The 142,953-nt window shown below is 40.6% G+C and overlaps 9 protein-coding genes across 31 annotated transcripts in view; 5 read left to right on the top strand and 4 right to left on the bottom strand.

The window, feature by feature from the left end:
- The window catches only part of lpin1a (lipin 1a), a 35,573-nt gene extending 10,462 nt beyond the window's left edge, over nt 1-25,111 (top strand). For 2 of the 4 annotated variants that reach the window (XM_049597953.1, XM_049597969.1), the window contains exons 2-23: nt 3,037-3,237; nt 3,904-3,999; nt 9,100-9,196; nt 9,294-9,516; nt 12,298-12,372; nt 12,605-12,697; nt 12,854-12,968; nt 13,521-13,749; nt 14,025-14,177; nt 14,290-14,383; nt 14,687-14,886; nt 15,036-15,129; nt 16,499-16,568; nt 18,482-18,574; nt 19,068-19,132; nt 19,244-19,382; nt 19,688-19,836; nt 20,039-20,125; nt 20,949-21,101; nt 21,408-21,522; nt 21,664-21,767; nt 21,889-25,111. In XM_049597953.1, the coding sequence (XP_049453910.1) occupies nt 3,037-3,237; nt 3,904-3,999; nt 9,100-9,196; nt 9,294-9,516; nt 12,298-12,372; nt 12,605-12,697; nt 12,854-12,968; nt 13,521-13,749; nt 14,025-14,177; nt 14,290-14,383; nt 14,687-14,886; nt 15,036-15,129; nt 16,499-16,568; nt 18,482-18,574; nt 19,068-19,132; nt 19,244-19,382; nt 19,688-19,836; nt 20,039-20,125; nt 20,949-21,101; nt 21,408-21,522; nt 21,664-21,767; nt 21,889-22,060 (2,817 nt within the window). In that variant the 3' untranslated portion in view covers nt 22,061-25,111. The remainder of the gene's footprint in view (nt 1-3,036; nt 3,238-3,903; nt 4,000-9,099; nt 9,197-9,293; nt 9,517-12,297; nt 12,373-12,604; nt 12,698-12,853; nt 12,969-13,520; nt 13,750-14,024; nt 14,178-14,289; nt 14,384-14,686; nt 14,887-15,035; nt 15,130-16,498; nt 16,569-18,481; nt 18,575-19,067; nt 19,133-19,243; nt 19,383-19,687; nt 19,837-20,038; nt 20,126-20,948; nt 21,102-21,407; nt 21,523-21,663; nt 21,768-21,888) is intronic. The other 2 variants (XM_049597962.1, XM_049597978.1) reach the window with 2 other exon arrangements.
- A 2,335-nt stretch (nt 25,112-27,446) lies between these two features.
- On the top strand, nt 27,447-40,307 carry LOC125903593 (uncharacterized). Of its 5 annotated transcripts, XR_007451318.1 has the most exons (9): nt 27,455-27,518; nt 27,877-27,924; nt 32,382-32,504; nt 32,726-32,836; nt 33,109-33,165; nt 33,478-33,636; nt 35,043-35,181; nt 38,575-38,688; nt 38,861-38,885. XR_007451318.1 is itself a non-coding variant. In XM_049600605.1 (8 exons), exons 3-8 carry the CDS (start codon nt 32,382-32,384, stop codon nt 38,906-38,908), a joined length of 612 nt encoding a protein of 203 aa, XP_049456562.1. In that variant the 5' UTR covers nt 27,455-27,518; nt 27,877-27,924; the 3' UTR covers nt 38,909-40,307. The 5 variants fall into 5 exon arrangements, 4 of the variants coding, with proteins under 4 accessions (XP_049456571.1, XP_049456562.1, XP_049456589.1 ...); XM_049600605.1 differs by lacking the exon at nt 35,043-35,181 and having other exon boundaries at nt 38,861-40,307; XM_049600632.1 differs by lacking the exon at nt 35,043-35,181 and adding an exon at nt 28,158-28,215 and having other exon boundaries at nt 27,469-27,924; nt 38,861-40,307.
- Nucleotides 40,308-40,435: 128 nt separating this feature from the next.
- Nucleotides 40,436-45,194, bottom strand: LOC125903572 (uncharacterized). 4 transcript variants are annotated; one of them, XM_049600570.1, is made up of 3 exons: nt 45,008-45,185; nt 44,019-44,158; nt 40,436-43,881 (listed from the first exon to the last, which is right to left on the bottom strand). In XM_049600570.1, the coding sequence occupies exons 1-3, from the start codon at nt 45,011-45,013 to the stop codon at nt 41,169-41,171; spliced, it is 2,859 nt and encodes a 952-aa protein (XP_049456527.1). In that variant the 5' UTR covers nt 45,014-45,185; the 3' UTR covers nt 40,436-41,168. The 4 variants fall into 4 exon arrangements, with proteins under 4 accessions (XP_049456527.1, XP_049456534.1, XP_049456541.1 ...); XM_049600592.1 differs by having other exon boundaries at nt 43,785-43,909; nt 45,008-45,194; XM_049600577.1 differs by lacking the exon at nt 45,008-45,185 and having other exon boundaries at nt 40,436-43,909; nt 44,019-44,125.
- Nucleotides 45,195-54,652: 9,458 nt separating this feature from the next.
- Nucleotides 54,653-79,513, top strand: LOC125881539 (uncharacterized). 13 transcript variants are annotated; one of them, XM_049564674.1, is made up of 18 exons: nt 54,714-55,145; nt 55,237-55,301; nt 55,392-55,500; nt 55,724-55,875; nt 55,985-56,127; nt 56,260-56,422; nt 67,448-67,556; nt 67,763-67,914; nt 68,025-68,167; nt 68,300-68,453; nt 72,076-72,184; nt 72,404-72,555; nt 72,665-72,807; nt 72,940-73,093; nt 73,929-74,022; nt 74,171-74,249; nt 76,930-77,003; nt 77,106-79,513. In XM_049564674.1, exons 1-18 carry the CDS (start codon nt 55,132-55,134, stop codon nt 78,058-78,060), a joined length of 2,964 nt encoding a protein of 987 aa, XP_049420631.1. In that variant the 5' UTR covers nt 54,714-55,131; the 3' UTR covers nt 78,061-79,513. The 13 variants fall into 13 exon arrangements, with proteins under 13 accessions (XP_049420694.1, XP_049420684.1, XP_049420664.1 ...); XM_049564663.1 differs by lacking the exon at nt 72,076-72,184 and adding an exon at nt 68,915-69,023 and having other exon boundaries at nt 54,724-55,145; XM_049564654.1 differs by lacking the exons at nt 72,076-72,184; nt 72,404-72,555 and adding exons at nt 68,915-69,023; nt 69,247-69,398 and having other exon boundaries at nt 54,732-55,145.
- A 1,888-nt stretch (nt 79,514-81,401) lies between these two features.
- LOC125881530 (interferon regulatory factor 2-like) lies at nt 81,402-89,615 on the top strand. The gene is made up of 7 exons (XM_049564642.1): nt 81,402-81,659; nt 81,837-81,936; nt 85,941-86,120; nt 86,218-86,373; nt 86,464-86,516; nt 86,878-86,968; nt 88,773-89,615. Exons 1-7 carry the CDS (start codon nt 81,570-81,572, stop codon nt 88,886-88,888), a joined length of 786 nt encoding a protein of 261 aa, XP_049420599.1. The 5' UTR covers nt 81,402-81,569; the 3' UTR covers nt 88,889-89,615.
- Nucleotides 89,616-94,249: 4,634 nt separating this feature from the next.
- cdc42se2 (CDC42 small effector 2) lies at nt 94,250-100,813 on the bottom strand. Its single transcript, XM_049564630.1, has 5 exons — nt 100,728-100,813; nt 98,107-98,351; nt 96,601-96,702; nt 96,427-96,505; nt 94,250-94,927 (listed from the first exon to the last, which is right to left on the bottom strand). The coding sequence occupies exons 2-4, from the start codon at nt 98,158-98,160 to the stop codon at nt 96,431-96,433; spliced, it is 231 nt and encodes a 76-aa protein (XP_049420587.1). The 5' UTR covers nt 98,161-98,351; nt 100,728-100,813; the 3' UTR covers nt 94,250-94,927; nt 96,427-96,430.
- A 4-nt stretch (nt 100,814-100,817) lies between these two features.
- nip7 (NIP7 nucleolar pre-rRNA processing protein) lies at nt 100,818-105,078 on the top strand. Its single transcript, XM_049564618.1, has 5 exons — nt 100,818-100,985; nt 101,102-101,188; nt 101,285-101,423; nt 104,208-104,348; nt 104,623-105,078. The coding sequence occupies exons 1-5, from the start codon at nt 100,930-100,932 to the stop codon at nt 104,740-104,742; spliced, it is 543 nt and encodes a 180-aa protein (XP_049420575.1). The 5' UTR covers nt 100,818-100,929; the 3' UTR covers nt 104,743-105,078.
- A 101-nt stretch (nt 105,079-105,179) lies between these two features.
- On the bottom strand, nt 105,180-115,852 carry terfa (telomeric repeat binding factor a). The gene is made up of 13 exons (XM_049564607.1): nt 115,528-115,852; nt 113,803-113,898; nt 113,053-113,183; nt 112,086-112,172; nt 111,334-111,474; nt 110,912-111,063; nt 109,821-110,324; nt 108,689-108,808; nt 107,726-107,845; nt 107,491-107,637; nt 106,002-106,087; nt 105,867-105,913; nt 105,180-105,494 (listed from the first exon to the last, which is right to left on the bottom strand). Exons 1-13 carry the CDS (start codon nt 115,652-115,654, stop codon nt 105,336-105,338), a joined length of 1,917 nt encoding a protein of 638 aa, XP_049420564.1. The 5' UTR covers nt 115,655-115,852; the 3' UTR covers nt 105,180-105,335.
- Nucleotides 115,853-119,438: 3,586 nt separating this feature from the next.
- Nucleotides 119,439-136,549, bottom strand: zdhhc7 (zinc finger DHHC-type palmitoyltransferase 7). The gene is made up of 8 exons (XM_049602542.1): nt 136,384-136,549; nt 135,130-135,228; nt 127,548-127,898; nt 125,195-125,319; nt 124,920-125,016; nt 124,242-124,323; nt 123,501-123,631; nt 119,439-122,820 (listed from the first exon to the last, which is right to left on the bottom strand). The coding sequence occupies exons 3-8, from the start codon at nt 127,890-127,892 to the stop codon at nt 122,638-122,640; spliced, it is 963 nt and encodes a 320-aa protein (XP_049458499.1). The 5' UTR covers nt 127,893-127,898; nt 135,130-135,228; nt 136,384-136,549; the 3' UTR covers nt 119,439-122,637.
- Nucleotides 136,550-142,953: the final 6,404 nt, after the last annotated feature.

The raw sequence follows: 142,953 nt of genomic DNA, 5'->3' as shown, positions 1-142,953 counted from the left end.
ATCCTTTACATTATAATCTGCAAATCCACACCTCAGTCTGCCTTTCGGTTTGTGCTGTAGTGAGTTTTATATTGAATTATGTGTTATTAAATAAGCCTCTGTGTGGCTCTCCTCAGAAATAACAGATGTAATTTAAAGGTTTCTTCACTGTTGTGTTGTTTCTTTGGTAAAACAACACATAAATCAGAGGATAGAGCTGGTAACTTGGCCGATTGGCTGTTAAACAGAGATTTCCTGGAAGAGTGGGCAAGGCTTTGGTTGTGTGTGTGTGTGTGTGTGTGTGTGTGTGTGTGTGTGTGTGAATGGTCCCATCTGTTTGCACGTGGTGTATGTTGACAGTGATATCAGCTCTGTGGCATGTTGAGGGATGAGTGCATGTGTATTGTGCATGTGTGTGTTTGCCAGACAATGAACATGACGGTGAAGGGGTCAATAATTATGTAATCATTGTCAAACAGTCCAACTCCCAGTTCTTGAGCAATAAGTCACACTAAGAGATTAAAGGGGCTTTTCACCTAAATGACAACCACCACCACCACCAACAACAACAGCAGTACACCAGGAACATTTTCACTGCTGTGGTATCTGGCCAGGCAGGATATTTTGCTCTCCCTCTCTTTTTTGTCATCCTACCATTGAAAAACATTTTGCTTCCCAGAAACAGGGTTTTGGTTACTGTGAATAATCCCCAGATTTTACTATCAACGCTTAAATTGGAACTAGTGTCATAGAAATTCAGCACAGAAACATTCCCTAAGAAAAGCCAAACTGTCTGCATGGCTACATCTCCCTTTAAGTTATATTTCGATAATATAGATCGACCACTAATCTTTTTAAGTCTGTTCCTGTATTTGTATGTTTATTTTTAAGTACATGTGACATATTTGTATAAAACACCTACATTTAATTTTGTGTGATTTGGCTCAGTCTGGACACAGCATATTAATTTGATTAATAACAGTGTTGTAGTGTGTTGTGTCTAGCCGTTCTGATGCACAACAGGATAATGCTGGGTCATTACAGCAGAGGAGCCCCACACTGCAGTAATTGATGGGTGTTAACGAATCATCTGTGTCATTAGAATGTTCTCACATGGTCTGCCAAAATATTGAGCCATCTGTCTCTGAGGCACACAGTAATATTGTGTGTGTGCTGGGAGATAGAGTATGCCAGAATCTGAGTCAGCACAAGCAGGTGGCAGGTGGAACACTTTGTTATGCAGATAAGATAGCGATGACACATACAGTATTGTGTGTGTGTGTGTGTGTGTGAGTGTGTATTCGTTGTTTTCACAATAAGAAAGCCAAAGCAATTCCGAGGTGTCACATTAGCAATGCTTTTACCCTTGTTTAAAGCTGATAAAAAACACTACTGGCATGCAGTTTGCTGAATAGATAATGATAAATGTTCGGCGATGAGCAGACTTGTGTACTCAAGTCACAAATTGGACGACTTTAGACTTTAGACAACGAAGACTTGCAATTCAACTTGGACTTTAACAGCAAAGACTCCTGATTTCACTTGGACTTGACACCTTCATTAAAAAGTATGTTGTCTTAAAAAGAGGACCACCAAACCGACTAACATTAATTCTGTTCAGTCCTAGCAAGTCGACTCTCGACTCTGGAATCTACTTTGTTTGAACTGATCCAACAGCATCCATTCAAGTTGCAGGAGAGCAATATGAACGTTAACTCAGGATACCAATTCATTTGTGTGCAAAAAAATATGTGGTGGTCAACGAAAACAAATTGCAGTATGTAAAACGTGTGGGTTGAAAATGACAGATGGAGACACAGCAACATCCAGCTTCATTCAACATTATAAGTTACACAGAGAACAGTAAGTTGAGGCTAGTATTAGCAAAGTTATCAAGCTAATACTCAACTAGCGTTGTCACTCTGTTGTTAAAGTGGCTTTACATTTGGTGAAGAACGCATTATTACTTGTTTGGGACTCGAAACTCAGGGTTTAGGACTCGGGCTTTGACTCAGGACTTGAGTGCAAAGACTTGAGACTCACTTGTGACGTGCAAAACAATGATTTGATCCCACCTCTGGTGATCAGGTGCATAAATGATTCTGTTGCATTGTACAACATATGAAAGTGGCTTCAGACATTTTGCACAGTACTCTACAAAAATCTGTTTACTGCATACCCCTCACTGACGTCATCCCTGCAGGAGCTCCCAAAGGACCAGTAGCTGGTGTATAATCCAAGACAACAAGTAAACTGTACACATTCTCACAGTCTTTCCATGTTTAAGTATTTGTATGAAAGCATGGAATATATATTTAGCTATTAATAACTTTAAACAATATTGTTGATTTCTCCTGGATGCTGAATATATTTTCTTTCTATTCTCTCTCTCTGCCCCTCAAATCAACAGCAACCCATCTCCGAGCCCAGTGAGAGCACTTCCCTGTCTGTGTCTCTCTCCAGGGTCATGTTTGGCATTCTAGACAGAGAGCGTTAGAGGCTGTTGATCAGAGAGACTGGCACAGCAACACAAACTCTCCCCCCTTAATTAGTGTATTTGCATTACAAAGGAAAAAAGGCTTTTTTGTTTCTATTATCATTTTTGTTTTCAACTGACAAAAAAACAAAAAGACATCAAAACATCTTTTTTTTTTTTAGGAAGAGCTGAATGTTTTCTCATCCATGCACTCACATACCAACACCAGTCACAACCACAAACATATGCCATGCTCAGCAAGGCCACAAGAATACTGTCATTGTTTATGGTCGCAGCAGAGATCGGCCAGTGTGTGTGGGCAGTAATTGGACTCAGTGGATCAATAATGTGTTTTAATGTGGCAGTGAGGCCTCGTGGTTGCACAGAACAGCTCATCTGTCAAGCATTTGGTCCCCAATAGCCAATAGGTCCACGAAGGGTCATTTGTCCTGCCAGTGTATGATGCTGTGCATATATGAAAGGCCTGAAATGCAGATTACAGATTAAAGAGAAAAAAAAGATGTGCCTTCTTTGTGAGAAAGTAACCAACAGGAACTCTTTCCTTCCCTCTCTGTCTCCAGTTACAGACCATGAACTATGTGGGTCAGTTGGCGGGCCAGGTGTTCGTGCAGGTCAAGGAGCTATACAGGGGACTCAACCCTGCAACACTGTCTGGATGTATAGATGTTATCGTGGTACGACAGCCAGATGGCACCCTGCAGTGCTCCCCATTCCACGTCCGCTTCGGCAAGATGGGTGTGTTGCGGTCCCGTGAGAAAGTGGTGAGATTATAGGGTGCTGCCACCCTTCATGCTTTCACTACCTTTTTTTCCATCTGCATGTGCAGTGTGGTTTTGTGTACAGGTAATTTGAGAGGTCAGAGTCTGTTGCTAATACTTATATTCTGACAACAGCGTCAAAGCAAAGGCACAAAGGGTTCGTAAGATGATAACAGAAGTTTTAATTAGTGGTGGAACACGTTATCAGGCCTTTTACTTCAGTTAAGAAAATAGTTTTTACAAGTAAAAGGCCGGTATTCAATATCACAGTTATTTTTTATGTTAAATTCACATGTTGCTGCAAAATATTGACGATATTTTATATGTAATGCAGCAGTTCAACAGGCCAGAAATCATATTGTACTTACTGAAAATCAATATTGTATTACTGTAATATTGTATCGTACTGACTGAAAATCAATCAGTACATACAGTACATTAAAAGGGAATTACAGTGCAGCGCACCCAACACTGTGTGTGTATGCATTTCTGCATCTTAGCAGCTAAGTTACATTAAAACAGCAACTGTTATCTGTTAGATGAGATGGTTATTTATTTACAAAACTAACAGTTACTCATTGTGTCGACACAAAATCACACACTGATGATTGTTTTATTCATGCCAGTGAGATTTAAAACATGTTAAGACACTTTAATTCTGTCCTGCAGGTGGACATAGAGATTAATGGCGAGCCGGTGAGTCTGCATATGAAGCTGGGCGAGAATGGAGAGGCCTTCTTCGTCACAGAGACTGAGAACACAATGGTGAGTAATGATTGACAGAGTCGTTAACACTCACAAATATAGGAGGGAACAGACATAAAGGTCGTACAGGCCGAACTAAAATACAAGCAGTGCTCAAATTGGACGCTTTTGTATTCTGAGAGTTTTAACTGATTTCACCACCTACCGATGAATCTGCATTATGAACGGCATTATATGTCATTGTCATATTAATTATCAGGTTCAGATCGCTATTTTTGCTGCTCAGACCAAGAGGCAGCAGAGTTGTGCCCCGCCTCTCTAGTAGTGTGAGGTGCAACATGAGACTGAGTTCTGCTGGGCAGCTGCTGGTGGAGCCCTCAAAGTCTTTTAAAAGTCACCGACCTGTTTGACAGTGAAGTTTGGCTACAAGAAAAAAAATCAAAACAGAATGAGCCAAAGGACATTTATCTCTGTGAATGCAGTAAGTGCAAAATCAAGAGTGTCCTGTCCCTGACAACACAAAATGTGCCACAAAATCAGAATTAAGCGGAAATGATATAATACAATCACGAATAAAGCTTCTAATACAATCATGTAAAAGATGAAGAGTAAAGAGTATATGATTTCATTTTAAAAACAAATTAATAAATCAAGAATTGTATAAAACCATAAAAATAATCTGTTCGAGATCCTAAAACATCCCAAAAACATCAATAGTCTAAAGAGAGAGCACCAAGTATTTGCAACAGTAATTTGATTTCACACAGATTGACCAACTTTGACAGTTTTATGTGTAATTACAGAGTGTTCCAGGCAGAGAGATACAGAGCACATAAAAGTTATTTTACTTCAGGGGGTCTTTGGAAACAGGGAATGAGGACTGTGTTGAATAAACGTACATAGATAAAGTAGTTGTAACCTGTGGAAACATTTTTTTTGTAGTTTTCATATAGAAACCATAAATATATATAAATATGTCTTGAAATTAGAAATTCTAATCCTAGGCTCTTTCAACAGCAGCCTGGCTGTACAACGCAATGGCCTGCTAAGACACCACACAGCTGTTTATACTGCTTTGAGGCTGGATTTTACAACCCTGAAAAGTTAGTCATGGCAGCACTCATATTTTACTTCAGCGCAGCTCGCTGAGATACGATATAAAAATATAAAAATATCTTTATCCATACTCGATATGTGTAAAACCAAAGGTAAAATGAAATGTTGAAATAGCAGTAATACCACATTCATTCAAAAAATGACACAAGGGATGGAAAGGGGGGATGGCAGTTTTAGAAGGGGGATGATTTTGACCGTTTTTATTTCAAGGGGGATGCCATCCCCCCTCAACTCAAGAACTGGTTGTAACCACCTCTTCTCATGTCCTGTTTTATTCATGTGCATGTGACCTGCACTGCTGGTATAAGCACAAGAATTCAGGGTTCAGTCCTCTATAGGGATGCACAGACTAAAAATGTATGCACTCACAGCACGTTAGGCACTTCAGATAAAGAATTCTCCGTGTCTTACTGTCCGTGCTTTGAGATATGCACCCAGATACACATCACTTATTCATCCCTTCATTCTGGAGTCCTATGAAAACGTGACAATGTGAATATAATGTTGGTTGTATATTAACAGATTGGGTTAGGAAAGAGTGCCTGACAAACCTCTGATCCATGTCACAGTTTTGGCCGCTGTTTTGCTTCAATCTGCTGAAGTTATCTGTCAAACTAGAAACTGATCAAAACAATACAAAAGTCCTACCTGAACAGCTTTCCATGCAGCCATAATAGATCATGTTACAAGGAAGTATTTGCAGCACAAATGCAAATAGAGCAGAAAACAATCTGACCAGGGAACATTTCCTTTTGCTTTGACGACCGATTCTGTAAAGCGATAGGTGAGGATTCATGGGGAGCTGGAGATGGACACATGGATGAGTGGTCAGCGTGATGAGAGTTGGCTGTGTTTCCCAGTTAGGAATTAAGAGGAATATATCATAATCTGAGAAGATCTAATTCCTAATCTGAGGGATTACATTGGTCTAATTCTGCTTTCATTACTTACTGTCCCTGTCAAAGACTGGGAGCCTTTCTCCAACAGTCAGTAAATCAATAGGTGCCATGGGTGCTCTTTAGAGTGGGTCATGCAAGAATATCGTAATGCCTCAGGCCTTGGGAAATGGGAAAGTATGTGCAAATTCTCTTTGGCCATATCCATCCCACTGTTTGGGCTCTTTTGTGAAATCCTCTCTTTGACAACTTTTCCGTTGCAGAGTGGAAAACCACCAGAGGTCTATTTATAGCTCTGCCAGATTCACCTTCCTTACAGTCAGTTGCACAAAGACTGCACTCAGAGACTGGCTGTCACTGATCTGTGTGCTGCCCTGATGGACGGAAAGAAAGACGAGACAGTCAGATAGACATGCAGATAGTGAAAGAAGAGAAGGACGAACAACGCACGCAAACAGCACATACGACATTACTGTACAGAGCTAAACCACACATCAAAATGCACGAGAGTGAACACTGTCCCAATATAGCAGCTCGAGGATTGCCACAGTATGGTCTGTCTCTCTTTCATATTATATAAATTCCACCGGCATTGTTGCGTCTGTCTGTAATGGTTTAAGATATCATCTCACCACTTGAATGGAAAAAGATCAACAACATTTTTAAGGAGCGATTTGGCATCGAGCCAAATGCCTCTGTACCTCTTCTACCCAACCCCCCTCTGCTCACTCCCTCTCTGTTCCTCTGGGGGTAAAGTTGAATTTGTTTGGGCTTGTGTATTGGCAAATAGATCCCACATGGGAAACATTAACCAAATGTTTCTGCAGAAATTAGTCTGCAGGGTAGAGCATCAGGATTATCTGGATACCTGTGGTAATAAAACCCACATGATGTCAAGATGTGGTTATGGGAGTTAGGGAGTGTAATTGTGTTCACGTTTATCTATTTACTGTATAACCAACTTTCATTTCAGTGTGACTAGTCTCAGAGATTAAAAGTGCTGTGCTGGCCTGCTTCGTGGATAGTCTGTCTGAAAACAGAATTCAAACATGCAGAAAACACATTCACAGGAAAACACATTTAGTTTTTAGAGAAAAGTTATGCTGATAGATTAGAGAATGGATTGAGAATAACACATCCAAAAACACTGAAATGAATTGAAAGTGCTTTGGGTTGGATGTTTCCAGCAAGGTTAGAGCTCTGAGCAGATAAGCGGTGACCTGGCTCATCCTAAGCACAATCACTTTTTCCCCTTTGATCAGAATGAATTGGGCTGCGTTGGACCATGGTAGGACACGTGCGCTGCAAGGCATGTGTCAGTCTGCACTCTTTGGATCATCTCTTTATCTTTCCCTCTCTCCCTCTCTGTCTCCGTGTGTCTCTCTATTTCACTTTTTGGCATGGTCATCTTAGCGAGACTGCCATGAGCAAATCTATGTGATTTTACTAATCTGAGCTCAAACCCAAATTCCCAAAAGATTATGTAGATCGCACTGGGGACTAAAAATCTGTCTCATCAACCAGCAGCACTCTGCAATGCTGTGTTTTTGTGGTATAACCCATATGCTGTTATTTGCTGAGTGGGAATTTGTATTTGATTGTTTTCTGCCGTCTTTTATATGTCCTTATATGTATAGTACTTTGTAATGGTTTTTTTGAAAGGTGCTATATGATTAAAATAAAATAGAATAAAATAAAATAAAATAGAAACCATTATCATTATTTTTATTATTATTTTATTATTAGTAGTAGTATTAACATTATTAATTATTATTGATGTTGTTGTTATTATTATTATTTTTATTATTGTATTTTTATTTTATTTTTTTAAATTTTGGCCAAACTAGTGGCAGTTCTTAATAACCTCTACTGTAGATGGAATAGTATGACATATAGAATACATGAATGAAGCCTAATGATTTTTGTGACCACTTAACTTTTAATTTCACAAGATTTCTTAATTTAAGTTTAACTTTTTTGCACTTTGTGTTTTATTGTAATTAGTAAATGCTAACACACTAAACTAAGTTTTGCTCAAAGCACCTCACTTTATCTTCATACATACTTTACCACAAGATTCCTTTCAAAAGTTCAATAATTTTACATCAGGTATTATTAACTTCAGTTTGGGTAGGAAGTAAATTATTGTTTTTGATCATATCTATGATGGTTAGGGGTCATAACAGAGGCGTTTTTGTGATGGGATTGCTTATGCCAGGTCTGGCTGTGGGGTGCCTCAGGGCTCAGTGCTTGGTCCAATTCCCTTTTAAGTTTACATGCTCCCTCTTGGCCATCTTATGGGCAGACATAATATCAGTTTCCATTTGTTTGCAGATGATACTCTATTTAAGCTGTGATCCAACAAATAACTACCAAAACCCTGTTAACCTGATAGATTGCCTTCATGACATACAAGCGTATGTTAAAAAATTTCCTGACAAGACAGATATTCATCAGTGACAAGGTACTGCAAACGTTAAAGTATCAAACAGATATCTTGGTGTCATTTTTTAATCAAACCCTCAGTTCAGAAAAACATGTGAATTCAGTAGTTCAGCTCTCAGAAATACCTCCAGGATTAGATCATTCCTTTCTAACAAACATCTGGAAGCTGATATTCATGCATTCATAACCAGTTGTTTGGATTATTGCAATTCCTTGCTCTCTGGCATCAGTAAAAAATCGCTCTCTCGCCTCCAGCTCATCTAAAACTCTACTGCTAGAATCTTGACTCAGACTAGAAAACATGACCACATCACACCAATCCTGGTTTCCCGACACTGGTTACCTGTTGCTTTTAGAATTGATTTTAAGATTTTATTGAGTGCTTACAAAGCCCTGAGAGGCCTTGCTCCAAGTTATATAACAGATCTTTTATTGCTCTATGTTCCCTCTCGCACCCTGAGTGACAGAGCCTTCGCAGTCAGAGCTCATCTTTTCAGCTACTTGTTAAAAACTGCCATTTGGTGATTTTAACTGCTTCATTGTTGTGTGTTTTACTCTGTTATGTGTATTCTGTTTTTGTTGATTTTATCTTGTAAAGCACTTTGTAACTGTCTTGAAAGGTGCTATATATATATATATAGAGTTTAGTATTATAATTATTATATCGATGACCTCATGACATGTCATGTTTCTGTGTGACCAGGAAATAGTCCCGTCTTACCTGGCAACGTCACCCATCATGTCAACGGGGGCAGAGTTAATGGAGTCCCAGCTAGGCAGGGGCAGTTCTCGTCACCATGGTAAGCCCTGTTGATTTTTTTTTTTTTAAGGTAAATTTGTAAAAATGTGCGTGCTTTTGAAAAACTGTTTTTAATGCTAGTCTCTCACATTACATAGACACCATCCCCTGCAGCTCACTCCCTGTCCAGAGCCTGGGACCGCAGCAAAGTGAAGGTGGGATGATCAAGAAGAGGAGGAAGCGGAGGAGGAAGGTACGACCAGAAGCAGCCGGCGGAGGGGGAGGGAGGAGAGAGGAGAGCGGTGAAGAGTTTTCGGAGGACGAGGACATGTTTTCTATTGACCTGAGCTCAGATGAGGAGCGAGAGGGTGACGGCGGCAGGTGTGTATGTGTGTGTGTGATAGATTGTTGCATTGTGTGTACACACAATGAACATTTTAAGCTTTGGGAATTGAAAGAAAACTTAAAAAAAATACCTTAGTATACTTTGTATTTTCAGTTTTTCTAAAACAACAGCTCATAGGTTTTTATGCCTCCGCACTGGAGACAGTTTGGGCCAAGAGAGCGCCTTGAAGGAATTTCTTCAAATTTGGCACAAACGTCCACTTTGATTTAACAATGAACTGATTAGATTTTGGTGGTCAAAGGTCAAGGTCACCTTGTGTCTGTCTCATTCTCATGAACACAATATCTCAAGAATGTCTTGAGAGAGATCCCTCAAATTTGACACAAACGCTCACTTAGGGAAGATGTGTGTGAAGCATCCACGTTTTCACGGACGTGAATGTAAACGGTAAGTGCAACTTGACTGGTTCACGGAGGCATACAACCGTGAGGTGATAATTGTACCTCTCTGTCTGTTTTGTTGTTTGGAGTTTGAAAAGGCCTTCCCTCCAAGTCATTTTGCAAGGCCTGGGGGGGATGCCAGTCACTTTGTTCCATAGCTGAGGTTAATTATGCCTATAATTTTGTCAAACATAGAGACTGTATGTGTGAGTCTTTATGGCTGTGATGCATGAATGAGTGTGTAAGTTGTTGTTCCAGCTGTTAGATAAAGGGCAAAACAAAAAAACTGAGGACATTCTGTTAATGCTCACATTGGAATTTGTCCATGTATAGCAGCGTAGCTCTGTGAGAGGAAATGTCAAGTAGACAGAAATATCTCAACAGCTTCTGGATGGAAGCCATGGAATTTAGTGCAATCATGTCCTCCTAAGGATAAGTTGCAATGACTTTGATTATCCCCTCATATATCATCTAGCGCCATCATCAGGTCCAGTATTTATTTTTACAATGAAATATAGGCATGTGCAAAACTAATAATATTTCAGGTAGCCTTAGCTGTACTGTATTTTGTGTGCTATTTACCAGATGTTAGTATGGTAACATGCTAAACTGAAATGGTGAACATGATAAATATTTTACCTGCTGAACATAAGCATGTTAGCATTGTAACTGTGAGCATGTTAGCATGTTTGGTCACACTAGCATTTAGCTCCAAGATGGCTACAGCCTCACAGAGCTGGCATGGCTGTAGACTGTTAGCTGTTAGGAATTGTGCCTTAATCAATGAAGAGGTAATGGTTGAAGGATAACAATAAAATGTCAGCCCACCATGTGTGCCCCTTATTGCCCCTGAAAACTGGGCTTTAACTCCCCGTAACATTAAATATCCATGACTAAAAAGCAACAATCAAAGTTGGAAAAACAACATCTTTAGGTATTATTTATTAAGTGTTTAAAACTAAAAACCTTAGCCAACCTGCTTCACTGGGACTGTGTGGGTGTGGTGTAATCAGATTTGACATCAGACTGTAATTCAAATTGCTGCTAAATCCTAATTGGTGAAAATATGTGACATCACCTTTCTCCAGCTGAGCCCTGTACACCTCAAAGCAGCAAGGGACATAGGAAGAAATACAGATACACCTCCTGTGAAATTGCCAAAATTGTACTTCCTTTGGCAGAAAATTTTGTGTTTATGAGGGAAACCAAACCATAACACATAGTAACAGGCTGATCCAGAGCCTTTAAACAGGCTTTTAAACTTCATCCTACTGTCTCAATTCAGTCAGATATTTTCAATTGTTCAAATTAATTGCTTAGGAAAAATAAGGGAGGTACAAATTAACGGGTGAGACTGCGTGTCTGTGCATGTTTGTGTTTACGTATGTGTGTTCAAAACCAGCTCTGGTTGTGGGACGCGCTCCAGAGAATCATCCTGTTGTGTTCCCTGTCTATTTTAAAGAAGCCTCATGTCTTGATGGGAGCATTTTAGGCTGGTCTACGTCGTGTGGTTTGATGGACTGGGGGCTCATCCTACTCTCCAATGTGCTATGTGTGAGCTCAGTCCTGCATGTTCTTTAATGAAGCAATAGGAGAAGATATTCGGTCTCAGTTAATGTAGTTTATTAAGCAGTAAAGGAATAAAATTACAGAGCTCTGGGTCTCAACTTCAAGTCCCTGACGAACAACAAAGGTGTGTCAGTTCACGAAGTCTGACCTCCTGTCCTTTCCCTGACCCAGTATATTTGAGCGTAACAGAGTGTCATTGTGCACGCAAGGCGTTGTCCTCTTCTCATTGGCAGTTCCACTTCCTCCTTCACCACACCACGCCCCTGCCTCGTGTTAATCTGACTCCTTCCCGCTGACAGTGGGGGCGTGGTTCCTGTTTTGAAAGACAAGAGAACAACACAACTCCCTACACGTGCTGTACCTTACTATCTGTACATCACTTTCTATTATTTTTACCATATATGAAACTAATTATCTAAGCATTGCGGTATGTGCTCCTCAGATTTCATGTCTCTTCCTCTCCTGTACTTCTCCGCTTCTGCAAAGCAAACACATTCAGATCAGCTGAAATCATCTTAGCATTCTCATTGTTCACACATCTAAAACTTATATAGTGAAACACAACTGATAGTAAAATGCATAAAATCATTCTATTCCCAACAGGTTTTAGACAAACAGGCTACTGAAGTAGTTTCGGATGAGATAAACAGATTATGATTTGTGTTCGGATCATTTTAGGAGATTTTTATGAGCATAAACAAATGAATTGTTTGACTTTATTTGGACTTTATATAGTGTGGTGTGTGCACAGGTTGTGAAATAATATGCATATGACTGACATCTCCATGCATGTGTGTTTGTGTTCAGACCTGTGTACGGTGATCAGGGGTCAACAGCCAACATGCACACACACCCCAGCACTGATTGGACCCGTTCACAGAGGTATTACTTTTATACAAAACACACACACACTTTATGATTGACTTGATCTTATTAAGCTGTCTAATAAACTCTTCTTAGGCTCATGTCAGTTTTTATTATTATTCTATTATTCTGTTCATATTGAGCATTTGTATATGTTTTCTGAGTAGACAGTAATCACTGTCACTCTCTCTTTCCATCTCATTTTCTTTATGTGTGTTTGTGTGTCTGTCTGTGACTTATATTCCTGTAGCCATGCGATTAAGGAGACTCTCTCCCTTCCTCCACCCTGTGGTCTGTCCATCTCTTGTCCTCAGCAGACTTCTCACTTCTCCTCCTCTGTTAGGTATCACTTTTAATTTTATCCTCTCTGAATGCTGGAAATTGATGCAATTTTTGGAAATTATTAAATATTTTATATATATTTGGATGTTCAATACAATTTACCTGTTAACATATGGAGGACAAACTGATTTAAATCAAGCGTATTTCACTTTCCCAGTAGCCCCGATGATTCACGCTCATCAACACCGAAGAGCGACTCAGAGCTAACCAATCAGAACAAAGACAACCCTGAGATGTTGTGGACCTGGGGGGAGCTGCCACAGGCCGCCCAGGTATCCACACACACACACACACACACACACACACACACACACACACACACACACTCTGCAGAAAGTACCTCATACAGAATAAGACACAAATATATGTCTGTATGTTGAATATGAAACTACTGCCAGTGCCAGCAGCCCGTTAGCTTAGCATAACATGAAGACTGGGAATGGCCAGCCTGTTTCTGTCCAGCTGTAACAAAAGCCGCCTACCAGCACCTCTACAGCTCTTGTTTAACATTATTGACGTAAATAGCAGTTGCCAGGTAACCAGTAGATACTCCAGGAAGTTACGCTTGACCAATAAATAGGCACATAGCCAGCCATAAAGAAAACTGTCATTTGTACGCTTTTGCTGTTTGCTTAGCTGTTCTCCCCTATTTCCTTTGTCTCCATGCTAAGCTAAGAGGCTGCCGGCCCATCCACATGAGAGACATGTCAATCTCCTCTTCTCATCTAACGAGAGTGAATCAGTGTAGAAAGGGGAGAAACATATTGAGCACACATGCAAGTAAAGATTGTATAACAAGTTTGATCTCTCTCTGTCCATTATAGCCATCCTTCCTGACTTCCCACCAGAAGCAGGACCCCGTCCCAGCAGTCTCCATCCCGGTGTCCAGCAGCACTCACTTCAGAGCCATCAGTGACACTGGACCCCCCTCCCTCACTCTCTACCCTCCCCAGCCAGGGGAGAGCGCCGCTCAGGGTGAGGACAAGGACACTGAAGAAAGAAAAAACGGAGCCAGGGTCGGACAAACCACTAAGACTGGGGACACGGCTGCAGGTAAGCATGGCAGAAAAAAACATTTTAAATGTAAAGTATTCTCTAAAAGCACCTAGAATTACACTACAGCCTAAAATAAGAAATGATGTGAGTTGTACTGCTCATTTGTCAGGCTAAATGCTGTCATGGATTGCCATTGCCTCTCTGTCAGACTTGCAGCCCTATAGTGACCTCCAGTGGTGTTTCTTTAAATTCATGTATGAGTTTATCCTGGTGACTCATAAGCTTGTTTGTGTGCTTCACTTGGTTGTTTACTGTGTGTTATTTTCCCGTAGGGAGAGAGGTGGAAAGTGTTGGGCCAGCATGTGAAGAGATGGATGGTCTAACAGCCTGCTCAGTGTCTTCCAAGATTCTCCTCGATCACCTTGACGAAGCTGGGAGTAGAGGAAGTCCCATCAGGAGAACTGATTCACCATCTAAGAAGAAAGGTATCAGAGCTCTATCTCAAACAATACAAAGGATCTTGAGCTCAAACTGTCTGTAGGCGTCATCATCATCATGCTACTGCTGCTGAGGATGTGTGATATTGTCTCTTCTTAGAAAAGAGAAGCCAACACCTTGGTACTGATGGCGTGTATCTGGATGATATTACAGAGCTGGAGCCTGAAGTAGCCGCTCTCTACTTCCCTAAAAGGTTCAGTAACAAAACATATTCATGTACCAAACATGTTTGTGCATGCCCTCATATGAGTACAAAACATACTTTAAACCAAATACACACACCTACTGTACGGAGGGCTCTCACCTGGTGTAATTCACCCTGTGGCAACCACCAGGGAGTTGAGAAGACTTTAATTTGTCTCCTGTTTTTCAGAAGTAATCAATTACTTTTTGACACTTTAGGACACTTAAGTGAGTCTTTATTTGATCTACATCATCACCACAATATTTTCCGAGATGTACATGTTAGAGTGTTTGTGTTTCACTCCCTCCTCAGTGACGGAGGCAGTAGCTCAATGAAAGGGGACTCCGAGATGATGATGATGGGAGCGCGGAGTGCTAATCAGTCCCCACAGTCAGTGAGCAGCTGTGGGATGGACAGCGGCGTTGACAGTTTGTCTGACCAAGTGGGGGACCTGCCTCATGTTGCTATCTCTTTGTGCGGAGGACTCACTGACAACAGGGAGATCACAAGAGGTAGGATAAGACATGTGCAAGGAGGCGATGACAGAAGGACAAAAGTACTGTTCAATTTAGATTCTTTACTCTTCTTTGTGAAACACATGTATGTCAATCTGTGTGTGTTCTCACCTCATATCTGTGCGTGTGTGTGTTTCATGCCACAGAGCAGTTCCAGGAGAGGGCAATTTCCTACCAGCAGTTCTCTGAAAACCCTTCTATTATCGATGACCCTAACCTGGTGGTCAAGATAGGAAACAAGTATGTTCTGGGATACCATATTCAAAGTGTGATATACATTTAGACTAAGTGCAGAAACTATGACAACCATCTGCTTTTGTTTTATTAATAGTTTGAACACATTTAGACACGTCTGTGTTTGCATTAATGGGTTTTAACGATCTTAACAAACCTTCTCCAGGACCATCTTTACAGTTCTGACAATAATTTCATAATTTAATATCCTGCAAAGTAAAACACCATTGTATATTCACTAAATCGCCAACTTTGGTAGCAGCAACAGCAAAAAACTATGTGACAATGTCTGTTTTCAAGCTCTCACACAACCCGTGCAGTATAAACCAAGTCTCATTCATCCTGTCATATGCTCAGTACTTCCCAAACAAATGCAAACCTTACTATTTAAAACTGAACTAAAAGTAAAACGTATCTATGCTCTCTTCAAAGCCAGACTCCATTGAGAAAAACAGTGATTTTAGCTTGCTAAACACGTCACTGCCTCGATTAGTTGGTTTGTTTGTGTTATTGTGTGACTTCCATGTTTTAAACGGTTAGTTTGGATTCACTAAAGTCACACAATAACATAAAAAAGCTGCCAGTGGAGTAGTGGTAGTTGTAGCAGTGGTAGATCAGTAGCTCCTGTGTTCAGCAAGGTAAAATTATTGTTTTTGTCAGTGCAGTCTGGCTTTTGAGTAGAGCATCGGTAAGTGTAACTTTACCCATTGGTAAGGGCTATCTGTTTGAAATGTACTGAGCATACGACTGAATAAAACTTTAAAAACAGACGTTTTTGTATAGTTTTGCTGCTGTAAAACATGGTCCCTTTTTACTCTAATTCATTCAGATTTTTTTCTTAACATATCCAATGTAACACAGGGTGATTAATTGATATACAAATGGTCATTTGGTGAGTGAAGTATTGTTTTTAAGTTAGATGAGAGGACCGATACCATTCTTGTTTGTATGGTAAATATGAAGTCAGCACCAGCAGATTATTAGCTTAGCCTAGCATAAAGACTGGACACAGGAAGACACAATTAGCCTCTATCTATCCAAAGGTTACCAGCATTTTTTAAACCAGCTGATTAACAGTTGTCATTTGTTTTATCTGTACAAAAACCAAAGTGTAAAAATGACGGGGTTTTATGCGAGATTATGTGTCAGACTATTTCTTGGTAAAGTGCAACAACTTCCAGGATGTTACTGTGCTTCATAATTAACATACAGATATGAGAGTGACATTTATCTCCTCATCAAACCCTCTGGAAGACAGTGAATAAGCTGCACGAATCACAGTTCCTACTATAGAATCAAGTCAGCTGTCTCTGTCAGATTGAAGTAGAAGGAGGTGTAAAGAAGTGCTCATAGCGCTCTCTGTCATCGGTTGTAGGTACTACAACTGGAACACAGCAGCTCCTGTGATGTTGGCCATGCAGGTCTATCAGAAACCACTGCCGCAGGTAAGACCACCACAGTCATACACAAATATGTACTCTGATTGTTTCCAGTTGACTGTATGTTTTATTTTATCAGTGGTGGAAGAAGCAGTCAGTAAAAGTACTCATTGTGTAACAGAATGTACCCTCTCAGTTTTACATTATTATATATTATAATATTATTGTTATGCTTTCATTACTGTGTAAGCAGCATTTTCATGTTGTAGTACTTTTTATACTGTTAAGTAGTTAAATACAGCGGCTCCCAACTGGTGCAGCCACAGGGTCCAGATTTCTCCTTGGTCATTAGTTCAGGGTCCACACGGTTTAATATGTTCAGCATCATACTGGCATTTGGTCATGTCATCGATCTAGTTAGCTGTCTCTGTCAAGTAGCCACTCACTCTACAGCAGGAAATGGCACTTCAAAATAAAAGCTCTGTGCCGGATATTCACTGTACTTAAAAAATAGAGTGTGTTTTTGGTCCATTCCGAATGGTCCCAAGACCCACTTTTGACCACAACCCACCAGTTGGGAACCACTAGTTTAATGTATGCAATGCATCTTATTTGTAACTGTTTTGTTTACAGCTATTAGATAAATGCAGTGAAGTAAAACATACAAATTTGTCTCTGAAATGTATTTAAATACAAGTATAAAGTACTAGAAATGCTATAAATGAGGTACAAAAGCCTCAAATTGATGCACAAATACAGTTACACTCAGACAGTGGTTGTCGATATTATATGCTACACTAGTTTTTATTTTATTTTTTATGTTCTCTATCATTTAATTATGATTTATTGTGGTGGACCACCTACCCCGAAAATAAGTAGTCACTGAAGTAAAAAGAAAGATAAAGTGTTGAATGAGTGGTTCAAAAATTCCAAATTACTATATTGTGTTTTTAAATGATTGAAACGTTATTATAATATATGTTTGGTGTCTTTGCTCTGCAACCCTGGCATCACTTTCTCCTGTGCACTCCCAGCCTTTTGCAACTAATTCTCCCTGATCTGAAGTGTCACTTCAGTGTTGTCATTTGCCAGCATCCTCATGTTATTTCATGAAAATTCAACCAAATGCTACCAGATAATGTGTGCTCACATGTCTTTCTCACAATAATCGATATTCAACCATTTCAGTAAACGCTGTAGAGCACATAAGATATTTGATTTTTTTTACACTGACTACATCTGACAGCACTGTTATGGATACTCAGTCTGCTATGCCACTAATTTAAATTGGCTGTTAATGGACACACATGGAGAAGCTCCCACCACAGCCGCTTGTCTTGTACCACAGTGAAATATGGCTTTGAATCTGTTTTCCTAACACTTTAATAATGTCATGTCTTTATCCCCCTCCTTATTTTTTCCCTTTTATTTACATCATTTCTTTCTCCCACCATCCATGCTATGTTTGTGTGTGCTAAGTGTTGGTGTTTGAGTTATGTGTTCTCTGCTTTTGGCCTCTTCTCATACTGCCTCCCTGGTCTGTTTGGCTCCAGCCCTTCACAGCCTGTATGTTGTTTCTTACTTTGCTTGGGTGTTGGTCAGAGCATGTCTTTTTTGTTTCCTATGCCATAACTTCTCGCCACTGTCAACCTGTCTATCTTCCCCTGTCTCTCTTGCATGTCCGTCTCTCTAGCATTTTTTCCCACATGCTATCAGTCACAATCTTCTTCTTCCTTTCAGGTTTCAGTTTGCATCCTTTGCTGTTTGTTTGCCATCAAATTTCCACCTTCAACTGCCTTTATTTTAGTGATTCAGTTGGAGTTCAGTGTGGTTTGAAATGTGCCGTTATTTATTTTCCTTTTTTAGTGCTTTCTGTTAATTTGCTGTGTTTTCTGCTTCACTTTGTTTTGAGGTTTTTCATACAGATTTGAGTTACATTTTCTGTCAGTTTTGAGGTGTATGTACATGGTTGTCTCCAGGCCTCAGTGGAGAACATCATGAAGGAGAAGATGCCAAAGAAAGGAGGACGCTGGTGGTTCTCGTGGAGGGGCCGGAACAGCGACTCCAAATCAGTAAGTGCAGAGATATGGTGAGATATGTTAAAATAAACTTTGTCCTTGGCACAGTGGTGCAGTGGTTAGCACTGTTGCCTCACAGCAAGAGGGTTCCTCGTTCGAACCCAGGGTGGGGGAGCTCTTCATGTTCTCCCCGTGTCAATGTGGGTTTTCTCCAGGTACTCCAGCTTCCTCCCACAGTCCAAAGACATGCAGGTTAATTGGTGACTCTAAATTGTCCGTAGGTGTGAATGTGAACATGAATGTGTCAGCCCTGTGATAGTATGGTGACCTGTCCAGGGTGTACCCTGCCTCTCACCCAATGTCAGCTGGGACAGGCTCCAGCCCCCACATGACAGGATAAGCTGATTGATTACCTAGACAGTTAAGAGTGTCAGAGGGTGGGAAAGGATGGGAAGCAAAGGCAGGGAGCTATATTTGTTCCTCACATCAACACATGCCATTTCAGTCAATTAAGCCACATGTGACCTTTGACCTTTGTGCACTTCAGGAATCAGTGACAGATGCAGGAGGAGACAGTGGAGAGAGTTCGATTACAGTGCCCTCAGTGGACAGGTGACTTCAGACAGACAAGCTTGTGCTTGTTTCTTTGTTTTACTCTTTAAATCACCGTACTCTCATCTTCACTAGTTTTCATAAGTTTCTCCAATTTTGTTGATTTTACAGGATGAAGGACGAATCATCCTCCAGTGATGAGGACCACAGATCATCCAATCAGGCGTCAGGACCCTGCCAGTCAGAGCTCCTCATGAGTTCTGGCAACGTCTGTTATAAGAAGACTCTTCGGCTCACCTCAGAGCAACTGGTGTGTATTTATTGATCCAAATGAGGATAAAAACATAAATGCAAGTCAGTTTATGGCAGCTTTGAAGCTCCTTAGTGGCTTATTATATGTTGCACACTATGATAAAGTAAATAATTTAGAGTATCTTCAAATGAAGGGTGTTATTCTCACATTTTGTTCAGAGGAATACGCCATACATTGTTGTGTTACTGCATGTTTTCCTTACCTGGTGTAGCCTAACACTGAATGGAAAACTTTTTCACGTTCCGGCACTCAGCATTTGTGTGCTTGTACTTGATGTACTTGCACTATTTGTGTGTGTACAGGCTAGCCTGCAGCTGATGGAGGGTCCTAATGAAGTGGTATTCAGCGTGACCACTCAGTACCAGGGCACCTGTCGCTGCCATGGCACAATCTATCTTTGGAGCTGGGATGACAAGATAGTCATCTCCGATATAGACGGAACAATAACAAGGTAACAGAAGGCAAGATAGTCTCACTGTCACTGTTGGTATCCAATAGTTGAAATTCAGAAACCAGCCATTAATAGAAGTTCAACAGTTCAGTTTCAGCTTTTCACCAGTAGATGTCAGGCTTTACACAGATTCAGTGTTGGTGGTTTGTCTTTATTTGCTGCACTGACTGTGTGATGTTGCCTTTCTTGTATCACGCTATAGGTCGGACACCCTGGGTCACATCCTCCCCACTCTGGGTAAAGACTGGACTCACCAGGGCATCGCACGGCTTTACCACAAAGTCAGCCAGTGAGTGCTACCTTACAATCTGCACACAGTGTTCAGAGTCAAGTTGTTAACACTAAGGACTAGCCTATAATACAAATACCAGATTTATTTACTTGTTTGATTAACTTATTTGTCCTTAAAGACCCCATATTGCAAAAAGTCAGATTCACATTTCTTTTCTTTTTTTTTTTTATTATAAAGCAGGTATTGGTGCTATATAAATACTGTGAAAGTAACAGAACGCGTAATCTACAGAGAATTGCACAGAGTTGGTATTCAGAAACTGTGCCTTTGAATGAGCCGTTAGGAATTCCACAAAGCTGTGATGTCACAACTTTAATAAATAAAGGGAGAAACTGCCACAATAGTGCCATTACAGTCATTTCCCGGCTGTGATGACAGTGCGGTGATGCAGAGAGCACAAATGGGCAAGACTTGGAAATACTGACGCATCAGAGCAGGCTCAGCTCTTCTTAAGAACATTGAGATTGCTTTGTATGAAATGTGCTATATAAATAAAATTTGATTTGATTTGATTTGATTTGATTCGTAGGAGGGGGGGCTTAAAGAGACAGGCACTAAAACTGAGCATTAAAGACAAAGGGTGAATACAGGAATATTCAGGGAAGTAGCATCAGAAAAAATAATGTGTTTTTTGACCATTAAAACATGTAATCATGTTGTAGTTGAAACCCCAAGTGCAGGTATCAACCTGAAAATGAGCATTATATGAGACATTTAACTGAAATATATGCAATGGCATGTCTAATAATTCCTTATTTTAATCAGGGTAAACAGCTCAAGACAAGCTCTCTGTTTGTCTTTCTCTCTATCTGTGTCACAGGAATGGATATAAATTCATGTACTGCTCGGCGAGGGCCATCGGCATGGCTGACATGACGCGAGGCTACCTGCACTGGGTCAATGAGAGGGGAACCATGCTGCCAGTGGGCCCGGTGCTGCTCAGCCCCAGTAGTCTCTTTTCTGCATTGCACAGGTCAGACACACACCACATGTACAAAAATGCCGTGCTGATGTAATCAGAATTCATATTTTCATATAATGGTTAGTTTAATTTGGTATTTAATAATCATTTTATCAGGAGCAGCTACACAGTTTTGCCTTATATGTATCCTGAATGCGTAGAATGACAGGGATTACTTGTCATATGCAAATATTCTGACAATAATTTTAGGGATTTTTGGGCTTTTGTTTCTCTCACATCTCTCTGCTGATGTATTCATGTTGATGTCTTTCCCAGTGGATTTGTAATATGTGTTTGATGTCATGTCATGTTGTGCAGGGAGGTGATTGAGAAGAAACCAGAGAAGTTTAAGATCGAGTGTCTCACAGATATAAAGCACTTGTTCCACCCAAACACTGAACCTTTCTACGCTGCTTTTGGCAACAGAGCTACGGTGAGATTTCTGCAAACGAGCATACTCTCTCTTAACAACAGGAATACACTGAAGAACTGTACTTTGTTCGTGTTTAAGCCTTGCCAAGATGTATAGTGTTCTTGCTTTTGGCTGTGATGCTGATTGTTTGTGTGATTTCAGGATGTGTATTCCTATAAGGAGGTTGGTGTTCCTCTGAACAGGATTTTCACTGTCAATCCCAAGGGGGAGCTGATACAGGAGCATGCGAAAACCAATATCTCCTCGTAAGATTTATTCTTTGTGTCACTTGATCTTCATTGATGTGATTGGACTCCAGACACATGTGTCTACAGATATTTGACTGAATTCTGGTAAAAGTCCGCTGATGTCTTTGTGTCTCCTCAGCTTTGGGCATCTGTGCGAGATGGTCGACCACGTCTTCCCTGCCCTTGCTCAAGAGGAGGGAGCAGACTTCCCCTGCTCTGACACCTTTGACCAGTGCAATTACTGGAGCAAACAACTTCCTGATGGCACCAACCAGGAAGAAGAAGACCCACAGCCACTGGAGACAAGCTGAGGAAACCCATCGAGAACGCTGCATTCCAGCTTTTCTCCAAATCAGTCATGACGCTGAGGTCAGGGGGTTTGCGACTCATCGTGAAGCCGGCTGCCCGGATTCAGAGTGAAGGTGTTGATTATTTTAGAATCAAAAATCCAAGGACTGACCCTGATTAATGAATGAAGCTCCATGGCTCGTTCAAAACTCAAAGACGTTTTTAAAGATTAACTGCGACTACTGATTTGAAGTAAATGAATGTTTTCAGTATCCCACATAAACAAACCAACTTGCCATCAGTCAACAGTGAGAACACAAGCAGACCTGAAGTTTCATTACACATAAGACTGCAGCGTCAAAAAAAAAAAAAAAAAAAAAAGGAAGACTTGTAAAAGAGAAGAACATAAAATCCCTGATGAATATCAACAGCTGCTTGGGAGTGAAGCCAACCGATGGCTCCGCCTGAGGAGTGCTCAACACAGGGTCAAACACTCACGTATCACACATTTGCAAGTGCACTGACTCACACCAATGCGTAGACATAAGAACTTGTAAAGGCATTCCATAGACAATGCACAACACTGCAGAATATATTATCCCTCACTGTGTGTTTTTCAGCTCATTGAGAGATTCCTTCGACTGGTTACCGTCCTCTCCTTCATCCCACTCCACTCTTCATTCACACTGGTGGATGGAAAAGCTGTCACAAAAACCACACACATACACTGTTTGTGGATATTATATTATTATTATTTTGCACATATACAGGCCGCAGTATTTTATGCAAAAAAAAAAACAAACCCTATCTTAAAATAATCGGTCCATGTTAAGTCCACAAAAATGTGAGGACTCACTGTGTAAATGAGATAATTTTGCAGAGATTCTGCACAAGCAGGCCTTCCAGATTGCCCAAACAACTGGCTTACACCATTGGTAATACAATATAAGTTATATATGGCCTAGAATTCAGCTTCCCAAATCAAATCAGCCTGTTGGTGCATCATTTTATATCTTGTTTTAACCCATCACATGCAATATATTACCAAATATTAACATACATAAGAATCTTAGTTGGAGTTTTACCTACTGCAGGCATGTGGCTGCAGTAATCTCCTGTGACCTCCAGTGCAGTACATACACCACATCACATTAACTTACATTTCACGACTATAAGAGCAACCAGAACATGCAAAAATAGCACAGATAGTGTACTCAGTCATCTTTCTGTGCCAAACTCCTTTGCAGGTCCAGCTACATGTGTTTGTGGTCTCCTGACCGTGCTACTGTGAAAGATTTATGTTTAAGACAAATGCAGGACAATGCAAATAACTTAAGTGTGTGTTCTTTCTGTCTGTTTTTATACACGCAAATATGTTAACACCAGTGATATGCTAGAATGTAGAATATAAATCACTCAGAGTCTGTGTTATTAATATGACTAATGCTCATCAATGCAATGACTGTGGAAGCCCACACAGGACTGCGGTCATATATTTTCAGTTTTGTAAAGTTGTTACTGCACAGATCAATATACTTTTATATACAGCACTAATCTGTCCTGTGGTGGAGAATTAAATGCAGTATATTCAAATACTGTAAGGTTTTCTCTTTAAAAATACATCTGTGTTTTTTGTCATGTGTATATAGATTTCCATTGTTATCAAATGCTTGTTTCCATCCATTGATCAAATAACATCTACTGTACTGCATTTATTATTTTTTTCACGTCTAACTTAAAATGGGTGAAACCACTGTAAATAATGATTAATGTTATAAAATTTTGTAACCATATGAAGTGAACTTAAAAAAAGAAAGAGCTCATCTTTTGAGAGATGATATTGTCTAAAAGGCTTTGTTACTGGTGCTCATTTAAACACACCTGCAGTCATTACATGCTTTACTGTGAATCTGTTTTCAAACCACCCGTCTCCTGTTACGCTACGAGGTGGCAGCTTCATCAACATGCAGTTTTTAAGGAAAGCCCATAGATGGATTAGTGTTAATCATATGTCATTTTGTTTTATTTTGAGCCTCATGGGCACTAAGGTGGCTATTTACATGAAGTGCAAGCTAATTGCTACATAAAGTTTATGTTGATTGCATTGTTAAGAACTGTTTTGTACAGAGCCCCTAAAGTCCCAGAAGGTGATGAGCAGAAGTCAATTGTCTTGTTGGAACAAGTTCTTGTCACATTATGGGACTTTAGTGGCTCCGTAGCTTTGAATGCCTGACAGCTTCAAGAATAGGAAAAACGCTTATGTTGCTACCACCCTCCAGATTTTATATTATCTGAAAAAAGTTAGAGTTTAACAACAGTATTTGTAGTCTGATATTAATGTGTCCTGTACTGGAAAAAAAGCCAAAATACTGATTGATCCTCTGATTGATTGTGACTGAGTCTGTGATAATGTATACTCTTTGTGCATAGGATAGATAATGTTTGATGCCATACTGGCGAAAGAAAACTAATGAGGAATTGACCTTGAATCTGAAACTGTTGATGTTCACATGCCTTTGGGGACTCCAATGTAATTTGTGTAAGAGGCAAAGAAGCAGAGGACGCATGCTGTTGTGATGCTAAGATGCATATTATGTGGATGTGATAATCACTGTCTTGTCACCTGATCCTTGTAGACATTGCTATAGTATTGTTATGAGTGTTATAAAAAAGCAGAGACATGTTAACATGTAATTATTGAAGCCAAAAGCACACTCACATCTGTGTGAGGTCACTCGATTTGGCACTTGTAAGAGATTATGCTAAGGTGGAATATGGAAGCTGATGATTTTTCTTCTTAATGAACACAATGCTGTTCCCATGATTTAAAAGTAAATCATCTGTGTGGTGATTGTCACTTGATTCTTTCTGTGAAAGATCCATTAAAACTCTTGACCAGTGATGCAGTCTGTGTCTGTGTTGACATGGATGTTGATCTGTCCCGTGTAGAGATTAAGGGCACTATGAAGCAGCCCACCGAGCAGTGTGCAGTACGAGCAAGTGTTAACAATGTAGTTTGAATAAACATGTACAATGAACACATTTTTTTTTAATAAACTCAAAGATGATTGCTACATTGTGTTACACTTCTTGTTTTCACTTCCCCTCTGCATTATTAAACTTTTGCGACCCTTGAGTCCTTGTTGCTAGTGCTTGTGTAATTTTAATGGTGTATGATTACACTGTGGTAGAACTACCTAAGATCTGACTATGTCTTTCCCCACTAGAAGAAAGGGGGAAGACAAGGATGTAAATGACACAAATGGCATTAACCCTCTGCTTTTACTCTTCAAAAAGAAAAAAGAACACATTAGCACACCGCTTTGTCAGATTTGGAAATACAGAAAACCGTTGCTTATGAAACCTTTAGTATTTCATCACATTCCTTCCACAGCACTTCCCTTTCCCTTTTTCCCTTCTGCTCGTGACCCCATGTGAATGAAGCGACCTCCACTCACTTACACACACACACACACACACACACACACAGCTCCTCCTTTCTCCCCCTACTCCATGAGTGAAAGAAAGTCCGGCTGTCTTTTAGGAGTCGACCATTTTGGACCGTTACACAAGAGTTGCTCATAAAGCTCAGCCTAAGTTCAGTTGGGTAGACTTTCTTCATGCTATATTCATTGACAATTCTCTCTCTGTCCCACTCCCACCATCTCCACCAATCATCTGACTATGGGTGTTTCCTCTCCTAGCTTAGCCAGTTAAACTTTGCCATGATCTCCTTCAGCCATTCATATTGCTGCTGCCAAACTTTAAATCTGTACTCCTCTCTGCTCCTGTCAGCTGTCATTTTAGGCAGATTCGTCACGCCCTCCTCCACCTTATTCACCTCCAGTCACCTCAGTCACCTCATCCAGAGCCCAGAACAAACTCATTAAAAGCCCACTCCTCTTAACATCCCTCTTCATCTCATCTCATCATCACCACCAAGCATCTAGACTCCATAGTGGGGTTCCCTGATCTACTACCACCCTCCTGGAATAGATGACATCACAATGGGGTCTGATCACCAAAAACTTTTCACATTTCTCATACTTATGTGCACATGTAAATAAACATTCTTTTCTCTCAGAACGAATTCTGACTAAAATGCTGTTGGTTCTCATTAGCAGTGATTCTTCTTGTAGCGCTGGACACTGGTAACGGTTACTTTACAAACAATTTTAGGTTGTGTGTAAAAGTAAGGGGACAGCTTCAGAGAGTCTATCTCCATGGGATATTTAAAAATAGCAGCTTTGGGAATCTGACGCATCTTGTTAATTTGACATCTTACAAACTGGCTCAACTTTACAACTTTATTCATTAATCCCCTCTCATTCTCTCCTCCTACATCATCATCATCATCATCATCATTATTATTATTATTATTATTATTATTATTGTATTATTATTATTGTTATTGTTGTTATCACTAATACCACCATTGTTGTCACTATTATTATTATTATCTCCATTATTATTGTAATAATGCAATTACTTCCTGTACTCTTAAATGACACACACACACACACACAGTCACAAATTTTTACACCTTGTATATATATTGTTGTATGTCCACTATATGATGTTTGTCTTGTTGTATTTCACAATAAATTTAAAAAAACAAAAACAAAAACTGTACATCAAAGAATAATAATAATAATAATAATAATAATAATAATAATAATAATAAAAAAAATAAAATAAAAATAGCGGCTTTGTGCGTTTAGTCCTTCTTAGGCAAGCTCGGGGTTTAGTGTTGCCAGAGCCCACAGGAACAACTCTCCGCAAAGCTTGGATTTTTTTGGATTGGGATATATGCAGTTCACATAACCTGGTCAAAATTAATATATGTTAATGCTTGAAGATCCGCTCATCACTAAAAGTGTATGTCATAAAAAAATAAAGTAACAGTCAAAGTTGTCGCAGTGAAATTTAAGGTGTGCTGATTGATTCACGTCATCAACTCATGCATTGAGTAACATTACAAGTTAATGTTCCACCTTAAAAGTTGCCAGCAGTTGGCCCAGTGAATTAAGTTGCCGTAGCTGCTGCAAGAGGCAGCAAAACATCCTTTCATTCTATCTATTCCAACGAAAGGGTGACCAAAACTGGGGACGATATGGAACTTTTCACAGTGGAAACGGAAAAAAAGCGCACAGAACTGAACTGTACCAAATTGTACTGCTCAGTGGAAACAGGGCTTTAGATTATCACTGCTTCAATAATCTACACCATAATACATGTCAATAAAGGAAGTTACTCTACAATAGAAAGAAAGACAAAAATAAGATATTGCACAGTAATATCAAGCTAAAGCATTAGTGTCTCAATCAAGAGCTACAGCCAGCCTATATGACAGAATACTGTCTGTGTGTTCAAAATGAACCGATCGTCCACTGATGCCCCATCTGGCCGCTCCAGATGTGAACATGATGTGAGTGTTTACAGGCCCCAACATAGCACTGACCACAAACAGGACCACACAAGGTATCTGACTCCTCTTGCTCTCTAACATTTCTAACAGCTTTGTTTGGGATTTTACATGAAACTCTTTTTTAATGTTAGCCTACAGTCACTTCATACTCACATCGTATTACCACCAAACTTCAGTGGACTGGAGGAGAAGCTTTATGTTTTTCCTTCCAGACATAATGGTAGCCTGTTCACTCAGTAAATATCACATACTTTGCAGCTTTGCTGTAAACATCAGGGTTAATTCAACATGTTGGAGATATGTAACACAGGCTATAGACAGACAGGTCAGTCCCAAACATGTTCCAGTATAAGTAATGTTGATCTTGTTTCTTTACACCTGTAATGTAACTCTGTTTGTCTTTTTGTCAAGCTTAAACTATATTTCTGGGGAAGCTTGTCCTTAATTGTCTCGAGATAAGTGAGTACCTACTGCTGTACTGTACGCTTACATTTTTACACTTTGTTATTTTAAAGTTATATTAAAATTAAAAACATTTTGTTAACATTGAACGTATCCCACAAGTATGTCTAATTTCTTTTTTGGCTGTTGGAGCTTCATGGAAGCTACACAGTGACAGCTGTGATACTGACATTATTACACACATGTAAAATGTATTGACTTTGCTTTTTTTGTGTGGAATTTCTATTTAGGCATAAAGAAATGAAAACTAATTTCAAACTACAAGCTGATTCAATTGTAGCCTAGCAGGTGAAATAAACTTAATTTACTTTCCCAACTGATTTAGGATTGAGAGCTTGTTTAGCTAGTTCAAACAAGAAATAAAAACAAAATTTGTCAGTTTGTCAAAAAACGCGCTTTTCAGTTCTGTTACTGAAAATTTCTTTCCATCAGCAAATTCTTGAATGACTGCGCAGTCACATACATTTTGGGATCCATGTGTTACCACCCACACAAGGGTACTAAAGCAATACAAAATTAAAGCTGCAAGCAGCGATGAACGGGACCTCGGGCTCTCGCTGTCAGCCTCCAGCTCACGTAGACAGTGCGAATTATTCGTAAGAGTCAAAATGTTGATAAAACAAGCAATGTCAAGAGAACGCAAGGTCGTTTTTGGCAATAGAGGGACTTTATATGACATACATAAGTATTTAATTTTCAACCGATGTATTAACTAAAATGTACCTGTGATATGTCAGCTATGGAAACAAAATGTCTTGTCCAAAACATCCACATTAACCCTTTGATGCACAACATATGCACACCCCTTCTAATGCACAACATGGGTCAAAAACGACCCATATCCATTTCCCATGTTATTTCATGCTGGCTGAGTGTTTCTTTGCTCTATCTTTTGAAATCAAATTATTTTATGATTGAATATTCCAAGTATTCTTTAAATATCTTGTATTTGATTACAACAGGTCATTATTTCCATTTTTCTTTTCATACTTTATGAACAAAAATAGTTTTTGTATTACTACATCAAGTTTACACACAGATCAAAAAATGACCCATTCATCCCAGTGTGATTTAAAATCAAATGACTTAATACAATAATAATAATTTGTTTCAAATAATTACTTCAGCAGTGAGTGGGGCCAAACACTCATACAATATTTGCAACATGTTTATTTATCATTTTGTCACATACACATACCTCTGATAACAGATAACATGACTATGTAGAGACAGAAATGACATGCCATGGTGTAAACAAGATAAATGACATGGGGCTATTGAGTTTGCTTAATAAAAGGACAAGTTATAGACATGTTCTATAGGAAAGGTAACCTCAAATGACTTCTGCTGTGATCTGGTGCTACATAGAAAATAAAACTAAATAAAATTAACTTGACCTTCAAGGAGGGGTGGGGCGGGTCATTCTAGAACACGCGCTTCAACTATTATAGCAGCAAAGTCTGGTAGCTCTGCAATTTTACTTAGTTTTACTGAATTTTATTATATGTTTCTCAACTACTAATGGGTACTTCTGTGAAGAGAAGAGTTTATTCAAGAAGAGATTTTTCGTTGAAACGAAGCAAGTCTGGAGGACACCATCCTATTAAGTTAGTTATTTAACTCCTAGGCTAAGTAGCTTAGCCAACTACTTAGCCAAATAGTTAGATAATCCACTTAGCTAACTACAATAGTTTGCTAACTACAAAGAACTAAAATAGAATATGTCAACAGCTAGCTAGCTAACAGTAATTACTTACAAGTAATGTACTCACTCTCAAGGTAACCTAAACCTAATCAAATATAATGTACAACTATATTTCACAATTATCATCATATATTTTATTAGGGTAATGTTTGAACAATTGTAAAACAAGACTAACATGTATCAGATGTACAAAGGGAGCTGTGCTGAGCTGTGAATAGTTGTCCGTGGTAAGTATGTTCTTACTTGCAAACAAACAACTTTCACAGGTTCCTGCCAAATGCTAACCCATGTGTGCAAACTTGATGTAGAAATACAAAAGCTGTGCTTGTTCATAAAATAAGAAAGGAAAAAAATAAAATGATGATTTGTGCTAAACAAAAACAAGATATTTACTGATTACTTGGAATAATAAATGATAAAATACATTTATTTCAAAGATATATCATAGAAACACTCAGCCATACATGAAATATCATAGAAAATGGATATGGGTCATTTTAGACCCATGTTGTGCATTAGAAGGGTAGTGATACAAAAAGGGTTTTTATTAAAAAAGTAAGAAAGGAAAATATAAAATAAGGATGTATAATGATCAAAAACAAGTTAATTGAGGAAAACCTGGAATACTGAACGATGAAGTTAATTTATTGCAAAGATATAGAACATAAAAACTCAGTCGGGTCACTTTAGACCCATGTTGTGCATCAAAGGGTTAAAATGAAATACACTGTCATGATTAAGTAATTATATAATGTTAACAACAACAACATGGTGTCTGTCATACTGTGAAGAATTGAAGTGTTCCCCATGTACTGTAAAAAAGGTCTGTGGTGGCAGTACTCCTGCTTTGTTGTGTAACACATTATGATGTAAGTACATCAATGTATAAATACATAATATGCCTTTAACAGGATAACAAATATTAACATGGACAAAACGTGAATTATAAAGGAGAGTAAATCATAAAAGTAAACGATTTTTACAAAGACTAAAGTGGTGATTAAACAAAGGAGCTTGTAATTTTGGAGTGTAACATTTCCTCAAAGACGTGTATACTTTCCTGATGTAACAGCAGGCAGACACTAGTTAATTTCAGTGGAGAAACTGAGCAGGACTACATGTATTTCATTGTGTACTGCTGCAACACAGTTTTAGCAACAGATTTGATTCAGATTCTAAATTAGGAAAAAGAGTTTGACCTGGAAATGTTGCATTTACATGTTTTTGCTATCAGGCATTTATTTAGGAAAATGTAGGAATGAGACACATGAGCTGGTCAGTTTGGTCACTGTTATCCTGTCAGGTGTGTGTGACCACACACACACACACACACACACACACACACACACACACACAGGCTTGTGTCTGTCAGAGTGAAGCCATTGTTATGCTAATTAATGACTGCATGCAGTTGAGTGAGAGGAGGGGGGAGAGGCCAAGATGGCTTTCAAATTTCTCAAACTAGTCCTTCCTGCTCCGAAACCCAGGGTCTGATCGTCAATCTGAAGATATCACCAGAGAGATACACTCGTTCCGAACGCAGATATATATAGCGTTCACGTTTGTGGAGTCAAAAAAGCAATCTTAGTCGCAAGTTTACAATGTCTAGCTCACAGCTGACTCATTTGCTCATGTTACTTTCAGAGGCACTAGCTCATTTCCTGTTGGTTTTAGGTCAGTGGTGTCAGTGAGTGATTTGTAGGTCTCGAGGAGACAAAGAAGCCAGTTTTAGTTTGATCTTTTTACACCATTCGTACGGGCCGCAGCAGCCATTTTAGTGTGTCTAGGTGGTGCAAAAATTGTCAAGAGGTTTTGTGACATGTCACCTTTAACAGGGCATAAAATCAAAACTGTCCAAGTAATGACAAAATTGTTCTGAGGAATTGTTTAGCAGGGCATGGTCTATCATGTGTGTATGTTTGAAGTCGATACAATAAACGGTGTAGGAGGAAATATTTTTTTAGTAAGAGAATTTTTGAAAAATGACATCTTACTTTGAAAGGGCGAATAGCTCACTTCCTGTTGGATTTAGGTCAGTGGTTACAGTGCGTGATTTGTAGGTCCTGATGAGATGAACAAGCCAGTTTTGGTTTTGTCTTTCCACGACATTCATGCGGGCATTTTAATGTGTCAAGGTGGCGCGAAAATCATCGAGAGGTTTTGTGAGACATCACCTGTAAGAGGCCATAAAATCCACACCATTCCAGTAATGACAAAGTTATAAAGAAGATCTGATTAGGACGAGCTGATCTGTCATGTGTGCGAGTTTGAAGCCGATATGATAAATGATGTAGGACAAGTTGATTTTTGAAGAAAAAGCGGTTTTGAGGCGAAATCTTACTTTGAAAGGGCAAATACCTCACTTCCTGTTGGGTTTAGGTCAGGGGTATCAGTGCGGAATTTGTAGGTCTTCGGCTGAGGTCTCTAATAAATCTCTTAAACAATCAAATTCAATCACTGCACATGAAAACAAGTCCTTGTTGAGTGTTTTTGATACAGCTATTATGTCCCAGAACAAGCAGGCAGCTAATGTCAGGCCATCAGACTCAACTTTTGTTCAGAAACATATGATTTCTTTTTTGCCGAAAAGAGACACAAAACTTTCAGATTGTATTCAATGTACTTTTACTTTACTACTCAAAAAATGTGACAAGACTCACAACCAGGATTCAACAAAAACCAGAATTAATTGTACTTTGCTTCCTCCAGTGTAACATATTCATATTTTCAATCTATTTCTGTCCATAAGATGTCTGTTGAGCTCCAACATGCCAGTGAACCAGGCGGAAATAATGCAAGTCTTCAAGGCACCATGCTGGGGGGCAGCAAACCTTTACACCGCTTCATGCAGGGGCAACCCAAGATTACTGGCGTGAGACACACAAACACACACACACACACACACACACACACACACACACACACACACACACACTATTTATCAAATACCTATTGATTATGATGTATCACAGTATTTTCCAAGGTCACAAATGTGAGAGTCACAACTAATTCTTGTATTGTACAGACAATAAAGATTAAAATAAAACAGAGGTGATGAGGTCATGCTTAATGTCGTTTTTGATTTTCTTTTAGATCGTCGTGCTAATCTTGGGCTCATCTTTCTTCATCTTTTGCACCTTGATGATGTTAGTCCACTATAATGAGATTAATCCCCTCCAGCCTGCCATGGTGCTGGCAATCCTGGTTGGTAACATGACAAGACAGCTGTTCATTAGTGGATCATATGGACTTGTGGATTCATTCATTGACTAACCAGCCAAATTAAATAACTAAGGAATAACAAAGAATCAAGATGTGTACAGGACTTGATTGAGGGCTGATAGAAAGTCACTTTAGTAGTTCAGCCCCAACAATAGGCTTTGTTTTTCTATCCTTTTTACTAATTACAAGCTAATGCAGCACTCTGGTACATTTAAGGGATGCATAATAAAACTGTTTTCTCCTTCTCCTTGTAGTACCTCGTGTGTGGGTCTCTGTATATTGTGACAGAGAACAAGCCGACCAAGAAAACTGTAAGCTGTATTCTATTGTGAGGCAACACTGGCAACCTTTCCAAGAGGACCTGCAAATAAAACACTTTAACAAAGATCCCCTCTAGACATGTTTTAAGATCATATGAAATACACATATGCTTGGAATAATAATAATTTGAGCTGATATGATTTTCTTTCTTTTCACTGACTGATTAAACATAATTGGATTCACTGATTTATGGCTGTTTGCAGGACTCTCCAAGTTGTCCATATACCATATGAACTATTACCAGTATTTGTAAGTTACTGTCTGCCTCTCCTTCATCTCTCTCTGTTGGTGTCTCCATTCAGGTAACCATGTCGTTGGCTCTGAGTATTGTGAGCCTACTGGCGTCATGTTGGATTATCTTTCTCTATTTGCCCAACATTATTCACAACCTCCAGAGAGTCCACCTCGATGAAGACATTATGGTTGCGACTGACGATGGTATATTTCCATCAGAATATGAGGTGAATATTATTTTTTATCAGTATTTGTTGTTTTTGTTAGTGGTGGTGTCCATTATTATACTGTTAAAAAAAGTTTTACTTTAACATTTGCTGAATGAAGGCTTTATGATATGATACTGGACAACCTTAAGAACAACGCACAATTTCTGTATTTTTGTATCAAATGGAAACTTCACCCTCACATAGCCGTTTGTCTTGAAGGACAAAGGCCCAATCCCAGTACACCTCTTGCCCCTACCACGTATGTGGGATTTATGCTTGTGCGGCAGACCCTACGTCGTAGCCTACGCACGTCGCCTACCATTGTGAGCACTTATACTTGTGCTGCGGCACGTCTGTGTCACTCTGCAGTTACACCTTCACCACCACCTGTGAAGTGCTGTAAAGTTTAGTTGATTCAAAACACACATTAACAATGGCTTAATAGAGACATTTTCAAACACAAGTACATAAATTGGCTTCACTATAACTCGCAGCATTCACAGACAAACACTTGTCTTTATCTAGACACATTTTCCAAACAAATATAACATGCTAACGTTATTAGCACAAGCCTATGGCATTTTCCATTGTATAAATTAGCCTAGTGGCCGGTGATCTTTTCCTCTTCTCATATAAAATCAGGGACAACAGCAACATTTTACAAAGGTAACAGCACATAGTTTAGCTCCATTACAACTCACAAGGTTCACCGACAAAACAACTGTCTTATACTAAACATGTTTTCCAAACAAATACAACATGCTAACATTATTAGCACCAGCCTATAGCATTTTACATTGTATAAATTAGCCTAGCTACGAGCAGAGATTTCCTCTGCTCATATGAAGCCCAGATCCCAGAGTATAAATCCCTGAAGAATAAATCACACAAAAGACTTAAAATGCTATTTTTTAGAGGCTTTATTGTCTTCACAATTTATTGTTTTTTATCTCTGAAATAAAAGTAAATAAAAGCTTTGTTTACGCTGAGGGAAATGGTTTCAGCTTACAAAAATAGACAGGAGGTCTGCGTCACCCCGACATGTAGTTACATTTCTAGGAGGTGCATGTCAGGCTACAGCGTGGGGTACAACATAGGCTTCATGTCAACGCAGAGCCTACCTCCTTTTTACGCATTATCACCTAGGGGTAGGATTTCCCAGTTCTTGTTGGGATCAAGGGGTAGGGTGAATATTAAGGCTACACGGCCCTCCAAACTAGGGATCAGCCGATATTCAGCATTTTTATGATAATCGGCATCGGCCGTTTTTTCCACCGATAGCCGATAAAATGCGTTTATTTTAATTAAAATACATTTATTTTAATTAAAACGCGCTCCTTTGGCTCTCATGCAGCCGTATCTCTCTGCCTGCCTGCCTGAAGTCTCAACTCTGTGCTGTGACATAACAAATGTCCCGCCTACAGCCCCCACTGATTGGCTACATGGCACAAGTGAGTGACGGCCAATCAACAGTGAAGGTAGATGCAGCGCTGCAGGCAGCGGCACAGAGAGAGAGGAGCGGAGAGAGGACTGTTCCGTGAAGCAGCAGTGTGATGCTTGAAGGTAAAGCAACAGAAAATGTCGAAGTTGCAATAAGAAATCCTCTATGCTTAAAGGGATAGTGCACCCAAAAATGAAAATTCAGCCATTATCTACTCACCCATATGCAGATGGAGGCCCTGGTGAAGTTTTAGAGTCCTCACATCTCTTGCGGAGATCAGCAGGTGGAGCGGCTAGCACACCTAATGGCAGACGGCGCCCCAGACTAACGTCCAAGACCACAAAATTGAATCCACAGAGTACCTCCATACTGCTCATCTGTAGTGATCCAAGTGTCCTGAAGCCGCGACATAAAAATTTGTTTCGAAAAACGTCATATGAACTCTGTTTTTAGCCTCACTGTAGCCTGTAGCTCTGATTGCTTCTCTGTGCTCCGCGCTCACGTGTGCGCGCGCTCAGGGTGATCCGTGATCTCTGAAGAGCAGCAGTCTCGTCAGTACTGATGTCCAGATTCTCAAGTGCAGGCATCGCCAATTCCCAGTCTGAGCAGCAAAGACTTTCCTCATCCGCTGGCATTACTTTGCATTTGAAACAACTACACCACCAGGTTTCTAGTGCTCGACTCCAGTATTCTGCGGCTGGCTGAGGCTCGTGAGCTGTGGCAGCTGCTTCGTCCAGTAGCCTGAGTTCCGTGCGTATACTCGGGCTCAAACAAATACGGCTCAACAAAGAAATGCTGTTCCTCCTCAATTTCAAAGTCTTCAGACATGTTGGGCTGTCCTTTGCTAAAAGACCGTAGTGCAAATTATCTTTTAGCTACTGTGGTTATCGTTGTCTCTCCCTGCGGTGCACGTGTCACATGATGTAAACACGGGTAAGAAAAGCTCATGCTTTCGCTGGTGAGCGCGGAGCACAGAGAAGCAGTCAGAGCTACAGGCTACAGTGAGGCTAAAAACAGAGTTCATATGACGTTTTTCGAAACAACTTTTTATGTCGGGGCTGCAGCACACTTGGATCACTATGGATGAGCAGTATGGAGGTACTCTGTGGATTCAATTTTGTGTTCGTGGACGTTAGTCTGGGGCGCCGTCTGCCATTAGGTGTGCTAGCCGCTCCCCCCGCCGATCTCCGCAAGGGATGTGAGGACTCTAAAACTTCACCAGGGCCTCCGTCGGCATATGGGTGAGTAGATAATGGCTGAATTTTCATTTTTGGGTGCACTATCCCTTTAAGTCTTAAAGACACCACTGTTGATGCTTGATAAACACGCCATCTTCATACTGTATCTCAGTGTCTGTTCCCCCCCTCACGTGGTTGCTCATGAGTCGCAACGGGCGGCCGTTGGAAACAATAATGTCGTCTAAAACTACTTTACATCGGCTGCTAAAGCTAACGGACACGTGTGTGTGTGTGTGTGTGTGTGTGTGTGTGTGTGTGTGTGCGCGTGCATGTGTGTCTGTGTACATGCATGCTAGCTTCAGCAACTGATGTGAAGTTTGTTTTGTTTTGTTTTGTCTTCATTAGTTCATTTAGACATGCATTTAAAAAGTATAGAAAAATATCAATTAAATTTATTTGTTATTTATTTTATTTTATTTATATACTTTATTAATCCCCCTGAGGGGAAATTCAATTTTTACTTGGCATTAAAGTAAAAGTACTCATTTTGCTGAAAAAATGAAATGTGACTGGTATATTAAACACATGTAATTACAAATTACTTTTACTAAACTACTAAAGCTATCAATAAATGAAGTGAGCCAAGGTTCCTGTTCCTGCCACTCTCTTTATTGGTTTGCACTTAATCAGGCTGGATCAGATGTACCTGAGAGAGAACATAAGACATCATTAATTAACTGTTATTCATATATCATAAGAGTAGAAAGTAAGTAAAACAATCCTCTATTAAATATAGTGGAGTGGAAGTGAAGTAGCATCAAATGTACCTTAAAAATTATCCTTTATTAAAGTACAAAAACAAACAAACAATATACTGTTGTATTCAGTCTAATCCCAGGTGTGTTATTCTAAATTTTGACACCAAAATTTTAATTTTTACTGCAAACGAATATCGATTCTAAATATCGGTTATCGGTTTCCTTGACTACTAATAATCAGCATCAGCCCTAAAAAACCCATATCGGTCGATTCCTACTCTAAACGCAGGTTTTTCAAAGGCACACTCCAAATTGAGTGTCATGAGAAGTCATTGGCAGGATGGCTGCTAGTATGCCAATGGCTACCCAGCTAGCTAGCGTTATATTGTTATTGCTAACTTGTGCATGACTTTTATGGCATGTGACGCCCCAAATTAAACGCAAGTCCGGCAGCAAAGTTGCTGCACTTGTTCCTGCTCCTCTAATATCAGCACAGACTGGCAGGGTTGGAGCACGAGTTGCTAATGTTTGCCTATAGAGTACTGCTTGTGGCCTGGTAATGAAGCAGTGTTCTCTTTTATTTGATGACTTTATTGCTTGATGGCGTGAAACTTAAGTTGTGAACAAATCACATGCATCCTGACAACATCAAAAGAATGCCTCTAGCCCATGCTCGAGAAATCATCACAGCAGAAGACGGGATATTTGCAATTTCCAGAACACTCATCAAGTCTGTTGACATAAACGGCACCATCAGCGACTACTGACTTATCTGTAGCTATCTTTCCATCCAAAAATGATTCGAATCATTAGGAAATGTGCATTAAAAGAAAAACGAATGCTGTGTGTTTCCATTAAATGTACAGACTTGGGTGAAAACTACGAACTTGTGCAAGTTTTCCGCAGAACCGGAAACAAAATAAGTCTCGCATTCTTCTTCTACATTTTCTGGCGGTTGGCAACGGCTTGTAAATGCATTACTGCCTTCCTGACCTGGAGTGTGGATATCACCATAGAGAGAGGTGCGCTATGTCAGACTTAATCCTAACATAACTGTTTCCATCCCCTGTTTTGCGAATCAACATTTTTTCGAATCAACCAAAACCCGGCTAAAATGAGCGTGTTTTAGTTTGTGCCTTTCAGGGGATTTTAATTTGAATTTTGGCTTTTCCATAATAATTTTCCGATGCGATACTTCTAGATGCGCATCTAAACAGGCTGAAGGTCTTGAAGGGTTGTCCCATTTCACAGGGAAAGATTTGATCCACTGACCCCTGTAAGTCTGTTCTGAGGGGGTGAGGTGGTTAAAATACGAAATGGGATTGGGCAAAGACTTTCTGATTAAAAGCGCCATTGTGAAATAAAAACAAACATTTTATAAATAAAAATGGCAGGAATTGAATTTAAAAAAGTACTGAAATAAAGAATCCGAATTTTAAAAAATCATAATGAGCTTAATAATGAACACTCTCAGACTCCATACATTTTGTCCAAACTCATCTTAAGGTGTAATACAGCACATTACGTTTTAGTCCACAGAATGGAAATCACTCATGTGTTTCTTTATATGTTTGTCCAGCAACTAGAAATGGCTTCAGAACAGATCTTCCTGCTCTACACTGGCGTGGGTGGGATAATTTTCATTGTAATGTCATTTCTGGCTGGGGCCGCCCTGCGTTCCACAAAGAGTAAGGTAAAAAAAGACCACCACTTCTATACACATTACACTCTGTGCTGAGAGCTGTGTATGTGCCCACTCGCTACGAGAATGTCTCACAATATTTCATAAGCTTAAACAAAGTTGCAACATGAGTAAGGACAAGCTAAGTCAAGCACTGGGGTTGTCTTCTTTCTCTTCTCTTCAGGCCATTGTAGTGATGACTGCTACGTCGGCTGAACCACCAGTTGAATAGCGAGTCCAAGAGGAAGGCCTGAAGTGAGATACTGTCAACTGAGCAGAGAGAAGAAATATGAAGCATACAAGGACAGCAAGTATCTCTCTTTGTGGGCACAACAGGATGCATCATTCCCAAACACAGACTACCTCCCATCAGCATTTTTGGGTTGTTGTATACAATACAATACAGATCATATGTATGTATGCATTGCCTTGTAAAGTCTATTACTACTGCCGGTCCCACGTGAGCACTGTATTTCCCTCTTTTGAACAGCAAGCTCAATGGGATGTTGGAGATGAATATGATAGGCAATTAACTGCTACTTATTCTGCAGTCTGGCGTTGGCTGACTTGTCAGCACGCTGTGTTTGCACCACAGGACAAAGGTCTGAGTGAAACCAGTGTTCCTCTGAGATAGTTAAAGAAAACTTGTATAGGCTCAAAAACATTCAAATTTATCAAAGGCAGACTTAAACAGAGATACGCTGACAGGTGCTCTTGTTACAGTACCACATTTTGATAATGCACCCTGTAGAAAGGGATTAAAAGTTGTAACTAATGATTTTATAAATGGTTTTACTAATACTTGATTGAGCTGTTATGCACCATTAATAAGAGAAGTATTTTTAGCTTTAATTCAGCAGGAAAAATCTAATCGACAGTTTGATTACAGACCTCATCCGATATTTTTCAGTAATTGTAATAAAAGAATCCTTAATTATTAACCATTAATTACATATTAACATTTATAACTCCAGATGAGTTGCAAGCTTGTGCTTATATGAGTGAGAAATCTTGATTCTTCAATCATGCTTAAATATTTTTAGAGCCATAGGCATAAGCATTTATTTTGGTTGGCATTTAGAAGTGCATTATTACCAAATGGAAACACACACAGCCATGCTAATCCCGAAACATTTAACGAGAGTGTTTTTTTTATTCTGACAACAGAGTGGGAACATCTGAACATGAAGATGTAATGTTAACAACTCCAACCATAAACATGTCACCTCCTGTAACCTGTTCTCTGCTTTTACTATCTGAAGTGTCGAGCACAGAACCATGTGATCCTTTTCCACCTTATCGTCCCTTACAGAAGAAGTTTGGCATAGACAAGACAGAACATGCAGAGATCCTCATGGCTGCCCTTGACACATTTTTTTTACCATGTCAGCTCATGTTTCAGCAGCAACACCCTTAAGTACAAACACTGTGACACCATCGTACTGTCCCCACTTACAGAGTACCGCATGTGAGATGCATCATTAATACTTTTGTGATATGAACAGAGCGATGCTATTCAAATTATGACATGTCTGTACCCTTCCTATGTAACTGTCACATTACGTTTGCAAGAAGCATGTTAGGTTATTTTGGATCAATTTACCAAAACAAATAAAGAAAATTGGCTACTATTCAGAGTATGTCCTTCTTAACTGTGTGTAGAAAGGCATCAGGAGGTGTTCTGAGTTTTTATTTTAATTCAACAATATTTCACATTTTCCAACAGACCAACATAACAAATCAAACAAAGATCCATGGATTCAGATTGTGTTTGTAGCTTTATTTGCAAAACCAAACATCAAATTCAAACTTAAATATCATTATTATTATTATTTAGTATCATTTAAAGAGTTGATGTAAAAATCTGAAAACTGGAAAAACACCAAATCTAATCAAATCTAAATCAAGATCCGACACATCTTATATCATATACACATACAAAACGATACATGAGCAGCTATTTTTTTTTTTTTAAAAAAAAGATGAGAGTGACGAGATTAATGTCGATAATTCTCTGTAGGTTCATCAGCAACTCCTTTCACATTGTCATTCAGTTTTCACATTGTCAATGGATACATTGTTACAATAAAAATATTAAAACTGCTGTAAGCATTCATTCGGTCCTGGGTGGAAATGGCTCAGTAGCAGCTGAATGCTCCACTATGGTCACCAGCTAGATGGACTCTCGTTTGGTGCAGGGACACGTCCCTCTTATTGAGAACATGTGAGATCCCCCCAATAAGAATATGAAAGCAGCAGTGGCGGAGGTCTTTCATTTCTTTCATCACCACAAATTGATGCAGAAAAATGACCAGGGTGAGGGAAATTATCAAGCGTCTGATGCTCGAAATTCCGTGGGGGATGAACTCAACCTCCCCTGTTTCATATGTGTCCCCCTGCCCGATGTGGTCAGGAAATCTATGCCTTTGAATAGTGCCATTTCTCAATGACAGGCGGACAAGACAATAACTTTCATGCCTCTCCTTGTTGTCCTAAGTTGAAGACACGTGGGGCTTCTGAAAGTCACTCCTGAGGACACAGCGCTGGTGAACACGCATGTGCTCTGTGACACGGTACTGACGTGAAAAAGTCATAGGGCAGCGGGGACAGGGGAAGGGCCGTACACCAAGGTGGCTCCGCACATGTCGATTCAGAGAGCCTCGCTGGCTGAAGGAACGGTCACACAGAGAGCACTGGAAGGGGTGGTGAACAGGGTTTGACAGATGAGCTGATATATTTGCTGCCGTACTGGCTGGCAGGGTAGGAGGTATGCAGACAGACAAGGTAGATGACATGGAGGCTTGTAGAGAGTCTGGCACACTAGGAGGGGAACAGACTGTCAAGACAGTGGTCTGGTTATCACCCTCTTTAAGGTCGCACATCCCCTCAGCAACCCTAGCTTTATGTATAACCTCAGCTCCTGGCCTGCTTCGATCTTTACTGACAGATTTTCTTTCTTTAACATTAATTTCCCCAACCCAAGATCTAGTGTCAACCCCTGCTACAGATGTCGCTTCATTCCTTTTCTCTCTATCAGTATTCCCAAACCCACTTCCAAATGTTTTCTTTTGGCCGAATGCATTAGCAACTAGCAACTCAGCAGGTTTGGCACTAATGTCTAGCAGCAGAACCTGGTCTGTGCTCGCTGTAGCAAAGTGCTGCCTCAGAGGATTGTAACCTGGACTGGCAAAGCCATTAACCTCCTCCTCATCACTGGACTGGTCTGAATGATCAGGGTGGCTAAAGTTGGAGCGTCTGCGACCAGAGTATCCGTATGATAAGTGTTCTTCCTCCTGTGGTAGGCAGTGATATTGAAGAAGTCCATAGTATGATGGCCCCACAACACTATACGTAGAGTCAGACATGTTGTGATCCACAGTAAAAGCTATGTTTGGCTCTGTGATCTCAGCGCCTGACATCTTGTCAACCTCCATAGATGTGCGGCGTTCAAAGCCAGAGAGACCACCAGTGACACTATCCAGACATGATTCAAGTGTGGTGGAGATATGACTTCTGTCTGTCATACCTCTGTCTGTGTTGTCTGAGTCACGTTCATGCTGGCTAGAAGCAGCAGCTTTTGTGCTTGTCTCAGTTCTATCCAAGTTGCAGTGGCCGTCCTGTTTATCTGTTTCAGCTGGACACCTCGAGTAACCGTCTTCCTCTTTCGCTTCTCCTTCAGCACACAAACTTCCACAGCACGCGCCATTTCCTGTGTCTGTATCCTGTACAGGAAGTGGAACATCAGGTTTCGGATCTTGTGAGCGAATGGACTGCTCCTCTGTTGCCTTCCGGACATTGTGGCAATCTGAACCTTCCAGTCCCTGATGCTTGGAGGGGACACCCTCAAAATTAAGATCATTTTTATACTTTAATCTTCTGGCAAAACTGCTGCAATCCCTATTCTGTGGCCCTGAATCATCCCTAAAATGTTTGATAGGATTCTTGTTGTGAATTGAATAACAATGAGCATGGCTATCATTATGATCTGTAATGGGGGATAATCCATTGCTCGTATGTTCATCATTCTGTCCTATCAAATCATCTGCATTGCTGCAGTTGCAAACCTGTTTTAGGATGTCAGATTGATTTGAAACATGCTTGTAATCCCAACTCCTACTGTGATCTTTACTGTTTCTGCAATCCTGATTCTGTACTGCACAATGTTTCTTGTGTCTAGTGGTAGTACCTTCATCAGTGCTCTCATTGTTAATGCTTTCTGGGTCAGAGGCCCTGCTGGAGCTGACTGGGGCTTGAGATACTGGATGGTAAGGAGAACGCATTGGAGACATCTCTGCCAACTGGATCACTCCTGCACTACTGCTGTGACAAATGACAGGTACTGCCCCACAGCATGGATGTGGTGATGAGGAAGAGGATGAGGAGGAGTACTGTGAGGGTGAAACATAGCCCTTAAGGTGAGAGGTCGAGAGACAAAGAAGGGGAGAGTGACGGATTGGAGTCTTGTCTTCCTCTTTTCTGTTAGTTTGCTTCTCCTCTGCTGCTGTGCTCATCTCTTCCTCTTGTATCCCAGCAATGCAAAGTAAATTTGACCTCATCTTGCTCTCAACTGTCCGCTCTGGCTCATCTTCTGTGCCCCTCTGCCAGCTCTCTGGTTTTATAGTGCCAGCTGAATGAGCTGAGTGAAACGGATCCTTTTGCACCTCTTTGTCTACTCCAGAAACCCTGTGCACTTCAGTGGTGCAGTTGATGTTTTGAATCAATTGCTGTGGTCTGCAGTTAGCTGTATTGATGTCACTTTCAGTGCTTTCAGATATACTACAGAAGGCACTTCCATCTTTTTTGCTACAGTGGTTTGCATCATTTTCGCTGCAACTTCTGCATGGATCTATATTATCGCATGTGTCCACATTGGGTGGATATTGATGATCCTTTTTCTCCAGTGATGATGGCAAATACTTGTCTTCATGTGGTTGATTGGAGGCATTTACATTATCTACAGTTTTCACCTCAGTCTGCAAAGCCCTCAGGGCATTCTGCAGTTCATCCATCTGCAGGTGGCAGGCAGCAGTGAGCAGATTGTAATACTGGTGCTGGCTATGAGTGGATGGCAATGCCCCTGTGTAAATATAGTCCAGAAGAAGTGCAAGCACAGAGTCAGACAAACATGGAGCCTGCAGTTCCACCAGGGCACCAGTAGAGGACAAGATAGACGCCAACACTGGACTTGAGGCTGCCAGGACACACCTTGGAGAGCAAAGAGCAACATGTGATGCTGTGTGAAATCATGAACATTATGTTAGACATGCCACCAATAAAAACAAGAATTACTGACATGATGCCAATATGTACTTGTTGGTACATCGCGTGTTTGTTTACCTCACCTGTGTGCAGCGTGCAGTTGACCCGGGCTCTGTATCTGTCTGACCACACAGTCACAGAACTGAGCTCGTTCTCTTTGGAGGTTTAGACTTGCCAGCAGCGATGCTGCGTGGCTACTAGCTTCCTGGACACAAGGTGCCACCTGGAGAGTACAGAGCTCAGAGTCAGTAGTGGTTATTGATGACAAGACAATTTATTATAATTATCATGGCAGACAGCACAAAGGGAGGTAAATTACATTTTATGCAATGAGGATGGACAGAGTGAACCAACAAACACATTCCTCATTCTAACAAATGTACTATCCATTTTGTCCATCTTGCAATGCATTTCTCAATTTTAGCAAGAAAGTCAGTCTTTCCATCTCATGAATCTCTCTGATGATTTCAAGTCAGTCACCTTCTGTAGGTGGGTCAGGTTGTAGCCATATACAATCGCATTTTTTGCTTCTTTTTGCCCCGACTGTCAATATTTTTAATAGGTATCTGTCATTTCCTGTTATTTCTTCTGGCAGATCGATAGCTTTACAGCGTTAACATGCATCATGGCTTGCCATTTAAAGCTTAAACAGGTGTTTAGACATTGCAAGACAATGTATGCTACTACCGATTAAAGCCTTGTCTCCTTATTTCTGCCAAATGAGCACAACTGGCCTGCATCTTCTTTTAGATAAATCTAGGAATGTACAAGCACAAGAAGTCTTTTCTTCTATGCTATAAACCATTTAAATCATGTAAAGACATTCATTTTCTGGTGTAATCAGTCCTCGGTATCTAAGTCATAGTTTAAGCACATCAGCAAGACAACATATAAATACGTTTAATGTACATAAATGTCAATAAATGTTTACAATCAGTTTATATAAACAATGAAAACAAAAAGCCATGATGATCAAAGTGTTACTTGATTATTTCAAGTTATTAGTGAAGGGCATGGTAGTCATTACAGTAATGTTTGAGCATGTACATCAAATAAATGAATATTCTCTTACCTCCATGTTATATTGGAAAAGGAGTAAAGAAATCCCTCTATCCTGTCGTGTGCAGTGAAGAGCTTGCTGTGTGCAGTGTCTCAGCGGTTCTTGCTTGCAGTTGAATGGAGAAAATAACCTCTATAGAGGCTATATAGTGCCAGTCTACTATATACGCACCCTGTCTCATTCGGAAAACAATCACACGCTTTTCATATTGGGAGCTTGGTGTGACGCAGAGGGACAGGTGCTTATATGGAACGCTGGCATCTAACGTCACAATCTCCATGACCCTTTATGGATGGGGCTTGAGACCAGCCCAGCAGGAGACCACAGAACTGTAGCAAACAGAGCCACTACCTATATTCACTTCTCAATAAGATGGTATCAGGAAAGTCATTTTTTTAAATGCACAAATATGCAATCATTCCAAAGCTGACATTATGGGGAAAAAATACTACAAGACTGTGCCTGCCATGTTTATAAAAGAATAATGACCTCATTCTCTTAGGGAGCCCCTTATTTTGTCTTTGTCCTGCAGGGAGGTCAGAGGTCAGAGGTCATGGTCAGTTAAAAAAATGGTGTGTAGTATGCACTGAGCTTAAACTGTGGAGTTTAAGGGCACATGATTGTGCACACAGTTGTCAAAGCAGTACATATGTCAAACTGCATCAATTATCAAATCTTAAATTGGCTTTATTTGTCAACTTCAAGTCTCCAGGAGAGTCTGCAACTGTGTTCCGAGCTGCACCTATCGCAGATACACTCAGAAAGACACCTGCGATGCATCTAAACATTTCTATAAGGACCAATTCTAGGAAGGAAAACTTCCCCCGTGCCAGGACAGTGAGCCAGCCCCCAGCCTGACGCTTTGTTGACAACTCCATACTAAGCCATTTCTCCACCCTTCCACACCATGTGCTTGTCATGCCTTTTAAGCTCTACAGCACTCTAATGTTACCACCGCACATTCAGCTGTACTGGTCAGTAGTACATTTCCCTGGCAACTGTGCAATGGAAATGCTACTGGGACACTTTCACATAGCGGCCTACTTAGAATGAGTCTTGTGGCACTGCTTAATAATAACTTCTTACACAGCTCATTCCAGTGCCAATTAAATATATGTATAAAATGTGTATCACAAACATGTTTTTGCAAAACGTGTATATAAGAATATGTAGCAGATGACTTAAAAAGCAAGTTATTTTTTAGGTGTGCTATCCAATTTAGTAATTTGTTTACTTAATTTAACAGTATCAACCATCATTTGTGATGAATAATTAATAATTCAGTGTGTGAGTGTAAGGTTGCAGAATGAAATATACAGCTAAACCCTGCATGGATGGTTAACGCGCATACCAGGTAATTATAACATTATTTAATTAATTTTGTTAATTATTTAACATAATTTTGAAAAACAATGATGCTGTAATGAAACAATAATGGCACACACACAGTAGAAACGTGTGTGCTGGACAAATGGTGGCTTAGAGTAATCCCACTCACTGGGTGCATGGTGACATAGCTCACGTACTGTACTAGCAGTGCGCCAAGGAGGGAAGGTCTCCATTTGGCAAGCACAAACACACACACACACACACACACACACAGAGCTACAACTTTTAGGAAACACATCATGTTCTGGGACTATATCTATAAATCATCTCAGGGTTAGAGGCCAATTGGTGACACGATGACCCATTTTCAACTCTTATATTCTTAGTAAGAGCGCAGTAAGTCACACATCATTATAGTATTGACATGGTTCCTGAATCAGGTAGAACTCAAAATAAGGCCGTAGCAATGGAGGTGACATTGTCCCCCAAGAAAAAGTTTAAAAAGTTGATAACTCATTTCCTAATATATTAGGAAATTTGTGAGGAGATTATTATTTATTATAAGCAAGCACAGCTATACAATATACTTTATGAATATGCAATAAAAGAAAGCTACTGTCTACATAGCTTACACTTGCATAAATTATTGACAATTTACTCAGACTTCACGTGAGCTATCTGACAAATATAATATAATGAAGACATTAACGTTAGTGGAATACATCCGGAGTATGGCAACACCACTTCTGCAAAGCACGTGCAAAACTGCAGTTCACCATATACTAGAAATAGTACTCAAACTGGTAATAATAAAAGCAATTTGTTAAGTTCATAAATTATTATGATTACATTTGGTAAATTTTTAGCATATTCAAATATTGAGGAGATGGGTCTCCCCCCAGTGATTTATTATAATTACTGCCTTGACACAAAAACACACCTTAGTTACAGCTGCAAAGACAAAGTTGTCAAGACAAAATCAGAAAAAGTCAGAAAAGGTGTTTAAGGCCATCTTGCAATAAGGTCAAGCAAAAAAAAAAAGCATCTTCAAGTGTGTCTGCATTTACCTTCCGTACTAACATCAGGCCAGACTTTACATTCAAATGTTAAAAATCCCAATGGGCACTTTGTACAACATGAACTGACACTTGGGGTTATATTTACAACCACTTGAGGTTATATTTACTATTTTTATTGTTGAAGCAACTGAAGCCAAAATTCTCTGGCGCACAATGATACTTCTGTGTCTGAGGTTGTTGAGTACTCCCATAGCTTACGTTCTGTACTACCTTCCAGCACAAGTTAGAGCACAGGGCTTTCCTTACAACACATGCGTACAGTGTGAAGTTGATTCAACATGATTGCTGTGCCTGCAGAAACACTGCAAGAGTGCACCTCATATACATGGAACTTATTTTGTTTAAGAGCATAGCTTTGTAGGTTTTGGGCAAAGACAGATAAATCAAAGTACTGGACAAACTGAAATACTGACCTAATGATGGCACTGGATGAGTAGTCAGGGGATAATCAAAGTTCACAAAGACTAATTTGGTGTATAAATGTCCACACCAAATTGCAAATGTCAGCCTGTTGGTAGCACTTGAGGAAAAGTCAGGGGATCCTCAAAATCATCAAAGGCTAACTTCCAAACTGGACCTTCATGTTTCTGTGTCTAAGTGAACAATTGGAACAAAGTTTTGGAATTTGGACCAGTATTGAGCGAAACTGCTGCAGCCTGCTGCAGCCAGCAGTGGCAAAACCATCTGCAATGTAATCCCTGCGAGCAATTAAACACCGTAAAATAATGTCCACCGAAAGTGCTTGTTTTTGCCACTGACAGGCTCAAATTATTATTTTAAGTGTCTGACAAGTTATGGAAAGGATCCCAGCAGAGGCTAACATTTTTGTGAAAGAATAAGATCCTTTTTGTTTAACAGAAACAGCCAACCACACCAAACTCCTTTTACATAAACTGTAATTTTAACGTGCATAGAGCTGACATATTTTCATATCTAACTGGGTAAGTTAAGGGTTTATTTCAACCAAACCAGAGTTAGGGATTGTTGGAACAGGGAAGAGACAGAGGTGAGACAAACGAAGACGGCTTTTGTGAGTTTTATTTTGTTTCTGTCATCTTGGGATTAAGTGGGTTATCTAATAATAAAATAACTGTTTATTTAAATGGAATCTGGTGGGTTCAATGATGGCAATTTCAGGGCTATTTCTGGTTAATCAAAAAAGATCTCATTCCTTAACAAAAATGCCTTTCTCTGTAGTAGTCCTTTTGATAAGTAGTCAGACACTTATAATAATCTGAGCCTGTCAGTGGCAAAAACAAGCACTTTTAGTGGATATAAATTGTGGATGCTGTTGGCTACAGCACAGAAGGTTAGTACTGGATTAATACTGAGGCTACCATTTAAGATTCCGTCTCTGGGCACCATCAATGTCTGTACCAAACTTTCCTTGAAATCCATTCTACAGTCGTTGGGATATTTCAGTCTGGTCCAAAGGGACAGATCAACTGACCAACAGAGCCATATCCAGAGGCATGTTACTGTAGTAGTATGGCTAAAAAAACAAGTCCTTAAAGCCTCTGACAGAATTTCCAAGCCCCAAGTAAATGTTCATGACACATATCATCACAACATAGTTTTCATGTGTACCTCAGGAGTTCTCCAAGGTCAGGAATTCCAAAGCTACCCATGCTAAAATGTACCCATAGCACTTCAAATAAAAAGGATCAACCAAACAGGATGCTGTGTCATCCAAGTAGACACACATCATGCCAACCCAGCTCAACCTGCTTCTGCAAAACACACAGTTCAGAGCTCCAGCTGTTAACCTCTTGTCCCGGTTCCATTTTTACACATGTAACATCATCTTCATCTCGCTTGCTAACTTCTGCTCACACATCCAGAACATCGTAGTCATGATATTTGGTGACTGCTAATCTTAGCTCTTTGGCATGACACTGTACACACTCATCTGTGCATTAACACCCTTGCAAAACACACACAGTAGCAGCAGATCAGCGCCTCTAAGCTGCCAACAGACGTACCAGGGAGCAGCGATTCAAATAAGACTGGAGAGCATTCAAAAGTGACAGAGCGTTTTGTTGGCCTTGGGGTGCATACCGTATACTGAAACTGGAACGTCCCTGGTTCAACTCCAGCCAGGGATTTTTGTTCCAGTGCCAGGATTTCTTGTCTCTATTTTCTATTAATAAAGGCTAAAAGGCAAGAAATTTTTTATTTTATTTTGGATCTTAGATGTGGCAGCAGCACTTCATTTATCAGATACCCACGGAATCATGCACATACCATCCTTTTAATGGCACTTTGTTTTGTTAACATTCATGGCTGTAAAACCAATGGAGAACAAACAAAGTAAAATGCAGACGTGACCAAGAGGGTGCAGCTACAGAATCATTTTAAAACAGAGTTAACCGTGTGTCGTGGGCACAACCTACATGGTGTGGTCCAAATACCTGAGACAAGGTAAAAAGAAAAATCAACACATGAATATTTAAAAGTTAATCTGATCTGAAGCTTTTAGTTGTTGAGGCATTTCCAATAAAAGCCTTAATCATTTGAAAATGGACTGTGTGCATGTAATTCTTCCTTTCAAAATGAATCCCTGAAAGCATGTGGGCATCTGAAGATTACACTCATATGTGATGCCAAAACCATTGCCATTATTAAGGAGTTCACTAGCAAGTACCACGCCAGAGCAATATGCCGTTTAAATGTATAATTGTATTTCAGAAGGTGTTAGCTGTTGAAGGCTGTTGAATGGATGTAAGTGGGTGAAGGTGGAAGAGGGATGTCTTCTGAGAGGTCGATCTGGGAGGATGTACTGGAGATCGGGCAGAGGGAGACTCAAGCTGATTACAGGCCCCCAGAAGGTACCTAGAATGAGACATGGGATAGGTGTGCACCCGACTGAGTAAGAAAAGATGAGGGGAGAAGGGAAAAGAGGATGACGGTGGGTCGAGAAATCTGAGACAAACAGAGCAGAATGGGTTGACCAGGTGGCTTTGCAGATAATTCGAGGTGTGGTTGAGGCGTGGCCCTGCTGTTAACTAAGCTAACAAATTAATTTAATTTGTAAGAGCATTCACTCACATGGGTAGTCTTTTCATGAGATTTAGGAACCTGGCCGGAGAGATTTGTTCCCATTCAGTGAGAAGATCAGTTAAGGTCAGGTGCTGAAGTTGGCTGCTGAGATCTTTAGTATCACGCATTCCTCTGCAAATGTTAGACAATGCAAATTGCATGGCTGTAGACTTGACTGTACCTTTTAGCAATGGGTGTGCCTGAGGCAGCTGAACCCACAATGTTTTATATTTTTAAAGATAAAATGCATATAGCAGAAGGTGAGTCAATTAAGGCCTCTCCCGTAGTGCCTTCCAGCAGCCTGCCTCAGCCTATCTTTAGTATTTAATATGCTCCGTTCTTCAGCACCAGCACCAAAAATGGTATTGCCCATCATAGCAGCAGTATGTTGATCATAACTTCGGTTGCTAAATATATTCATAAACTGCTAAGACATGGACCAATTTGTATCTGCAGCAGAACCAGATCAAATCAGAAAATAGATTTCTAGATTTAAAAAAAAAAAAAAAAAAGCCTCATTTTTATCATTGCGGAGATAACAACTGAAAGTCTCACTTTCACAACTTCCTGTTTGTGCTGGACCTCTCTGTGATGATGTGAGCGTTTGATCCAAAAGAGTTCTTTTACAATTAACAACAATGCTCAGCTGTCCTCCTCAAGAATAACCCAAATAACTGCTGCTCATCGGTCGGCCCTCTTTTTCTGAGCTTCATACTCAGTAGTGTTTCAGCAGCAGTAGTCAGAGGAACAATATTATTGTCTTCATAATTGTAGACAGTCACATCACAATAACTTGAGTCACATTTGGGGTAGATCCTTCTGACTACCTCTGTTTTTAGAGCCCCTCTTGACACTCAGATGGTTTTTATGCTTGTCTCGTCTCCAGAAATACTTTTTTCTGGTAAATCTCTGGATGTCTGCTTGATGTCACTAGGCAGCAAGTTTTCTTTTGTAGACTCTCAGTTTAATTACAAAGAGAAGAGGTGGTACTGGCTGTCTTTTTACTGACCAATTCAGACAGACTTCGGTAAAAACCAAAAGACTGTACTGCTGGAACCAGGCCGACCAAATTGCTTCTTGTTTTAGCTATCTGTAGAATACAGTAAATAAAAGGGATGGTTGAGAGCAAGCAGCCTGTAAACAAATGAAATATAATAAAGCACGCATTTTGAACTTGCTGTTCAAATCCATATGATTATAACCCAACCAATACTGTATTTTTAAAGGCACTATGATATCACAATTTGGGTGATTAAAAAAATTGATAACAATATACAATATCGGTAAACTGTATTTTTTATTATTTTCTTTTTTTTTTTACATAAGCACATAACACTTAGATTTGCTTTTAGCCATATTAGCAGCATGGCTCTAGTTTCCTACATAAATCCAAGGTAACACAGTAGGACTAGGCCTAGCTGATACACAATGATCATTTTGTGGGTGAAGTATTCCTTTAAGATACCTTTAAATGTCCTGCAAATTTAAAGGGGACATTGTGTAACATTTTCAGTTGTTTATTGGCAAAAATCGATGTCTGCATTCATATGTCATGTCATCCCGATGATGACCCTCATTTTTTGAATTCACCGGTCATATTGCCTTTTTGATTCCCTTTTGCACTTTCTTGGCGACGAGGATTTCGTCTCCCGTGATGCTGCATATGTATGATCCTGCATTATGCTCAAAGAGTGGGACTTTGTTATGCTGCAGTAGTGCCGGGGTAGTAGCGGTGCCGCTAAGAGCAGCTAACAGCTGTCAGCGGTTCAGTGATGCAAGGAGAGAGATGAGGTGTGTGAGGTTGAGCCTCTTGTCAGTTGTCAAAAGACAAGACGTGATTGGTTTGTTTCGATTTACACCCGCCCCAACAGTCCTACGTTGTAAACACAGCCAGCATGGTGAGGAGGGGGTTTGTCAACTCGCGTCGCGTGTGTCTGTGTAGGAGCCTGAATGAATACTCCATGAAATATCGGATGACATGGTTTCATCAACGTTATCATAGCTTTTTGGTGCACAGCGGCTACCGTTGTTGCAATATGCGTTTGAAACAGTGAGGCGCTAGAGTGTGCTATCCGTTTGAATGCAATATATGATTTCAACGTTAGATGGGAGAAATTCCTACACACTGTGGCTTTAAAAGGTTTGAACTATAAACAAGAATCAAATTCAATCCTACCAAAAACAAAAATAATGTTCACACTTAATAAAGACACAAGACAGATGGAAGTTGACAGAGTAATAAATCTGCATTTAAGGTCCAGTGTGTGGGATTTAGTGACATCTAGTGGTGAGGTTGCAGAACTGAAACTATTTCAGTATACTAAGCTTGTAGGACAACCACTGTGACCAATTCAAAAATGTGAATGTCCACATCTAGAACCAGAGTTTTGTCCATTCTGAGCTACTGTAAAACATCATGGCGGACCCCATGGAAGAGGACCTACTCTGTATGTCGATATAAATGGCTCACTGTCAGGTTACAAAAACACAGCTATTCTTATCTTCAGGTCATTATAAACTAATGAAAAGATAGTTTTAAATCACAATATTAATTTCCAAAGTATACACTATATTTTCATCCATGGACCCAAATAATACTTTGCATATTAAAGATAAATGGGAGATCGAATTTGGTGCAATTATCCCAATTGAAACTTGGACACAGGGGTGTGAGGAAGCACATTCAGTGACCAGTTCTAATATTTGGAGAGAGTTTAGGTGGAAAATTATAACAAGGTATTTCCGAACCCCACATATAATAGCTAAATGGAATCAAACAGGATCAGATAAATGTTGGAGGCAATGTGGACAGCACATAGGAAACCATACTCATATAATGTGGTCATGTCCAAAACTAGAGGACTATTGGAAGGAGGTTTTTGACGCTTTAAAAGAAATTTTTCATCGTGAAATACCTAAAGATCCCATGGTGGTTCTCCTAGGTATAATACCAGAAGGGGTTACTGGCCGAAATAATGTATATTTGTTACAAATCCTACTAGCTGCGGCCATTAAGTGTATTACATTTAGGTGGTTGAAAATTGAACCCCCTTCATATAATGATTGGATTTTGAAGGTATATGAAATCTATGAAATGGAAAAAATCACCTATGCTGTTCGACTTCAAAAAGAAAAATTTTTAAAGAGATGGATGCCTGTGATGCCTCTGATATTGCAGTGATGTATTCCTGAGGTTTGATTTACTGATTCATGAATTTATGATTCACTCATTCTGGATATGGTATTTGGTATCCCCCCCCCCCCCCCCTTTTTTTTCTCTTTCTATTTATTTACATCTTATTTATATTTATTTATCATACCAACCCCCTTTTTTCATTATTTACTAGCATTATTAGCTCTGATTGTGGAGTTTCTTATCTGAGCTATGAGACGGCATTGATTGTATTTGTGAAGTGAGGCATATTTCCGTTCGTCAAACTATTATAACAAGGACTGGATTAAAGGAGGAGGGTGGGGGAGAGGAGAAGAAAAAGAAAAAAAAAAAAGGACATTTCAAATGAAAGGACTGATGAAGGGGAAAATGTGATGGTTGTGGCAAGTTACTGGTGTATGTCTGTTGGTTGTTTAAATAAAAAATAAGTTAAAAAAAAAAAAAGATAGTTTTGAATATTATCTATCATTTCTGACAGCTGATGCCTCACATTGGACCTTTAATACCAAAAACTGGGTTTAAACAGAGTCCAAATAATGTTACTCCAATGTTACTACTACTGTCAAAAAGCTAAAGGCATCGACCTGGCCTCCAATTTCCCCAGATCCAAATCTGATCGAGCATCCATGGGACGTGCTGGTACATCAGAGGTACCTCAGAGGTAAAACACCTCAGAGGTAGCCCTAATCCAAGGTGGGGCATCCCTGGATCGCACTTATCTCTGACATACCAAGGCATGGACACATGACCATGGTGTCTGGCACTGGGGTGCTGCCTGGCTTCGGATCATTTGAGACCTGTCAGTTGTGAGGTGGGGTACCAACAGTTCACAAGACGCTCAATCAGATTGGTGTGTGGGAGATTTGGAGGCCAGGTCGACACTGTTTAGGATCAGAACTCTAGTTAGGGTTAGGGTAAGAATGTCAAGGTAAGCCAATCAGAGGCGGAGTAGGGCGGGTCACGCCTTCGGTTTCCAAGGAATTGCAGATAGAGTGACCGAATCTAAACCAACCCTTATTGCGTGCAGGCTGCGGCTCAGCTGCGCAGCACATAATAAAACTAATGGTGTTTTATATTTCAGTGATGTAAACTGCACCATCTGCCTGGATCACCGAGGGGATCACTGTGTCAGGCTTACACGTACTCTATGTCGGTCCTCCAGATGACATGAAATATGATCTGTGGAACTGAGGCTGACGGAAAACTGTCAGAGAAGTAGCTGTAATAGCTTCTTGCGTCATAACAGTAATCCGTGTTCAGTAACTTGTTCTACTGAAGTCTGCTATCGGCTGCAGTGAGTGCAGGCCTTTTGCCTTCTCTCTGCACTTTGAGGGAATAGAGTGGGACGCACTTGGCCTGAATTAGTGGCGCACCACTTCCCATAAAAGCCTTTCAGATCAGGAAGACAGCTCGGGCAGTTTACTGAGGCACACAGCGATTGACGGTCGCCTTTACACGGAATGGATCGCAGCTGAGTTGGATTTTTCTTTCCGAAGAAGTGGATTACATGTCGCAGCATGGAGTCAAGGAGGTAAATTAAAGTCTTGGGAATTGTCTGCGTTACTTAAATCATCTAATATATCGCATTAAAGTAACGAAAATCTGCTATTGTGTGTTTTCAGTCGAGTTCAAAACCGGATACCATTTTTCCTGCTTATTTTGGGCAATGTTGCCACAGCTCTCTCTGGTGCGTACAGTGCATATGTAAACAGCGTTAATAGTGTCTATACAATAACTCATTCTCACAACTAATCTCTTGGTGTAATGTCTGTTTCAGGCCTAAATCTTGACTGTACCAACGACTATGTAGACTTAATGTTTTGCCACTTTGACGCGCAAAACTGTGAGGGATACAATCTGACTCTCCGGAGCCACTACGACAATGGGTATGGATATGGTGTTGTTGTTATGTTTCACTACAGAGCCAGTGAATTATTAGAGTTTATATGTATGGGCTTACTTCTGAGTGCTTATTGATTTAATTAAATAATGTCGATTGAGTTGATTTCCTTCGTATGTAAGCCTAATAATAAAAATCAACTGAATCAGCCAGTGATATACATATTTAATACATTCAGAACATAATGTATCTTATCTTGTATTACACAGGACGAGACATTGCATTCCCGCACAGTGTGGCATGGGACAGTGTTGTTGCACTTTCCACGGAATGATACTTGTCTCAGGGGAGACTCACTCAGCCACAGTTTGGAAAGGAGGCAAAAGCATGGAGTCCAAAATCATCAGCATCAGAGACAGCAGTAAGTTGACTTCTCTGAAAGTCCATAAATCTAATCAGCATCTGCAGGAAATAGACTGATCCAGATCCATGGATGTAAAACGTATTTCTCTTATCTCTGTTTTCTGCAGTAAAGCCCAGAAAGCCAACAATCACCTCAGTGAAAGAATCTAATGGGAATTTTCAAATCCTGTGGAAAACAAACCACGAGGGCTATTTCAGTGAACACTTGACCGCTGAGGTGACTTACCATATAAAAGGAGGCACAGTGACGGTAGGAGCCATTATACATACACTGTTTAACACTGAGATCATTTGTACTGGAGATGTAGACTTAGTCATTGGTATGTGATTATATCAGTTTGCCATTAAGTTAAAATATATAATTCTTGTTTCTTCATCCCAGGTTACTAAACCTGTCAAACCGACTACATTCAAAGGACAGAATTACTATGAAATACCTGGTGAAGACCTGGAGTCGAGCACAACTTATGCAGTCAGTGTGAGAAGCTACACAAACAGGAGTGGCAAGTTCAGTGACAGTAGTGAAGAGCGGGAATTCACAACCCGTAAGTGTCATCTTCTCAGTCTTTATCTGTTGCTTTTTATGTTAAAGTGCACTGTATATTTCTTAGGCATGATAAGATTCCTTTAACATACTTATAATCCACTTAGAAGGTGAAATATGTGTCTGAACTATTGTTTGAAATAGGACCCCTTAAAACCTCTAAAAAATACATATTGTTGTGATGCTATTTCCTGTATTCAAATGGAGTTCGGGATATTAAAGAACAGAGTAATTATAGCGCATCTACCAAGATGTCACTTGCATCATGACAGCTTTTACCCCAGTAAGGGGAAGTGCTACAAGTGCTATTGTCTACATTGGTATTAACATTAGCTCACAGTGTGAAAAAGAAAATATTGTCGCAACATTGACTCAATTGGTGTAGCGCACCTGACCCAGTGATGTAGGCTTTCACAGAGTTCACAGACTGGGACGTATGCTGATGTCACAGCCCACTGATGTTACCTTTGCAGTCTTTTTTGGGATCTTTCTTTGTTCTTTTCATGACACTAACGTGGAAAACACAAAACCAGTGAACAGTCTTCCAAAGGAAAAAAGGTATAGTGTAGATTTTGAGTAAAAAAAATGAGTGATCTACCAAGACTGTGCGCTGCATGTACTTATTTGGTATCATGCAAAGTGTTGCATTGTGGCAAAAATTGGACCTCCGGGGCGTCGATGGCTTAGTGGGTAGAGCAGGCGCCCCATGTATAAGGCTGTTGCCACAGCGGCCTGGGTTCGAGTCCAGCCCGTGGCCCTTTGCTGCATGTCTCTCCCTCTCTCTCCCCCTTTCACACTTAACTGTCCTGTCCATTAAAGGCAAAAAAATGCCCAAAAAATATCTTTAAAAAAAAAAAAAAAAAAAAAAAAAGGACCTCCTCCACTACAGAACGCACACTGCGCAAACTCAGTGGCCTCATTGAAATGAATGAGGAGGTGTTTACCACACACTGATAAGACGTAGGGTGAAATAATCATTTCAGATAAGCGTCATGACTGTCTCATAGTATTTGTTCTGTGTTTTGGTGTCTGACTCATGGATCTATTAGCCAGACTGGACTCTCATCTCCTCTTCCTGTTTTGCTCTGCTATTGCGTGCAAACCTCCCTCCCCACCCACATTCTCTACAGTGAGTGAGCGTGTTCAAGATGCTCTACTGTTTTCCCTTTTGCTTGATTTGATACTGACCACAACCACAAGTGAACAGAACACCAGAGTTTTGCCATATTTATGCTTCCAGAGAACGTTGGGTTTAGAAAACGATTCCGTATTTGCATCTACTTTGTCTTTTATGGGGACTTTGTGAACATTTCTGCTGATTGTTATGCACATATGAACATCATTCAAAATCAAAAATGTATTTGCAAGACATTTTAAAAAAGCGATAATGCACTCAACTTATGCAACATACAGTATTAATAGGCGTTGAATCGTCTCACAAGCTGCCATTGTGGATACACCAAACACAAGACTACAGGCATACATCATGTGGATCTCTGTAGATTATCTCTCTGCTCAGTGGAGGATCATAATGTAGGTGACATAGGCAGCCACCTAGGGTGTCACCCAGAGGGGGTCTAGTCTTGGGCGCTGAATGTGCTAAGTCTGGCACTGCCCCTACTGCATGTCATCTGTACCAAAATGGAGTGATTTCCAAACTGACCTCATACATGTTTCTGTTCACAGCTATGGCCGCTTACATCGTGCCCTTGGTTATCATCATCAGCCTCAGTGTTGCTGCAGTCATCATCAGCATTACTGCATATTGCTGTTATGTAAAGTAAGTCAAAAATATTGTCTTTGCATTTTTTCTGTTAGTGAATTCTGTAACACTGTGTTGTGTTCAGGTGTCATGTGTGTAATCTTTGTTCATTTATTTGTGCAATTGATTTTAGGGTGAAAACAAAATGGTGGGACACAGTTGCCAAATGTCCAAATCCCAAGCTTTTTATTATGCATCCAAGTGAGCAAGAGGTGAGTTACCTAGTGATGTAAACTTGATGTTGTGTTTCTAAATTGACTACTTCATCTGAAAAATGTCAGATCTATTGGTTTAATCGTTTTTATCCTCCTTGTTGCAGCTCTTGAAGCCAGTGCCACCCACCATCTCCTCTATCTGTGTTGAGCCCTTTGTTCCAGACGACAGCAAACCTTGGTTAGTGTGGCTGCATTAGTGCATCAACAATACGACACATTGCCTTTAGAGGTTATATGTGATCATATTGGCAGCTTAAGTAAACTGTTTCTCTGTATCCAGGTCGGAGTCACTGCGAGACACCAGCAGTGGGAGCCCTCAACAAAGCAGTGGAATCAGTACCGGCTCTTCTTGTCTCAGTTATGCTCAAACTGAGCCTGCTGACATCATCGCTGGTGTTCAGGATGCCCTTGTTAAAGCTTTCCCCAACATCAGCCCGATATCACCTTTGACCACTGTTTCACTTAATCCAGAAGTAAACAAAGACAGTGGTCTGTTTTCTCCTTCATACGACCCTTGTGATGTCCGAGCTGATGACGTGAGTTCTGGATCATCTTGCTTTGACAATAAAACTTATTCCATCATCATTCCAAGCTGCTCACAGGAGATGACGACAAAGTGCTCCGAGGTCCAGAAGCAGGCTGATATGCTGTGTGACTCTGCATACCATCCTTGTGCCGGTGACGATGTGACTTGTGTCAACCAACAGGCATCAGCTTGTTCATTTGTGAATTCACCGCCAGTGGATTCATCTCTCATACCAATGGAAATGTCGTATCAGCAGTGCAATGTAGATACTGGAGGAGATGCAGAAGCCTCCAGTTTGTCCTCCACCTCTAGTGGCACCAGCACAGTGGCATCATGTGATCCGGTTTCCAGAGTTGAGACCAGGTGCGAGAGCTTCAATGAGGCGACAAAGCCACATGGAAAAACTGAAGGGGAATTTGTATGTGATGAAAATCCTTGCTACGGTAGTGTGCCTGTAGGCGCACTCAGCTTTCCTCTAGTGGATGACAGCTACCAGTCCTTTCAGAATCTGGTGGAGCAGCCTGATATTTTGTTTTCAGAGGAGAGAAGTGGTGAGGAGGAGCCACAATTGAACAAATGTCCAGAGGAAACATTCACCAAGATGCCTCAAAGCTTCTTTGGCCCAGCTGTTCCAGGTTTTATGAACAGTGTCCAGGGTGACCAGTGTCTCTCTGAGCTCCAGAGACCTTTTCTCCCTTTGATCCCTGCTGAGCAGTCTATGCCAGTCATCACAGACAGCGGCTATCAGAGTGTGTAGCCCTGAATATTTATGCATTCATTTCTTGTGTGATTTTTGCTTCTTTAAGAAGGTTCTATTATGCTTATTTTCCAGTTCATACTTGTATTTTGGGTGTCTACTAGAACATGTTCACAATCTTTAATTAAAAGAAAAAACACACTTTATTTTTCCCATATTGTCTGCTGTAGTTCGTCAGGATTTCCAGGTCTTCTATAACTCTGTCTTTGCAGCAGGGGGAATTAAAGTAATCAAATTTTTTACAGCCCTTTCTAGAGTAAGATATCATCAGTAAAAGCTTCTAAAGCAAAATTGGACATGTTCAAGCAGGAATATGATTCGAAACTGTGGAAAGATCATCAGCAGCCAAGATTCCACGAGGATCCCCTTTAAGCTATTGAGAAACACTGTTGACAAATGAAGAAGATGGGAGAGTGGGTGAGAAGGATGTAACAGACTGTAAAGTGCTGAAATTTGTAATATAACGTCTGTTAAAACATTAATTAAACTTAAAAAAAGGCACCAAAAAGCTCACCTCAAGATCCATTTAGTTTAGACGTCTGCTGATGAAGAGCATGTGATGTGTCTGAAAGCTCCTGAACACGTAAATGGACTTTGAGTTGTTTTGTTTGCTCATCTGTGACATGACTGTTTTAAAGGCTGTCGCACATTTTGTTGGGGAGAAAGAAGAAAACTCAGCTTTGCACCTTAAGAACAGCTGATTTGTTCAGTTTTTTAAATATTTTGCGACTGTGTATGACCGCATTTGATGTGAAACATTTGTAAACTTTATACATAATAATATGTCATATTGTGTATCTGTGTCATGTATCATGTATAACCAGCTACTACAGCATTAGTAAGACTTCAGTGTAATGTTAGGTAACAGATGAGTCATTTATGTTAAATTATTTCAGTCTCTCTCTCTGAATTTGATTTGACCAGAGGAGCCATTGCAAGAGAACAGCATGCCGAGCTGGCAGTACTGAGCTTTTAAGGAAAATTACATCCGAATAAACTGAACCCTGCGTGTGTGAAACAAGTCACAACAATCAGCTGTCATGATGACCTTGTGCTTTTCAGGGTTATGAAATGACTTCCTCATTTCTCTTCCCTGGAACGGCTGAGCTAATTCCACAGAAGCACACGTCACCTTCAAACCGCAGCATGGAACTCTTGGAAAGTCATTTTACTGTAAAGAGATGTTGATACTCTTGGAAGCAAAACAATGTGTAAATGTTGTTAAAATAAAAGCTGTTCATATTATCTTGAGTTGTGTTTGCTTCAGAGATACATTGCTTCACAGTTTTTAATGTCACAATGTAAAACATGCAATTTCCACCTCAACAGTATTGTTTGCTTTTTTAATTTTTATCTTATGTGAGAGAAAGGACAGTGCAAATTAATTAATACACATAGTAAAAAAGAGGCTATTTTCCTTTGTAGTTAAAAAGGCTTAAAAACAAAATGAGGGCTGTTAAAAGATTAGAAAAGAACACACAGTTGTTAAAAGCAGTATATACATATATATCCAATATATACATATAGAATGACACTAAGCAAGCAGGACACACAGGTAGCAGCAGCATAAAGAGAGTTCAGTGTTGGCGTGTGCATGTGACCAAAGTTATCATAGATATATCTGCAAACACTTAAACTAACTGCATGGCAAATTTGAATAAACTGGCCCAATAGGAGTTTAATTTTTTGCACACAAACATGCCAAGTCATGTTCAAAGAAAATTTACAGCTTCACTGGTAGGAACTTGTGAAAGATGGCATAAAGACTACCTCAAATGTCCCTCCTTAGAACGACATAGACGTGTTTTCTGTTGAAACTGGGTATCAGGGTGGCTCGTAATTTAGGGAGGAATATTTCATAAGTTCATAATAACAATATTGTTAGGCGGCATGTTGGTGCGGTGGTTAGCATTGTTGCCTCACAGCAAGAGGGTTCCTGACTCGAACATGGGGTGGAGGGTTTAAACTCTAGGTTGGCGGAGCCCTTCTGTGTCGAGTTTGTTTTCTCTGGGCACTCTGGCTTCCTCCCACAGTCCAAAGACATGCAGGTTTATTGGTGACTCTAAATTAGTAGTTATTAGTAGGTGTGTAGTAGTAGGTTGTCTGTCTCTATGTGTCAGCCCTGTGATAGTCTGGCAACCTGTCCAGGGTGTACCCTGCCTCTTGCCCAATGTCAGCTGGGATAGGCTCCAGCCCCCCTGTGACCCTCAAGAGGATGAAGCGGTTAGAAAATGGATGAATGGATGGATAATATAGAGTATATAGTCATTTCCAAGATAATAAATAAATCTTTTATTTCAAACTGTTACAAATACAAATGAAAATTGGGAAGTACAGCAATAATCTGTACCTTACCCGACCCATCAATTTTACTTTCTAATAGTCAGCAAGTGAACTAGCTAGCAATAAACAAAACTCCACCTGGTGCCGCCTTGGTTGAAAACGGTGCGCTGTATTGCCCTCTTGAGTGGCGAAAATGAGAGGATGTGCCCTATCAGCTGCCCTCTTGAATGATGAAAAAGAGCGGATGTGCCCTTTTGGCTGCCCTCTTGAGTGATCAAAACAAGACGATGTTCCCTATTGGCTGCCCTCTTGAGTGACAAAACCAGAGGATGTGCCCTATCGGCTGCCCTTCACATGGAAAACAACAAGAAAATTCAATAATGTGTCTTAATGATTCTCTGTTAGTGGATGATATGTGATGCAGTGCCTTATTGGTGCCCTTCCAGTGGTCTAAACGGTGAACGGTTGTGGTGCCATTCTAAAGTGCCCTCTGTGATGCCACTACATGACAGTTGCCCAAACGGTGCCCTTTCCAGTAGAGAAAATGGGATGCAGTGCTATAAAGACATGTGAGAATGTTGGGAGGTTTCCTAGTGAATGCCTCTCCAGTGAAGATGTGATGTCATACATTTGGTGTACTTACAATGGGATAAAGTTGAGGTTCCCTACAGGTGCCTTTCTAATGAAATGTTATGAAGTCCTTAATGTTTCCCACCGATCCAGCTCATCTTCAAAAGCACAGCATAGACCACCACTCTGAGAAATTTGTTGAGTTTTGTTGCTCTGTTGGGCCTTTTTAACCAGTTGTAAGTTATCAAAAACCAAAGGGGCATTAATTTCACAAGGAGTGGTATCAAGAGAGCCAGCACATAGCCTACAAACACTCATGTTGTTTTCTTTGTTTTTTGCTGATTTTCAGTTTTCCTTTGTGTAAAATCTTTTCTTTTCTTTAGTTTATAAAATAAACATTTTAAACATACTTTTAGCCTGGATTGTCTATATAATCTTAATTAAGAATCAGGGACGAAGACCATTTCGCCATACATGACACACTATCTGCACCAATGGAGCCCCATGTCATGCAGTAGGTGCCCTTTTTTTCCTTTTCGCCCCTGCCCTTCAAACATCCTAAGTCCATCACTGTAATGTGTGCTCTTACCAAACTCCGTCTAGTGACTGGATTACACTCCAGGTGCCGGCTGTTTTTACTGGACTTGGAAAATTCAGTTTTTTATACTGTGCACCTGCAACGTGGAACAACATGCAGAACAATTTAAAGCTTTCCTCATTTTTATCCAAAAGACAATTCAAGTCTTTAACTGTATCATATTTCACTTCTAGGTGTTCCTGTTTTATCTGATTAGTGTGTTCTACATTTTAACAGTTTTTACAGTTTTTTACATTTGTATCTCTGGTTTTGTTGCTTTTTACTTCTTGTTGTTGCTTTTATGAAAGTTTTTCCTTTTTTCTGCATCTAAGTGCCCTTTTTAAGTGCCCTTTTTACTAGGGCATTCTACCAATTTTGTGCAAAGTGCTGTCCCTTACCAAAAAAACAACAAAAATAATAAAATTAAATAAAAGATATGTGATGACTTATTTAAACCCAGGATATTAAATGAAAAAGTGATAAGCTAAATATATACAAAATCACCATTTGTTGGGTACTTTCTATTGGGAAGTAGCTGTCCCCAACCCTGACCTCTAAAATTCAATTCATATAAATAATACTTAAAACATTTTTCATATTTTTTTTTCAAAAGTGTAATTTAAAACATCTTTGTGATTAAGTTTAAACAGCAGTTGAAAGATTTAGATGTATTGTGGGATTATTTTTTAAATTAAGAAACTATGCTAAAAAAAATAGTGTCCCTTGTTTTCATGTCACTACCGAAACACAAGAGTTTCATTGCACTGGTTGAGTCTGGATTTTAGCCACACCCCTGAATTTCTGAGAAGGGGGGTAGTACTGCACCCCCGTCCCAGATAGCTGCATGGTAAGTCGCTGACTCCCGTCATTTTTTAAATAAATGTCTTCCAAAGTCTGAAAATCAGTGTGTAACTTTTAAAAGTGTCACTACCGAACACATGTTCTCTTCAATTATGTAAAAATTTGGGGGGTTTATGCAAAATATTCTGTTTTTTCTGTGTGAACAACTCTTCAAACATGTGCTTGTTAGCCATGTGACTGCTAGCATTCTTTAGTTATCCTGAAAAATAGCCAGGAATGTCACTACTGAAACCTATGGTAAAGTTTCGGTAGTGACATGATCATTTCAGTAGTGACAAAATGGAATGGTCAGTATTTAAACCCTATAATTTTGTGGTCCAAAGTCTTGCTCTTCTCTGCTCTGCTCTACTCTACTCTGGTCTACTCTACTCTGCTTTACTCTATACTCTACTCTTCTCTTCTCTACTCTACTCTACTCTACTCTGCTCTGCTCCGTCCTACTCCGCTCTACTTTGCTCTACTCTGCTCTGCTCTACTCTACTATACTCTGCTCTGTTCTGTTCTACTCCGCTCTACTTTGCTCTACTCTGCTCTAGTCTACTATACTCTGCTCTACTCCGTCCTACTCCGCTCTACTTTGCTCTACTCTGTTCTGCTCTACTCTACTATACTCTGCTCTGTTCTGTTCTACTCTGCTCTACTTTGCACTATTCTGCTCTAGTCTACTATACTCTGCTCTACTCTACTATGCTCTACTCTACTCTGTTCTGCTCTACTCTGCTCTACTCTACTATACTCTGCTCTGTTCTGTTCTACTCTGCTCTACTTTGCACTATTCTGCTCTAGTCTACTATACTCTGCTCTACTCTACTATGCTCTACTCTACTCTGTTCTGCTCTACTCTGCTCTACTCTACTATACTCTGCTCTATTCTATAATCTGCTCTACTCTACTCTACTATGCTTTACTCTACTCTGGTCTACTCTATTCTATTCTGCTCTGCTTTCCTCTGCTCTACTCTACTAAACTCTGCTCTATTCTATATTCTGCTCTACTCTATACTCTACTCTTCTCTACTCTTCTCTGCTCTGTTCTACTCTACTCTACTTTGCTCTTCTCTGCTCTACTCTATTCTGCTCTACTCTGCTCTACTTTGCTCTACTCCACTCTACTCTGCTCTATTCTGCTCCGCTCTACTCTACTCTACTCTGCTCTGCCCTCTCAAAAATTAAATTGTTTTATTGACCACAAAACATTTGTCTTTGAATTTGTAATTCCCACCACCGAAAGGCATACATTTGAGGAAATATGATGCAACCTTAAAAACTGTATAATGGTCACTACCGAAATACTGGGTGTTTTGTAAAAAATAAAGTATATTGAGTTATCAACTAAAGTATTATGATGCTAATCGGTTACATTTATGTTCTGTTTCATCAATTATTAACTCTGAAATCTGAACTTCGAAATTTGTTAAAATATTAATTTTTATAGATTTAATTGTGAAAACCTTCAGTCAAAATTTGTAAAAATTGAAATCTTTAAACAAGGGAAAGAACAAGCATAACAGGTTGATATATATTTTTTTGTACAATATAATACTATATGTTTCGGTAGTGACAAATTTTGGGAGAGGAAAAACATTCCAAAACAGTCTGAAAATACAATATAAAAATTTACAGTCATTTTACTAGATATGTGACCTTTACATATGGTACAATATACCTATATAGGGACAAAGTTTTGGAAATAAAACATACAAAATTTCAAAATGTTTCCAGTCCAACTTTGCACACATTGGGTAGAATGCCCCTAATGAGCTCTCTACTTAAATGTATTTCTGTGTTAAAATAAAGGTTGAATGAATGAATGATCTGTCTCGGCCACTGCATTGTTAACAACACGGTCATACATATATTTCCACATCTGTTTATTCCTGATGGCTGACAGCAAAATATGAAACAAAATCCTCTATCAAATCCAGCCACATAAACTCTAGCCCCTCTCCCACGGAGCACAACAGCAAAAGGGGAGAGGCAAGGCAGGAGACACCCCTTCATAGGTGGGGTACCCCCAAAGGTGAACACAGGGGCACAGAAACTGAGTGTCAGACATTCCACATATTGACTATGGAGGCCTACGTGAGTCAGGTAATAACAACTGAAACAAATTTGGTGTACTTATAATACTTAATATTACAAATGTACATTTGACTTTGTTACACATATTACTGCTGTATAACTGACCCTGTTACAGATATACTGTACATGGGTTGTCAGAGGGCTTTCATTTAAAATGGAAACAGGAAAGGTTAAATTAAAAAGAAATGTATTTATGTTTTCATGTCTGAGACACATAAAGACATTGAAACTTTAATGAAAGGTGGTATACGGCCAATATGTTTATCAAAAGACTATTTGACTGAAAACACGTGGAAAAAAATATGATTCCTATTCTCCAAGTGTTCTGCAGCTGAGCAGTGGCCCCAGCATAAACTGCTGCAGGAGAAATGTGCCTTAAAGAAAAAGCAGGTGAAATATAACATAAGTTATCCATGCGCAAGGTGCAGCAGATATCCCCATATAGGTAGGTTTACCCATGATATCCCCATATAGGTAAGTTTACCCATGATATCCCCATATAGGTAGGTTTACCCAGATGAGCCCCAGTTAAGGTGCCCATTTTGGGCCCATCACAGTTGCTACTCAGGTAGCCCTACCCTAGCATAACCAATGTGGACCCACTTGGGTAACCCCACTCATGTGGACAGTTGGCATAGGCATATAGATCCCATTTTTCAGCCCACTTTATACCCACACATGGGCCCCACATACAAATGTTGGCTGGGTCTGTTGGTCTGCTGGATAACATGAAATACAAACTAATACATGGAACTGAAGTTGAAAGACTGCTGTCAGAGATGTGGCTATGCAATGTCCCCCAGTTAAGTGCATATTTAAGCGTGGATTATTCCCCAGCGGTTATAGGCCTACGTTCATCCACAATTCACTAATTCTTATTTTACTGTGGTAATAAAGTTTCTCCATTTCTAGTTGCTGTCGGCTGAACAGGGTGTGTTGCCTTCTCTGCGCTCTTTCAGGAAGGCAGAGTAGGACGGTCTTCCCGTAAATTAGTGGCGCAACATTTCCCATTCGAGCTCTCCGTATCAGGAAGACTGCGTGAGACTGTGCAGTGCACCCACGGACACAGTAAACTCTAACGGCGTGTATCGAGGCTGAGTGGGAGTTTTGTTCTCGAAGCTCAAGTGGATCAAAGCGTTTCGGCATGGAGCTAAGGAGGTAATGTCGACTCTTGGAAACGGTCTGCGTTACTTTAATCAATCAATTAACGTAACGACTGTCTGCTATTGTGTTTGTTTTCAGTCGCGTTCACAGGATATCATTTGTCCTGCTTATATTAGGGAACATCGCAGCAGCTCTCTCTGGTGCGTACAGTGCATATGTAAACAGCGTTAATAGGGTCTATACAATACCTCATTCTCACAACTAATCTCTTGGTGTAATGTCTGTTTCAGGCCTAAATCTTGACTGTACCAACGACTATGTAGAATTAATGTTTTGCCACTTTGACGCGCAAAACTGTGAGGGATACAATCTGACTCTCCGGAGCCACTACGACAATGGGTATGGATATGGTGTTGTTGTTATGTTTCACTACAGAGCCAGTGAAGCCAGCCAGTGCTTATTGATTTAATTAAATAATGTCGATTGAGTTGATTTCCTTCGTATGTAAGCCTAATAATAAAAATCAACTGAATCAGCCAGAGCAGCCAGTGATATACATATTTAATACATTCAGAACATAATGTATCTTATCTTGTATTACACAGGACGAGGCATTGCATTCCCGCACAGTGTGACATGGGACAGTGTTGTTGCACTTTCCACGGAATGACACTTGTCTCAGGGGAGACTCACTCAGCCACAGTTTGGAAAGAAGGCAAAATCATGGAGTCCAAAATCATCAGCATCAGAGACAGCAGTAAGTGTAACTTCTCTGAAAGTCCATAAATCTAATCAGCATCTGCAGGAAATAGACTGATCCAGATCCATGGATGTAAAACGTATTTCTCTTATCTCTGTTTTCTGCAGTAAAGCCCAGAAAGCCAACAATCACCTCAGTGAAAGAATCTAATGGGAATTTTCAAATCCTGTGGAAAACAAACCACGAGGGCTTGTTCAGTCAAGAGTTGACCACTGAGGTGACTTACCGTAAAAAAGGAGACACAGTGAAGGTAGGAGCCATTATACATACACTGTTTAACACTGAGATCATTTGTACTGGAGATGTAGACTTAGTCATTGGTATGTGATTATATCAGTTTGCCATTAAGTTAAAATATATAATTTTTGTTTCTTCATCCCAGGTTACTAAACCTGTCAAACAGACATTAGATTATTACTATGAAATACCTGGTGAAGACCTGGAGCCAAGCACAACATATGCAGTCAGTGTGAGAAGCTACACAAACAGGAGTGGCAAGTTCAGTGACAGTAGTGAAGAGTGGGAATTCACAACCCGTAAGTGTCATCTTCTCAGTCTTTATCTGTTGCTTTTTGTGTTAAAGTGCACTGTATATTTCTTAGGCATGATAAGATTCCTTTAACATACTTATAATCCACTTAGAAGGTGAAATATGAAGTGTGTCTCATCTAGCTTTCCTTGTTCTTCTCATGACACTAACATGTAAAAAAAACAAAAAAAAACAAAACACGAAACCAAAAACATTCTTAAAAGAAATTCTGAGATGCAGCACATTTGTTTGCCCCTATCCATGTCGGATCTGGCCCGGGATCTGACGGCTATTTACAATTAAAAAAAAGAGTGATCTACCAAGAATGTGCGCTGCATGTACTTATTTGGCATCATGCAAAGTATTGCACTGTGGCAACAATTGGACTTCCATATGTAAACAGCGCTAATAGGGTCTATACAATAACTCATTCTCACAACTAATCTCTTGGTGTAATGTCTGTTTCAGGCCTAAATCTTGACTGTACCAACGACTATGTAGAATTAATGTTTTGCCACTTTGACGCGCAAAACTGTGAGGGATACAATCTGACTCTCCAGAGCCACTACGACAATGGGTATGGATATGGTGTTGTTGTTATGTTTCACTACAGAGCCAGTGAATTATTAAAGTTTATATGTATGGGCTTACTTCTGAGTGCTTATTGATTTAATTAAATAATGTCGATTGAGTTGATTTCCTTCGTATGTAAGCCTAATAATAAAAATCAACTGAATCAGCCAGTGATATACATATTTAATACATTCAGAACATAATGTATCTTATCTTGTATTACACAGGACGAGGCATTGCATTCCCGCACAGTGTGACATGGGACAGTGTTGTTGCACTTTCCACGGAATGATACTTGTCTCGGGGGAGACTCACTCAGCCACAGTTTGGAAAGAAGGCAAAATCATGGAGTCCAAAATCATCAGCATCAGAGACAGCAGTAAGTTGACTTCTCTGAAAGTCCATAAATCTAATCAGTATCTGCCAGAAAAAGACTCAGATCCAGAATAACAGTTAATGAATGTAAAACATATTTCTCTTATCTCTGTTTTCTGCAGTAAAGCCCAGAACCCCAACAATCACCTCAGTGAAAGAATCTAATGGCAATTTTCAAATCCTGTGGAAAACAAACCACGAGGGCTCGTTCAGTGAACACTTGACCGCTGAGGTGACTTACCATATAAAAGGAGGCACAGTGAAGGTAGGAGCCATTATACATACACTGTTTAACACTGAGATCATTTGTACTGGAGATGTAGACTTAGTCATTGGTATGTGATTATATCAGTTTGCCATTAAGTTAAAATATATAATTCTTGTTTCTTCATCCCAGGTTACTAAACCTGTCAAACCGACTACATTGGAAGGACAGAATTACTATGAAATACCTGGTGAAGACCTGGAGTCGAGCACAACTTATGCAGTCAGTGTGAGAAGCTACACAAACAGGAGTGGCAAGTTCAGTGACAGTAGTGAAGAGTGGGAATTCACAACCCATAAGTGCCCTTGAGCAAGGCACCGAACCCCCCAACCGCTCGGGGCGCGTGACCAAAGGGCAGCCCCTCACTCTGACATCTCTCCACTTTGTGCATGTATAGGTCCTGTTTGTGCATGTGTGTGTCTTTCAGACCTGTGTGTAATTGACAAGCAAGAGTGAAAACATTGAATTTCCTCTCAGGGGATTAATAAAGTAAATAAACTTAAGCTTAACTAACTTACATTTGAGGAAATATGATGCAACCTTAAAAACAGTATAATGGTCACTACCGAAACACTGGGTGTTTTGTAAAAAAATAAAGTATATTGAGTTATCAACTAAAGTATTATGATGGTAATCGGTTACATTTATGTTCTGTTTCATCAATTATTAACTCTGAAATCAATCTGATCAGCATTATGCATTTTACAAAGAAAGATTGCATTTAGATTTTGAAGAATTCTATAATTTGAACTTCGAAATTTGTTAAAATATTAATTTTTATAGATTTAATTGTGAAAACCTTCAGTCAAAATTTGTAAAAATTGAAATCTTTAAACAAGGGAAGGAACAAGCATAACAGGTTGATATATATTTTTAATATAATACTATATGTTTCGGTAGTGACAAATTTTGGGAGAGGAAAAACATTCCAAAACAGTCTGAAAATACAATATAAAAATTTACAGTCATTTTACTAGATATGTGACCTTTACATATGGTACAATATACCTATATAGGGACAAAGTTTTGGAAATAAAACATACAAAATTTCAAAATGTTTCCAGTCCAACTTTGCACACATTGGGTAGAATGCCCCTCATGAGGTCTCTACTTAAATGTATTTCTGTGTTAAAATAAAGGTTGAATGAATGAATGATCTGTCTCGGCCACTGCATTGTTAACAACACGGTCATACATATATTTCCACATCTGTTTATTCCTGATGGCTGACAGCAAAATATGAAACAAAATCCTCTATCAAATCCAGCTACATAAACTCTAGCCCCTCTCCCACGGAGCACAACAGCAAAAGGGGAGAGGCAAGGCAGGAGACACCCCTTCATAGGTGGGGTACCCCCAAAGGTGAACACAGGGGCACAGAAACTGAGTGTCAGACATTCCACATATTGACTATGGAGGCCTACGCGTGTCAGGTAATAACAACTGAAACAAATTTTGTGTACTTATAATACTTAATATTACAAATGTACATTTGACTTTGTTACACATATTACTGCTGTATAACTGACCCTGTTACAGATATACTGTACATGGGTTGTCAGAGGGCTTTCATTTAAAATGGAAACAGGAAAGGTTAAATTAAAAAGAAATGTATTTATGTTTTCATGTCTGAGACACATAAAGACATTGAAACTTTAATGAAAGGTGGTATACGGCCAATATGTTTATCAAAAGACTATTTGACTGAAAACACGTGGAAAAAAATATGATTCCTATTCTCCAAGTGTTCTGCAGCTGAGCAGTGGCCCCAGCATAAACTGCTGCAGGAGAAATGTGCCTTAAAGAAAAAGCAGGTGAAATATAACATAAATTATCCATGCGCAAGGTGCAGCAGATATCCCCATATAGGTAGGTTTACCCATGATATCCCCATATAGGTAAGTTTACCCATGATAAAGTTTCTCCATTTCTAGTTGCTGTCGGCTGAACAGGGTGTGTTGCCTTCTCTGCGCTCTTTCAGGAAGGCAGAGTAGGACGGTCTTCCCGTAAATTAGTGGCGCAACATTTCCCATTCGAGCTCTCCGTATCAGGAAGACTGCGTGAGACTGTGCAGTGCACCCACGGACACAGTAAACTCTAACGGCGTGTATCGAGGCTGAGTAGGAGTTTTGTTTTCGAAGCTCAAGTGGATCAAAGCGTTTCGGCATGGAGCTAAGGAGGTAATGTCGACTCTTGGAAACGGTCTGCGTTACTTTAATCAATCAATTAACGTAACGACTGTCTGCTATTGTGTTTGTTTTCAGTCGCGTTCACAGGATATCATTTGTCCTGCTTATATTAGGGAACATCGCAGCAGCTCTCTCTGGTGCGTACAGTGCATATGTAAACAGCGTTAATAGGGTCTATACAATAACTCATTCTCACAACTAATCTCTTGGTGTAATGTCTGTTTCAGGCCTAAATCTTGACTGTACCAACGACAATGTAGACTTAATGTTTTGCCACTTTGACGCGCAAAACTGTGAGGGATACAATCTGACTCTCCGGAGCCACTACGACAATGGGTATGGATATGGTGTTGTTGTTATGTTTCACTACAGAGCCAGTGAATTATTAGAGTTTATATGTATGGGCTTACTTCTGAGTGCTTATTGAATTAAATAATGTCGATTGAGTTGATTTCCTTCGTATGTAAGCCTAATAATAAAAATCAACTGAATCAGCCAGTGATATACATATTTAATACATTCAGAACATAATGTATCTTATCTTGTATTACACAGGACGAGGCATTGCATTCCCGCACAGTGTGACATGGGACAGTGTTGTTGCACTTTCCATGGAATGAGACCTGTCTCGGGGGAGACTCACTCAGCCACAGTTTGGAAAGGAGGCAAAAGCATGGAGTCCAAAATCATCAGCATCAGAGACAGCAGTAAGTTGACTTCTCTGAAAGTCCATAAATCTAATCAGCATCTGCAGGAAATAGACTGATCCAGATCCATGGATGTAAAACGTATTTCTCTTATCTCTGTTTTCTGCAGTAAAGCCCAGAAAGCCAACAATCACCTCAGTGAAAGAATCTAATGGGAATTTTCAAATCCTGTGGAAAACAAACCACGAGGGCTTGTTCAGTGAACACTTGACCGCTGAGGTGACTTACCGTAAAAAAGGAGACACAGTGAAGGTAGGAGCCATTATACATACACTGTTTAACACTGAGATCATTTGTACTGGAGATGTAGACTTAGTCATTGGTATGTGATTATATCAGTTTGCCATTAAGTTAAAAAATATAATTCTTGTTTCTTCATCCCAGGTTACTAAACCTGTCAAACAGACATTAGATTATTACTATGAAATACCTGGTGAAGACCTGGAGCCAAGCACAACATATGCAGTCAGTGTGAGAAGCTACACAAACAGGAGTGGCAAGTTCAGTGACAGTAGTGAAGAGTGGGAATTCACAACCCGTAAGTGTCATCTTCTCAGTCTTTATCTGTTGCTTTTTATGTTAAAGTGCACTGTATATTTCTTAGGCATGATAAGATTCCTTTAACATACTTATAATCCACTTAGAAGGTGAAATATGAAGTGTGTCTCATCTAGCTTTCCTTGTTCTTCTCATGACACTAACATGTAAAAAAAAAAACAAAAAAAACAAAACACGAAACCAAAAACATTCTTAAAAGAAATTCTGAGATGCAGCACATTTGTTTGCCCCTATCCATGTCGGATCTGGCCCAGGATCTGACGGCTATTTACAATAAAAAAAAAGAGTGATCTACCAAGAATGTGCGCTGCATGTACTTATTTGGCATCATGCAAAGTATTGCACTGTGGCAACAATTGGACCTCCTCCACTACAGAACTCAGTGGCCTCATTGAAATGAATAAGGAGGTGTTTCCCACACACTGATAAAACAAGGGGTGAAATAATAATTTCAGATAAACTTCATGACTGCCTGATAGTATTTGTTCTGTGTTTTGGTGTCTGACTCATGGATCTATTAGCCAGACTGGACTCTCATCTCCTCTTCCTGTTTTGCTCTGCTATTGCGTGCAAACCCATTGCTGCACCCTAAGGGACCTCCCTCCCCACACACATTCTCTACAGCATGTGGGCGTGTTCAAGATGCTCTACAGTTTTCTTTTTTGCTTGATTTGGTACTGACCACAACCACAAGTGAACAGAACATATTTATGCTTCTGGAGAACTTTGGGCTTAGAAAACAGAGCCATATTTGAATCTTGCCTGAGGCGCTGAATGTGCTTCCAAACTGACCTCATACATGTTTCTGTTCACAGCTATGGCTGCTTACATCCTGCCCTTGGTTATCATCATCAGCCTCAGTGTTGCTGCAGTCATCATCAGCATTGCTGCATATTGCTGTTATGTAAAGTAAGTCATGCAGAGAAAATATTGTCTTGGTGTTGTTTCTCTGTTAGTGAAATACATATACAAGTCTTTTCCTTTAAATACCGTAACTCCTGTGTTGTGTTCATGTGTTATGTGTGTAATCTTTATTTATTTCTGCAATTAATTTTAGGCTCAAAACAAAGTGGTGGGAAACAGTTTCCAAATGTCCAAATCCCAAACTTCTAATTACACACCCAAGTGAGCAGGAGGTGAGTCACCTAGTGATGTGAACTTGATGTTGTTTTCCCTCCCCCCAGTAGCAGCTTTAATTGTTGCATCTTTTTATTTTGCCCAGTTACACATAAATAGTACACAGTGGCATGCAAAAGTTTGGGCACCTCTGGTCAAAATTTCGTTTATTGTGAATAGTTAAGTAAGTAGAAGATAAACTGATCTCCAAAAGGCATGAAGTTAAAGATAAAAAATGCTTTTCAACATTTTAAGCAAGATAAGTGTTTTATTTTTGTTTTGTTCAGTTTTTGAGTGGAAAAAAACAGGAGCACCATGCAAAGGTTTGTGCACCCCAAGACATTTTAGCTCTCAGACAACTTTTACCAGGGTCTCAGACTTTAATCAGCTTGGCAGTGTTATGGCAGTAATTGTTAGGAAAGGCCAGATGATGCAAATTCCAAAGCTTTCTGACTCCTGCCAATCAGCAGCCTTGGGCTCATCTGAACAGCTACCTAGCACTCTGAAAGCTAAAATAATTGATGCCCACAAAGCAGGAGAAGGTTATAAGGAGATAGCAAAGTGTTTTCAGGCAGCTATTTCCTCAGTTTGTAATATAATTGGGAAATGGCAGTAAACAGGAACTGTGGTCAAGTTGAGGTCTGCAAGACCAAGAAAACTTAGACTCTGGAGTGGTGGTGCACTGTTCTACTGTGCTGCTACACCTGTACAAATATGACTGTCATGGAAGAGTCATTAGCAGAAAACCTTACATGTGTCCCCATCACAAAATTCAGCATCAGAAGTTTGCAAAGTAACATCTAAACAAGCCTGATGCTTTTTGGAAACAAGTTCTGTGGAGCAATGAAATTAAAATATAACTTTGTGAGCGCAATAAGCAAAGATATGTTTGAAGAAAGAAGGGTGCAGAATTTCATGAAAAGAACACCTGTCCAACTGTTAAACATCGGGGTGGATCATTATGCTATGACCTGTGTTGCAGTCAGTGGCGCGGGGAACATTTCACAGGTTGAAGGAAGAATGAATTTAGTTAAATTCCAGCAAATCCTGGAGGCAAACATCACACAACCTGTAAAAAAGCTGAAGATGAAGAGAGGATACCAATGATCCTTAACACACCTTAAAATCCACAATGGACTACATCAAGAGGCACAAGCTGAAGGTTTTGCCATGGCCCTCACAGTCCCCTGACCGAAACATCTTTAAAAATGTGTGGATAAACCTCAAAAAAGCAGTGCATGCAGAACGGCCCAATAATCTCATAGGACAAGAAGCCTGTTGCAATGAAGAATGGGAGAGTTACTGCCTCAAGCAAGGAAGTTCAAGTATCTCGGGGTCTTGTACATGGGTGTGGGTAGAATGGAGCGTGAGATGGATCTGCGGTTTAGTGCGGCTTCTGCAGTAATGCAGGAGCTGAGAATAAGAAGGCAAAGCTTTCCATTTACTGGTCCATCTATGTCCCAACCCTCACCTATGGTCATGAGCTCTGGGTAGTGACCGAAAGAATGAGATTGTGGATACAAGCGGCCGAAATGGGTTTCCTTCGTGGGGTGGCTGGGCTCAGCCTTAGAGATAGGGTAAGTAGCTTGGACATCTGGAGGGAGCTCGGAGTAGAGCCGCTGCTTCTTCGCGTCGAAAGGGGTCAGTTGAGGTGGTTCAGACATCTGACCAGGATGCCTCCTGGGTGCCTTCCGCTGGAGGTGTTTCAGGCACATCCCACTGGTAGGAGGCCCCGGGGCAGACCCAGAACACGCTGGAGCTATTACATATCTCATCTGGCTTGGGAACACCTTGGGGTCCCCAAGGAGGAGCTGGAAAGCGTTACTGGGGAGAGGGACATCTGGGGTGCTTTGCCTGGCCTGCTGCCCCCGCAACCCAGCCTTGGATGGATGGATGGATGAAAATCCTCCAAACAAGAACTGAAAGACTCCTAGCTGGTTACAAAAAGTGTTGAAGCTGTGATATTTGCCAAAAGGGTGTCACTAAATACTGACCATGCAGGGTGCCCAAACATTTGCTTCAGGCCCTTTTCCTTTTTTGTTATTTTGAAATGGGAAAAGATTTAAATTAAAAAGTAATCATGCTTAAGATGTTGAAGAAATGTGTCATCTTTAACTCCATGCCCTTTGGAGATCAGTTCATCTTCTACTTACTTAACTTCTCACAGTAAACTAAATGTTGACCATGGGTGCCCAAACCTTTGCATGCCACTGTAATTATAATCCCTGAAAAATTCACAAAAGCATACTATTTATTTCAGCAAACCCCATTCAATGCATTTATATTCTGTATCTGTACATTTTCTCTGTGTAGTAGATTCAGATTGCCCTCACACGCATTAAGGATTCACAGGAAACCATACAGCATTCAATCTGACATTACCAACATTTTTTTTTGGAAAACTACCATGTTGCACACTTGTGTTGTGTTTGTGTCAAAGTAGCTACTCAACAGGCATTTGCTGTAGTATTTAACTGCACTTGCTGTGACTGGCATGGGTCATGGGTGTCACCAAAACATCCATGACTCTTAATGACTGTAACTTTAAATGTGTACAGATAGTTCCAGAAACATGAAGCCAATTTGAAAAGGTTTTTCTACACTTTTAAATAGTTCATGTGAAATCAGAAATTGACTGATACTTTTAACTGAAACATTTCAGATCCTTTGTTTGATCATTTTTTATCCTCCTTGTTGCAGCTCTTGAAGCCAGTGCGACCCACCATCTCCTCTATCTGTGTTGAGCCCTTTGTTCCAGACGACAGCAAACCTTGGTTAGTGTGGCTGCATTAGTGCATCAACAATATGACACATTGCCTTAAGGGGTTATATGTGAACATATTGGCAGGTTAAGTAAACTGTTTCTCTGTATCCAGGTCGAAGGAGTCACTGCGAGACACCAGCAGTGGGAGCCCTCAACAAAGCAGTGGGATCAGTACCGGCTCTTCTTGTCTCAGTTGTTCTCACACCAAGCCTGCTGACATCATTGCTGGTGTTCAGGATGCCCTTGTTAAAGCTTTCCCCAACATCAGCCCGATATCACCTTTGACCACTGTTTCACTTAATCCAGAAGTAAACAAAGACAGTGGTCTGCTTTCTCTTTCATACGACCCTTGTGGTGTCCGAGCTGATGACGTGAGTTCTGGATCATCTTGCTTTGACAATAAAACCTATTTCATTCCAAGCTGCTCACAGGAGATGACGACAAACTGCTCCGAAGTCCAGACGCAGGCTGATATGCTGTGTGACTCTACATACCATCCTCGTGCCGGTGATGAAGTGACCTGTGTCGACCAGCAGGCATCAGCTTGTTCATTTGTGAAGTCACAACCAGTAGTTTCATTTCCAATACCAACAGAGATGCCATATGAGCAACGCAATGCAGATTTTGGGTCATTTTCAGAAGCCTCCAGTTTGTCCTCCACCTCTAGTGGCGCCAGCCCAATGTCCTTCAATGAGATGGACTGTGGTACGACAAAGCCACATGGAAAAACTGAAGGGGAAATTGTTTGTGATGAAAATACGTGCTTGCAGGTTGCAAAATCCGTGCCTGCAGACGCACTCAGCTTTCCTCTAGTGGATGACAACTACCAGTCGTTTCAGAATCTGGTGGAGCAGCCTGATATTTTGTTTTCAGAAGAGAGAAGTGGTGAGAAGGAGCCACAATTGAACAAATGTCCAGAGGAAACATTCACCAAGATGACTCCAGGTTTCATGAACAATGTCCAGAGTGACCAGTGTCCCTCTGAGCTCCAGAGACCTTTTCTCCCTTTGATCTCTGCTGAGCAGTCTATGCCAATCATCACAGACAGCGGCTATCAGAGTGTGTAGCCCTGAATATTTATGCATTTAGTCTTAATGGTGCAGTGTTTTGCTTTTTTCTCTTAACCATACAGGCAGGCCTTTGTATGGTTTATTAGATAATCATAATTTGTAAACAACTGCTTTGTTAATGTGGTTTACTTTTACGACATGTCGTTAGAAAGCTACAGTCCATTCAGTTTGATTGATGTGGACCATTCCAAGATACAACCACCACAGCAGGTACAAAAATTGCGTCTGTCAGACAAACAACAAACAGTTATAACTTACCCATTATACTTCATCATAATCCACAGATCGATAATATTTCAACAAAAATGGTCCTGATACATTCACAAAGGTCCAGACAATCCACAACTAGTGAAATTTTTAGTCCAAATACATTATTGCGCCGAGGATTTCTGCAGACTATCATTGCATCATTTTAAATATTCTTATTTCTCCATGTACAGTCCATAATAACTTCAGTTTGCATGAAAATATTGCCGATAGGAAGATATCAAAGTGGTGGTTGAACTCTCTGACCTTTTGATTGACACCCCACTTGAGCCAATTCAAGTTTTCATATCCTCTCCACAGCCTACAATAGCCAACAAGAGCCTGTGTTGAAAGGAAGGACCTGCCTCTCTCTTCTATCTATAGACCCAGCCAATAGCAAGCAGTTGGTATGATGACTGACGGGTCTTGCAGCCAATGAAGCTCCTGACCTCGAGAGGAGCTTTTTAACCTGTTACTATAATCATACACCACCATAAACATGAATGAAATGGTTCTTCTGTTGTCATAAAGGGATGATGAACATTTTTTCTTATAGATTTAGTTTTTAGCTTTTCTAGAAGTGTTTCTATATAAACTCATTCACACATTCAGTCAATTGTCTTAACCCTATTTTTTTTTTTTTAGAGCACAAGAGAAAACGTTATAAAAATGTGCAGAATGTTATCTGTGATATTGTTATCAACCTAAGGCTTTATGCTATGGCCCCTTTGTTTTACAGCAAATACATCCCAGTTCCCCAGTTTTATATATGTATGTGGAGAGAAGGATGTAACAGGCTGTTAAGTGTTTAAATTTGTAACTGTTCAAACTTTAATTGAACTTGGAAACAGCAGCACAACAGTCTCACCTCAAGATCCATTTAGTAGCAGTTCCTGACCTTTCAGTCACACAAGGGGTCTTCATCAGGAGATTGAGTTTGCCCTGTTGTCATGGATATCCGCTGATATGGAGCATGTGATGCGACTGAAAGCTCCTGAACAGTTAATAAATGGACTTTGAGTTGTATTGTTTGCTCATTTACACTTTACACATTGTGTGTGCTGCTGTATTTCAAAGAAAAATCTTTGTACCCTAAGAACAGTTGATTTGTTCAATTTCCAAATACTGTGCAACTGTGTATGACTGCATTCAATGTGAAACATTTGTAAAGTTTGTAAATAAAAAAACATTCATGTAAGATTTATTTATTTAGCGAATGGAAATTTCTCAAGCCAAGCAATAGCCTCTTGATCTATATAGTGGAGGGAGACTAGACCTCCTTTTGGTCTTTGGAGAGGGCAGGCTTCAATAATATGCTCCATGGTTTGCTCCTCTCCACAAGCACACACTGGGCTCAAGCTGCACCCCCATCTGTGAAGGCTGGCCAAGCAGGGACCTTGACCAGTCCTAAATCTGTTCAAGGTGGACCACTGTCCTTGGGAGGTTGGTGCCAGAGACTGGTTGAGTCAGGTCTGACACTAGGTGTTTGTTTGGGGTGTCTTTGGATTCCCATTCAGTCACCCAGGCAGACAGGAAATCAAAGTCAGTGGGTGGGGGGTCCTTCCAAATTGGACATCTAGAGATGAGCAAGTGGTGGGTTGAAGATGTTGGCGTGGATTGGTAAATGGGGAGAGTCTTGAAATGTCTGTTATAAACAGAATGCACTGGAGTTTTAAATGTGTGCTTAAACAAAACTGCTGCAGTCACATATCAGTATCTCTCTCGTCATATTCAGCTGAGGTCATTGTTTGTCACATAGCTCATGGGAAATGCATTCCCTAAATGTATAAAGCACACTGTTACTGTAAATCATGTCTATTCATCTCATACAGCATTAGTAAGACTTCAGTGAAATATTAGGTAACAGATGAGTCATTTATGTTAAATTATTTCATTCTCTCTCTCTTGACTTGACCAGAGGAGTCATCACAAAAAAAGGCATATGTACCCACTAGGGCCGTCAATACTGAGCCTTTTCAGGAAAATTACATCCGAATAAACTGAACCCTGCGTTTGAAACAAGTCACAACAAGCAGCTGTCATGATGAGCTTGTGCTTTTCAGGGTTATGAAATGACTTCCTCATTTCTCTTCCCTGGAACGGCTGAGCTAATTCCACAGAAGCACATGTCACCTTCACACAGTAGGCTGTTCTCACCGCAGCAAAGACATGGAACTCTACGAAACTCATTTTACTATAAATATTTATACAAATGTTGGTAATCTCCGGTAGAAGTTATTCAAATAAAAGTTGTTCATATTATGTGGTGTTTGCTTCACAGATACATTGCTGCTGAGTTTTTGACGTTATAATGTAAAACAAGTAATTTCCACTTCAACGGTATTGTTTGCTTTTTTGCACCTTGTTGCAAATCACCAAAAAAAATAGACAAAACAAAGGCTGTTCCTAACTTTATAAGACCCCCTGTGAAGTCACTGACTGAATGTGAAATCTATTGAGAGTAAGACTGCTAAGCTGAATTAATAGGCCATGTAAAAACATGCCTGAATACCATATAGTACTACATTTCAACCCGAGTATGTAGGAATTTCCAGCGTTTATTTGATACTGTAAATGTGCACATAGGACATTGTATCGAAGTGCATATTCTGTATTTTAAAAAATGTGAACATTGTTAAAATGGGACACAAGTTTTAAAGGGTGTTCTTGTTTAATTCAACAGAAGTGTTTCATGTAAACCTCCAAAGTAAGGCACTGTCCCAACCCAACATGTGAAGTAGCTCGTCTGTCACATACAGCATGAACTGTGCTTCCACCTGGTGGTCATACAAGAGTACACACTCTTTCACTGCTGCCACAGAAACTTCCCATCAACGTAGCACTGACTTAAACCCTTCAGGTGACTTTGAACAAGTGTTAGCAGTGTTAAATCCACAGCCCTGTCCACACTCAGCATGTAGACCTGCAAGAAAAGCATTAAATATCGTTACAAGGACCTTCACAGATCTCCACTCCATAATACTCCACCTCTCTCGTCTCTGTCATGAAGAGAACATACAGTAGATACAGTATTTCCTGTAACTGGAGGAGCCACTCAAGCAGCGAGGAAGGTCATTGGAGGAGGAGCAGGATTAAGTGTGAGGTGTTTGATTGGAAGAACGCAGCAGAGGAGGAAGGATGTCTTGGAGTAACCTCTGATCATATCTGAGCTCCTAAGAAATTTTCTGTTATTGCTGGAACTCCTGTGAAGCAGGTGACGTGACCACACCTCTCTGCACACCTGAAGCCGGGACTGCAGCATGCAGCAACCAGGCCGGCTGAGGCTGAGGCCATGGCTGGAGGAGCAGATTCAGTCTGGGAGGTATCCAGGAGTCAGCTGGCTGGACCAGGTAGACCCCTCCATTTTACAACTAATACAAACCAATACAAACACATGCATACACACCTGGGGACAGAAAGTTTTGTTCTGCATCAAATCACTTTCAGACAGCAGACACAGGATAATGAGTCAAGAAATACTCTTGGCAATGATGTATTCAGTGGTGTTTTCTTGTTTTATATTCCAGTCAGCACAAATTTTCCAAATCCCATGGAAACATGCCGCTCGTCATGGCTGGAGTATTGACCGAGATGCTACACTCTTCAGGAGCTGGGCCATGCACACTGGTAGGAGCCCCACACAAATGCAAACATGTTACATTATTTCAAATGTCTTTAACTAAGGAAAGCCTGTTTGAGGTTAAATGAAATTAAATGACTCCTTTACAAGAGTGTCCCGGCCAAGACAGGTGGCAGCACATTTAAACAAAGTTGCAGACATGTAACAGCTGAATGGTCTCCTCCATTTAGACTATTGTCTATTGTCTTTTGTATTGACTGCTCATTTATATTAATGTAAAGCCCTGTATGATGGTCTAACATTTACACTTACACTTCTGCTGATGCAGAGCAACAAATGAGTAAAACCACAGTAGAATATATTACACCTTTTATATTATACTGAGCTTATACCATGGATAATTGACTCCCTGTGTCAGAGCCACAGCACTACAGCCAGGCAATATGGTTGATATTAACGTGCTGACGCTAATGCCAATATTTTTTACAACGTCAAAGTATCACAAATGTGCCAAAGTTAATAATCAGTGCTTAATATATTTAACTGTGTTCCACTGTAATGTGATCACACATGTTTCTGGTCTCTGGTTCAGTTACATAATTTTAGAAAGAAAAACACGTTTTTTAAAAAATGTTATTTGAAGTTAAAATATGCCTGCAGCATTTGGCTTTTTTCCCTGAGTTTATTGTTTCAACCATCCCAATGAGATCTGCCTACAGATCTGTTTCCTGCTTAGCAGAAGTCTACGAAGATGCCACAATTGTATTGTTCAGCCAAGTCTTTCTAGATTTACCACATTCATATCACCATCCTACGTAGTTTCCAGCTAAGTCATAAGAATTATACAGGAACATAAAAACTAAATTCAAAGGAACAAACTCAATGCCTAGATTTGTATTTACATTTTACATGCAAAGTTTACAAGAACTCACAGTCAAGTGCAAATAATTCAAAGTAAACCATAAACCCTGGTATCTTCTCATAATCAGGACTTTTTTTAAGGCGAGACACTACAGGTGAATAGGATAAAATTTTAAAATAATAGATATCATCATAAAAAAAAAGATCAGAAAAAAAAATGTATAACAAGTTTTAAAAGGAAATCTTCGCTTGTCGCTAGGCTAATTTGTACAATGTAAAACACCATAGGCTTGTGCTAATAACGTTAGCATGTTGTATTTGTGGGGAGGATGTGCCCAGCAAAAGACAAATGCTTTATATGTGAGTGATGCAAGTTATAGTGAAGCCAATTTGAGTATTTGTAATTTAAATTGTGTTTCATGTGTGTTTTGAATCAACTAAACTTATCAGTACATCACAGAAACCTCCGCCGCTAACTAGTATTCTAGAGGTGTAACTGCAGAGTGACACAGACACACCACGCACAAGTATAAATGCTCATGACGGCGTGTGTAGGCTACGGCGAAGGGTCTGCCGCACAAGTATAAATCCCCCTTAATCCTTAGCTACCCTAACCCAAGCCTAAACCTGAACCCTGAAACCAAGTCTTAACCCTTAAACAGGCCTTTGAAAAAGTGAGGACATGCCAGAATGTCTTCACTTTGCAATGATGTCCTCACTCTGTTGCTAAAATACACACACACACACACACAGTCTTGGGAAGGTCACGCTCTGTGATGTTAGCTGCTCATCACATCATGGGAAAGCTCCACTTCAGTTGCTGTGAATGTGCAGGGTGATCGTATTGCTGTCAAAGTACAACATGACTGCTTCTCACGAGTTCTAGAAAAAAACCATCCATCAGTTAAATGTGTAAAAGCACACACTGTGCAGTGTGGTGTGTTCTGAATTTCAAGTAAAACCCACAAAAAGGTTGTTATAATATAAAGTATACAGATTATATGACTGAACCTTCAACTGACACAAAACTTGTCCAGGCTTTTAAAGTCATTAATGTCAGCTGGACATTGCATCATGTGTGTAAAACAGCTGCGGATAACCGTTGTCCTCTTCTTCTTGTTAGCCCTTGCCTGCTGTAAATGATCCCTTTTTAAACTACAGAGATTTTATTACTGAGGCTGGTAATTATAGTCAGAGGACTGGCTGAGATCCAAATCACACCGGGGTGCTTAATCTGAGAACTCTACACACTGATGAGATCACACACTCAATGATAGATGGTGGCAGCACAGCTAAAGCTGTTACAGGGATGTTTTTGAAGACGAATACATCTGATAAATCCTGTCCTGACATTAATGAGGCTGATTTAGTTCTGATTTGAATATATTCCTGTTGTACTGAGAAAACCCAGCTATATCCAATCAGACTTTGAAGAGTAACTCAAAGGTGTAGGTGTCGATCCCTCTGCAGTAAGCCATCATGGCTACTCCGGGGTGCTACGTCTTGTATTCACTTTCAGTTAAACTCAGAGACATATTTGTTCCAACATGTTTTGTGCATGTCCTCATTTTCCCAAATCATTATAACAGAGCTGGCTAGAGCAAAGTTAGCATGATCCATGCCTTTGTCTACGCCACTTGTCGCTAGCTAGCTAATTTGCTATAATACACAAAAACCCCCGGGCGTTCAATTTTAGCTACGAGATGTCGGAGGCACCTGTCATAGGAGGAGAGGAAAACATACCTTTACGGAAAGTGTAGTTTGTTTTTAAAGCATCATCATATGATTTGAGTAGCTTTTCAATTATTATATTCCAGTGGTCATGTTGCTGTGTTGTAGCACTCTAGATCAGTCTTGGTCTCAACACCACTTTTTGAAGGTCTTGGTCTCGTCTTGAACTTGACCGCATTTTTACTCAGTCTGGTCTCGATCTTGGACAAAGACAACTTGGGATTTTAGTTGAAGACCAGTCAAGACCACAACTGAGGGGATATCATCAAATGGCCTTTTCCAAAGAAGAGCGTTGAATAAAGATGGTCTAGTTGATTTCAGCTCCTATGTGTTTGAATTTGTTTGCTCATTGAAAACAAAGGAAAATTCCCACACATAAAATTCACCTCTGCAATGTGTTTTCCTTATTTACCAAGACATTTTTAATAATACACGTATACATACATATACAGTATTTGAAATTAAAAGAGGTGAATGAAGAGGAATCTTCATTTGTTTTATACAGATGTTTTTATAGGAATGTTTTTATCTATCAGATCAATGTGAGAAGTATCTATGGTTAGCATGTTTTACCATGCTTCACATTTTATCATGAGTGTGCCATGCCGTGAAGGACTCGCACTGGTCTGTTCTCTGTTTTGGTCTCAATCCCTCAAAGTCTCGATCATGACTTTTGACTTGGTTGTCTTGACTACAACACTGTCATGTTGTTTCCTGTGCCTTGCAGACCTAACGACAATGCTGCTGCCACTTTTGTGTTGAATTTAGGGCAGGGTGTATGCCATGCTGATTTAGGATTCCTGACTTGGGAAATCCCTCAGTTGGGATGGTTCTGTAATAGCTGAATATCTATCCTATGACACGATTTTCCCCCCAGTGCAGTCAGGAGATATGTTTCTGCAATACCAAAAATCCCAAATGTCATTATAAACTGAGATAAGATATGTCAGACTTAGAAAGTTTCTCTAATTAGGCCCGAGAACGCTGTGATAATGTCTTAGTTATGGGTGCAACAAATTACACTTCTGACCACATCCAACCACAGCTGAGAGTGATGCAGGGTGTGGTCAGAGGTGAAACACACTTGAAACTTGAAGCCGTCATTCCTGATTGTCAGCGTGGTGCTTCAGTATGAAGCTATTTAAACCTGCTATCACTAGGCAAAAAGGTATTTGGAATTTCCCGCTGGTTTGGACTCTGGTTGACTTTTTCAGGTAGGTTGATTTGTCAGCTGACACAATAAGAGCCATTGGGTGGGTCATGCTTTACTAATTAGTCTTGAGGCCCCAAGAGCATTGTCATATTGAAATATATTTTTTCAGTTTTGTGCTTAAATAATCAAAGTACCACGCAGCAAATGGGGCAGATATTCCAGGGGGCTAACAGGGGCCCAACCCAAAACTCAGAACAATACACACACATGCACACCAACTCTTGTCCCTATGCTTCTGCACTTCAGGACGGTACCGTCCGGGTAAAGACAAACCAGACCCCAAGACATGGAAGGCAAATTTCCGCTGTGCCTTGAATTCCCTGCCTGACATCTTTGAGCTGCGGGAGCACAGCAGGAAGAGAGGCAGCAACGCTTACAGAGTCTACAGGATGCTACCCAGCACACAAACACAGAGACGCAGGAGAGGTAAGACATGCCTTGAACATGTATTTATCGAACATATTCAGACATATTCTCAGACAGACCTTATGTGACTGTACTCTCCTGTCCTCCTTTTTCTCAGGGCTGCGGTTGTTCAGCAGGCCCCGGGAAAGACAGGCAAGTTTAGGTGATGATGTACACATTACGCATGCTTGGCAACCCACAAGACCCATTTCAGACACACCACAGAAGGTGGAGACCCTTGCAGAGGACACATTTGGCAACACGCAAATGCATGGTGAGACATTTGTGGTCATTTTGCTGTTGTTCTGTTGATCATAATAAACTCTGTAGCCTGGTAACGATGAAAGTTACTGTTGTTGTTTAGGGATTTGGGAGGCCAAACCAGAGGAGCAGGAGCAGAATGAGGCTGTGTTTAAGGTACATTTCATTTACTGACTGAACATCGTGTGGCTTATCCTGTCATAGAGATTCTCTGACTCCCTAAAAACATACCCTGAGGGGCACCCTGGTAGCTCACTCAGTAGAGCGTGTACCATTAAGGCTGAGTCCTTAGCGGCAGCTTGGTTTTGAGTCTGGCCCGGGCCCTTTGCTGCCATGTCATCCCTTCTTTCTCCCCTGACATTATGAGGCCTGACTTTTTCTCTGTCTCCCTATCAAAACTGAATCCTATTTTACCTAACCACGTAGAGATCAGTTAAATATTACAGAGATGCTGATTGGGTTCTGTAGGTGGTGCTCTGGTCTGCCTGACTGACTGCAGATATCCTGTCTCCTGTAGTTGATGGACCACTTAAGCAACACTGACGTTTGGAACCAGACTGGGGAGCAGAGAGGATGGAGAACGCACACGTTGTGGGACCACTGGCACTGTACGACACTCTTAAGTTAACTCAAAACATCTGTCAGATTGCATCAGTAGATTATTACTGCATGTTCACAGAGTAATTCAGTCCTGCAAAAAAGTAAAATATGGACTTTAGGAGAATATTGCAGTCGCCTTGGTGCATTTCTTGAATCAGCCTTAACATCACACACAGTGGATTATCTGCAAAAACTACTAACTTGCTCAAAATCCTAATTTAATATAGTTAATATTTATGTCAATTAACATGTCGGTGCCTTCAGAATGACAAGACAGTGTGGCATTGTCACAAACAGGATAGTCAAAATGATTAGCCATGTTGTCAATATAACAGAGAGTGTACTCTATTAAGTATTTAAAAGTACTCTACTAAGTATTTGCTGATATAAACTTTGTCTAAGGTTTTAATGACACTGACTGAAAATGTACATGATGCACTTCTTCTGTATGGCAAATATCAATCTCAACAGTACAGAGTTACACATTACTGTGTGTGGTGTGTCGTCCAAAATGATGATGCAGTTGAGAGCCAGCGAACTGAAGGTCTGTCCAACGCGTCTGTGACATAGTTAGGGACCTTCCCAAAAGTGCAGTATGACCCATTTCAATGTTCAATAACTGTTTTGTTTTTCAACATGGAAATCTTAAGCTACTGCCATCATAGAGAGTGGCAGCCCATAAACATTTCACATCTGTGAGTTTGTAAATTAAATAAATAAAGTTTTTAATTAAGAGTTGTGACAGGATGTCTCTCACACACAACATCATTTGACGTCAGTATATTCACAAATAGTTGATCCATATTTCAGGATATAGGCCTAGGTCACTGATAATGAAATAATATAAAAATGTAGCAAATCAGGGTTATGAATGACCCATTTCCTTAATTATGCACATTTAAAGGTTGTGATGTCAACAGCTTGCTCATTCATGAATATATTGACGTGAAACCACCTCTGATGTGTCTTCGACATTCCCTTACACATTGCCCTCAGCAAATCCCTTTGCATCATTATCAATGACTAATTGCGTAAATATGCATATTTCAAGGTTTTAATGTCAATACTTGCGTATTGATGAATATATTGACAACAAATCACTTGTAATGTGTCTTTGAAAATCCTCTCACAACTCTCACAGCTGGTAGTTTGTGGAAAAGCACATTTCTCAGCATCATTATCAGTGACCTAGGCCTATATCCTGAAATATGAATCAACCATTTGTGAATATATTGACGTCAAATGATGTTGTGTGTGAGAGACATCCTGTCACAACTCTTAATTAAAAACTTTATTTATTTATTTTACAAACTCACAGATGTGAAATGTTTACGGGCTGCCACTCTCTATGATGGCAGTAGTTTATGATTTCTGTGTTAAAAAACCAAAGGAGTTATTGAATATTGAAATAGGCCGTATTGCACTTTTAGGACAGTCCCTAAACACACCAGTGGTCACAGGCATGTTGGACAGACATTCAGTTTGTTGTGCTCTTAAATGAATTTTCATCTTTAATTACTTTGAGTTAACTAAAACTGCGGAATTAAATTAGCTTTTGAACATATCCCATACGTCAAAATATTTAATATTAAACTAACTTCACCGCTGTAGACAAGCTGGTCTGTTGTGCTGGCTCTCTGTAAAGTTACACTTATCCTGAGCATATTAACCAAAACGAGGGAATGAATTAAACAATCTTGAGGCCATGCAATAGCATCTTGAGTGCTCCATTTAGTAAAACATGGCCTTAGCTTAAAGTTCCCATCTGTTCATGTCCTTGCATGTGTTTAAATGTTGTTTTGTGCTCCTCAGGTGCTGATGATAACCCCTACTCTCTGCACTCAGAGAACTACAGTGATCTGTTGGGTCCAAACTACATCAAAGAGCTCTCCGACTGGTCCACACATCAACAAACACTGATGCCGTAGCTGTGGAGCGAACAGCTCACCCACCTACTCTTTGTGTGTCAGCCACATGTTGATTAGTTTTACCTTCAGGCTTTCTTTGCTAAACTTCAGCTGATTTCCTCCTGCTGTCTGTCTGCTGAGCTGACCACTGAAAAAGGGAAACAGGAGAGGGGGAGCGGATGGAGAATATTGCTCCGTCAGTCAGTCGGGCGGTCATCCTCTCTGCTGAGCATGCTGAGGTGAAGATCCTGTTCCAAGCCAAGCTTTACCTCAGTCATCATCACTGGGGTTCACTATGGTTCAGTGCCTCAAACTCACTGACACGACACCAAGCACAAACCACAGCTCACAGAGAAAACAGATCTCATTTCGCTTTAGTGCAGGATCACTTATTGCTCCTCTGTTTCTTTGAGTGTTACTGGATGTTTAGCCAACATACAGTAGATTAACACTACAACAGTACTACACACTAAGCTGATTTAAGATGCATATTTTTGTCCTGCATATGCATTTTATTACATTTATGTCTTTAGTTTTCCAATTTAAAGACCTCTCAGATACTCAGTGTTGTATATTTTTAATTTTTAGGCAGCATATAGTGCAGTTTGTTTTGTGTGATATTGTACAACCTGTTTTATGTTTTTCTATTTTTAACTAAAGCACATTACTTTGTCTTTATATCTTGTGTGCATGTGTATGAACTGAAGGCGGTGGCTGCATGTCACTTCAATAAAATCTATAACTGGCAGTGGTTTTAATTATAGATGACAGTCACCCACTGTCATTATTGCTGTCAACTGTCCACTGCATTGATGTGATAAATGAAAAGAAGCCAACTTGTAACCTGTCTTTATTTATTTATTTACATTTAAAATATTATATAAAAATTAAATAAATTCATGAAAGCACAGAACATTGAAGAAATTAAATAAAATATAATTTGTTGTGAGTGCTTCACTATAAATAAATACGCTGTCAGACTCACTCTCTGATTATAAAAAGAAACAGACACGTGGTAATAAGGTGTGGTTAACAGTGTGATGTACTAATCTCTTTGGTATGTTTGCAAAAACTTCTAAATGCTGCTGACAGCTCAAGGGAATATAGGCGATGTGAGCTTAATATACATTTCAGCACAATATCATATGAAAAGAGCCTGTCTTTATTGATAATTAACTGCTGCAAACTACAAGACTTCAAATGTAGATTTGACTGGATCTGTCATAGGAGAAGCACAGGTGCAAACATTAATTATGACCCTGCTCCTTTGAAGTGTCATAATGTCATTTGTGTGCGTCACCATGCACAGTATCAGCGGCACGCCTGAGTGTAACGCAGCCTGTAATTACACGTTTGCTTTTCTGTCTCATCGAGAAGACCTGACATTTGAAATTAAAGGTCAAGTGCAGGGGGCAGCAACCTTTACAACCAGAGAAGCCATTTTTGGTCCTAAAAAAATGAATTAAATCTGTCTGGAGTGGCAAAATATATTTGAATAAAGGTAACACAGCCTTATTAAGTCTAAATTAACTTATCAGCATTACTAATAGGTCTAATCTTTAATATATTTTACCATTAGGTGATGACTCTGCAGTGAGGTGTTTATGAATATTTTGTACCTTGCAGTGAAAGTAAACAAATCTGTCTATGCACTATTTAATTCAATATTTTTCTCCAAGACTTTGGAATCCACGGCTAGCTTCGCTAAGGAGACTCAAGACAAGCCACCGCTCTTGATGTTCGGCAAAATTTAGAGAAAAGATGCCAGGCTGTAGAAGTAGCCTATAGGCTGTTCACACATTTTTACAATGGGATAATGTAAGAATCACTTTAGGCCTACAACATTCATTCATTCATTCATTTTCTAACCGCTTCATCCTCTTAAGGGTCGCGGGGGGGCTGGAGCCTATCCCAGCTACATCGGGCAAGAGGCAGGGTACACCCTGGACAGGTCGCCAGACTATCGCAGGGCTGACACATAGAGACAAACAACCATTCACACTCACATTCACACCTATGGACAATTTAGAGTTATCAATTAACCTAGTCCCCAATCTGCATGTCTTTGGACTGTGGGAGGAAGCCGGAGTGCCCGGAGAGAACCCACGCTGACACGGGGAGAACATGCAAACTCCACACAGAAGGGCTCCCACGCCCGGGATCGAACCGGCAACCCTCTTGCTGTGAGGCGAGAGTGCTAACCACCACACCACCGTGCTGCCCTGCCTACAACATTGGTGAATGAAAATTAAAATGTTCAAAAATAACCATGATTTATTCCCATGTAGCCTGAGTTTTGGTCAAAGCCACAGGGAGCCATTAGAGAGGGACTACAGAGTCACAAGTTGCCTGCCTCTGGTCTAGTGTGTAGGATTCAGTGGCATTTGACAGTGAGATTGCAGAACTGAAACTTCTCCGGTTTGTCACTTATGTAGGAGAACTACGGTGGCCTACACGAAAACCCCATAATGCTAAAATGCAAATGGCACTACCTAGAGCCAGTGTTTGGTTTGTCCATTCTGGGCTACTGTAGAGCAACATGTCAGACTCCATGGGAGAGGATCCGCTCCGTATGTAGATATAAACCACTGATTCTAAAGTAACAAAAACACAATTCTTATTTTCAGGTAATTATAAACTTATGAAAACATAGTTGTGAAAAGTATTTACCGTTTCTGCCAATAGATGCCCCTAAAGAATACACACTGGACCTTTAAACCTACATCAGGAATCACCAGCACTATTGGTTTCAGTGGTAGAAAGCAATGAGTAGCCAACATTTTACGCAGTCACAGAACAAATTCAAGGTTCTTGTACCTTACTTGAGTGAATCAGTTTCTTGTTCTCTACTTATATGTCACTACATTTTTAAAATGTTTCATTTTGACTCCCCTTCATTGGACAGATACTGTTACTATTTGCATTTTTCATAAAAAAACAACAACCCATATCTGAATTTATATAGTGTGCAACAAACGTACTGTCAAGATTAAACCAGTGGTTTCCAACTGTTTTGCTTGTGAACTACAAAAAGAACTCTTGTTGGGGCCCTTTGGCCCATTTTGGATGTCTACCAGTTGCATGCAGTTGCAAAGAGAGAAATAATTTTGAAAGGCCCATGGAGGTAAAATTTTCTATTTTATTACAAAACAAAGATTAGAGGAAAAAAAGAATTCAATCAGATTTGTGTAGCAAAACTTTTTGGTCTCCTTTCCTCTCCAATCAAGCATCTCGTGATCCTTAAATTCATCTTATGACCCTTTGGAAGGGGCCAGAACCCTGAGTTATGATACTGGACTGTTAAAACTAGCTTCACTTTAATCGGGTATCAAGTACCCTGAAATACTGTTTACAAATCAACATAGTTGTATTAATACAATTTAAAAAAAAATCTGTCACAGCAAGGGTGTAGGTTTCGTTTTAACACTGGGGGGAAATCATATGAAATTGGAAGTCTGGGGCTCTTCTACCACAAAGTTTTAGCATCGAATACTCATTTCCTGCATTCTGGTGATTTTTTATGCTTCAGTCTCTGCATCAATTCATGGTGTAAATGTCTTTGAAAATAAAAGTCCCCCGCTACTTTCATGCTTTTATTTTTGGGGATAGTGGGTCTTCTGGAAGTACTTTTGAATTATTGTCTTTAGTTAAGCTCCTCTAGTATGAGCATGTTTCGGCCTGAAGTGAAAACATGGAACACACGGTTGGTCAAACATCAACATTTAACATTTATTTCTCATTATTTATTCTGAAAAAAAAGAGGAAAAAAAAAGACAGATGAACTTCCCTTAAAGTGGGAACTACATATCAGGCAGTTCCTGAGGAAAACAAACAACACAAAACACTGCTCCAACTCTCTGCCTTCCCAGTAATGTTATACAAAAAAAGTTGCCTAAAATATGTATGACCCTGAATACATAGAAACCATGGATCCATTACTTTCATTTTACGTATTTACAGCTTTATCATAAAAGAAGTCAAATGACAGGAACCCCCAAAAGAAAACAAAATTTTAAGTCACATTCAAACCAGTCCACTAGCACAGCCTGCTGGTCACATGATATACTGCAGTCCCAGTACGTCCTCTCACACAACAGCATTCAGCACAGAGCTGGGAAAACACCAACTACTCTACACATACGTGGATCTCTCTTCACAGAGGAATTACTACAGAAACATTTAAAGAGGAACATGAGCTCTGTGACATTTCAGCCTGATGAATCACATATTAAATCTGTGTTGGGGAGAGTGGGTACCAGCAGTGTTAAGGCTGTAAATGATAATACAAATGTGACTGTTATCTATCAGGTATGTCCTGCTGCCTGGTACCAAATGTTTCATTCTTTTATCATAAATAGGATGACAACAGCACTCATTTAACACCAAATTTACACAGACTTTTGCTCGACTTTATAATACAACCACATTCTGTTGTTAGTCAATCATATGATGAACATGGAGTACATATAATCCCATGTATTAACAGATCCAGGCCTGCTGGTTTGCGCCACACACTTGACCTTTCGATTTATAACGACTGCAAATAGTGATGGGCAGTGTTGACATGGTAAACACCCCAAGTGGAAGTGGCCATGCTTTTAATTTTCATATTGAAACTGCTCCGTCACTACCTGCAGAGATAAGGTCAAGGTGTTTTCAATAGAGCCTGGATCAAAACTTGGACTACATGCGACAACACTGAGGGACGACTATGTATCAGTCGGTCGATGAAAATGGAAACTCTAGTCAGTGTGATCAGACAATAAGAGCTGCACTTATTTACCGTCCCCGAAGAGAGGAACCTTTGATAGAAAATTATATCGCCCCAAAAAAGGAGATATAACTTTTTGTACTTTTAAATTTTTTCAACAAAATGTTAACATCACATGAAAACATCTTTTAACACTGAAGCAACTCAATCACAAACAGTGCTACAAAGGCGGGTCATGTTGGGTTGAATGTCATTTAGTAGCATCTTTCAACTTTAAGAGGTTCAAAGAAACATAAGGACAAGATCATTCCTGCCAAAACATTAGGGAAAATTTATTTTACGTCATGAGAGATAAAGGATGTTAGAGGAAAAAGTTACAGCAGTTACAGCAAACCAAAAAGGACGTGATGGACATACAGTAGGGAGACTACAGATTTGAGAATACTGCTGACTGTATCAAACCTGACCCACATTTCTGCCGGTGTTTGCAGTGTGATTTGGTTACTTCCAACATTAAAGCTTGGGTCTACTGTTGATACACAAGCCTCGAAAAGAAGGAATCACATAGAAAAATATGGATGCTCTTGAAACCACTACACTCAGTGTTGGCAACATCGAGCTGCCGAATGACACCAGTAAAACAAATAATGAACATGACTTCAGAAGGCAGATTAGGAAGTTCATAGTTTATTAAAATTCTATATGCTTCAATCTAAATGAGTATAAAAAAAACAGTTGAAATCAATGCGAAATTCCTAAGCGACTGAGTGTACAATGTATGATCCAGTGTACTCTACTCATTTCAAGTTTATTACAAGACAGCAATCTTCAACCCTGAAAGCAACTCAGAGAACCATGAGCATTTCTCAGACTAAAACAATGAACATATCTGGGTTTTTTTGCCTTGCTACCTCTACCTGTCCTTTGATAAACCTCTGAGAATAAAGAAGGAAACTGAATGTTTCAAATCTCCAACGTGGCCCAGCCACCATGAGGTCCGTTTACAAATCAGATAATAAATACAGGCATCCAAATGGGCTACGACAGCAAATATTTTTGAAAATATTTTCCTCATGCATACACACAAGCATACGTCTGACTGAGATTATGAGCTTTCTAAACCCCTCTTATCTATTCTTAACAGTTACTCTTTACAGTGCAACAGTATGGCAGCAAATGGATAGCAGTGCTTTCATTAAAAAAAAAAAGGAATGGAAAATAAAAATATATACAACATTATGGAAAAGCAGTAGTTTCATCTTTTGGTCCAGCGTCCGTTACAGACAGAACTGCTTTTTGAAAACGCTTCCTCATATCAACAACAGTAGTTTCCACAAGACTGTGAAGGGCTGCGAGGAGGAAAAGAGTGGGATAATGTTAGGAGCTTGAATGCTACTGACAGGTGTGGTGTGTCGAGGCCAAATCACACCACATTACCATCACATCTGTGCCTCTCTAGTCAAAGTTTTTTTACTTTCTGAGAGTGAACAGACGTCAGAGTGCCGACTCTGGCCTGTTCACCTGTATTTCTTTTCCCAAACATGCTTGATATTTGTTGGGCTCAATCTGTTTTAGGCACCCAATGAGTGACAGCATCCAGAAATAAAATGTGAGAGTGACCATGGCAACATCCAGTGGGAGTTTAAAAACAAGGCAGAGTGAACATTAACCAGCTGCCTGAGGCCAGTACAAAGGAATGCTGCTGCCCAATCAGACCAATGTGGGAAAAAAAAACACAACTTACAAGTAAAAAATGTGCAAATGAAAATCTAATTTTACTGACAGCTGAGTCACTGTCACAAGGAAATTCAAGGTGGTTATCTGCACAACAAAGCTAATCAAGAGGAACAAGGACATTCCTTCTTCCTCCGTGGAGGGAGGGATGAATTCCCCAAATAAAACCTGACTATATACGGTGCGCTACAAATACATGCTGTGAGGCATCTCACCAGTTTCCTTTCAAAGCCACATAAGACAAGCTTGCTGTTTTGTGTAAGCATGCTTTGCCATCATTTGTTATGAAAAGCATGGGTGGGGTCAACTGAGTGACTTGTAGTTGTTAATGTGAACTGGGAAGTCTTTAAACCTTAATATTGGTGTCTCTCTTTCTCATCAATAGCAAAAGCTTTAAAGCTAAAAGCTAAAACTATATTTCTGGTTATGATAAAAGTGTACTTGACCTTTTAGGAGTCCCAAATGGCTTTTTGCACAGAACAAGTCTAAGCTGGGCTTGTGTGGCTTTGGGGTAATGAAAGCTCTGTGGCTGAATATCAGTTCCACTGAGTAAAGTATCTCCATAGACATAGAAGGAATAGAAAGGACACCCAAGGTTTGCTGTGGTCATTTAACTAGTACAAAAGAAAATAGCAATTGTTGTTAGGTGTTACGGTGAAAGCTAACATCATTGGTAAGTGTGTCACACTCACTAGTTTAAGAACTCTGTTATGGCCTATTCTTACACCTATTGTGCTTGTTAAAAAAGAAAAAATACAACCGTAGACTTTAACCGAATTTATACTAACGTTATCTTAACTGCCTTGTTAACTCATCGTTAAATAGACTTCTTTCAGCTACAGTACATCATTTCAACAGACATGCATTTAAGGGCAGCAGCATCAACGACTAACAAAAAAGCAAAATACTGTAATAGTTTATCTGAAAACATACTGCTAAACCTCAACTCAGTGAGTTCTCAACTTGCCACAAGTCTGTATGTTAATACCGAGGTTAGCCCGCTACAATTGTTGCTATAGCAATGGTACACATAAAAAAAGGCCGCCGCCCTGACCTTCCTGCTATGAATGTCCGTTCTACTCTCTTTCTATTTCAACATACAAGTATCTCTCACCTTGTTACAACTGAGAACCTTCAGATCCTCCGTGCGCGTAGCCCCCTTTAGATTTCATCTGGGATTGAACATGGTCCACCTACAGACATCAAGGTGTATACATTAGTTAACTAAAAACTTCTGTCTGCTTCACTCTGTTGGTAGAATATTCTGTAAAGATGATGAAAAACTTACTGATCCCAACCCCATGCCCATGTCCCCCGAGCCTACATGTGTGGTGTGAACAAAGTTTGTTGGCTCTCCGATCATGGAGCGATCGATCCGTCGCCGCCGTTTCTGAAAATGAGTAACGTAAAAATCATTATTATTTTTACATTTAAAGATAAAGGGGATAGTTCTGATCTTTTAAAGTGGGGTTGTATCAGGTATTGTCCATAAAGGTACGTATTAAATACAGCAGATGTTGGTCAGCATACCCCCAGTTTGGAGAAGCAGACTGGAGTACTGACAGGGAAGGTAAGCAATGTACTGCTGTGGAGGGGTTAGCAACAAAACTTATTTAGCCACCGGAAAATAATCAATATCAGTTTACGTGTGCCTTATATTTACCAGCTGTAGCAGGAACTACCACAGAAGAGGTTTTGATTTTATGGCAGGTGTTTATATGTCTATCTGTGGGCACATTTTGTCAACATGATAGCATCGCAATCGTGCAAGGTGCTACATTGAGATCAAAATGCAGGTCATGTTTGAAGATGGTTATGGTCCAAACAAGAGGGATGGAAATAGTGGGGGTGGGACGTAGTGAAGGGGCCATTAGCCCCCCCCCCCCCACACTTAACGCCAGTGGCCCACATTCATTTTCAGTCTGCTGTAACACGGCAGGAGTGATCCCATCGCAAGAGGAACTCTAGTTAGAATATTTTCACTGCTTTACCATGCCCCCGCACAGAGATTTCTGATGGGAAACTGAAACCACTATATTGCTCTCTCCAGAGCCAGACTCCACTGAGAAAATGAGTAACTTAACATCACTGAACACAGGAGCTGCTGGTCTACCACTGCCTTGATCAAGGTGTTAGACTTTTTAGCAGTACATTGCTTAGCTTCTGTGGTGGTACCCCTATCTGACCAACATCTGCTGTAGGTAATAAACTGACTATGGGTAAGTACCTCATACAATCCCACTTCCACATTACTTATCAGGAAGGATGGAGACGATAAGTAAACACCAGCTGAAACAGCCTGCTCATCCCTGTATACTCTGAAACTTTCTTCTATAAGCAGTAAACATGTGCTGTGGAGCTACAACGGAGACAGAGTTCGACATTCATCACTCTTTTTATCTTATCTGTTTGCTGGCAGACCAGCTGACTACAATGAGGCATACCAACTGGTTGTCACAATAATGAACCTTATTGAATCCAAGTGCAGTGTCAGACAGGGATGTGGTTAGTTGGAGGCCCTACCACATTCTTATATAATTTAAAATGAAAAGAGGATGTGATATATATTTCAGACACGACACGACCTCAATGTTCTTAAAGAAACTTTGTCTAAGAATGGTAAATGTTCGTTTCTTCAAAGCATGGCCAGTACACTACATAACACTAGAGAATACCGCTCTGTGTATTAACCTACATTCTAACCAAAAACACATTTCATACCAATTTTCCCACAAGACCACTACATTAAAAATGGAGTGAATCGATTTTTCTTCCAAGTTGATTTCATACTTACTGGTTGTGGCTGCTCTGCAATGCAGCAGCTAAAACAAACCCAGAACTCAGTCATTCTGAGGCCGACGAAGAAGCCACAGCAGTTTCCTCTCTCTGTTCAGACGTCTCTCCGCGTCTGTCTTCCTGTTCAGTCTTTACCAGAGCCACAAACACACGCCGGAAACTGATGACAGACACAGACCACTGGTTTCTCTGGGGTAAACCGTTGGCACAAGAACTGTTCTCCCAACACAGGGCAGCACGCTCCTGTCAACAAGTGAAATATGAAACAACTCAGTTTTTTTTTTCATTGAATACCGACATACCATGATATATTAAATTAGTAACTGTCGTCGTGGTTTCCCATGACATCCACACTTTGTTTTTCCTTTGAAGCAACCACTAATTTGAATAAGAAACATGTGGGCATACTTTTCTTAGCCTCCAGCCTAACTCCTGAATAAAAGTTGCTCTTTATCACCTAATAAAAATACTTAGAAGTGAAAAGTTGTATCACACGATTGACAGCAGTTGATTAAATTTTGTGCCTAGCATGCCATTGTTTTCACTTGAGCAGGTCTCTCTTCTGATAACACCCACAGATAAGGAGATCAAACCTAGAGGGAGGGACACTGGTGTACAAATAGCTTTTCTAATGAAAAATACTTCTTCTTTTTTTCAGAATTAACTGTTGTAACATACATTTACTGTACATACTTTTTGAGTATTCTGACTTTATCATACAAAATAACAAGCTGTAAAACATGAAAAATGTTGGTACAAGTCTTAAGGTGAAACTTAAAAACGAAAGAAATTGGGTCATGTGTGTTTCAGTGTGGGACCCTGAGCAGTCACCTTCTATACACACAGGTTGTCCATGTGATAAATGTGTTTCACTTCTTCTTTTGTATGTCATTTCTCGTGGTAAACAACAACATATCTGACTATAACCTTGAGCTTTCATGGTCACTGATCAGCCTATGCGTCAGTGTTCATTATGCTGTAATTAGCACTGCAGTCATTATAATGTATCCATTTTAATTAACATCTCCCTGGAGCTGAAATAATCTAGAGGCTTATTCCATTTACTGGACAGGCGAGAAAATGTATTCAAGAAAATCTGGAGCGCCGTCTGACAAAATGACTGAAAATGCCTATGCTGTAACTACTTAACATTTTATATTACATAGCCAGTACATATTCTATGTCACAAGCAACCGTGAGGATTACAGGATCTCCACATGGTGACTCAAGAGTGAAATCATGACGACACAAGATGCGGTCTAATTTCAAGGCTGTTCTGACATGAATACTGACTTTGTTTATCAGGAAGAACAGCACGCAAGTTATTTTTCTGTTTAAGAATGACAACAGCGGCAGGAACAAATTTTTGAGATGGTGTCATGTCAGCAGGGCATCCACAGATATCAGATGCTTAACTTAAATGCTTTTTAAGAACTTCTGAAGATAATCTTTCACCAAATTTAAAACTGATTTTTGGACAAAACCTATATGTGGTCCTGTGCCTAGGCAGGATCTATGTAGAAATATGGTTATTAGTCAGTTAATCTACATTTTGCTAGCAAATTTGTTCAAGTGTAAAGTAAAAATAAAGTATTAGGTTGAGTGGTAAGTTTAAATATTTGTAACAACAGAAATGTGGACTTTCACCCAGAAGAGGGTGACTCATTTTGATTAAATACATATAAAAATGGAGAAATATTATTGTTTATGGCATTTAAGACCTTATACATTTTCAATTTTAAGACCATTCAATTACTTTTAAAGCCTAATATTTATCAAATTTAATTTAAAACAAGGAGGAACGACCTTTTAAAAGGACCTGCATACACCCTGTGTCACAGAATAAAATGGTTTTGCTGTATATAACCTTACTTGGCAGCATCTGAAAAAGAGGATCAGGCATTTATTGCAGCCATTATTGCTGTCAGACAGGAGGATCAAATGATCTGCCAAATGCAAAGAGCTCGCTGACAAAGTAGATTTCCTTATTTGTAACTCTGGCTGACATTACACATCGCTGACATTGAACTGTTACTGGGCACCCCATGCAGCTGGATCACTCACTGACAGAGATAGGGTGCATAGGTGCTTAATGTTGATCCTAGTGATTGCTGAAATCCTTATAGGATCAGGTGCTCTGCCTCTGATCTCGGATCACACGAACGTAATCGGTATTTACAAACAAATGAACGTTATGTAACTTCGCACCGCTGCGGCAAAGAGTCTCCTCCTCACACGGCGATGTCCGAGCTAAAAATCACAACTGGGCGCCATTCAGTGGAGTCCCTGGTGACACCCCAGTGTGTCTGAGTTGATTTAAATTGAATTGCTTCAGTGTAGCGGGGTCGTTGCCTGCAGCGAACCAGCGTTAGCATTCCCAGCTGCTAACACGGCTAGCTCACAAGCTAACGCTCACTAGCTCGCTAACAGCAGCAGGTTCATGTTTTTTTCCACTGACAGCTCGCTAACCAGGCTAGCTGAGCCCGTTTTCGAAGGTGTGACTTCAACGTTCAACAAAAACGACATTTTTAAATAAATTACTGTTCACCTAACTGTTAACCAGCCATATAACCAACATACTAGCAAGAGTTTTTTAAAATTTTAAGTGAATAAACTTACCAGATGGCGACCGGTTAGCCGGAGTAAAAGCGGACGATCGACTGAAAGCTGAAGAATGTAAAAAAAAAAAAAATCCAGGAACTACGCTCCCTGATTACGTCACCAGACTTCCGCTGCAAAGTGTGACGACTTCCGTGTTGACCCACGTTTCTCAAAGGAGATACGGCCATTCGACTAAAGTTGCGTTTAATAAATATCGAAAATGAGGCCACTAACAGACGAAGAGACAAAAACGATGTTTGAGAAGCTGTCAAAATAGTAAGTGGATATAGAGAACATGTTTTTCTTTACTATTACAACTCAAAATATATCATAAATGTTAGCATCCTTGCTAGCATGCATGTGTGTGAGCAGTGTGTTTTCTCCCTAAACAGCATTGGTGAGAACATAAAACTTCTAGTGGACCGGCCTGACGGCACCTACTGCTTCAGGCTACACAATGACCGTGTGTACTACATGAGGTAAATAAAAATAAATTACCGTACATACAAGTCCTGGCATCTGTTAACACTTATAAGTCACTCTGAAATTGATGCACCCTTGTTTTCTGTCCTCAGTGAGAAAATTCTGAAGCTGGCCACAAACATATCCCGGGACAAGCTCGTGTCAGTGGGAACATGTTTTGGAAAGTTCACAAAGACCATTAAATTCCGCCTGCACATCACAGCTCTGGATTTCCTGGCGCCCTATGCAAAGGTGACTATGGGTGCTCACTGTCTTTGCTTCTATCACATGCATCCCATCCTCTCTCCTTAGCTCCTACCCATGGAGGTTGGAGTAAGACATGCACTGAGGAAATACAGATATTGAGTGAAGTGACACGTCCTTTTTAGCAGAGCCTCAACTAGCATTGATGTCAAATGAAGTCTCTGGAAAGCTTACAGAAGAACAGAGCACACAAGAGTGACGGAGATCAGATGTGGCAAGCCTCTCATGGCATGTCACAATTTCGGATGCCTCTGTCCACCTGTATATACTGGGCTTTACTGACACATGCCTCTGCTGTGTTCCACATATGTATGGCATCCACTTGCTGTGTGTTAAACTGGTAGTGTGTGCTATTTTCCTATTAGATAAGGACTGCCAAATACGCATCATGCCACTAATTTAACTGTTGAAGTTCCCAGTGTGTAAGATTTAGGGGGATTTAGTGGCATGCAGTGGTGAGGATTGCAGATTGCAACCGGCTGAAACGTCTCCTGGTTAGAATTCCTTCAGTGTTCATTTATCAGGAGGTTTTACCAGAGGCCTGTACTACAAAGCAGGATTTGGAGTTGGCGAGCTAATATCTGGGTTAACAGCTGACCTGCTCTGGAGCAGAGTATCATATTTCACCAGAAAAATAAATCAAAACACTATTAATCTGCTCCCCGTACTATAAATTGAACATTTAGGTCAGATAGACCTCATTAGTCATTAACTAGGCTACTTTTCCACCCTTTACTTCAGTAGCAGAAACAATCTGGCATCACTTTAAAGTGTTTTGTGTGACATGTTCATCATCATCCAACTAAATAGCAAAAATTACTGTATACTAATGTCACATATAGCTCAGTGATACCTACACATAATGTAAGTCCTGGCTGTTAGGGAATATTTGTGAAGTATTTTTAATGTTTCTCCATTGTCTGTTATGAGATCAGAGTATCATTTACATCAGATGTCATTGACATTTAACTGTCTCGCAGTCGCAGACACTGTTTTGTTTCATATGATATGAAGCAGCCTCCTTCATTCATGGTTCTGATGATGTCGCTCATAATTAACACCACCGCCTCTTTCACATGAATACGCTCGTGGCTGGATAGGAAACCCAGAGCTGACTAAACTAGTTGATAACCAGCTTTGTAGTACAGTTTATCCAGACAGCCAATGTTAGGGTTAGTTGAGCCATATAAGGCAATGATACCCTGGGTAAGTTGTGGCTTCCTAGTACAGAACTCAGGTGATGAAAATTGGTAAAAACACTGAATAAAGCAGTTTCAAATAAAAAAAAAAAATCAGTGTTTCTCCCACCTTGTTCAGTACGTCACAGCTGGCCTGCTTGCCCCACACCTGCGAATGTGTGTTCACCTTATTTCTGATCCAGATGTTTGGGAGCTGAACTATCCACAAAGGTCTCTTTCTCTCCAAAACAAACCAGTAAAACACTGATTAAAGCATGGTATGTAACATCCTAACATGTCTGAGATAAAAGAACAACTAAAGTCATTAACTGAATGAAGCAGTTTTACATTACAAATCAGTGTTTTTCCAACACTGTTTGGCATGCCAGACACCTATGAAGATACAAACAGCTCATTCTAAAGTCACGGAAACACAAATAATTCTTATTTTCAGGTGATTATACACTAAAGAAAACATACATCTTATATTTCATTTCTGCCAATATATCCCCCTAAATCCTAAACACTACCTTTTAATGCTAAGTAGATCCAGTGGTTGTAGAACAGTAGTGGCGTACCAACAGGCTTTTTTCAAAGCAGACATTTTGCGATAGTAAGAAAAGCAGAGGTGTTATGGCTCCCTGCTGTTAATGTGTCTCAGCAGTGAGCAAGAATGGCATATGCCACTTAACAAGAATGGTACACCGTAAGTGTGTTTTGATTTAGTCAGTGCTGCTGCGGCTGGTGATTCTTCATGTAATGGCAACAACTGAAATTGCACTCACTCATGTGAAGCTCTCAGGTCTAAAAGCTTATCAGTGTTTACCAAAGCTACAGTTGCTTTAACTGGGTTGCTAAGACAGCCACACATGTGCCTGCACTGGACGGTCCTTATGAGGCAGATTTAAGATATAACCTTGCTCACACAAACCCATCAATATTTAACATGACTGAAGTATTTTACAATGTGATAATGTATATTGAGGACCTTCCTGCAGTTATAAAGACTTGCGCTGATAAATTACAGGGCAGTAGCTGTTGTGCATAGAATTGCAACAATTACTTGATTGGTTGGTTGTCAACTATTGAATTATTTGCCATCTAATTTAATAATTTGTTTGAGTAAGTAATCCAGTCTGGGGTACTTTGCTCAGCCTGCTGCCCCAGCGGCCCAGCCCTGGGTAAGTGGATGAAAATGGATGGATAGATGGATGGATGGTTTGAGTATTTTTTTAAGGAATAAAATTCAAGTTTTCTGATTCCAGCTTCTCAAATATGAATATTTTCTGGTTTCTTCACTTCTCTAGAACAGTAAACTGAATATCTTTGGATTTTGGTCAAGACAAGACATTTGAGGACGTCATCTCGGGCTTTTGGACACGTTGACTGCCGTCTTTCACTATTTTCTGACGTTTTATAGACCTAACAACTAATTTGAAAACAAAATGAAAATGATCCTTAGTTGCAGCCACATTTGTGCCTAACTTGTCCTGTTTCCATTTTTGTTTTTCAAACAGTTTATCTCTGCCAGTAAGATTAATTTGAGTATATTCATGCATGTACAAGTAACCTGAAATTTCTTGTCCTGTCTCAGTACAAGGTGTGGGTGAAACCCGGAGCAGAGCAGTCTTTCCTTTACGGGAACCATGTGCTAAAGTCTGGGCTTGGAAGAATCACAGAGAACACTGCGCAGTACCAGGGAGTTGTAGTCTACTCCATGGCAGATGTCCCCCTGGTAAGTTTTGTAACTATGATGCTATATTGCTGGTGTAGTTGAGGACAGTGTGCTGTTTAGGGCTTAAATTCCTGCTGCAAATGCACATGGGATGTTGAATATACCGCACATCTAAGTATGTATCATACCTGTTTCAACACATACTCTATGTACCAAATGTTCAGAATATCATATTTGCTTGAGTAATGTCAGTTTAACTTTAGAGCATATTGTAGATTTCGCTCTTTGTGTTCACCAAGGGGATTTCTGAACTGTTATGTGTCTCATTTCTCAGGGTTTTGGAGTGGCAGCCAAGTCCACCCAGGAGTGTCGGCGAGTGGACCCCATGTCCATTGTCGTGTTCCACCAGGCCGACGTAGGAGAGTTCATCAGGAATGAAGACACTTTAACATAAAGATGCTCAACAGCTGGACTGTCAAATTCCCCTCTTCTTAACCCATTTCATCCTCAGAGACACTCACTAAAATTCCCACCATGAACAGCTGTTTTCTTTGAACAGAAGGGGCTGGATCTGAGGGCGTCTTAACAGCAGTTGTTACAAATGGTCCATGATTCCAGTGCAGTCGAGGGACTGAAACAGACCCACTCCTCTTTTGATACTGCTAATCTGCCTTCTACAGGATTCCCTAGTCACAGAGTCTCCTGATCAGAGTGAAGGGAGCGCCTTTCTGTGTTTCTTCTTTTCCTTTTGTAAATGTCATCTATCAAATAAATCCATACTGTCTTTGTATTTGTATTGGCGAGTTTGTTACTGTATCCATGGCTGCAGTGAAAATGCACATCACATACCGATGCAGTTTTTAAAAAAACAGACATCTAATTAACAAAATAAAATTTATTGAACCAGAAAAAACTGAAACGATTTAACTAAATAAGAGCAATAACCGTTAATGGCTCTGGGGGGAGGGGGGGACTTCATTTCAACAACAGAAATAATGGTGGGGGTGTAAAAAGTCCATCCAAACACTTGAACTTGTCTTGAACCACTCAGACCAATTTTAACTTCTTCATGGTTCTCCATCTGTCCTTAAGGTTGACGTTTGTTCGATCGTTGAAGGAGTAATATGACTTGATCTTGCTCCAGTTGCCCTCTCCGAATCTTTTGACCCCTTCCTTCAGCTTGTTTGTCTCACTCTCAGTCCACCTCTGCAACACAACAGAAACAAGAGGTTACTCAGCTGTGTTTGGTTTTTGTCCGTGTTGCGTCACTCTGATGAAACTGACCAAACTGAAATGTCTGCCTGTGTGGTGCTTTCATCAGATGGTGAAACAATCAAACATTTGAAAGTTGCAGGCTGGCTGCAAATTGTCTTTTTGAAAGCAAGAAGTGACCAAATCCATGTTATCCTTTTAACAAACTTATATTTGCTGAATGATTGTGTTTGAGTTTGATATTCATACAATATACCATGTAAATTTAGCTAATTCTCAAGACTTCCTGCCAGCACAAATGCACCACAAGATTTGTTACTTAATTTTTGACTGTGGATTATTACATACAAGTCTCGTTATGCTTACCCTCTTCCTGTTGCCTGAATTTGACATGGTGCTCTCATTGTGCGACCCTTTAGGAAAAAACAAAGATATATTACTGCATTCATAAGATTTTTATAACTAGATTTAAATAGGAGTAAATATGTGATGAAACATTACCGCTTGCTTTCTGTTTAGAGGTGAAATATGACTCTTCATCGCTCCATGTATCCTTAGTCTCCTTGGCAGCATTGAACAGCTGTTTCCTGTGAACAAAAACAGTTTCTTTACACGCTTGGCACCCAGATTCATGACGGTAATCGATAAACAGCTGTGGAAAACAAGTAACGGCTGCATCTTAAATAATGTTAGAGTTATTATTTAAATATGCTGGATGGAATTTGGTGTTTGTAGTGAAGCTAGCATGAAACTTTTGATCTCAATTAAGTTTTATTGTAGGTCATCAAAATGAGTGACTTTCCATATGACTTGTAAGGCTCATTTATCAGGGATGCAAACAGGTGTATGGTCAAAAAAGAGTTAGTCAAAGCGAAATTCTGAATATCAAAATAAACAAACACTAATTTGGAAGAATATTGTGTATTCCCAAACAGAACAAATCCATTGAGCCATCATGACCATCTCGCTAGAGGTCCAAATCTTTATACATTTCTTCAGGATGCAGTATATGCATGGACTTATCAGCGTTTCATCAGCAACAGTTTCAAAATTACTTTACAAATACATTATATTTACTGCCCTTGAACTCTACCAAACCAACTAGCTGACAAAAAACGTGGAAAGAATAAATGAAAGTGAAGAAGTTGCATATAACAAGCCATTTTACTTTCACTGTAACAGTGCTGGTATGCTGAACAAGATCTGAGTGAGTACATATTTCACACAGAATCTGAATCTGTACACTGCCTTTGAATCGTCCCCCTCTTGAAGTCAAATCTTTTAATCCTCTCTCTTTGTTCAAATCTTTATTGTATTCTTTCCATATTTGGCCCACTTGTTGGCGAAACGAAAGAACCTCCATTAATTGCGAAATTTAAATGTGAAAAGTCTCACTGACTGACCGTCAGCTGTGTGTATGCGGAGAAGGAGAGGGGTGGAGGGAGCGGAGCTGTGGAAACATCCTGCAGTCTGGCATACTATCATGCGTTTAAATAACTTATTAGACAGATATATACAGAGGAAGGTGACGTTTAGAGAGCAAGCCCAAATCGGCAACTCCACTTCAGAAACAAGCCCGAAAAGAAAAAAAAAAAAAAAGCGGACCTTGCAACCCTGCCCTACGCGTAGCGCTCTATGATCTTTGATCCAGCAGTACATCATCCAAATGAAAACAAGTGGTTCACGCTCGCACGCGCACTACACTGTTGTTTTGTGCGCAGCATTGTCATCTGCTCATTTTGTTTGTGTTGGTGGAATTATTAACCACACTCTTGCACGTCCACGCCAAACCCCCATGAACGCAGAGTACAGACAAAGGGCTCCATCCGTCTCTGCATCTGATGTTGAGCATGAACGAGCCCTTAGACAACCTTAAATATACACCGACTTGTCTTTAGGAACTTTTAAAATACTTTTTACATTAAAATTCATGCACAACAGGTGATTCAATCCTTTCTTAGCTAAAGGCACTTGTGTAATCTCTACTGACCATTTTAAACCTGAAGGATCTTTGTCTTGTGCAGAGTCCTTGTGAGGAGTGGAGCTTGTTTGAGGGACAGGGACAGGCGAGCGAAGAGGGAACAGAGTGGGCGAGCTCTCCAATGAAGATTCTGTCACACATGTGGCATCTGGATCTCTGTGTAAATACATTAAGTTTATCAAATCTTGTCACTGAATCATAAACCAACACAGTGACATCAAATGAATGTTGTATTTGGACTTGCTTGCTGTGAGGATCCTTGGCCAGTCGTTTGCGAGGTTTCCGCACTGGGGTTTTGCGGGGAGCCGGTGATTCCAGTGGGTCTTCCTCACTGTCTGATGACGACTGGTGTGACTTGGAGTTTCTGTATGAGAGTTAGACTCAGGTTAGCATTGTCCAGCAAAGGAGATAGTTACGACGTCCAAATCTGCAAAAGTAACTTATAGTTTCCAGTTAAGTGGAGCTGAATATGACATATTTGTGCGATTTGATGCCAGTTTTTGAGTGGTAGACCACTGTCGTAAATACATATGCCTGAAGGATTGCAATCTGTTTATACTGTCCTAAGGTAAGCTGTTGTGATTGGTTTTATGGCTAACAGGAAAACAATGACGATCCCATAGCAGAGTGCACACCCCTGCTCTCGCGGATTCTCATGGACAGCTGACAACATGACTTTACTGACAAGCTGAGGGACTTGGAACAGGAAGATTTGACATCAGAAGCCAAAGAACCATGTGGACTGACAGGAAGAGTTATTTTACAGGATTCAGACAGCACTAGCAGGGATGCACACTCTGCTGTCGGATTGTCTTTGGTCTCCCGTTAGCCATGAGACGGATTACTGCAGCTTATATGAGGACAGTATTGTTATAAACAGTTTGCAACCCTGAATTAGCACAACAATTCCTGGAATACTTTGGTTGGAAATGGTTTTCAAATTGAGCTTAGATTTTTTAAATTAAAAAGCAGTCAAACTGCTTGAGCACCAAAATGTCTCTGGGTTTCAGTGGTTGAAAATGGCTAATTAAAGACCCATTAGTGGCCAGTAAAGACCGCGCTATTCATTTAACCTAAGGTGTTATGACAGACCATCACCACTATCCTTACAGCCCTGTGTTCACACTAACATCACTTAGCCTTACAACATAGTAATAACCCGTATGCCGGTGGCCCATATAAGATGATACAGAACATCTGGAATTACCTGCAACGTGAGCTGTTGGACTGGTTCTGGCTTTTCCCCTCAGAAATGTCCCTGTTGGCCACAGAGACAGGGGCATCCTCCTCACCGTCTGCAGACAACTCTGCCAAACTAGTTGACGCTCTGTATGACAAAACAAAACAGCATTGGTGTTGTAAAATTGCTGAAAAATTCAGAACCACAGCAGCCCACGGATACTAAAATGTGCTATTCAAGACCACGTGTAACAAAATCTTTTCATCCATGGAGATGCACTATGAGTACCACCAGTATTTGCACTAAAAAATATTTGCTAGTTGTATTTAGAACATCATTTTAGGAGAAATAACAGAAAACTAGAGACCATTTTGTGATGGGATCACTCCAGCTGCAATACGGCAATCGGTGATTTCAAACAAATGCTGGCCCTGTGGGAGGGGCTAATGGTCGCTTCCCTACTTCTTACTCCCATTCTTCCAGCCCTCATGCTCTGACCATGCCCATCTCTGAACGTGACATTCATTTCGATCCCAACTAAATTGACAGATTTTTTTTCAACTACGCATTGACAATATCTGTCCACAGACAGACACAGACAGACACCTGGCAAAATACTCAAACCACTTCTGTGGTACTTCCCGCTATAACTGGTGTGACCTGGATCACATTTCACCATGATACACGCATGCACACACACAAGGGAAAATCAATATCAGCCAGTGTGACATTGTCGCAGCTGGTATTCAGATATCAGATAGTGAAAACATAATTTCAGTTTTCAACATTTCTGAATAGTCCCTGTAAAGTTCACCGCTTTTGACTCTGTTACCCGTTTTCACAAAGTGGACCTACTACTACAAAACATCCATGATTTCCTTTATCATACCAGTTACGTATTTCAGTATTTCTGTATCATGACATGTAGCTGTGCTCTGTTAGCTTGTAGCATGCTCAGACAGGCCTCCATCCCCCAGGTGACAGTAGGTTAAAGCTACTGTCTGCCTAACAGTATTTTGAAACACCACCACCGCCGCCAAAATCATCATCACACTGACAACCCACTTGTCACTGCAACACTTGAAACATTTATATTTGCCTGTTTAATAACCATTTCTTAAAATTAGTGAAATTACAGACCACCGACCAAGTCACTTACTTCTGCACGTGTGTGGTAACCTCGGTGTCTGTTCCTAGGCTCTGTGGGTCTTTATTATTAGTTATAGCCGGTGACTGTGGTGGCTCCTCTGTTCTGACATCAATCTCCAGTTCCTGTGAAGCTGCTGAGCAATGCGAGCTCCCCTGGCTGTCCGGCTCGACCACCAGTCTTGCCACAGTGTAAGGCCGCCTGTTCTTCAGCACTGGGCAGCACCTTGAGTCTGAACCTGCCTGTGTTGGAGGAACAGCGTCTGTTTGTGGTGGTTGGTCTGCTGGGGAGGCCTCCATGGGGCTGCCTGAGTCTCTCTGAAATAGCCCATCCTGCTCTGTGTCCTGATCGGTGCCCTTTGCGGGAGTTTGTGAAAGGTGCAGGGAAAATTCTTTTTTTGACTGCTCCTCTACCTCCACCTCTTCCTCCAGCTCAGAAAATGTTCTCTCATTTGAACCTGCAGCCAAAGCCTTGTAGGCCGCCTCCAGCCTGGCCCTCGGGATTGTTCTGTGCTTACTGGCAGATGAGACAGAGACAAGAAAAGAGACTGAAAAGCGTATTTCGGACAAAGTATAAGAAAATTCTCCAGTCAACATATTAGCTTAAAATAGTCAAGGTTTCCATAAAACTGTGCTGGAAACGTTTCAGCTTGGATCCCTAAAAAACTACCCTGCCCACACCAGTTCTAAGTACCAATAAATGATTTTAAATGTGGTTCTAAATGTGGTTAGCACAGCTTCTAATGGAAAGTATTACTGAAGCTAACAATTAGGGGACCTCATTATTCTCCTCAAATCCCTCCCAATAATGGCAGACAGATGATGTGATGATTTTGTGACACCTTGGCCCTCGCTCAGAAGGAAGCCTACTTAAAACAAAGATCTGCCGTCAGTCAGATGATGGGTTTCTCATCATCTGGAGCATAGCAGAGAGAGGCGAAGGAGATAAAATCTTAGGACAGAGCACACAGTGGGAATCTTTGTGTGAGATTTTCCAACTGTAAAATGTCCATTTTGCCACTGTTGTCATGCAGCCCAGTGATGAGAGAGTGTGTCATATGATGCTACGTGATGCTACAAGAACTGTGAGGACAGAGAGTCTACCATAGTGTTAACTTTGACTGGACAGCAACTGCTGGACTAGAGGACGGGCCTGCTTCATCTTGCTCATCGGGGCCAGTTTCGTCTTGCTCATCGGGGCCAGCCGCCTCGTCGTCTTGCTGTTGAAGTCTTTTCTCAGAAAGCTGTTTTGCAGCCTGTTATACACACAAAAAAATAATAATAAAGAAATTAAGTATCATAGGCAAACCTTCCTTAGTGAACTCATGAAAATATGATTAAAATCTTACGTGGACTATTCATTGGTTAACAATTAAATACACTTTTAAAAACCTTTCTTTGCAGTGATTTTTTTTGCTGTTGATAAATCAGCTTTGAAGGGCAATGAAATCTCAGACCTACATTTTTAATATTCAGTTAGTCATGCTTCAATGCAATGAGCATTTATCTTGTGTACAGTTACATACCTTGAGAAGAAAGGGAACACTAAATGGGCAGAGGCTCTGGCAAAAGGTCAACATCTCCTCCTTGAACTGCTGGAAGTCGAGTTGCTCGGTGACTTCATGTGTTTTACTCTTCTTCCTGATGAGACCCATGAATATAGCTTTCTACAGAGAACACAGACATGAGTAATTAAACAAAAATGCACACAATTAAACATAAAAATCAAGTCAAGTCAGCAAACTTTCTATTTTTTTCTATTGTGTGTCATCCATGTCTGTGAAAACATTGATGGATGAAGACATTCCCTGACGGTGTTCTTGAGATATCCCATTCAAGACGTCAGACAGATGCAAGATCACAGTGATGATTTATTGTTCATCAAAAATAGTTGGCAATCAATTTTCTTTTGATAGACTAATTTATTAATCAGTTGTTGTATGGTTAAATTTATGCTTATTCAAAGGTAGTGTAATGAAGGGCTGAATGGCCTTAAAACAATTACTTTTTATAATGAACATTTCTTTGATTCCCTGGTACAAACAGAGGATTAAATAACAAAACAAAATAAACAACAAAAATAAAAACAAACAAAAAAAAACATCTGTATCAGCCAAATTTTTATTCTGAACATGAGTATTGGCCCAGAATTTAGCAACCTGATGAAAACATAAACAAAGATACCCACACTGTAGCTCCTTTAAGTGCAATTTATTGGCATGTCCACAAGTGATGTTTTGAGCTAATGCTTTTCTTAAGACTTAGTTCATGAACTCACCTTGCCGATCATTGGTCTGGGAAAGTGTTTTTTCAGCACCTCTTCTGCTCTGTCGAACTGATCGTTCTTAATGAACATCCACACCATCTAAGGACAGAAATAATACATAACAATTTGTTACGCATTTTGCATTCACTCTCGGCCAGACAAAGTTAGGGAGATGTGGTAGTGAATGGCAGATTGCAACTAGCTGAAAATCCTCCTGGCAAGAATTCCCCAGTATTTCACGTTACAAATCAGCGTTTCTCACACTGTTTCGCATCTCAGAGGCGGGCGGCTCATCCACCACACGCTAAGGTGTGCTCACTCTTCTTCTCTGAAAACTTAATGTTTGCTCACCTTTTTCTCACCCAGACATTCTGGAGGTTTTTAACGTGAGCCCAATTATCCGCAGAGGTCTTCTCCTTTCCAACACAAACAGAACCAGTGATATAAGCTGGTAAAACCCCTATATAAAGTAGTTTCACATTACACATCAGTGTATCTCCGACACTGTTTGGCACATTAATGCGGGCAGCTCTTACACCACCTGCTAATGTGCGCTCACCTTTTTTCTCAGATAACTTAAGATCCAGATGTTCAGAAAGTTTCAGGCAACACTGAATAAAGCAGTTTCACATTACAAACCAGCACAACTCCAAGCTGCTTGCTGGAAGTAGGCCTCTAACTACAGTGGCTGATGCAAAAATGGAAATGGACCTATCTGGACCCTGTGTTCGGTTTGTCCGTTCAGGGCTATAGTAGAAACATGGTAGTGCAACATCTTGGTCTCCATAAATGAGGGCCCGCTCCCTATGTAGATATTAACGGCTCCTTCTACGGTATACACTGAAGAAAACATACTCATATATAATATTCCATTTCTGCCATTATATCCCCCTATATCCTAGACCTTTAACAAGTGTTTGTATGCCTTTGTGTTACAAATAATAATAAAAATAACACCAATAAAAAATGCCACACTTACCATCTCTTTAAGTGAAGTGCATGCATTCTCGAAATTCTGCCCAGGCACACTGCATTGCTGGTTCATTTTTTCCAGCAACATTAAGGCTGATTCCAGAGGAGTTACTGAGTGGTCAGGCTCAAATATCAGGTCTGTAGGAAAAGACAAAGCAATTATCACTGTGGCGTTTGGGTCACAACATGCTGGTAGGATCGGATGTAAGCTCAATTTAGGTAATAGCACTGAGTTCAGTTTTACAGTTGGGATGTAACGATACACTTAATCATTTTGCGTCTTTCAACAGGAGAAGACTCAACACAGGTGCTGAATAAAGTGGCCAGACAATTGGTTTGAAATCTGTATAACAATGAATGCGCCACCCAACTTGGTATTGGTTCTTTTGTATTTTGTGTGAAACCACTCAGTTGGTTCAAGAATATCTCTACTTTTTTATTATAATTCATTAAATGCTATTAGGCACAACCATGCTATATTGAAAATGCATCTAACTGTGACACTACCATATTAATTATGCAAATGATGGAATTTTTTTCACACCCATTTTTAACAGGACATTTTATCCACTGGTTGGCAAGTAAATTTTACACTTCTGCATTTTTGCAAGGAGCTTCTCTTAATGTTTTCAATTTCCTCTATGTGCAGACAGAAAATTGTACACATCGATGCTACGAAATAAAATCCCCATCAATACACATTTGTTTACAAAGGCACTGTAATGTACCACGATGAATGCAATAATGTTGACCTCACCAAGTTTTTCCCCATCATTTATTCGGGAGAGAAACTGCAATACATGAATCTTTGTTGGCGTGACATCAGAGGACTCCAAAGGACGGACCAAGACTCCTGTAACGGCATGATGAGCAAGCTTGTCATTCCCCCAAGAATAATAATAAATATAAAAATAATAACATTTTTTTGTATCGCATTTATCTAAACAAGGTTACAAAATGCTTCACAAAGTGCATAAAAATAAGACAACAAAAAATACAATGAGAGCAAAGGAAAACAGTGTGTACAGAGACAAAAACAGAACAAAAGGAAATAAAACACAAACATACAAATCATGCATTAAAAATGAAAGCTTTGCTGTAACGATATGTTTAAAGCAATGATTTAAAAACGGGTAATGTGCTAGCCAGCCTAATCTCCTCAGGCAGAGACTTCCAGAGCTTCGGGGCCTTGATGGCAAAAACTCAGTAACCTTTAATTACCAGCCTTGATCTAGAGGCGACTAGTGAGAGTAGGCTTGAGGATCTTGGGTCACGACTTGCAGCATAGGTAGTCAGAAGCTCAGCTATATAGCTCTGCACTAAACCATGTTGAGCTTTATAAGTCATTAAAAGAATCTTAAAATCATTCCTTAAGTTATGTGGCAACCAGTGAAGGTAGGCAAGAATTGGAGTGATATGTGACCTACAATTTGTCCCACTTATAATACATGGTCATATCACACTCATCACACTCACACAGTAAATCACACTCATAGCAAGCTCTAATCTGTGGCCGACATTTTATTGATATATTCATGTAAGGTCAGCTGGAAGTACTGGGGGGAAATGTGACATCGTTTTTAATTCTGTTCATGATTTCACTCCCATGCAACCCTCATAGCTGATGGAGGATATGGTGTCCAAGTTTTAAGAAAAGTCTAGCGACATCTAATGTCCCAGAAGTCAGGGCAGAGTCCAGTAATCTCCATTTTTAATTAACCTGCACGCACTATTGAAGACTGTCCCATCAACACCTGCTGGTCCAGGAAGCAGCTGTGTGCTAACATTACTGAGATGGAGAGGTTAACCAGACGTGTATTTGCAAAAATCAACCACTTCTTCCTGGTCCTTAAAGTTATCTCTCCGACAAAATTGAAAAAAAAAAATGCTGTTGTGAAATGTTTAATCTCAAGTTTGTGTCATTTGTCTGACTCCTTCTGTGTGCCTTCTTCTTCTTCTTCTTCTTCTTCTTCTTCTTCTTCTTCTCCTTTTTCTTCTTCTTCTTCTCCTCATTGTGATGCGCTAACGAGCCAATAGGGGCAACACCGAGCCCATCCTACGCTCCAAAACAAACGTCAACAAAACATTCACTTCACTGTTTTGGTAAAGAAAACACTGTAACAACGAGGACTAAATAAAGTTAACTGGTTGGTTTTGCAAATGTGCGTCTGGTTAAACGCCCCACCTTCATTACAGTGTCACGTTATTAGCGCACAGCAACTTCACGTAGGTTTTTAATGTGATCTTGGGACTTAGACAGTCCCGAGCTGGAGTAATGCTAACTGCAAATAAATAATACTGTAGGTGGCTGACATACACGACTCGACTTTGCTAGCAACACGTTGCACGTAAAACAGTCCAGTAACGGTAACGTAAAACAAAGTTAGTTAGGTAGCTAACGTTAGCTAACGTTAAACTAACAGAACTCTGACCTAGCTTGGCGGGCAACACGCTTAACACTGTGAGGCAGTGTGTTACTTACCTTCAAGTACCTCTCTTATGGCACAAAATTCCGCATATTGTTGGTTTCTAAACAGCTCTATTGCCAAAGCGAAATAATAGTCAAGTATCCAGCGGTTAACAATGTCTTGGACATCGCTTGCCGCCATATTCACACCGTCAGCGGAGCAGGACGGTGCTGTTTGTTTCTCGGTGAAGGCGGGGAGGAGCTTAACTGTTCGGGGTTTTCATCCCCACAGTTTGACTCTCCAGGCAGCGCTGTATCCCAGTTGGGTGTGTGCCGCCTTAATAATTCAAAAGAGATAACCATAAAGAGATAACATCAGCATGGAGATCAAAAGTAAAAAAGCCAGATCAGGCTTTGCCATCCCAACTGAAGCAGATGAAATTTGATCTGGCTTTGTCAAGTGCCCTTCCTCAAAGTTCATATGCAGGGGATAAAAATACATGCAAAACCGGAGTACTTCTTCTTCTCTGAGTTCATTAGCGGGCCTCACACTAGCAGAAAACCTTTAACTGCCACCTACTGGACGGACCGGTGTATCGCCAGGGTACCGTTAAATGTGTGTCCCATTTGTGCTGAGCTTTAAATTATTTTATAGTATGATACATACACTCACCGGCCACTTTAATAGGTACACCTTGCTGCTACCGGGTTGGACCCCTTTAGCCTTTAGAACTGCCTTAATTCTTGGTGGCATAGATTCAACAAGGTGTTGAACAACATTCCTCTCAGATTTTGGTCCATATTGACATGATAGCATCACACAGTTGCTGCAGATTTGTCAGCTGCACATCCATGATGTGAATCTCCTGTTCCACCTCATCCCAAAGGTGCTCTATTGGATTGAGATCTGGTGACTGTGGAGGCCACTGGAGTACAGTGAACTCACTGTCATGCTCAAGAAACCAGTTTGAGATGATTTGAGCTTTGTGACATGGTGCGTTATCCTGCTGGAAGTAGCCATCAGAAGATGGGTACACTGTGGTCATAAAGGGATGGACACGGTCAGCAACAATACTCAGGTAGGCTGTGGTGTTTAAACCATGCTCAGTTGGCACTAAGGGGCCCAAAGTGTGCCAAGAAAATATCCCCCACACCATTACACCACCACCACCACCAGCCTGAACCGTTGATACAAGGCAGGATGGATCCATGCTTTCATGTTGTTTACACCAAATTCTGACCCTACCATCTGAATGTAGCAGCAGAAACTGAGACTCATCAGACCAGGCAACGTTTTTCCAATCTTCTATTGTCCAGTTTTGCTGAGCCTGTGCCAGCTGTGGCCCATCTGCTTCAAGGTTTGACATGTTGTTGGTTCACAGATGGTCTTCTGCAGACCTTGGTTGTAACCAGTGGTTATTTGAGTTACTGTTGCCTTTCTATCATCTTGAACCAGTCTGAACATTCTCCTCTGACATCTGGCATCAACAAGGCATTTTGGTTGTGTGTGAAAATCCCAGTAGATCACCAGTTTCTGAAACACTCAGACCAGCCTGTCTGGCACCAACAACCAGGCCACGTTCAAAGTCACTTAAATCACCTTTCTTCCCCATCCTGACGCTCAGTTTATATATTCCATATATTCCATCGCCCTGACCCTAACCAAGACTAACTGACATTATTGTTAACACAACAAAAACAAAGAACAGATCTGACTCTTCCACACCTGCCAATGTTAGGCTGTGAGAAAGAAGAATTTCTGAGGTATTGACAGATGGCCTACCCTCAACACCCCTGTCTCCATATAACCATACACTACAGATGAACATAATAAATACAAGGATGTGAAAGTAAAATGACTTTAACGAGGGCCACCTGCATCACAGCTGGGCTACTAAATCTTTCACTTCTTCTTCCAGGCATAAACAGAGTTTGTGTGTTTGGTTGCCGTGTGTGTGCGCTTGTGTGAGTATGTGTTATCTGTCTCTCTGCAACTAATCTCGTAAACTACTGAACCAATGAGCATAATATACTGTGTGCACATTTATGACTGTAAGATCGAGGACCTCTCATGGTTGCGGTGATTTATAATTGCTGAAAGACCTGTTTAGTTGACTGTTTTATAGTGTCACTGATAGATGACTCCTCACTCCTCTTAAGCGGCCGTTAGGGGCCGCAAGACATCAATGCAATCGTGAAGAAAAAGCATGAAACAAAAGACGTTCGGGTGTGGTATTGAAGTTCGTTTCCTGTCAAAGTGTTTCCTTCCTGTTAATGAGTAGTGCCACCCTTGGTGGTTGGGGCTAGGGATGAGGTTTGGTTCAGGTTTAGGTTACTTTAAGTGCTGTATTATAGGCTACTGGACTTGCTTGAGTTTCTTGAAGATGTTTAATCACTCATCCAAGGCGTCTTCTCTTGGATGAGAGGTGAAACGTCTTTAAGAACCTCAAGCAAGTGTTTGGTGTCACTTTGAACTGGAGCATCTGCAGATTAATTCCATACAAGGTATGTTATGATCCACTTGAGTTAAGCATGATCATTGGCACAATACCAGGTGAAAAAAATCCCGTTTTTGTTATCTGTGGCAACATCTTGACTGTAAGGGAGTCGGGAAGGAATATTCCATCAAGCGCAGTGTGCATTGTCTAAAGTTACTGCAATCAGCTCCAGTCGCTTGGCAGAGATCTGCACTCTACTCAGTGCAATTTTATAGTTTGGATTTTGATGAATTGATAATATCTGACAGAATGGCCTTATTATTCCAAAAGAGCCTCTCATTTCTCAGCCACGAACTGAACTGTGTTAAGACCTCTTTTGATTGTCCTGCAGACACTCAGCAAGTACACAAGAAGAGCTGCTGAGACTGGCGATTAACTGTGACACAAACTATCCACGAGTTTATGTGAAGTGATTGTGCTGAAGGGCCAGCGTGAAGGATTTAGTGGCATCTAGCAGTGAGGTTGCAGAACTGAAAGACTCCCTTGCCAAGTATGTCGGAGAACTACGCAGACCAAAACAAAAACATAAAAATACGAAAATGCAAATGGCCCTATCTACAGCCAGTGTTTGGTTGGTCCGCTGTAGAAACACCATGGCGGACTCTGCGGAGGAGAACCTGCGCCGCATGTAGAAATAAACGGCTCATTCTAACGTAACAAAAACACGATTCTTATTTTCAAGTGATTATACACTAATGGAACATAGTTATGAAAATGATATACCATTTCTGCTAATAGACACCCTTAAATCCTACACAGTGGACCTTTGTTTTCGGTTGTTTTTCTTGTTCTTTGCTTTTTTTATTGTCTTTTCGTATTCTTTCCACCAAAGCACCCTTCAAAATAAAATTTTTAATAGCCCTAAGGCAGATTCTGTATCTTTACTGGGCTGAATTTAAATGAAAGGCTGATTCTTGCCAAGACTGTCGTCTAAAATTGTTTGCAGAATGTATAAAGTCCTTTATTTTATTGATTAAACACTCCAGGTGTGTGTAATGCATCTCTAATTTCATGCTTGACTAATTCAATATTTAAAAAGCTCCAGGATATAACTGCACTTAACTTGACCCTGTGTTTGTGTTCAGTACACAATCCAAGGTGACACAGTCAGATCATTTGGAGAATAGGGACGGTCCTCGAGATGTTTCCTGAACTTGATCACACATCTCAAGACTTTAGAGGCAGATCTTTAAAGCTCATTCATTTGATGGTCGAATTACCCAAGAACATTGTTATCTCCACCAGCCTGCACTCTGCACTCTATTGAGCACACTTTTCCAGTTGGATCTTTTTTTTGAGATGTTGCAGCAATACTGTTCTCCAGCACCCCATTTTCAGTCACTACATCTTGTATCTCAATTTCAAGCAAAGCGGACTAACATCCATGCCAACATCCTGACTTCTTTTTATGTTTCATTAACCAGAAACAAAGCTCAGGAGTACAGAAAAGTAACTGTGTATGATGGACAGTCAATCACAAATCATGGCTATAATTTAATAGTTTATTATGTAAAAGAATGACATTAAAGATATAAGACATTATAAGATTAGGACACATTAATTAAAAAACTCGAATAAAACATTCCATTTATATATTGTTAATAGTAACCTTTATACTTTGTTTATAAAGCTGAAGGACTTTTTGTTCTTGAGGAAACATTCTCTCAGAAGAGTAGGAAACAACATCTCTCGACTGTTCATGGCAATGTTAATATTACTTTTGTATCAAACATCCGTCCTGTTAGGAATCATCACTAAACATCACAACATGTTCAATATTTTCTCCACAAATCCGCTTCAACTGCAAACTAGTGTCAGTTTACACAGCTTTGAACAACAATCCTCTCCCTGTGTTGATTGTATTTTAGTTGTACAGCAGAAGGTGGAGAAAATACAATAACTGGTGTATCCCTTGAAAAGTTATCTCTGCTGAGCATTAATGCAGACTACATACCCTGTGTTAGAATCCCAATTTAAGACACTATAATTACAGCATCTGAGCTTGATCATGAAACACGACCATCCTATTGTGACATATACATCAACCCAGCTTACCCAAATATTCATACACAGTCAACACAAACATTTTTGTCAATCCATAATTAGTGCTGATGTTCTGCTGCTTCCTACAAATACCTCTAACGGTTCAGCAGCGTATTAGTCCTGCCACTGTCACCTCACATCCTGCGTCAGACATTTACTTCTATTCTAATGACACGTTGTGTTAATTAAATTCTCTCACTGGCTCTGAATGTACATTTGTCACCAATACCTGCATCTATTTTTAATACCAGCTGTTGCTTGATTAGCAACACATTTGTGGATGTGCCACACTAACAGCATGGCTTGTCCTGTTGTTTTTGGATTAGTCTTGTTTAATCCGCTTCCATTTATACATATGACTATTATGGATATGCAGTTTGTTTGGCTGAACTTCCCCCATTTTTCATGTTGCGCCTCCTAAATTAAAAAGCACACTGAGCATGTTAGGATATGGGACTTGCTGATTGAACCATGCTGAGAGAGTATGACATGAATAAGACAGTGATATCCTCCCAACTGTTGCTGAGGCGATACAGTCCAGCAAAATCAAACGAGTAATGAGGCCAGCATTAATAAAATCCCCTGATATCACTTAGCTTTCAGTGCTGTGTCCCTCAGTCCCAAAATAGACGCGTTTTACATTCTAATGACAGCATGTTTCTTAAAACGTTAAAGCCAGAGCATCAGATATCACTTAATGTAAACAGTGGAGTCCCTCCTCCTGACGACCACAGATGAGAACAAACAGCAGTATACTGTCCAACACGCCATAAAAATGAGACTTTGAGAATCTAGATTTGACAACACTTCAACAACACCAGCCAATCAGACTTTAACTCCTGAACCCTAGATTCAAAAAGCCACATTTGTCCAGTGCAAACAGGCCCGTTAATGATGCAGAGTAAAAACAGGAGACGAGGAAAACACTTTCATAAATATGGCAATAATGACAAAATTTCAAGGTGATAAATTCACTTGACTGAATAATTTTAAAGGCATGGATATGTGTTCTAATAACACTGGATAAGTATCTGCTACTGTCCTGCCGCTAGATGTTACAGGCCTGACATTTCTGGAGTGTAGTAGGAAAGGCCTCACAAGCATCTGCTGAGCTCCCCGAGACTTTGTTCAGTAATAAAGCTCGTATAATGAGCCTGGTACCTCGGCTTCTTTCAGCAGTGCAGCTCCTTTTTAATTCTACAGGCTGACAGCACAATGGAGCTTGGCTCTGTAGATCAGAGTGAGCTCACTACGAGCCAGAGTCCGTGGTGCCAGTGTTTTAAGCTCTCCTTTTGAAAATGTCACACCACTCGGTGGCCGAGGAGCATGCAAAGCCACTGTGTCTGAAACTCGTCTCTGTCTCGAGGGGTTTGGGATGTTGGTTTTTCAGAGTTTAAATGCTATGAAGTAACTGTTTTTGCTTATGGATTCCTACTATACACACAAGTAGCCTTTAGTTTTCCACAGAAAACCATTCAAACTTTATAACATTCACTCTTCTCAGCAGCCAAAGGTCAACCTGAATCACTTTTTAATGAAGACACCGGGAGGCATATCAGTGGTCTGAGGGTCACTGATCATGGGCAGAGAATGAGATGTGGAGCAGCGTGGAGGAGTGTCGAAACGGCAAATTTATGGACACGTAAGTACAACTAATATAAAACTCTGATAATTTTTATCCAAATGAAGATTCAGAACAACAGTAGTCATCTCCAGTGAGTCATTACGGTCAGCTGTTGAGGAGTTTTCATGATGATGAAAGGTAAAGAAGCTTCAGCAGTTATTAAAAAAAAAGACGATTCGTTTCTACTGGCCCAGGTAACCTAAAGAATCAACAATACCAGTCTAATAAAGGAAAAACATGACAAAGAGGATGAACAGATAGGAAAAACCACTCAGTCCTCTTGAATAAGAATGAGGCTTGTGTTCACAGTAGCCTGTTGATTCATTTGAAGATAGTGAAAGCCTCATTTCCTGGCTGAGATGCTGACTGATTGAGCTGTTATACATGCAAATCAAGGCAGCACAGTCCCACTTCTGATGTCCGCTGTGCTCCGTATCCAGTGCCGTGTAAGTAGTGCATGTCCTTGACTATGATTCCCTTGTCTGGGTCCCATAGAACAGTTTCAAGCGTTTCCCCATTTATATCCACTTGTCTGGGTCCAGTGATGATGAAAGATGTGTTGTGGATTCAAACACTACTCTTGAATCTCATGTGTGCAGCAACGAAAGACAAACTGCTGAAGTTGTGTGCTGAGGGTGCGAGTTCAGACAGCACCTTGGACGTCTCACAAGGAATAAAAGACTCACTTGAGTTACATACTGCATGCTTCACTTAAAAACACACAAACAAACCAAAAAAAAATCTGCTCATGTTTGAAACAATATTCCAGTTGTTCAGCATACTCGTGCAGACCGAAGGAGTTGGTTCTACGTCAGCATGTGAGAGTGAGCGTACAAACTTTCAATGGTGGTTGTGATGCACTGGGGTCCCACTGGAGCAGCCTGTCGTCCTGTCACCCACACATGAAGGACGGCCTTGGGGAGCAGAGGTCCATCCTAGCCCCTGGCCAAGAAGGGCGTACAAGAAATCTTGCTTTAGGGACGGTGAAGTGTTGGTGAGCTGCATCGGTCTGCCCTCCTCTCAGACAGAAAACTCGGACCCGCCGCGCCGACCTTGGGTCAACAGCAACAGGCGCCGCAGACGCAGGCCTGTGAATGGATTGCACCACAGCAGGGAGGGCGAGCCCCCAAATACAGCTCTCATTCCGTCCCATCTCATGCGACGCTCCCACGTGGGCTTCTCATTTTTAAGACGTTCAATCTCCTGTAAGACATAATGAAGTTATCTGCTTGCTTTGGCTCATCAGCATGCTAAAACACACAACTGCATTTGCATAGGGAGAAACCTGAGAGAAAACCTCAGGGTATAGTGATGCACAGGTCGACCCACAACGAGCAGGTCCTGCAGGTTTCACCCATGGGTCAGGTGGTTCAGATAAGCTTGTACGAAAACATTGTAGGTTTCAGGCAGGCAAGTCATTAAGTGACAAAGCACCGTTTAAACATTGTGCAATAGTCCACCTTCTACATTCTCCTACCCTCTCTCTGTCTCTTAAACGCACACAGCAAGCGGCTTTATCCAGCACTGCTGTGGTCAGGGTTTGCATCATCTGGTTCCTGACCAGAAAAATCTGTTGAAGTCCAACATATTTAAATCTCTGCAGCCATAATGCCCAGTAAAAATATTTCCCTGTGAGAATTTGCAAGCCTAACAAGCAAACATCTCTCTGTCCACACTGGTTTGTTTATGTTAACCACATAGGATATCAGCTGCATGCTTGAGATCATACTTAAGACGTAACCACTTAAAATATGGGCGAGTACTTGCTGTCTTCTTAGGTTTGTACTTTTAAAGCAGAAAACACACATTTTATATCGTGGCATTTACTGGAAATGACACAATATAGCCAACAGAAAGTAGCGAGGGGGGCAGTGGGTACTTACCGTCTCATCATTACAGATAGAGTGGATCTGCGTACCAAACATTACAGCTGTGAAAGTGAGGAAGAGGATGGCTTCAAGACAGAGGAAGATCAGCAGCAGCACAGACACCCCTGGAGAGAAGTCACTGCACTCTGGCCACAGGAAGAGAGGACAAAAGGTGGATTTTTATTTAGCTCTGAACAACTAAAATGCCACAAGAAACACTGACTTAATTAATGATGCATATATTAATATACGATTGGATGTGCGCACAGGAACTTGTGTATCCTACCCAAAATTGTTACATGATTCTCACAAGCTGGAAAACTCAATCTATACACAAAGAAAGGGTTGCCACTAAGGATGAATTCTAGTGTAACCCTGATGCTGTAGCTTTGAATAGAGGTTAGTATAGAAAACAAGTTAAACAAGCTTTTCCTTTCTAAGTCAGAGCATCTTTTTTTGTAGAGGGCAGCAGAGGCTGGAGTACGAAGAATGAAATACTATCTTCATTTTCTGGTTCCTTTCTACAGAAGCCCACAAGGGAGCAGGCGAAGATCAATGGCAGCTCTATGGTGACCTGCAGAGCAGCTGCTCTTACAACTGGATAACAATCTTTCCCTTTTTAACTCCGCTCCGTCTCTCTTCACCTCTCTAAGACGTTTCTATCTCTTGTATAAATAGCTGTATTTCTGACATTCTGTGTTTGTCTGTTTGACTCAAACATATGTCACGGTCGATGCTGCAAGACAGAGACCTTACCGTTCCACTGGACTTTAATGCAGGTGAAGAAGTGCATACCACTGAGGCCCAAGGCATGGGCGGAAATCAAGGCTATGTACATCTGCAGACACAAGGAGAGAAAAACTTTAAAATCTTTTGACCTGCAGCTAAAAAAACATGATGCTGTGTTGCTATTTCTTTTTTCAACAAACTTCTGTAACTATGGCGATCTGTAAGGAGAGCAAATTAAACATTTTATCTCACAGGGGTGCCCTTGTGCTCAGCCATTAGAGACAGCTTTATGTTTCTGTCATCAAAAATGTTCCAGTCAGCATATGAAGCCATAAAAAAAGCACTGATGTTGTTGAGAGGGTCATAAATGGCTATGAGTGTACATTTCATGTACGCTGGTGTCTGTTGTGCACCAGGTGAGCCTCAGCTGGTTATGATATACTAGTGGGACAATTTTCAACAAGGGATGGGAATTTCCCACTTGTCTGATATAAAGTCATGTAATTTAAGTAATTCTCAAATAAAAAACATGTGTTAATGAAAAAAAATGTGCAGAATCAAGACAAAAGTAAACTTGTTTATTAATTGTCATGAATGTGAATTGATTCAAAGGCATTATGGTATAGAAACTGTGCATTTCTTGTTCCTACCACAGCCCTTGAGAACATTAAATAGACTACTCCATGGGTGCTTCTGTGTACTTACAGTGAAAAGCACAAAGAATCTCTGATTCTTTTCTCCCACGCAGTTATTGACCCAGGGACAGTGGTGATCCATCTTCCGGATACATCTTTTACAAATACTGCAGGAAAGAGAGAGAAGATGGTGATGCATGACACGTTGCCTCTTCTACTGTTATCAATATAATGCTGCTGTTTACACAAAATATGCACACACAGATGTTTTTATAAGCACAGTTTGGATGCTATAAGGAAAATGAGCATGAACAGTGTAAAACTGGCCACAACTATTAGACTGACCTGCAGTGGTGCGCCCTCTCAGGTTTGATGCTGCAGCACTTAGGACACTTGTATATGACCTCACCAGGCTTCAGCTGTAAGCTCTCCATGTACTCCTTGGTTGCGTTGCCCTTAGGAACTGCACCCTAAGGACGAGGGAAGACAAATGCTGTCAGTTACAAATGTCCAAAAAAATGCATGATGCTGTTAAAGCTCAGAAATGTCAAGCTGTGCGTCTGTATGTATGCAGGAACTGTTCATATGTTTCTAGGCTTGTGGAAAAGGCTTTAAACACCCACTACTTATACACAGGGTTTCTGAATTACTCGTCTTTGGGAGTTAAGTAAGATTGGATGTATGACTGAATTTGCAGCAGATGATTCTGTTGGTTGCATTTTCTCAGCCTGACAAAATGCAGCATTTGGTGCTTCTCAGCAAAAGCAATCTCTTGGGTTTAAGAGCTTACAATACAGCCATTACCTGAGTGAATCACAATCAGGTGTAACTACCACTTGAAGCAGAATGCACAATAAACTTAAGACTTTTAAATCTCGACACACTGCTGCACGACCTTCTGTGTACTATTTTGAGCTTTCAAATAGAGCAATTGTTCTGGCTGGGCTGTCGGGTTAGAGAGCACCAGTGGAGCTGTCATCAGAAATCTAGTTTCTCTGAGTAAACATGAGTCAACATTGCAGCAGCAGCACTAACAATATTTGACCTACAACCCCTGAAGCACGAATTGGCTGAATTCACAAAGCATCAGTTATAATGTGCAGAATAATCCCTGCGGCACTTACTCTTGAATGTGAAATCAAACACTGCGGTAGGAGAAGGCAGATCAAATGACTGACTGTTTGAAAATATCAAAAGGCTTCATATATTATAGAAAATTAAAAAGCAGTTGACTGGAACTAACTACATCCAGGCATTTTAACTTTGAGAAGAAAATTAGTTGTTTTTACTAAATACATTGTTCAACTAAAATTTAAAAGCACCCACAGTACTTGTGTAAAACGCTTTAACAAAAACTTCAAAAGCATTCAGTTGTGATGGAAATGCAAACACTGAGTTCCTGACTTTGATCCTCAGCCTGTTATTTTCTGGAAACATTTGCTTAAATTAGCAAATTAGATTTGACAATTCAGTAGACTGCTCTACACAGTTCTCCCACCCAGCATCCGTCACACGCTGCCTCTCAGCTCAGTGTCCCAGAATAAATTAGGGAGTGACTACACGTGTCCGACCATGTCAGTGCTGTAACAAATACTGCCAAGACAACTACAGTATGACTCCTCCTGACCCCAATTAGGGCTGCAGTGGTGACGGCATTTTCCCTCCAGCTATTACAGGTGGCTCAACAGTGCAATATGCCATTGCTATTAACCATCTTTTGTTGTGTTTGCAAATGACTTCATTTATCCTGATTTATCCTGATTTTTATGTATATGGTTGCTTTTTTAAATGACAAAATCACTTGTTTATTGTTAAATGCAGAACATAGAGGGACAATGAGGTGCAATAAGGGGTGCAGAGTTTTTTCAGCCGAGATGCTTTGGTTGCATCTGGTTGCTATGATACAAAATATCCATGTAAGTAAAAATGACAGCACAAGGTAGTGTAGGCCTTTTTGCTCTGGATGAAGGGAAAGCTGAAGCACATAGGGAGAGAGGATGGACCCGCCGGTCTGTTTGAGTTTAGTCTTAATGTCTTCTCCATTGCTGTTTTGGTTGTTCATTGATATGACGGTTGGTCTTTGTGGTATTTGTCCTGACCATCCTTCTCTGTGAGTGGACAGCTGTGTAAAAAGTGACAGTGACAATCAGCTACAGTGTTCTACCCAAATTTGAACATTTTTAAACTCTCCGCAACTTTAAAAAACAGCAAATGTGCAGTGATCTGCGCAGAATAGACGCTCATGACTCGCTCTGTCATGCTGTTGGTGTTCGCAGCAGAGTGTAAATATGCGGCACGTCCATGAAAAAATGAAAAAGCAGGAACACAGCAACTGTGGTGGCTACTTGCCATCTCTTGCGGTTGGCTTGCCAATAGAGAAATATTGCAATATTGCAGTTATTGCAAGAGCCCTAATGCCAAATGTATTCAGATTGCAAGAACCATATCAATTAATTTATATTCAAGTGAGATGATTCATTTAAGTTTAACTGTATGAGTGTACTACGTAAAGCATTAATACTGTATTATCATTGAGGAGCTCCAAATTAAGTTTCTTTCATTGTAATGTGGTATTAGTTTTGTAAACACACCAGCTTTGTTTTATTCCTGTACTTTCAAAACCCTTCTTTCACCCTCCCTTCTTTCTGCCATCTGCATCCTCAATCTTACTTACTCTTCCTTCCCTTAATATTCTTACCGGGTCAGTCAACATAGTGCGCAGATGTGAGGCCAACGCAAGCACGGCCAGGGAGTTGAAGGTGGCCCCGTTCAGCAGCGAGTACCAGAAGTTCTTGCCGGGCAGCAGCATGACAAAGTTCACCACGAATTCAGCGTACAGCACCAGGAACCAGGTCATGCCTGCACACACCATGCCGCAGCTGTCCTGAATAAACCACAGTGTGCGGTTCCCTCCTGTGTGTCCGACGTGGGGACCCCCGACCATCACCCCGGCTGCCAGGCTCCCCGTCTCGACATCTGCACCTGCCGACAGCAGCGGATGGTGCTGCTCCATATCTCGCAGTCGGTGATTTGAAGACTGCATCCTGCCCTGAGGAGAGGGGGAGATATTTGAAGCAAGGTTAAATTTAGGGCTTCTCTCTCTGTCTTACCTTAGGAAAAAAGACAAGACGCATAAGGTGGTTATTTCCACTGTTTTTACCACTTTATTAAAACAACTGATAAATGCACAAATGAGAAGCAGCTAAAATATTTTAATCCATGACCACATGAGGGGGTGGAGAAATTTACGAAGATCACACTTACAAAGTGGAAATGTGGTAGGTAAAGCAAGGATGGTTAGTCTCACATGCCGATCCAAAGTCCCCCACTTTGCTCTGGGTGTCGCCTAGTATACAGTATGAAAAGGCGTCTAAACCATGAAACTCCTACTCTACTTTCATGAAATGAGTCATAGCAGCAGTTTACAGTGTTAAGAGTCCTTTTAGGGAAATCCCCTCGTTAAACCAGGGGATATACCTCCACTGAAAGAAAGGTCATGGGGTCACCACAATCATCAGGAAACATTACATTTTCATTTTTAATGGCAATCAAACCAAACTGTTGGACAGGCAACCAACTAACATCCCCATCCTTAACCATGCCACTAGTTGGGGCAAAGAAAATCTATTAACAAGGGTGAGTCAATGCTGGACACAACTTTGAGCCACGCAGCTGATATCACAAGAGACATGAGTCACTGAGGTTTCTTCCTCTGTATCTATATCGAGGCCACGAGAGAATGTTCATGACCAGCCCAAGAGACCATGTGTGCAGCTTCAAGATAAATCAATGGCTGCTATGATCCATTTAGGAAACTGATCCTGCAGCTGAGGAACATGTGAAGAATACAGGCTAAGAATAATCTGGAGACCCAGATACCTCCTGCTGGCATGCGTCACTGTGACTCACTGAGACAAAAAGTAAACCAATTTAACAAGGTGGTGCAAAATATACGTCAGCTGTGATTTTAGGTTTCATATCACAATTAAGTGTTAGATTAGCCTGGGGTGTAATCTCTTCTTTTTTGGTTCGATATTACACAAAAGACATTCATTCTTCCTTTTAAAGACCCATTCAAGATACCACTTCAGTACCATGAAACTCATCATATATCTATAGTTTATTTATTAAAGAAGATTTAATGTGACAGTGCTCATTAAGCACTTAGGATAGACCCAGATTAATAATCAGTATTTCCCTTACTGCTAAGAAGGTGAGACTTTATGCCTCACTGTCTAGACCTGCTATCAAACTACCCAAAAGAACTTTGCGGGTATCCGTTTCAAAGAAGAAGAAGTTTTTAAGCTTTTCCTTTATGGCAACAAAATAAGGGTGGCTACTACTGATTATACCAGTGTTGTAGATAAGATGAGTGTGTTAACTGTGCAGATTATACTGGTTTTCCTTTATAGAGAATGTACTGACATAGCACTGAGATTGCTCTCTGACTTTTAAAGTCTGCCACATACAGGAAAGGCTTTATAAACTTGCTGTGCATGTGCTGTACTGTCATGATGACACCATCTTTGACAACCTGCCACTTATATACGGCCTTGTCATTCCTGAAAGGAACGCCAGTGACCCAGCTGAAAGAACAACCTTCGACTGAAGAATCCTGTTCAACATGCTTTACACCTCTCCAGTCACTTATTATTTAGCCACAGAATAGGCTCCAGTTGTCAGGAACAAGAGGTGCTTAATGCATTTGATGCAGCGTTCTGCTATGTTATGATGCAATCCTTTGAAGAAAGTGATTTCCCTCTGCTGAGCATTTAAATCAAATGATACATTTCCAGGGAGATGTGTGGTGCAGAGCTGAGCTTTCAGTCTTCAGCTGACTAGCCAACCAGGCAGCCCTCCAAGCACCACATTGCTGTTTGTTTCTGCTTGCATCCAAAAACTTTCCATGTCAGTGGGTGTCATCGAGATTGCTTGCAAAATGGAAATGCCAACGGGGACGAGAGGTTTTTGGCCTACAGAGCTGAAACCCCACACGAGCAAAGATGTCTTCCTGACAGCCAGAAAAACAGACATCCAGCTAGGAGTCCAGTTCAGTGATTTCATGGGAATCGATAGAGAATAAGTATAATTGATCTGTTTCCTGCCCCTGGCTGTTAAAATCTTTTTCATGCACTCAGACAGGCAAGCTAGTCAGAGGCTAGTAAAGATGGTGATCTTAGAGCAACACTTAAACTGGGTATCTTATGGCCTGGTCGCAGCTGGTGACACACCATAGGAAATTCATCCATCCATCCATCCATCTTCTAACTGCTTCATCCTCTTGAGGGTCACAGGGGGGCTGGAGCCTATCCCAGTTGACATTGGGCTAGAGACAGGGTACACCCTGGACAGGTAGCCAGACTATCACAGGGCTGACACATAGAGACAGACAACCATTCACGCTCACATTCACACCTACGGACAATTTAGAGTTATCAATTAACCTAATCCCCACCCTGCATGTCTTATGAACCTGCATGTCGAGGAAGCCGGAGTGCCCGGAGAGAACCCACGCTGACACGGAGAGAACATGCAAACTCTGCACAGAATGGCTCCCACACCTTGGATTGAACAGGGAACCCTCTTGCTGTGAGGTGACAGTGCTAACCACCACACCACCGTGCCGCCCCACCCTAGGAAATTGTCCTATTAAGTATCATTGATAGTGACTTGAAGACAACATGCTTTTTTCAAGATAACTGATAGTGACTTTAAATCTGTGCGACTGACAGTAAAATGGCTTATCTGAAGCGACGCTGCACAAATGCTATGTGGCTTTGAATTCAAATTCCAATACTTGACACAGAAACACACATGTCCTGTAGAGAATATGAACTGATCCGGGAAAAAGCCTACAAAAGCACAGACAGACACTTTCTACCAGCTAATGCAAAACACAAAACAAAAGCTGCAGGTCTAATTTGTAATTCAACTTCTGTGTCTTGACTATGTGCACCCAAGTGTGTGTATGTGCAGTATGATAATACAGGTCTTTCATTTATGCTAAAGGAAGTGGGGGTCAGGGGTCATGGATGGGTGCCAGAAAGACCTTGGGCTCTAGTTTCGCAGACTGGGCGAGGTGGGGGCACAGCACACCTGCGCTTCGCCAACTGGGTGTGGCCAGGTGGATTTTGCAAGTTTGGCACACCGTGCTCGCTGGCGCAGCTACTCCTCTTTCCCATCTCCATCCCTCCTACCTGCACAAGTCAGAAAGAGGGAGGAGAGAAGGCGTGGAGTGGGTTTTACACACATCACACCAATCAAATGAGCTCCTCTCCTCGCCCTTAAATGCGCCGCGGGAAGGCATAATGAGAGTTTACTCAATTCGCCATAGCAGAAGAGAGCAGCAGCGTCAGACGGCCAAACTTCTCCCAGGAGGGAACTGATGTTTTGGTCCGGGAGGTCCAAGCTCGCAGTGTCCGAATATACGGAACTGTGAGCAGACCTCCACGGGCTGATGATGCAAAGGTAGCCTGGGAGGAGGTCACCACAATTGTAAATCAATGTTGCGTTTCTCTCGTGCCCTCTCTCTCTCTCTTTCTCTCTCGCAGTCTCACTCTGTTTCTTTTCTTTTGACTTTTCTAAATGACAGATGCTGAATATATACTCCCTATCTGATGCTGTGGCTGTTTGTGGTTGGCTGAGAGGGATGTGAACCCATTAGTTTGCAGCTGTGTTAATCAAATCAGGTTGGGTTTCCATTACGTGTGCCAAACGTGCCAAATGTGCCAAACGGTGCCAATCCCCTTTGATCTAACATCAGATGCGACGGGACAGTCGATATAGAGATACATTTATGTGCTGATTGCAGATAGTTGCATTGGATAGTGTTTTTTTGGGTATTTATTGCATCATTAATGTGCCTGACATTCTGGAATCCTGCCTGTGAGGTTTTGGTGACGTGTGCGCACTGTCCGCCGGTCAGCCAAACTTCCACTTACACCGTCTGACAGTTGACCTGGTTTCAGCTGGTGAGTTTTTAGCGCACCTTCGGCGATGCCTTTTGGCACGAAACTGTCACTGCGCCAAGCTGGATCTGTCGACACCTCCCCCTGCTGCGCCGCCACACCCATCTCAGCGCACCTCGGTCTGCCAAACTACCAAACTGAGCGCGCCTCGGTTTGCACTGCTCGAAACTAGTTCTGTGTGGGGTTCGCCACCCTGCGCTGCACCGGGAAACTACAGCCCCTTGTCTCAATGGCACGTCAGGTTTAATTGTACAGAGCAGAAACACATACACTGACATCCAACCTCTGGAGGGCCTGACAAGAATTTGTTTAACTTTATTAATGACAGAGCTACAACTTAAAAAAAGAGACATCTAATCAATAAAACTTTCTTAAATGTTATTCTATACTGCATTATTGGCATTTTCTTTTGCTACTTTAGTCAGTTTAAGGTGTAACTGCAGACAGGAAACACAGAGAGAGCGGAAAGTGTACGACACACAACAAAATTCCCCAGATGAAATCAAACTGTGCCTGGCTATAAAAAGTTATGGAAGGACAGCAGATATGTTACCTGTCTGGCAAAATTAGGCTACACCCTTTTAGGGATAGACTACTTGATACGCTAGAGAGATGATGCTATAAAGCTCCCATTTTGGAAACAGTGAGAATTAAGATACGTTCGATGAAAAACATTGTAGGCTTTTCTGAAGCTGCTCTGTAATTGTTGTCACTGTGTTCCAGATAAAAAATTAATTTACCATTTTGAAATAAGAATTAAAAATTAAACCTCTGCACATTTTCTAAAACTATAAAAGGACTGTCTGTGGTCTGACTTTGCTCATGATAATGATTTTTTAATTCTCTGAGCCCCTAGACGCCCACAGTCCATTGACACGTACGTCACCTGTTATGGTGGGGAACTTCACATAATCACTCTTATTAGTACACAGAGTTTGGTGACATCACTCAAATAACAACACACTGTAGCCAACGTTCACCTGACTGGAGGTCTTATTAGTCAGAGTAATATAAAACACCCGTGTGGGTGAGTGTGGGCACCATTAATCACAGCCTGACAGTGAAAAAATGATCAGCAGCAACAGACTATATGTCAGCCCCTTCATAATATTACTAAATGTTTATATTTACATTTCCTGGTTATGTTATACTCTGTTACTCTATAAACAAACATAAGGCATATGTGTGTAAAGCTCCTTGTAAATAACAGCAGCAGGTTTGTTTTTTATTGTGCATAATGACAAGAGGAGGGAGGTCTCAAGCTCTGTAATGTTTTTATTCTCTGGCTACATCAGCTGTCGAAAATGTTCCAACAGTCACTACAAAAACACTGGAAACACAGAAGTTTGTCAGCAAGTAAACCGATTGTGACAAAACAAAATAAACAGCCTCCACAGTTTCAATTAATGACATGACAGCATGCGCCACTGAATGATGCGAGCGCAGCTGAACTGCCTTAAAAAGGTTTACATTTTTTCTGCATCAGTAAGATCAAGGCTAGAAATGAAGCTGGCGGAAAACACTGTCTCCGTTGATAGCACTATTTCACACATCAAAGTGACTGAGATCACTAAGAGCACTGCCAAGTAAATGAATTGACCACAAAGAACAAAATGTATTCGGATCTGATAGTTTCAAAGTCAGAACAGAAAATGGTAGTGACTGATCCTGGCTCATGTGTTTGCTTTAAAGGGCTTAATTAAAGCAGTACGTCACAAAAAACGGACGAAGGTGCTTCATCCGTTAAATAAACTACTGTAGAGATGTACTCATGGCACATGCTCGAGCACACAGACAGTGCCACATGTGCTGAGATCAAGTCATATTAAGGTAGTTGATATTCACAAAGCCGACGTCAGCACAAACCATAGAAGCTGAGGATAAATGCTGGAAAATGCTAACAGGCATTTTTGGACACCTTAAGTTCTGTCACAATACCCTCTCCCCTTATCATTCCCCCCAGTCTGGTATTTAGAAACCTGACAACAAAAAAATCAAAAAGGTCAAGAGAAATTGTAGTGATAAAGCAACGCTATTTGTAGAAGCCGTATGAGGGCCTGCCAAAGGGTGCCTCTGTCAATATGACATTTAACAAATGTATTCAATTACAAACAGCACTGTTTACCACACATCACCACCAGCATGCTGTTTTTCTGTTGAGCAAAGGAAATTAGCATTGTCCTTAAGAGGGCAGAAAACGCTCTTTAAAGGTGCATTGATTTTTCTGTGGTCAATAAAAGGGAGGTCCATTAAAGCCACACCAGCTGGTTGTCCAGCTGTCTGCCCTTCCCAGTCAGAGGGCAAAACACAAGAGCCACTGGTCCCCATCTCTCCCCTTCTTCCTAATCTCTCTTCTTCTCTTCTCTCTGACATACACAACCAGCAGTAACCTCAGTGCATCCTGCTCAGATCACTTTGCAGGGTCACTCTGTTGCACAGTCATCACACACACAAACAGGGGCTGGCATCTGCTGTCAAAGAAAATTAGATAAAACAATAGCCAAAAATACTCCTGAAAGAAATGGGTTTCGATTTGCTGGGCGAGTTTATGTTTCACTGTCACATTTCCGAATAGCCGAGCAGCATAATGGCCAAGCTAATGTCAGTCCTTCTGAGAACGCTAAGAACCAAAAATAAAACCACCCCTGGGTGAGCATGTTGACACAACTGAAGAAATCACAGCATCTAATGACAAATAACATGACACATGCAACCAGTACATGACCTGTTATTTTTATGGCCTGCTCTGTTAAAACATTAAACCGACATTATCTACAACCACATAAAAAACGTTGTATCAAATAACACACAAGCTCAAAAGTTGATGCGCTATTTGTCACACAGCTAAAACAGACATTTGTCATAATAAACTGCTTTATTGACAATGATTTATATGACGCTGTGTCCACACTCAAACTATTCCAAGCCATCCACACTATCTTTGAAGGTGATTGACGGCAGCTTGGGGCTTCTTTGTCTTACATTCCTATTATTATACCTTTTTTAAAACAGAAAAAATGCCCACAAGACAAAACCAACAAAACACTGAGCCAGGCTGTAAACAATTTATCAAGCAAATGCTCTCTGGTACTGACAGTTCAGCAATAGTCTACTACACAGTGCCTCCCTAGAAAACACATCTTTTCACTAGCGAAAGCCAACATCAGGAATGCCGCTCTTCCAGCTTTTACACGAGAGGTAAACAGACAACATGAGGTTGGCTGCTTCGCTCTGTTTGCCCCGGTTACACATTCAGGTCTGCAGCGAAACAAAAGACATGCAAACTGAGTGAAAGAATGTGGGGCAACCTACCTGATATGTTCTCTTCTCACACTAACATGCTGTGGTGTGTACCTCCTGGACCAGCATTCAGGTTGAAGTACATATGCAGGCTGGCATGTAGGCTGACCCCTGAAGAAGAAACACAAACAAAATGGGTTTAATCTCAGAATCAAAACGCACAAAAATACAGTCAGCTGCTGGTTTGTTAGTTTAATATATTCCGAGCTAAACCTAAAAGGTTATAATGGTTTGTTTACGGTGAAACTGTTGTGTCTGGATCATACACTGGAAACACTTCATGAACTACAGTCTCCATAATGACCAAACAGTTGAATCAACACCTCTATAATAGTTTCAACAAATCCTAACATCATAACCATTTTAAAGGAAGGATTTGTTGCAGGGCTGCTGTATGAGACTGCATGAAGTCTGAACTACATGTACCTAACAAAATGACACAGTTTGTACAATGCTTGCTTCCTCAGTGACTCAATTAGACAACGCTGTGCCCAGGATTTTGCAAGTGTTCTCCTTTTCCTCCCAGGAAACACACCCATCATGATGGCTATTCACAAAAATGTGGTGACACTGCAAGTATTTTCTGACAGAGATTTTTCTTTCTATTTGCCTCTGCTCTCAATGTAGTTGAGGTTTCTTTCCAAACCTCCTAACTATAGCTGTTATACTGAGATGCAGAAATCACTGACACATACTGACAATCACTATGGACCACATCCAAGGTTTTAGTAAATACTATTGTGACTGTCTTCCTCCCGATCTGAATCCAAAACCACCCGCACTGACTGGTGCTAATACCTGCAGAGATATGTATTATAGTCTGTGTTAAGATACTAGGCTGACATGTAGGTGACATTTCCACGTTTTTTCTAAAGGCAGTCCAACCTTGAATCCAGCCAGGTGACACTTAGCTTTATCCAGACAAACCACAGAAACTGAAGCACCCCAACAGATTAGTTGGAGAGGTGTGTCTGAGATTAGAGCTCATATCCATGCTGCAATGATAACTGTAAAGGTCGTGACTGAAACTGAACACCACACACACACACACACACACACACACACACACACACACACACACACACACACACAAGCAGCAGCAGCAGCTTGCTAGCCTGACTGACACTTCACATGCATCCGGACTGGATGGTAAATCTCGCTTGCTAACTAGCCACTAACAGAAGCTAACACAGCTAACATGCTAACACTGTATGCGAGCGACGGGTGCTAAAGCCGAGTCTCCCCGGTGACGGCTGAATGACATACCTTAATATTCCTAATTTCTTTCCTTGGGAGCGCCTTTTTAATACATGTTGGTGTCCAGTTTGAGCTAAACTCCAGTTTCAACGAAGCCGTACCCGTAGCGGCAGCAACACATCGCTCTAACAACGGGACGACAGTGACCAGTAACGACGGAGCTTCCGGGGTTCGCCTCGGGTTTCTCCGTTAACGTTCGTGAAAGTCCGGCGAAATAATGTTTGCTTAAAGAGCGCCGCATCGTGGATGGTGACAGAATTGCAGCATCAAAACTGCGATAATGTCAGTTCTCCACTCGCGGGTGCTATTGGCTAAATACAGTGACACTACAATGACACTGCTCAGGTAAACTTAATAAAACTCAACTATTAAAGGTCTAACTATTATGATTAAGACTATTTAAAGTTTGTAAAAGTGCAGTCTGGCCCTTTACACCAGAAAAAGAGGCATTAGTGTGCAAAAGTCCTGCATTCAAAATATTACTTAAGTAAAATTACAAAAATATTAGCATAAATAATACTAAATAATACTATATTATATTATTGGATTATAATTACTTTTACATTAATGTCTTAATCACTTTAATGTTGCAGCTGGTAAAGGTGGACCTCACTTTAGTAATGTTTTATATGATTTAGGGTATCACTACATCATAATTTGTTCCTTGATTACATTTTGTAACCTATTAATAATCTGAATCTGCAAAGTAACTAGTAATTCATGTTGCCATGTCAATGTAGTGGAGTGTAAGTACAATACTGGCTTGTGAAATGCAGCAGAGTGGAAGTATAAGGTAACATAAAATAGAAATAGTCAAGTGAAGTACCTAAATTTATGTTGAAATTGTACTTTAGGCACAGTACTTGAGTAAATGTACTAAGTTACATTTCACCACTGAAGGTAGGCCTATATATGTATATATGCATACATGTCTGGATGTATGCAGCCTATATTTATAGGCTACTCTTTGTGTGCATGGATATATCACAGGCACAACTCTACCCTTTAAAAATTAGACTATTTTATTACTACACTATGGATCAATAATTGTCCTAAATAAAAGGTTTAAAATCCTTACATTTTTTAACTATGCATTTAAAACTTGATTGCATTGAGAGGCCACAGTGTTTTTATATGTACTTTATATTTCTGAAGACAATATTCAAATGCAGGACTTGTAGTTTAAAGTTTCTGCTTGTATGTTTTTTTTTTAAACCATTCCAATTAGCCATTGATTGTCATTCATTTACAAATGATATACTCACCAACAATCAAACTCTCAAAACTTGAATTATGTAAAAATTCACAGTGAACGTCTTTCTGTAACCGCTTACAGAGAGTTCTGTGGACACTTTTAAAAGCAACCTGCTCTTGAACTGCTCCAGCGCCCCAACCCTGACCTGGATGAGCAGCTAAAGAAAATGGATGAATATTTTACAGCTCTGCAGCTTGCCTGATCTGAACCCGGCCTCTCTCTCAAAAGACCAAACTCAGTGAGTCCTCTTGATGTTTCTACGGTGACCATAACCTTGAACTTCAGCAAAATCCTGACATGACTCATTCAGCAAAGCAGAAAACAGACTAAAACTTTTATGTATTTTCAGATCCAGTCGGTGATGTGACGACAGGTATTTTAGGGACTGACGGCTGAAGGAAAGCTTATGGTCTGACTCAGTGAAATATTTAACTTCACCTGACCAGGGATTTTTGAGGTCAGCTGGAAACAGATGCCCACTTGTAGCAGTGTGTCCCCAGCAGGGAGTAGCAGGGCCTTCCTGGCTGTAGTCTCTGCTGTTATGTGTCTCCCAAGAGTGGATTATAAAGCCAAGACAAAGCAGCTAGGCCCTTCTCTGCCCTGTGTGTGCAGCTGCGCAGTGAAAGCTCAGGGCTTCTGCCCTCTCCTGTTCTGGTTCAGAGCCAATATCAGCTGTCTGTTTTAGAGCGAGGGAGAGAAAAAATACCCAGCAATCCTCTAAAGCAGCTTAAAGGCTGAATCAGGGGACTGAAGCCTTTTCCATTTCCAGAACTGCTTCTCTCACTCGCTCCATTATGGCTTGATGAGCGTCTGACTGACTGCCAAAAGAGCAGTCACACATAAACAGTCTCCTGCCTCCTCCTAAAGGCTTTCCCCACCTGATATAGGCTACATTCTCCAAAACATCTCCAACCTGGATGTACCAGAATATGCATTAGAGAGAACAGCGACCGGGACAAGCAGGGGTATTTGATTTTAACTCTTGATGTAATCAGGAGTCTTGTATCCGATTAAATAATGAATGCTAAGTGCTCATGTAACAAACAAAATCTCCCGCCGGGGGCCTTGGGTTCCCATGTGCATTATTATTTTGGCACAGTCTCCCCCCCCCCACCTCACCACCCTCTGTTGACATGCTGGCTTTTGGAGTGAAATGAAGTGAGGCAAAGTGGAGTGGAGAGCAGAGTGGTTTGGAGCAAGTGTGTGATGTGACTGTATCCGGTCCCCTTGTCAGTGTGTGTATATCTGTGTTGCTGCAGGAATAAAAGGGGGAGAGGGATGTGAGGCTTTGCTTCCAACAGAGAGGATAAGAGAGAAACACACATCTGGAGAATGAGAGAGAAAAAACACACACGCATAAAGTGATTATCACAGAAATCTGTCCATCAGTGGAGACTGCCTGATTTTCATATGGTCTGGGAACAAAGCCACAGCTGGGCAGTGTCACTTGTTGGCTGTCTCCCAGAAACATCAGAATGACAAATTAAGATGTTATGGCTGTTTAAAGAATGTGTTAGCATAACCTTATATATTAACGCCCCATCACACCACTTCCTCATGATGCATTCTGATTTACCTTTGGTCACTGTTTATTGTGTTACACAATCAATTAGTTGTTTATTTGTATCTAATAAAGATGATATAACATGCATGTGCAATGTTAAGGAGCAATACAACAAGTAAAGAGATTGTTAAAGTTATGAAACTGATCTGTATGAAGTAAAAATCTGGAAAATATTTTTAAAGGAGATGTATATAACACCCAGAACACTACTGTAGCAGCAAACAACTATCTGCTATGTAAAGATAAAGTGGCTTAAAAGCATCCTGAGCAGAAAATGAAGTCACACTTCCTTTGTGTGTGTTTTAATCTGGACACCTACATTTTTCCAGTGGCCACTTATAGTATTGCAGTGCAAAAATCCCCTGCTCCCCCAAAGCATTTACCCCATTGACTACCACTATAAAAGAGACATTTATAAAACTGTTGACAGGACACTCTGAACTGCAAACAATGTCAATAATAACTCTTACTGTTCTGAATTTTTGATCCATGGAGGTTTTATACTTTAAACTTTCCTCAAGCCGAGAAAAACAATTTAACAATCCGTGATGTCGTCACAATGTAAAGTATGTGAGCTGATGAGTGGGGCCTGGAGAAACAACACTGGGCATACTCAGTGGGCCATAGATCCAGAAGCTAGAAATTTTTTTTGGCATATGTACCAGGTGAGCAGTTCTCATTGGACTAAGCGCCATCTTGCAGTCCAGTATCTAGGTATTATTATACATCAATGGGTGTAAGCTGAGCTTCTCTAATCATAGTTGAAGTAGCTGGTGTGGTGCACGTGCATGTTAGTGCATGTGGGTCCCTGTGTGTGTTCCATTGGCTAGCTGATTGTGTCCACTCTGCACTGTGCTCACACGGCGGATACTACTAATAATGCCATCGTGACCCATGGTGGCAGGACTGCGTCATTGTGCAAAAGTGGCCTAATTCCCACCCTCTGGTCCCCCAGGTTAACACTGTTAGCTCTGTCAGCACTGTTGCCATTGTTAGCACTATTTTAACTGTTAGCACCATTAGCTGCTAGCTGCAGGATCTATGTTGAGAGCTGTGCGTAGAAAATCCTGGCTCCGTTGTCCAGTTACTACTGGGCAGTCATGACACCAACGAAAGAGGAAATTACTGGACCTGGAGTCGGACGTCATCTCGCACCGCAGAGCACTATGAGCCTCCCCCGTATTCCTGTCTGTGACCCCCGTTCAACCCACAACGGCCAGGATTTGCCTTTCCTTTCTGCTGCTGGTTGAAACATGATAATAGGGGTGCCCCAGCGCCCACTCCACTAACTTGACGTGGAAATGAGCAGTAGTCTAGAAAACTGGCGAGTTTTGTTTTGTTTTTTCTGGAGGGCGCTCGTGCGCCCTCACATAGACTGAGCCCTGGGCGGTCGCCCACATTGCCCATAGCAAAACCCATCCCTGGGTGTACAGGAAATCTAAAATAACCACTTGTCAACCAGACCCGCTGTCGACACTAACCTCGCGACAACTGCCACCCAGGCTACTGCAGATGGCAGTTCTCGCGAGGCTAGTGACAGAGTTCAGTTTGGAGAGGCAGAGGAATGTTTTCTTTTTTTAAAATTATATTATAATACGGGGGATTTACAGGAAAATACTAATACGGGAGGACGGCAGGAAAGAGGGGTAAAATACGGTAGTTTCCCGGCCAAAACGGGAGACTTGACAGCTATGCAGAGAGTCAGACAAAAAGATCAATACCAACATGGTTGGCAAGTTTTGTTACCTTGGGACAGACCTGGGTTTGCTGTTTCCTGTGTTAAGCTGGATGTAGCTTTACTGTACAGACACGGGTGTGTCATTGATCTTCTCTCCTATGTACTGTATATCCAAATATGTCTTACTATACCTTTAAAGAATATGCAAACTAACTCCCCATATTTGCACATGTTCCCCTTCCAAAGCCCAACTGTATTTCATGCTATAAGACATAGGTACCAGGCCTGAGCTACAATGAGAGATGTCAGGGTGTGGAGGCCTGTTGAGACTTACAAGGGAAACACTTGTTAAAAAATAAAAAGAGAAAGCAGAAGAGTCCTCATAAATTCTTAAAGAGAGAAATACCTCAAGAGGAATTGCCTTGGTGTTTTTGAATTAAATACCACTGACTGACATCAACTTATCTGTGTTAAGAAGAGAGTGAGAGAAGGAGAGAGGATAGGAAGACATGCGAGCCTATAGCTGCAGCTGGGTGCAATGTATGATGGGTATATGCAATCATACGATGCTAAATAGAAATACAGCTAACCTTGAAAAGATCCTATTAAATGAAAACAAATGTGTTGACTAGATATTTGACAGTTCTTTAGGTGGATCCATTAATAGGATCAATTTAATCATAATTCACTTGAGACAGAAAACCCTTCAGATTGAGAATCTTCATCCTCTCTTTACTCGTAAAGGCATCACAGTATATACAGTATTTACTAACTAACTGTGCTCATTTATATTCAACACACCAGACCTCGCTAGTGTGACTGTACTCTGCCATCTGTCCATGCTGAAAATATCTAAGAAAAATGTATTCATGGGAACTCTTCTTCAGACAGATGAACATGAACAGTAAAAAGCAGACTGATGGTAAATCAGAGCAGAGTATCAGAGTCTAGACCGTCAGGAGTGTCGTCCACTGCGGCATGAGGAGTGACACTGACCTGGGCCATGATGGAATGGCCTCTTAACCTTGCACAGGCTTATCTCTACTGCATATACCTTCTCCGCGCCCGCACAAATCCAACCTAGAAGCCTTTTAGAGGGGATTTTCTGAGGAAAGGCAATCCGTTGGCTTTTCTAAAACCACAAGAGTAAAACAGACTAAGGCCAAGACCATTTGTCCTCCAGGACACCAGCTCACCTTATATGTTTGGTTGCAGTGTGCACTTGCAGTAGAAAAGCTTCAGTGGAGAACAATGAGCTGTACAAATGAGTAACAGCAGCTCAAGATCATTAAAGGTTTTTCTTTCATCTATAGAAAGTTTTGATAGTATGTTGTTGTTCGAGCTCATTCCTGAATTTTGAGAGCCTATAAGGACACCTTTTGAATCCGCCTGTAGTTTCCTCCTTACTTTTCTGTTTTCTGCAGAAAGGGACTGGTACAATGGATTACATCAAGGCCCACGGACAAACAAGTTCCTCCTTAACCCTCACACCAGAGGATGAAAAGTGGCAGACTGTATTTGTTTTCACGTTTTTATTAGAGACTATGAGAGAGAAAGTGACCAGCAACACAAAATACCTGGTAATGTTATGTTATAAGGCTGATTAAACCTGCAACATGTATGGCTTTTCACTTCTGCAGACATCCCTTGGGATCACTGAAGTTTACCTTGATGTCATAGGATTAGAGCTAATCCTTTACACAGCAGATGCCACGGATCCTTTTGGCTCATCTCAGTTTAGCATGGAAAGCCTTGGCTACTACCTGTACGCTCTAGGGAGCCTTACTCCACTCTCCGAAGATACTGGTTTTCATACTTCAGTGCCAGCCCATTCATTAGTACTCCTGTTCAAGGAAATTAAGACTCAATTTTAAAAATAAGAGTCCTGCTCAGTGGCAAGTTCATGTAACTGGTCAGACTGAGGGAGAATGTCATTCAAAGAAAAGACATTTTGGGAAATAACGCTTATTTGTTTTAAGGTGAAGAGTTAGATAAGAAGATTGATACCAATCTCGTCTGTCCATTACAGGGAAATGTTGATTTTCACCAATGACTCCCCACCCATCCACCAGCAGAGGCTGA

This window comes from Epinephelus fuscoguttatus, linkage group LG2, assembly GCF_011397635.1.
Source record: "Epinephelus fuscoguttatus linkage group LG2, E.fuscoguttatus.final_Chr_v1".
Classification (NCBI taxonomy): domain Eukaryota; kingdom Metazoa; phylum Chordata; class Actinopteri; order Perciformes; family Serranidae; genus Epinephelus; species Epinephelus fuscoguttatus.
This window is presented reverse-complemented; position numbering and strand designations above follow the sequence as displayed.

Coding starts and splice junctions, on each gene's coding strand:
- LOC125903593 (XM_049600614.1), top strand. CDS start 32,382: ATGTCTGTTGAGCTCCAACATGCCAGTGAACCAGGCGGAAATAATGCA. Junction 32,505..32,725: donor GGCAACCCAAGATTACTGGC/GTGAGACACACA, acceptor ATTTTCTTTTAG/ATCGTCGTGCTAATCTTGGG. Junction 32,837..33,108: donor CCATGGTGCTGGCAATCCTG/GTTGGTAACATG, acceptor TTCTCCTTGTAG/TACCTCGTGTGTGGGTCTCT.
- cdc42se2 (XM_049564630.1), bottom strand. CDS start 98,160: ATGACTGAGTTCTGGGTTTGTTTTAGCTGCTGCATTGCAGAGCAGCCA. Junction 96,703..98,106: donor TTGCAGAGCAGCCACAACCA/GTAAGTATGAAA, acceptor ACTCATTTTCAG/AAACGGCGGCGACGGATCGA. Junction 96,506..96,600: donor TGGGCATGGGGTTGGGATCA/GTAAGTTTTTCA, acceptor TGATGTCTGTAG/GTGGACCATGTTCAATCCCA.
- nip7 (XM_049564618.1), top strand. CDS start 100,930: ATGAGGCCACTAACAGACGAAGAGACAAAAACGATGTTTGAGAAGCTG. Junction 101,189..101,284: donor GACCGTGTGTACTACATGAG/GTAAATAAAAAT, acceptor TTCTGTCCTCAG/TGAGAAAATTCTGAAGCTGG. Junction 101,424..104,207: donor TCCTGGCGCCCTATGCAAAG/GTGACTATGGGT, acceptor GTCCTGTCTCAG/TACAAGGTGTGGGTGAAACC.
- LOC125881530 (XM_049564642.1), top strand. CDS start 81,570: ATGCAGCAACCAGGCCGGCTGAGGCTGAGGCCATGGCTGGAGGAGCAG. Junction 86,374..86,463: donor TGGCAACACGCAAATGCATG/GTGAGACATTTG, acceptor GTTGTTGTTTAG/GGATTTGGGAGGCCAAACCA. Junction 86,517..86,877: donor AGAATGAGGCTGTGTTTAAG/GTACATTTCATT, acceptor TGTCTCCTGTAG/TTGATGGACCACTTAAGCAA.
- zdhhc7 (XM_049602542.1), bottom strand. CDS start 127,892: ATGCAGTCTTCAAATCACCGACTGCGAGATATGGAGCAGCACCATCCG. Junction 125,017..125,194: donor GAGAGGGCGCACCACTGCAG/GTCAGTCTAATA, acceptor TCTTTCCTGCAG/TATTTGTAAAAGATGTATCC. Junction 123,632..124,241: donor CATTAAAGTCCAGTGGAACG/GTAAGGTCTCTG, acceptor TCCTGTGGCCAG/AGTGCAGTGACTTCTCTCCA.
- LOC125881539 (XM_049564674.1), top strand. Junction 67,915..68,024: donor CATCAGCATCAGAGACAGCA/GTAAGTGTAACT, acceptor TGTTTTCTGCAG/TAAAGCCCAGAAAGCCAACA. Junction 68,168..68,299: donor AAAAAGGAGACACAGTGAAG/GTAGGAGCCATT, acceptor TCTTCATCCCAG/GTTACTAAACCTGTCAAACA.
- terfa (XM_049564607.1), bottom strand. CDS start 115,654: ATGGCGGCAAGCGATGTCCAAGACATTGTTAACCGCTGGATACTTGAC. Junction 111,475..112,085: donor CCAGACCAATGATCGGCAAG/GTGAGTTCATGA, acceptor TGTTCTCTGTAG/AAAGCTATATTCATGGGTCT. Junction 107,638..107,725: donor GCCAAGGATCCTCACAGCAA/GCAAGTCCAAAT, acceptor GTATTTACACAG/AGATCCAGATGCCACATGTG.
- LOC125903572 (XM_049600570.1), bottom strand. Junction 43,882..44,018: donor CAACTGCACGCTGCACACAG/GTGAGGTAAACA, acceptor TTGCTCTCCAAG/GTGTGTCCTGGCAGCCTCAA.